This window comes from Hydra vulgaris, chromosome 15 (genome assembly GCF_038396675.1).
Source record: "Hydra vulgaris chromosome 15, alternate assembly HydraT2T_AEP".
In the NCBI taxonomy this organism is placed as follows: domain Eukaryota; kingdom Metazoa; phylum Cnidaria; class Hydrozoa; order Anthoathecata; family Hydridae; genus Hydra; species Hydra vulgaris.
In genome coordinates this window covers 38,995,614-39,120,000 of record NC_088934.1, presented here as the reverse complement: position 1 = coordinate 39,120,000, position 124,387 = coordinate 38,995,614, and the positions used below count along the sequence as shown (strand labels likewise).

Sequence of the window (124,387 nt, the reverse complement as noted above, 5' to 3'; positions counted from 1 at the left end):
ACATGCATTTCGAGATCAAGAATTGAACTACTCTGAAATAGCTCAAAGATTGGGTTGTTCTCGTAAAAAGTTATCAATGCAATTATTTATTTTTTATATCAATTTATTTAACAATACTTGTTTATTTAGCAACAAATAACGCAAGTTTCACGAATGAAAGACAATCTCCATAGAAGACGCTGCCATTTTCCGTTTCGCTAGGCTAAATCCTTTTGCTGGTGCCCAAAAAATTAAGGATCAAATCGCTCAAAATTTACAAGTCTATCTGTCAGTCAGCACTGTCAAATGTTGATTACGTGAAAATAAGCTATTTGGAAAGAGTTGCCCCAAAAAAACTTGTCAGTTGTTTGAAGTTCGCAAAACAGTTCGTACACAAGGAGTTACGTTTTTGGAAAAATGTGCTATGGACTGACAAGTCTAAGTTTAATTACTTTGGATACGACTGAAAGCAATATGTTCGTCGTCCCTAAAATCAAGAACTTAGCCTTCGGTATACTCTAAAGACTGTAAAGCATAGTGGTGGCAAGGTAGTTGTTTGGTTTGGCGTGGACACGTTACATAGAATTCATAGAAAAGGACAAACACATGGATCAACACATGTACAAAGAAATACTTGAAAACGTCATGTTGCCTTATGCCGAGAAAAATCTTAATTTTTTATTATATATACATATAATAAAAAATTAAGATTTTTCATATATATATATATATATATATATATATATGAAAAATCTTAATTTTTTATTGTATATATATATATATATATATATATATATATATATATATATATATATATATATATATATATATATATATATATATATATATATATATATATATATATACATATATATATATATATATATATATATATATATATATATATATATATATATATATATATATATATGAACAAGTGTTCTACAGTATTCCGGTGTTATTTCAGTCGTCCACACACGCTTCAAAACCTCTTTCAGGTCTTTTTCTGATGTAGGACGATGTGCAACAACTTTCCTTTTCATAATTTGCTTGCCTGAAAACCACTTTTGGACAATCTTTGCGGTGTGACAAGCGGCTGAGTCTTGTTGCATAATTGTTGCTCCTGAGATGTTCATGTGGATTTGAAGCTTACTTTCAAGAACCTCCAAGTACTTTTTGGCATTGACCTTTTCCCTTTATCGAAGATGTGCAGTCCACACCGACCACTTGCTGTGATGCCACCCCAGATCATGACGCTTGGTGGATGTTTGACAGTTTTAAGGGTGTATTTGGGATTGAATCGCTGAGAGGACGTCTGACATAATTGTAACCAGGGCCTCGTAGCTGCTGAAAGGTACTTTCATCTGTGAACATGACTCTCTCCCACCACTCCCTTGACTTGTCTTTCATCGTACGGCAAAACTTCAATTGCTGGAGGAGTTGTTGTTTCGTGATTAGAGGTTTCTTTGCTGGTCTGCGAGCTACAAGACCAAAGTCATTTGACAGACGTCTCCTAACAGTCCTAGCACTCACTTGAATACCCCTGTCACTAGCTAGGCTTGCAACGCGTGCAGAAGAAGTATGCGGACTAGACACAACAATGCTCTTCAAATAACGATCATCACGATGATTTGTTTTTCGTACTCCCTTGCAGTTGGAACGTCGTGAAACACCTCCAGATCTTAAAACATTCTCAACGGCACCTCTAGAAATCTTCAGTTTCTTTGCAATATCACGCTGAGAATAACGCTCAGCATTCAATGTTACAATTTGCCCCTTGACAAAATCATTAATATCTGGCTTTTTCCCCATTATCACACTAAAATAAGCAATAACAACATTATAGTTTTTCAGCAAGAAATCATGAAATTTAATGAAATACTAAACCAAACACGTGTATAATATGCATAACATAAATAATGATGACGTCATATATAAACAAACCGAACGGCATGACGTTGTTCTTTCTTTTTTATACATATTTCATTTTACAGCAAAATCATCAAGTGGCTTTAATTCAATGACCAATAGTGTACATATATATATATATATATATATATATATATATATATATATATATATATATATATATATATATATATATATATATATATATATATATATTATATATATATATATATATAACGAAAAGATAAATTATTTTTAGTTTTTCTAATTTTTTCTGAGTACAATATGAATTTTTGAAAAGATTATAAATTGCACAAGATATTTTTGCTTATTCCCACTTTTGGGAACTTTTTTATACATATTTCATTTTACAGCAAAATCATCAAGTGGCTTTAATTCAATGGCCAATAGTGTATATATATATACATATATATATATATATATATATATATATATATATATATATATATATATATATATATATATATATATATATATATATATATATATATGTATATATATATTTATATATATATATTTATATATATATATATATATATATATATATATATATATATATATATATATATATATATAGATATATATATATATATATATATATATAACGAAAAGATAAATTATTTTTAGTTTTTCTAATTTTTTCTGAGTACAATATGAATTTTTGAAAAGATTATAAATTGCACAAGATATTTTTGCTTATTCCCACTTTTGGGAATATACAAATTCATTGCTGTTTGTAATTCACTAATGTGCAAACTACAACTCACCATATTAACTATACCACAATAATCTTATTTCTGTCTGTGTTTAAATAACATTTTCAGAACCTCCAATTAACATTAGGACCATCCATTGATACTTAAATTAGTTTTCCATGATCAAAAAACTTCTATTGCTTTATTAAGTTTTTCAAATAAAATCTGTGAATTAGGGCGTCTGAGGAATTTTGAGTCAATATATCTAGCTTTTACAACACCAGGATATAAGTCCCAGTATCTAACTCCGAAATCCTTTGTTTATTTTTGAAGATAACATTCATACTCATCATATGACAAAACAAAGATTGGTGATGCTCTGACATTAGAGAAAAGCTGGTCTCGATAGCATGGTGCTAATCCAAAATTAATATAGTAACCACATTTTGTTTTACCTTATGCAAACTTTGATGGTGCTGTACTATCAGAGAATATGAATTTGAATATTTGAAGGAAAAATGCAACATTCGAGGTCCATATTATTTCTGCCTTGGTAACCAGTGCTGGAGATCCTCTATAGTAGGCTGTCCTGATTTATAGTTTATTATTCTATTTGAATTAGGAGAATGAATTTTCTACAGTAAATTGATTGATGATTTTTCAGATTATCGTGATTAATAAATTCATTAGAAATCTACGCCATGTTATTTACGCAATAATATTTCTGTAAAAGATAAAAACATGATAACAAAATATTTCAGCAATACTATATTTCAGAAACATTTAAATACTACTTATATTTCAGCAAAAATTTTTATTGCTAAAAAGGTTGTTTTTTTAGGACTTTTGCCGGACCTATTAAATTCCAGGTTTTTAAGAACAACTGGCCACCCTGTATTATAGCTTCATGATCGATAGTTTTGCGATAACTCAGGCTTTCAAAAAATTCGCCATCTTGCCCCGTGTTCTCGTATTTGTTTTTATATTATAATTTAAAAAAATTGGTGCGCCATCTATGATTATATTTTTGTTAAATTGACTTGACATTTTAAATTACTATTCATTAAACGAATATTACTTCTCTTTTAGCGAACTAACTATTTGAATAACGAATTTGTTTAATGAAAATATTAGGCACTAGTAGTAGTTCGTTAAACTTTGGTACCGAATTACAAAATTACTATTCGTTAAACAAACAGTATTATTCGTTAAACGAATAGTACTAATAATCATTTAACGACTAGTAGTACTCGTTATTTTAATACTCGTTTAATGAATACTAATACTATTTAACAAATAGCAATATTTGTTACACTTTGGTACTGAAATTTAACAAACTACTCTTCACTTAATCAGAACACTGTTCGCTTGTTTGTCACATTATTGCTTAGTTGAAAGACACATGAAAACAAAACTAAAATAGATACAGAAATATTTTAAAAATTTCTAATAATTGATACATATACACGTAATAGATAAATGTCATAGTTGCATTGATACATTGAAGAAGGCAAATGAAATGGCATATATGTTGATAAATGAAACAGCAAAAATTTTGCTTATATTCTTTTAATTTTAAAGAAAAAAATTAAAATAATATAAATTTAATGGCAAATAATTTCTATACAGATTGAAATCAAAAATATATAAGTGATCAAATTCGCTGCCAGATTTTCCTTCTAAAATTTCTTCGAAAAAACAAACAAAATAAAACAGCAAAGAAAAAACAAAAGATAAAAAAGGATCAAAGGAATGTGTATAAAAGCGCGTAATGACGTAAAAAAAGAAAAATCTAATTATGAAAGATTAAAATATTGCACAACATATATTTATTTAGTCTGTAGAAGAAAATATAGCATAATTTTCTTTATTCAGGCAGCGAATTACATAAGCGTACAAACCAAAAATTGAGTATTCGTTCAAAATGCATTTTGAAAAAAAACATGTGACGTTAAAAAAAAATACAATTTGCCAAATCAAAATATAAAAAGTGTTCTACAAAAACGAAGACAAGAAAATTCTAAAATTAAAAGATTGTTCTTGCATCAAAACTAATATTTTATAACTTTTTTGATATAAAAAACAAAAAAACATTCAGTCATACATACATGAAAATCAATGTTTAACGCACATTGCGCTTTTTTATTTCGCGCAATATTAAATAATTCTATTCTCGATTTAAATGCACTTTTATTTTAAAAATGCAAGATGAATTTAAAAAACTAAATTGTATTACTTAAAAAATTATCAATTTCTTCAAATATTTTAAATTGGAAAAAGTAAGAATTAATATTTATTAAAATATTAAAACTTTTCTAGCATTATTTATTACCTAAAAAAATATTCTAAAATAATGTTTGTATAAACAAACTCCAGACACAAGCACTTAGGCAATAAATAATGTCTTAGCAATGCATTTTAAAAGCTTTGTACAATTTATTTTGGCGCCAATATATATTATAAATATTCACAAATTTTTCAAGCCAAAGTAATTGGCTTATAAATTTTTTATAAAAATTTATTCTTATTCCATTCGTTATGTTTGCTCAGTTTAGTTGACCTTGCTTGCGTAGAAATCTACCAAAAGTAGTTTAATTCCAGGTTTCTAAGATCGATTTGCTAACCTGTGATTTTACTTTGTTCCTGTCGTAGCTCTTGGGCTCGCTTAGCTAAACCATTATTAAGTCGTTTACCAGGTATACTTTCATCTTCGTCAAGCGCAACCTTTCGCCTAGTTCCACCCTTGATCATCGCGTTTATTTCATCTAGTTTCTGTTGATAAAATATGATTCACGAATATATTAATTTTACGTAAATATCTCATGTTTGATAGTTAAGAACAATTTAGCCAAATACTTACTTGAGGAGAATCCGAATCAAAGCAGTATAAAATTTTACTTGGAGTCATTTGAGGTGCTAAAAATTAAGTTAACCTATAGTAAACGCAAACTCTTCCATAAAATTTTTAAGTAAATTGTTTAAAGATTTATTCGCATCATATATTTAGAGAAAAACTAACTTGGTTTCCTTGGTGATATGTAAACCTCGTGTTGTTTAGAAACTTTACGAGGAGAATATACTTGCCTACGACTTATAGGCAATGGCGACAAAGATGGCGACTCAAGCTAAAAATGAGTATAACTTTTAAAAATAATTTTCATCAAAAATTAGTCATAAAAATTTTAAATTAAAAAAGACTTACTAAAGACTTATTTGTAGCGAATTTTAACGCAAAGTCTTTAATCTTCTTTATGTATATCTGAATATATGTAAATTATAAATTAATCATTTTTACGTAAAACTGTTATATAAAAAAACTATTCAATATATGCTAAAAAACATACAATATATAACTTGCTATGAAATACAAAATGCGAAACAAAATTTATTTATTTATTTATTTGAAACATCACTTAAGCTAATTGCGGTTTTAACATCAAAGCATAACTACCTTTTTGCTTTTAAGCTGGCCAATTTTCACTTTAATTTGGCAAGAATTTGTTTTATGAGGCGTAAGTTTTGCATGCCATATTAAAATAAAAATTGTCAAATTAAAATGAAAAAATGCTTATAATAACGTTCAAAAATTTAGTACCTGACATATCTATATATTGAATTAGGTTCCTAAATGCTGAGATTAAAAATAAAAATTTTAATCAAATTAAAAACATTACTAGATGTACCATATTGAGAAGAGAACTTATATAGAAGGCCACATGCCTGCTTGACTATATCAAAAGCCATAAATATGCCAAGAACAATATCATATATATATATATATATATATATATATATATATACATAAAATTTTAATTTTCTGTCAATTTAAATTTAATTTAAATAAATGTGAAACTGCTAAATATCTTTTAGCCATATTAGAACAAATAAATAAAACTTATAAACTTTTACAGCTACAACTATAGTTTTCTTAAATCCAATGTTGGAATCTAATTCTTCAGAGAAAAAATATTGAGCAGCAATACAATGATTAATTAACTAAATATTTTAGCGGTGAGAGTTTTTTTAAAAAAAAAAACAAACAAAAAAAACACACAAGTAACAACAACAAAAGAACAAAACAAGTAAAACAGCTATCGTTTTAGCAGGATAATTTTAAAATTGAAAAGTTTTTTTGTCATAATTGATGGTGTCACTGATTTGAGTCAAAGAATAAAAACCTATTCGGTTAATCAATTAGTGATGTTTGTTTTTATATTGTGATATTACCAGCTATGTCATATAGCTATATTAACAGTCAATAAAATCATTTGTTTAATTTCATTAATATGAATGGTGAACAAATGGATGGATACAATTGCGTTCTTTTTTAAAACAACTTCCATCGATAAAAACAGATAGAGCAGTTTACTCTGCAAAAGATGCTAAACAAAATGTATCGTTATAATTAGCAAGATGGTTTGATTGACAGATCGGAAAATCTAACTGTTTTGAACATTGAGTCAAAAATCTGAGTGGGCTAAATAACTTATCAAGAAAATAACAAAAAACAAATTTAAACTATATATTTATCAGTTGTATTTTATTTTTTATAGAATGTATTTTGGTGTGTTTTTTAAAATAATTTAGTTATTATTATTTTTAGTTTATTCACCTGACTGTACCAAGCCTACAAAAAGTTAATTTCGCACTGTTTTTGCTAATGCCAAAATTCTGAAAAATGTATTAAAATAACACAAAAATTATGCGAATTAATGCCAACATAAAAAAAAAACAAAAAAACCCATTGCTAGGCAGTTAATTTGAATAAAATCAGCAATTGCATCAGAATCTAGCACAAAATGGATATAAAACTTTTTGCTATTGTACTTGTTTATTTAAAATTAAGAAATGAGATTTTAAATGCAATTCAATCAATTACTCTTATCAGGTAATTCCTGGTACTGTTGATGACTGATAAGTTCCAAATTTGTAATAAAATACTCTTCAAGTAAAATTGTTAAAAGAAATTAAAATTGTACTAGTATAAATTACTTACTGCTAGTACTCATATTTCTTAATGTAATATGGAAGTTAGAAGAACAATATTAACACTTACAATGTTATAAAACTGTATTAGATCATCATAAACGTCAATTTCTTCTGTATTTTCTTCATGTTTTAAAGAAATTTCTTCATGTTTGGTTTGAACTGGTTCATCTGATGATATCTTGCTAATTGTCTCGCTTTTTTCCTTACTGCTTTTTATTAAAACTCTTCTATATACCTTGAAAAATTAAATATTTTGAACAACATATACAACTAACAATTGTTTAACACTATAATAATTGGTTGAAATACTAACTTTAACAAATTAAAAAATTGTTTTTTTTTTTAATTTTTGCAAACAAAATAAAACAATGAACAAAGACATCAAAATAATAATGCTAAATATGTGATTTATACATGTACAGTGTCTAATAAAATTATCCGACCAAACAATTTTTTTCAAAAAATGTTAACCCTCTAAATTATACTAAAAACAATGAACAATGGTAACTATTTTGTCAATCATTTTAATTCTATTATTCTGGGAATAGTATGTTATTTAGTGTGCATATTTTTTGATTCATGCTTCACTTAGTTTAACATTTGTCCAAAAAAAAACTTATTATTGATTAGGCTTGTACCAAGTCTATTCAATAATCAGTTTTATTATTCTATTCAATCTGACCAAGGGATATTTAGAAAAGTTTAATTAATTTTATGTGAAATTTATTGAAATTTTTAAGCAAATCTTTATAAAATTAATGAAATTGCATAACAAAAAACTTTAACGTTTTTATTTAGTAAAATGGCTAGAGGTAAACATCACTGGACTGTTGCTCAGAGCTTGTTGAGCTAGTCAATCAGGGTAAAACCTATCATAAGGTGCAACAAGTGAATGGAATTCCTCATAATACAGTATCCAACATAATGAAGAAGTATCATTTGATTGGAACAACAGCCACAATAGACAAGCAGGGTCGCAAAAGAAAGACTTCTTCAAGGGTTTTGATAGAAACTTAATTATACAAGTCATGAAAAATTGGTTGATTTCTGCTCAAAAACTTGCTGAGCAAGCTGAATAGAATTATAGAATCAAATTATCCAATCAGAAACTGTATCCGCAAACAGGGATTTCAAGGAAGAATTGTGCATAATAAACCATATTTGCGAAAGAAACACATGAGATTGAAGTTTGCTAAGAAGTTCAAAAACCATGCTGTTAATTTTCTGGAAAAAAATACTGTGAAGACAAAATGAAATTCAACTTAAAACCATCTGCTAGAGCTCAAGAAGTTTGAAGAAAAGCCGGAGAAGCCTACAAATTAAGCTGCATCAGTGGAACTGCCAAGCATAGTGGATGTAACATGATAGTATGGGGTTCAACAGCTTGGAAGGGTGTCAGAAAACTCTTATGTATTGATACTGTAATGGATCAGGTGCAATGTACATATTTAAGAAAAATTTGAAGTCATCTGCACTAAAACATCGACTAGGATCTGGTTTTACATTTCAGCAAGATAATGATCCCAAGCATACTGCCACTAAAACTAAGGAATGATTTGCTGAAAAAAATGTTGAGGCCTTGGAATGTCCTGTGCAATCACAAGACCTGAATCCCATCAAACATTTGTGGAAAATTTTGAACCGAAAACTTGGAGATGAGTCATTTTCCAAAAAAGAGAGCCTCAAAGTGGCAACAGGAAATAACAAAATCTTTAGTCAAATCAATGCTTTGAGGTCTAGAAGCTGTAATCCAAGCAAAAAGAGGGCCTACAAAGTATTTAAATAATTGTTTTGTTATTTAATAGTTTATTATGAAACAAAAAATGTGTTTGATTGAATATTTTTTTGACAATAAAACAACAACTTAAGTTCCATTATTTTAAGACTAAAAACGTGATATTTTACACCAAAATAAATAAAATCTAGATAAATTTAAAAACATGTTTTTTTATTGTTTATCTTGAGTTTACCAAAAAAGTCTTAAGTTACAAAAATATAGCACTTTTTTTAAAGAAAAATATTGAAAAAATTGTTTGGTCTGATAATTTTTTGAGACACTGTATAAATGACATATATAACAATTATGGTGTCAACCTTTCATTTATATATGTATAGCATATATAAAATAAACATGTTTAATCTTTTCATTTTCATGTGTAAGAAGTTAGGTAACTTTATAAAATAAAAAGACAGGATCCTTCTGCTACTGTAACATATAATGCAATTAAATCAAAAAAATCTTTTTTTCGTTAGTAGTAAGAAGTTAAGAAAAAAGAGTTGTAGAAGTCAAATATAAAAGTCAGAGACAAGATACAAATCAAGGAGTGAGGCTTATTGATTAAGGTTGTCTGAATAACAAGTCACAAAATTAATTACCTGAATATAATATTTAAAAAGACTTAAATTATAAACTTTAGTGCCAACAGGGTCAGTATAACAAGAGCCTAGCCATTCAGTATACTATTTAGCAAGCTTATGTTCGAGTCAACATTTAAGCTGAGCACTATTTATTTTTAATTCAAGTTTTAAACTGAGTACTAATTAAGTTTGAGTCAACTATAGTATAAAATATAAATACATTTATTATAGACCACCATTAAATTGTTTCATTCAATCTTTTACAAAAAGTCATTTTTTGTAAGAATCTGGCAGTCAGTGAAAGTAATTTCCTCCAAATTGCTTAAATTTTTTATATATTGATCAGAATTTAGACAAAACCTGTTGGGGAAAAAAAAAGCTTTCAAAAATGTTCACTTTGAATCCGGGTTTAAAATTTTTAAAATTTTTTAAAAAACTTTTAGTAAGCCACTAAAATGATTTAAAGGTGGCTAAAATTAAAATTTTTAGTTTTTCTATTTTCCAAAATTAGCATTTTGCATTGCAGAAAACATTGGACGTAATGTTAGGAAAAATTTAACGTTTCTGACTATGATATTGAAATAAATAATAATAAAATATAATACACAATCTGAAGTTAATTATTTAAATTTACGTCATAAGCAAATAACTTGTGGTGATTGAACAGAACAAAGAATCTCCGATATCACGATTGTGGAAAAACTAGTTAATGGGCCATTGTCATAAAACAATTTTTTTTACCATCAAAATGTCCTAACTTTATTTTAACAGTCTTTAAAATTTGCATAAATAGAGTAGATATTTTATCATTGTTATTAAGAAATAGGGGCTGCATAAATAGAACTTGTTTTTAATTGAGTATGGAAAAAAACAAAAATTTTTATGAAAACTGTTGTTGCTTTTAAAAAGGAAATTGTGGATCATTCAAAAAACATAAAATTATAAATCAGATTATAAACAATGCTCTAAATGACACACCTAATAATTGTTTAAAAAATTGTTTTTAGGTCATGCGATCTAACAATAATGTTTGGGAAAAGAATGGACTAATTGCAAATAGGCTTAAAAGAAGTCTTGAAAAGGATGAACAAATATGTGCTTTTCACTGGTATATCTTTAGTGTTATATGGAGTCCTCCATCCTCACCATTTAAATATAAAAGGGAAAAAATATCATGCTTTAAGGGCGTCACCAATACATGTCGTTTTATCAATGTTAAAGCGATACAATGAAGTATTTTCAGTTGGTGCAATCCTGTATTTTACTCATTTAAAACAAGAAACATAGATTAAAAAGGAAGTTCGAATATCTGGAAGATACTACTAAAGATAAGTTAAAACGCAAGTATGTAAGAAAACTCATTAAAGAAAAAGTTTGTGGAAGCTGTAGCTCCTGGACAAGAGGAAGTACTTATAGACTTTCTTAACAGTAAATGTTGATGAAATAAATAGCCCTCTCCCAGATGAAATTATTCGCGCTCAGAAAGTATATAAACCAAGTGATTCCATAGGAAAGTTAGTTATCTTCTCATTATTAGACCATACTAAGTATACCAAAAAGTTTATAATGAATACATTTGGGTGTACCAAACATTGTATAGAAATAGCAAGAAAATGGCATGCATCTCATGAAGGATTGGCATTTCCAAAAAAGAAAGTGTTCGTCTGATCTAGAAAAATTTCAAGCTGACATTTGCTTAAAATTTTTGAAAACGGACGCATAACTTCAACAATTTTTTTTCCAAATAACTTATGTCATTGATTGTTTTTTATTTATTATAAAAAAAAACATATTTATTATAAAAAAAACAAAAAGTTACTGAAATTTAAAACACATTTTCAACGACTTTAAAAGAAACCACACTAATACTTCCTTCAATAGTGTTACTTTTAAGTTTAATTATTAAGTACGCAACTGAAGAAAGTTATTAGTTTTAGCATATGTTTAAATATGTTTTAGCATGGTTTTTACATGCGTTTACAAAAGCATGGGAAATTTTAGTTAAAATGAATGCATTTGCAATTACTTTAAAAAAAGCCATGCTAAAACATTGCTTTCTTCAAAAGTGTGGTTTTTTTTAGTACTTTTATTATCATTAAATTAAAGTAATGTTTGCTTGCCCTTTTAAAAGTTTTGGAAATTTTTTTTAAGATTTGCAGAAAAATATTATTTAATAGAATATATTGAATTATTGTTTATTATAGTTTTCATTTTTTACTGTGCGCTTAACAAAAATATGATTTTATAATTAAATACTTAATATTATAAATATAATAATATCATATTAAGTATTTAATAATAACTTAATATAATAACTTATTAAATACTTAATATTATATTATCATTTTTAAATATTTTAAAAATGAAATGTCAACTTTTATTTAATTTTTATTTCCCTTTTATTTAGAATTTTTCAAGTTTATACATTTTTTTGTAAGTTAATAAATTTAACATACTAAATTGAGAAAAATTTACTATTTTGTATTAATAGAAAACAGTTAACAGTCATAAGGTTATTGCATATTAGATATCATTAATTTGCAATTTGACATTTCCCTTTAATTTGACATTCATCATTAAATAAAGAAACGAACATCAACAATTATTAAAAAAAAACGATTTGTTGCGCCCCTGTACCTTACCATTTGAAAGCGATGTTGAGTTAGAAGAACACATGCTGTGATATTGGATATACTGTGAAGGTTATTCAAAGCATATATTAATTTTCAAGTTTTTGTTTTGTTTTACAAAACAGTGCTCCAAATTAAAAGCAATATAAATAAAATGTAAAAATAATTTCAAAAAGACATTATATTAGACTTCATAAATTCTATGTTATAGTTTTTTAAATTTTCTTTGATCTTTTGATTTTTATTTTAAAATTCTCTGATCCCAGTTATAGATACTTTTAGGTATCTATAACTGGGATCAGATTTAATTGTATGAATAACAGGCAAGAGAAGAATACTTTTCGCTGGCCAATTACTCCCGAGGAGATAAACTACCAAGCTGAAAAAATTATCTGTTTAGTAGATGCTCCTTTTCTAATCAATGGTTGTAGCAGTTATTTATTATCCGAAGAAGACTATAATACAGTCATATCACTATTCTTAGAGAAACTTACTGCACAGAGTAAAATATATGTGTGATGTGGTGGATAATTTGTTTCATGTGTGTAAATAACTTTATTTCTGAATGAACAACTAATTTTTAAATGGATATACATTTAAATGTTTTGATTTATATTTCATTTATTTAGCAATATAGTTTTCTTGTTGTTTGATTTTTGTTTAGTTTTTAATTCATGTTATATCATGTGTGACAAAATCAAATGAGTATTTTTATTATTATGTTAGGACCATGTTGTATTGACATTTGGATATGTTTAGATTTTTAAAAACTTAGCACCTCTGCCGTAATGGGTCCTTTTGTAAGTATACTATAACATTTTTTTTCAATTTCATGCCTTAATATATGAATAGGCCTTAGATATCACATAACTTTCTTCGCATTTTTAGACTCAATACCTATGACACTTATAAATCCTGCAAGAAAAATAGTGCGCAACATTTTGCCGTTAGAAATAACTCCCATTAAAAATTGACAAAACTTTATGTTTTTGTACTTTTAAACTATGATAATTAGCCAACTGCACAGTGTCACAAAACTTTTTTATATTTTATGGAGAGAGTTTTTGGGTTACGACTGATAAACTACAAAAATAATATGCAACTTTTTACCTTGCCAAAAAAAAGGATTCAAAGGTAGCTAAAACTAAATTTCAAAAAAATTTTCAAAGAATTTCAAAATTTTAAAGCCGGATTCAGAGTGGACATTTTTGAAAACAATTTTTTTCCCCAAACAGGTTTTGTCTAAGTTCTGATCAATAAATTAAAAATTTAAGCAATTTGGAGGAGGTCACTTCCACAGTTCAGGAATTTGCCTGATTCTTACAAAAAACAGCTCATAACTCCTAAAAACTATAAACTAATTGCTAGTATGCATTGCCATTATTTACATTGTTTCTATTTTGTTAAAAATATATTTGTATTTAAATAGCTTCTTTTTTTAAATTTAAATTAATTTTTTGGCCTATTAATAATTTGTAACACTAAAAGATCCACAATTCAATTAAATACAAAATTGGTTAAAAAGCATTAGGAACTCCCGACTATGTCAGCAGTACCTAACATTTTTTCCTAACTGACTGTTAATCACTATGTCTTTAGTTATAGGTTAAAGACTGTGTCTTTAACCTATAACCTATATATGTCTTTAACAGCCAGTTTTCAAGATAGTAGTAAACTATTATTACATAAATATAATTATACATTAGTACTATTATATAAATCCTTAATATTATTAAATATTATTAACAATAATTGGATCGTTACTAATTAGATAGATCATTAATATTATTAAATAAATCATTATTGTTATTATATAGATTATTAATACTATTAAGCCTTTTTGTTTAACGATAAAAAAAACTTCTTACATCACTAGATGCTTGAGGTTGAGTACGATACCATTTCATAATTTCTCGAAAAGATTTATCTTCATTTGTAACTTTAGACATTATATAAATAGCACACATGAGCAACTGATCAACATGACGGTCGCGAAGCATGTTAATATTTGAAACTAAACTATGTTCAAAGCATGTCCAGATTCTAAAATACAGATGATTTTTAAGTAATTTAGTGGAGTAAAATTATATTTATAAAAATAAATTTCGCATTGCAAAATTATATTATTATAAGATTCATTTTTTTCTTTTTTTAGAAAAGTTTTATATCTATTTTATGAAAAGTTCCTTTTCATGTCATTTAAATAAGAAATTTTATTAAGGACCTTTGGTTTATTGTTAATTTGCTCTATTATTAATTTAACTGTTAAAACATGGTTAACATGTTTTAACAGTCAAACGATTAACAATAGAATAAATTATTTCAAATGATATTTTATATAAATTATTTTGCAGGCAATTTCTGTCCATTCTTGCAAAAGTATGTGTGTGTATATAAATATATAAACACTAATGTATGTAATGGAGGTGTACCAGATGTGTAACAGAGGTTTAATGAAGCCAGAGGTTTTACTAAGACTAAGACTTTTGATTCATAGTTTATAAGCAAATTTTTATAAATGTTTTAATTTAACTTTTTAATATCAAACTTAAGTTGCCTTAAAACGCAATTTTTAAGTTTGATAGAATCAGTTGCGTTTTCACATTTGATCTTCACCATAACTTCCAATTTTAGTTATCAAATGTAATAAGATTTATCTACAGACAAAATTGACATTAATCTTTCTATAGCAAAGTGTAAAAGTATTTGGCAAAAATAAAGTTTATATGTACTACAGAATTTATTAGTAATTTTGGCACAACTAAAATGATTTTAAAATAAATCCACACAAAATATGGGTGTGACAAAATTAATATATATTTTTGGATGTACCAATGCTTATACAGCCCCGGCTATCTTATATCAAAATGTTGAACTTAAACTTAATATTTAAATTAAACATTTCAGAAAGAGAAAAAAACAAAACAAAACAATATTAGTAAAATAAAAACTGCCCTTCTCCATCAGTCAAGTAACTGAAGTCACCACAAATGGTTATTCTGTATGACATAATCAATCACATTTTATGCACATATAAATCACATTTATTTATTTGTATATTTATAAGGGCTCGAATTAAGCGTATTGCGATTACTTTTTAAAGCCTTTGCGATTAGTTTTTTTTATTTATTTTTCTTTTCTAATTTAGCATTATTTTTGGCCATTCTTAAAAGTAATGTTTTTGTCTAAGTTTTTTATTAGAGGTCATCTTTTGAATAGAAGTATGATCTTTTGAATAGAAGTATGATCTTTTGAATAGAAGTATGATCATTTGCTCTCTTGCACATTTCTATTAATATTTTTTGATTTACTGAATAAATAAAATACATCACAGTAAATTTACCTCGAAACTAAATCAAAACAATCAGTTAAGTTACTAAAGTAACTTACAGTTACCTAACTATTAAATTTACTTAATATACTCAAAGAACCACAAAAGTTAGCCATACAAATGTTTCTTTTTATATCTTATATGTTGTTTACACATAAATTATTATAACAAGAAATCTCGAATAGAATACGAAAAACACAATACCATTTTTTTATATTTTCATTTTATTTAAAACGATACCAAGAATAAACATTTCATAAATACTCATATCGTTTTTAGGAAATTGTTTTTAAAAAGAAATGTATTCAAGCAAAACATTTTAGTCTTCTAAAATTCTGTTATTCAAATAATTTTGCAATCGAAATTTGAAATAAAAAGTTGGAAAAATTCAAAAGAATTCTAATGCTCAATAATTCAATTGTAGTGACTTTCGTAATACACAGGATCATTTCTGAAAATTAAATGTATATCTAGCTAAAGTAACAATATCAGATTAAGAACAGTGTGAGGGAGAAAAAAAGTTTTATTTAAATCGCAAATATTTTGAATAGTTAATTATTTTTTGTTTCTAGAAAATAATTTTGTAGAAACATATTGCAAACTAGTGATTATTGCAAACTCTAAACCAAAAATGAAATTATAAAAAACTCAAATTAAAAAAAAAAAAAAATTTACTTTTGTTTAAGGAAATTTTTTTATAAAACATAATTTAGGCATATATTTAAACTTTAAGGAAATATAATTTGATTTATTAGACCAAGTTTTTTTCTTTCACTTTTATTGCATAACAATTTGAATGAAAACATCTACTTAAAAACCATTTCAATTAAAAAATTATTATACTTAAACTTTTAATAGTACGCTAGATCAAGAAACAAAAACGTGTTATCTAATATTTTTTTGATTGGTTCTTACTCGTTTTAAACATGTGAAACATGTCCATGAAAAAATGACGATAATCTTTTAAATTATTAATAAGATCAATTCCATTTATTTATTATTTTTAATTTTAAACGTGTTTTATGTTATTAATGTTATAAAACTGTATAAAACAGTGTCATAAAGGTGTTCAACATAAACACAAGCTCTTTATATTGTCAAAACAACTTTGCAGTTTTTTTTATTGTTGCTTTATAGTTTTTTGCAATAACAATTCAATACTCTTTAAAAATAACACGTGTCTTATCGCCAGCATGAATGTATTAAATAGTTTTCTATAAAAAAGTAAAGTGGTTTAAATATTGTAATACTTGCGATTTTACTTTTTAAAGTAACATGTTAAGTAAAAACAATTACTAAAAGTAATATCGTTATAGTAGTAGTAGCAGTAGTAGTAGTAGTAGTAGTAATATCGTTATAGTATTGCATACGTTACTTGCTCATTCAATTAATTCTTACTCATTATTACATATTTATCATTATATCATATCATTACACTTTAACTGCAACTTAAACTTTAAATTATAACTTAAGTTGTAAATTATAAGAGTAATTCCGCTAAACAAGAAATTATAAGAAAATATTTAAATATGAGAGAACTTATGTTAAAGAAATAACAATTACGAACTAATGTAGAAAAGACACAACTTAACACTAAAGGTGGGGAAGGAAGGAAGGAGGAGGGGGCAAAGTGGGGTAAAAAAAATTTTTCTTTTTGCGATTAGATTTTTTTTGTGTTAATTTGAGCCCTGTATAAATATATATATAACTTTAAACTTTAGCTACTAACTTTTTCTGCAGTTCAAGCCCTATATCCAACTTCTCGCATAAATCCTTCATTCGCATACTAAGCATATGATACAGTTTTCGAAAAAATATACCCAATGATCCATACTTCTTTGTGTTGGGCTTCATTACACTAGATTGAGCATCAACATTGCGTGAAGTAACAGCAATCAACCTTAAAGGACTTGATCCAGGTGAAGGCAACATTATTGGAAACCTCACTGTTGAAAGTGGACCTGCTATAAAGAATAATATTCTTATAATATAAAAAAGTAATACAAGAGAAGAATTTAATAATTTATCAATCTTTTAAAATTTATTTTAAATTAATAAACTTTATTAACTAAACCTGCAACTTTTGGCGAAGGTGGAACAGTAGCACTTGCACTAAAATGCTGAGAACTTAACGAAACAACTGATTGGGTTTCATTTTGAAGAGATGAACCAAATAAATTACGTTTTGCTGGACTTGCTGAAACTGGTAAAGAAAATCGGTCTCGAATTGAAATAATGGGTGACTGTTCCACACCTATACAACAAAAAATTATATAAAAAAATAATGAAAATATATATAACATGGAAAATGAAATTTGCAAATAAAGTTAATATAAATTAAAACAAAACAAATAACTTTTTTCCATGCTTTATATAAGGTTACTTTCTATATATATATATATGTTTGTGTGCCACAAAATTTAAAATCAATTTTTGAAAGCTTTTTTCTCAACCAATTTTGCTCAAATTTTGCACACTTAATCATTTTTGATGACAATACAAGGAAATGGAAAAATTTAACCAAAAAAAGTTAATTAAGTTAACAAAAATTTAATTTGTATTTCCCCATAAGAACACTGAATTAATAAAAAAAAAAATTTAAAAATGTAACAGTAATTTTTCCTTCTACAAAAGATAACAAAAAAAGAATTTCTAGGCCCAATAGAATTCTGCTTGCATAAAGCATGGATTTGAAAAAAGAATTTTTTTTTGATTTACTAGTTAAACTACAAACCATCTTTATTCAGTCTTAAACTTGTTGGAGATATAAAAAACATAGGCGCACTGACGCAATGATCAGGAGCAACCTCCTGACAGATAGGCACACCATGAGATTCTATGGCAGTAAAAACAGGTGATCCAGATTTCCAACTTAAAGTTTCAAGGATTTGTTCTTCAATCTAAAGTACAATAAATATAGTTAACAACTTGAAGTTTTTAATCAAGTTAAACTAACTGAGTCATATTATAAAGACCTAGTTAAATTAAAAATAAAAATGATTAATGATTTAGTACCAAAATTGTTTAGTTTAAAGACATCTAAAAATAAAAGCTTCAATTTCAGTGACATAAGGTGTTAATAACACTGTTAAAATTAAGTTAAGTTATTCAGCATAAATCTCGAATGTTCTAATCAACAATGAGTAAAATTTTAATAAATATTTTTAATGAACTTTTTTAATTATGAAATTGAAATTGGTAATTAAAGAAAAAGTTAATAGCCCAAATACTTAAAATTTAAATACACTATGCATGATAGAGTTGCTAAAAAAATCTTTGTACTGCAAGTTATTGCAAGTCCATACTTTTAAATATGTTAAAAACGCAAAAAAAAAGAAAAAAAAGAAAGTAATAATAAAATAATTAAAAACTTGTCAGAAACATTACAAATTTCATGGAAAAAAGCATCAAACAAGTTTCTTTATTCTGTGCACAAGCAAATGTTAAAAATTTAATTAGATATTATCAGGAAAAAATTGATTTTTCTAAAATATTTTTTCTTTTTATATATTAATAATGTATTGAAATTATTATTTGATTCTAAATAAAAATCGGAAAGTACTTTTACTTAATAGTTTTTCTATTTTCACTTTATTTTGTTGTTGAAGTTTTTCTAATATATATATATATTTTTCCAAGTAAAAAAAAAAACAGTAACCTAAATTCAGCCTTTAAAATAAATATTCAAAGCTGCCCAAAATTTTTAAAGTAGACAATATTTTTCAATATTTAATTTATAATTATTTCAGCAAACAGAATGGCTAGAATCAATTTTGGGAGATTAAAATATAATATATATTTTTAAATGTTTGAAGGTGATTTACTACAATCGATTGTGGATTTTAGGCATGTAGTATCTAGATATGAATCTTTATTATAGCAAAAAAATTCATTTTTATTATTATTCTATTCTTTTTTTCTTAAAAAAACTGGATTTAAATCGGCATTACAAAACCTAAAGTGTGAAAATTATATTAAGACTGTTTCGAACTAAATTTGCACAAGTGTTTATATTAATGGTTCACACACATAAATACTATATAAATTACTAAACTCACTATTTATATGCTTTTCTTTTTTGACAAAACAGTTTAATGTTATATGTTATATTTGATACTATCTTGGTGCGGGTTATTTTTATTTTAACAAATTTTTAATAAAATCAATCAACTTCTTACTTTACTCAGGTGTTTTATAACATCTCTTGAAAGATCTTGACCACGAATGACCAATTCAATAATCTAACAATTGAATAGAGATAAAATAAAATACATTATGGCTGCCAGTTATGTTTTTAAATCATCATATAAAAGTGTATATTTGATGATTATTTTAAGATTCATTCGTTTGCATCCTTTTACTACATGATTAAGCTGCAAATATATATCAAGCGCATCACTTTAATTAACTATGAAAAAAAAACAAAAAAACTCTACCTTGAAAAAATGGAAAGGATACAAATCAAATGTCTTTAGAATCCATGGAAATACCCTTGAAGAAAAATAAAAAATATAGAATATAATAGATAATGATTTAATTTCTGAATTATAGAGTAAAAAAATACTTCAAGTGTTTATTATAAAAAAGGTAAACCTAGAACTATTGTAGGAAAAAATCACAATTTCAAGACTGCATGTAAAGAGACATTTCATAAATACTTCTTGGTCCAATAAAACCTAATTAAAACAAAAATACAGTTAAATAAACTTTACAAACTCTTAATTAAAGTCCTTAATAAAAAAATTTAGAAATTACAGACTATTTAAAGAACTTTATGTTATTACATGATGAAGTTTTATGAATGTTAAATTTTTAGTAAATATTATTGACTAATTGTATAAATTCAGTGGCCATCTCTTATAAATAGTAGTGTCCTTTGAGTGTAACTATATATGAGGGAGTTTTAAGCATGTCTTAAACCAAAAGTTTACATTTGTTCTAGTTGTTATTTTGGAACTTTTTTCATACCTTTAGTCTAACCTATCAATAGTTTTGCATTTGGATCAGTCTCTTAAAGGATCAGTGTAAATAATTTTCAACTGATATAGTCATACCTCAGAGAATCCATGATGGATTAGTCATCTGGGCATAGAAAATTATCTAAAAAGGCAAACTGTTTTAATTCATTTTACATTTTAAAACATTTTTCTCAAAGTTTATGAAACTTTTTCGAAAAATTCTGATATTTCAATGCTAATATTTTCAGTTTTAACATGCATTTACTTTTTGAAACCGTTAAATTGCATTATGCTTAGTGCTTGAAAATCACACAAGTCTAATAAAACAATTTTGTACAAATAAGTATAATTCCCTACATTTAAAGCAACAGATAAATGGCAAAACACGTACACTTGGTTGGCCAGATATACTAATAATAAAAGTGGAGTAAAAGTTATTTTAAAACTAAAAAAAAACAAATAAAATTTAAAATGTTGAAATTTTCCCCTTATTGTGTCACTCTCTACTAAATATTGTGCTTACTGGTACTATCTACTAAATATTCTGCTAACTGTCATTATCTATCAAGTATTTTGCTTACTGTCACTATCTACTTAATATTGTTAACATTATAATAAATAATAAACTAAAAAAACTTCCTACTTATTTTAGTTTTCTAATACAACATTTTTATGTTTTATATTTTGTTTTATATCTGAAAAGACTAAATAAAATGCTCAGATTTTGATTAAAAATTTAAAAATTTACCAGTTGGTAAATTTTCAAAATTTTCAGGAAAAATACTTAAAAACTTTGGCATATATATTCACTGAATGGTCAAACACACGCAGTGAACGCCTTGAGGAAAAATAAAGTACATTAGAATAGAGGATAATCATTTTTTGAACAAAGCTTATTTCGACAGTTGTCAAGACAAAAATAAAGATTAATAGAAGAATATTTAAAAATGTACTCATATGATGACAAAAATAAAACAGGCAATACACCTAAACAATACTTACAAAAATAAAAAATGAATACTTTTTATAAAACTTTAGATGAACAAAGATATACAATAAACTATCACCAAACAACAACATACAAACAACATATTGACTACAACAAAAAAAGTATGCATAAAACAATGTGAGGCCTAAGAATGAAAAAAAAACAAAACATTAATGCTAAGGTGTAAACAATTTGTGTAGGGATTAAGTAATAGCCATCACCTCAGAGTCGCATCTATTATTACTGGCGTTTCGATGGGGATCAGTTAGTAAATAGCTAGTTTATCCTGTCAGACAAACATCATCGCCACTTATGACTTTATATTATTTTCATGCTAGATTTATTGCTATCATTTTTTAATTTTTATTAAAATTTAGTTCAAGTCAAGTTAATAATTTAACAAAAAAATTTTTATAGTAGATAAATATTTTAATAATGCAATTATTGTAAATCCCCACAATTACACTTTCCACTAATGTGGCATTCTACCTTATTTATATATTATTATATTTGAAAAAAGTATTTTTTTGTAATAATTTTTGATAATTTTTCAAAATTTTTAGTACAGTTTTAGCTTAATTTCTCAGTGTTAAGATTGAGGATTTTGTATAGTTATTTTGGGGAAGTTTTTACCAAGAAATTTTAAATGCTTCAGCGACTTTTGTTAAAACATTTTTTTTAAATGAGGGATTTTTGTGGTGGAGAATTTTTTAATGTTGTTTAAAAACACTACAAACCCATACTTATTACATGGGAGGGGATGTATATTAATTTTGGGAAAATTTTCCTTCCCACCTCAAGCTTGTTAAACTCTTGTTTATTATTTTTTACTTGTTATCAACAAGAAAATATTATATCCCAAAACTAAAAAAAAATAATCAGTGTGGAGTTCTTAAAACTTACTGTTAAAAACTTACTGATAGATCAGCGGCTGATTTTTTCTTTTCTTCTACAAAGAAATCTTCTAAAATCTATGGATATATAAAAAACAAAAATCATGTTTCTTAAAATATAAATTAATTGTGTATAAATTAACTATCTTTATAATTAATTTAAACAAAAAAATTTGTATAGCTTAGAGGAATAAATTTTTATATCCTATTTATATTACACTTTTCTATTTTATTTTCTTTCTTTTTTTTAATATTCTATTAACTTTCAATGGCACAACTGTAGTAATTTTAATTTTAACTTTTTTATCAAATGTTCTGGATGGAAGAGTGGGCTAAATTGAAAGCTCTCTATGGCCACTTTTGGCCTAGGTTTATACATCCCCCTTCACTACTTTTAAGGAACTACTTTTATATTCAATTTATAACTTTCTATAGCACAACTAAAAAATACCTTATAAAACAGAACAATAGCCAAATGCAATCTTGTTTTTGCAAAATCTTTGTTAACATTCTCATCTAAAATTTCTGACAATGCAGAATCTGCAACAGCAGATGCTTCCACAGGCTAAACAAAATTGACAATAAAAAGTCATTAGGAAAAATATATTCATAAAAAAATACTAAGCTTTTAACCCTATACTATATATACTTAAAACTGTTATGTTTCAGTTTATAAATGATAAACACATGCATAGTAGAATTCAGTTTACTTTTAAATTTCTGCGGAATAAGAATTTTATAAGAATTGTAATATTTTTATGAAACATTAGGAAAATAAAATGAAACACAGCAAAAGGTTATATTAAGCAAATGCACAACTACTAATAAATAATTATGCGTTTAAATAATTTTTCTATTTTAGGAAGCTCTTATTTTTATATAACAAACCAGTTTTTTATTTAATAAACCAAATCTTTCTCTTTTTTGGTATTTTTTGCCATATAAATAAAACAAAACCATAGCCATACAAATAAAACCGCCATATAAATAAAACAAAATAAAACTATATAAATAAAACAAAATAAAACATATAAATAAATAATATAAATAAAAATAATAAATAAAACATATAATAATATAAATATAAATATAATTACAAATAAAACAATATAAATAAATATAAATATAACAAAATAAAACAATATAAATAAATATAAATAAAACAAAATAAAACAATGTAAATAAAAATAAATAAAACCGCCATATAAATAAAACAAAGCCATATAAATAAAACAAAACAAGATTGCCTACTGGTTACAAATGTGATTTAACACTATTACATTTATTACTTAATTTCAATATATTATTTTCTTTTATAAATGACAGTAAATCGTGTAATTGAATAAGACAAACTATAGAATTTACAGGTAGCAAACTTTGTTCCGATGGAAAAAGATAATCAGTGGATCCTTTAAAGTTGCTTTAAATATCATGGGTTCAAAATCCATAAATGTAAAAAGCTAGTGTCCGCTCATAAAAAAGCTTAATTATAGGGGTAAACACTAATAAATAAAACTTAAACTGGATAAAAGTCTTATGGATAAATAAGCAATTTCATCTTGTCTATAGCTATGTGCTCAAAAAATTATTATTTATTATATAATAAGTTAAAAATTTCCATTAGAAAATAAACATATTATTTTGACACTGCCGGTAACTTACCTTACCATACAATTATTAACAAAGATTTATACCAAAATCATCTCATATCTCTGCAAAGATAAATATTGGTGAGCTGATTATTTTCAAAAAATCAGTTTGTTGCTTGTGGGAGATAAAAGTAAATATAAACTATAAAGTAAAAATAAAAGTAACCAAAACTATATTTGGTTATAAGTAAGTTCAGAAAAACTATGTGTGGCTATCACATTATATATCGGCTAAAAGGGTAGGAAGTTGTTCACTTGTTTTCATATTTAATGCCATATAATATTTTATCTATGCCATATATAACAGGTTTTGTCTAACGCCAAAGCCCGCTATTTTCAGGTCATGAAATCTCGTATCTCATCTCAAAAATTAGGCTCTCGTGACTTCTGGAGAATCTTTAATAGTATCCATAATAAGGGCAAATTTTTAATTCCACCTCTCTTGTGGGTTCAGACTTTGTCACCTCAACTAAAGACAAAGCTGAATTGTTTGCTAAAAACTTTTCATCAATATTATCTCTTGATTCTACTAGTTGCGTTCTACCTGATATTGCCAACAAACAGGTTGATCCATTGTTTGACATTCATATCACTCCAGCTTCTGTATCTAAAGTGATTTCCTGCCTAGACTCTTCCACAGCTTGTGGTCCGGACAACATACTTGTTATTGTCTAGCAGAAGTGTTCTCCGGAGCTGTCGTCTATACTCTCAAAACTATTCAACAAGTGCTTATCAGAGTCTTGATTTCCAGCCTGCTGGAAAGCGGCATTCGTTATCCCTATCTTCAAAAATTCTGGAGAGCGATCTGATTCGTCTACTACCATCCCATTAGTCTTCTTCCTATCATAAGCAAGGTTTTTGAATCTTTAATTAACAAACACTTAATTTCTCATCTTGAATCTAATAACTTACTTTCTGACCATCAAAATGGATTTTGATCTTCTCGTTCTACAGCTGATTTGCTAACAGAAATAACTGACAGGTTTTATAGTGCTTCAGATAGAGGTGGAGAGTTTAAGGCCATCGCTCTTGACATTTCAAAAGCTTTTGATTAAGTTTGGCATGCTGGTCTTCTCCATAAGCTTTCTTCTTATGGTGTATCTGGCAACATCTTTAAGATTATTGAATCCTTCCTTTCCAATCGTAGCATAAAAGTTGTCCTCGATGGACAGCACTCTTATTCTTATTCTGAAACTTCAGGGGTTCCTCAAGATTCTATTCTTGGCCCTATATATTTTTAATTTACATCAACTATCTTCCAGATATTCTCACATCTAAGGTGGCATTGTTTGCTGATGATACTACCGTTTATTTTTGTCGTGATTAGAAACCAACACTTTCTGATTGCTTGGAGACTGCATTTGAGCTTGAAAAGGATCTCACTTCTGCTACAACATTGGGGGAGGGGGGGTTCGCAGTGGCTGGTGAACTTCAATACAGATAAAACTCAATTTTTTTCAGCTAATCGTTATCGCAATAATTTAGATCTTCCTATATTTATGAATGGTGATGTACTCGATGAGTCATCTACTCTTCATCTTCTAGGATTAACTCTTACTTCCCATCTTTCTTGGAAACCATATATCAAATCAGTTGCAAAATTAGCATCTGCTAAGGTTGCATCTCTTTATTGAGCTCGTCACTTTCTTACTTTGGATTCTATTCTCTACCTCTATAAATCTCAAATCTGACCTTGTATGGAATACTGTTGCCATATCTAGGGCAGATCTTCTAACGATGCCCTTTCTCTTTTAGACAAGGTGCAAAAACGCATTGTAAACATAGTTGGACCTGCTCTTGCAGCCAAACTCCAACCATTATCACATCGTCGTAATGTTGCTTCTCTTTCTCTTTTCTACAAATACTATAATATGCACTGCTCTAAAGAGCTAGCATCTCTTGTGTCATCTACTAAAATTCATTCTCGTGTTACTCGTCATTCAATAAAGTCTCATCCTTTTTCTTTTACTGTTTTTAAGTGCTCCAAAAATGCTTATTCGTCTAGTTTTTTTTCCTCGAACATCAGCTCTTTGGAATTCACTTCCTTCATCTTGTTTTCCTGATTCATATAATTTGCAATGTTCTAAATTGTTGTCCGTCAATCATTATCTTGCTCTACAATCTTTATCTTTTCTCTTTCAGTAACTTCTAACTTTAATTAGCGGCTGCTTGCAGCCTTGTTGGAAGCGAAAATGTTGAAAAAAAAATATATATTTTCCTTTTCAAATTTTAGTTTTTTGAGCTTAGATTGTTTTCTTTTTTTTAAAGATTTTCTTTTTTTAAAATGTCTTTTAAATTTAAATTATCTTTTAAATTTTCTATTTCTTTTCAGCGCATTTTTAAAACACCTTAAGTTGTCAAAGCAAACTGCCAGGGTCAAGTTAAAAAAATAAAATATTTTAAGTGTGGACAAGAATGGCATTTGATTGCATTTCTTTAGGTTTTATTGGACATGTCTGCCAAACTTGAGTGTTTATCAGATGAATTGTCAGGATTGTCAATTGCTGTTATTTCGAGCCATGATATGTGTGTGTGCGTGTGTGTATATATATATTTATATATATATAAATATATATATACATACATATATGTATGTATGTACGTATATATATATATAAATATATATATATATATATATATATATATATATATATATATATATATATAAATATAAACATATATACATACATATGGCTTGCTCTAGAGCGGAAAATGTTAATTTATTCAATTTGTAATCTTTTTTTTGTCAATTTTTAATAGATAAGTATCAAAGTAGGCACAAAAATTTATTAAATATATTCTTAATGATAAAGTTGATTTATGTTGTTTTAATAGTTCCAAAAGTAAACATACTTTCTTATGTCATATAAAAACGCATTATTGTAAAATTAGTTTTACTGTAATAGAATTGCATAACCTGACTTATTTTCATGTAATATAGGTTAAAAAATACACAATAAAGTCTTTTTCCAAAAATTTTGTCAAAATACTGAAATTCTTTATTAATATGTGTGTTGATATTAAATCTTATGCTTTTGCATAAGATTTGATATTAATACGCATATTAACATTTTTTTTTTAAATGTTGAATAAAGATGCTTAGTTATAGCACATTTTAATTTTGAATTTGTGTAACATGAGTTAAAACTTTGTGAATTAACTTGAAAGTTTATGCAGTTTTTTGAAAACGTTGATGTTATTTACAGGATTTTTTAAATTTGCTCTTACTCTCCGAGAAAAAACTTTTTCCGATTCCATAATTTTAAAAAATATTTAATGAAAAATATTAAAGTAAGAGAGCAACCAGTAATTCATATAAACTTTGAATGAATGGAAATTCAATTGCAATTCTTTGGTTTCATAACTAAAAAAAAAATGATACTCCATCACTACTATTGACGCTTTTAAACAATTTCTAATGATTGGTTATATAGAAATTAAAATAAATGACGCTATTGAAACTATTGGCTGTTTAAATAATAATAATGGTATTTTAAACAAGGTTTTTTAAAAAGAAAAAACATTTAAAATACCATAAAATACAATTTTTTATGGGCTCCTAGAGTTGCATATTCAAATATGGCAAATTGCTTTTAATTATTTTAATTAAAAGGCCTTGAAAATCTACAAATTTTACCTAATATGGCATAGATAAAATATTATATGGCATTAAATATGAAAACAAGTGAACAACTTCCTACCCTTTTAGCCAATATATTATGTGATAGCCACACATAGTTTTCCTGAACTTACTTATAACCAAATATAGTTTTGGTTACTTTTATTTTTACTTTATAGTTTATATTTACTTTTATCTCCCACAAGCAACAAACTGATTTTTTGAAAATAATCAGCTCACCAATATTTATCTTTGCAGAGATATAAGATGATTTTGGTATAAATCTTTTTTAATAATTGCATGGTAAGGTAAGTTACCGGCAGTGTCAAAATAATATGTTTATTTTCTAATGGAAATTTTTAACTTCTTATATAATAAATAATAATTTTTTGAGCACGTAGCAGAATTAAATTTACTTTTTTCCATATGTATTATTTTTTCCCCTAGTAAAGCTTTAACAAAAAATTTTCTTCTATTTATCAATTAAACATAACCAGATAAAAAAATTTGCTTAGGCACATTCATTTCTTTAATTAGATACATTAAGCCGTATTTTAAGTTAAAAAAAAAAAAAGCTGCTCATAAGTTTACCATGTTAGCTCTCCTGAATGCTTTTAAAGAGCGCTTTTATAAACTTATTGCGGTAAAAGCTACTAATATAGTAAACTAAACTCTCCGTTTCAACGAAGTATTGCAAAAATATAGTAAACCAAACTCTCCGTTTCAACGAAGTATTGCAAAAATATAGTAAACCAAACTCTCCGTTTCAACGAAGTATTGCAAAAATATAGTAAACTAAACTCTCCGTTTCAACGAAGTATTGCAAAAATATAGTAAACCAAACTCTCCGTTTCAACGAAGTATTGCAAAAATATAGTAAACCAAACTCTCCGTTTCAACGAAGTATTGCAAAAATATAGTAAACCAAACTCTCCGTTTCAACGAAGTATTGCAAAAATATAGTAAACCAAACTCTCCGTTTCAACGAAGTATTGCAAAAATATAGTAAACCAAACTCTCCGTTTCAACGAAGTATTGCAAAAATATAGTAAACCAAACTCTCCGTTTCAACGAAGTATTGCAAAAATATAGTAAACCAAACTCTCCGTTTCAACGAAGTATTGCAAAAATATAGTAAACCAAACTCTCCGTTTCAACGAAGTATTGCAAAAATATAGTAAACTAAACTCTCCGTTTCAACGAAGCAAAAATATAGCTAAAGCAATATGCAGTATTTTAAAAGTTTGTTTTATATTAGTTTATTTTTTTTTGCTTAATTCTAGATTATAATAATAATAGGAGTCTGAAAATTTCCAATGGGAAGAAAAACAATAAGTCCAGAAATCAAACAGTATATTATTGGCCTTAATATGGGAGGTCACTCTAACATTGAAATATCTTGAATTTTAAAGTGTGTTTCACCATCATGTGTAAGTAGAACTATTGCTAAGTTCAATGAAACTTAGTACTGCTGACAAAAAGCGTTGTGGGCGTCCAAGAAAGACAAATATCACTGATGATAAGTCTATTTAAAGAATCGCCAGAAAAAATTCTAAATACTCAATAAAACAGATTGCACAAGAAATAAACCTGGCATATAAAAATCAAATATCAATACAAATCTTCTATATATATACCATAACTGTGGTGCTATGAATTGTTATGTTGCTGCCAGAAAACCATTATTAAAACCAGACCATTTAAAACAAATTAAATTTTGCAAAGCGATTTTAAAAATGAGTAATTATGAAGAAAAATAGTTTTTAGTGATGAATTTAACTACACCACCCTAAATTGTAAAATACAAAGTAATTATTCGTAGGCACCACAATGAAAAGTATAACAGTTGGTGTGTTGTATCTATGCTACAAGGTGGAGGAGGTGCAGTTGGTATTTGGGGCTGCTCACATTATGGCCCAGGTCTACACATATAACACAATGGTTGAATGGACCAACATTGATACATTGACGCCCTTGATAACTATTTAATGACTACCAAAGATATTTTTTTTGGTAACAAGCCAGAGTGGATGTTTCAACAAGACAACGCTCCATGCCATAAAGCAAAATTTGTAACAGAACGGTCTGAGCAAAAAAATATCAAGGTATTTCAGTGACCAGCTAGATCATCTGATTTAAATCTAATTGAAAATGTTTGGACAGTGTTGGACTGAGAACTTACCAAAGAATTAGTAACTTCAGTTGAAAATCTAAGAGAAAATTTAAAATAATAGATCAACGGTTTGACAGTTGAATATTGTTGCAAACTTTTTGATTCTAAAGGAAGATTTTCATTATGCATAAAAAATAGGTGGTCACATTCCTTATTAAGGTTCAGCCTTGAAAAAAATATTCGTGCAAAAGTTTAGAAAAAAAAACTATTCAAAAACTAACTTAAATAAGGTAAAATTTTTGTCAAATGTGCTTCATATTATTTCAATTTAAAATACAAAACAAAAAATTTGTAAAAATAAACAGTTAACTAAAATTTATTTGTTAATTTGAAAGGCTTCCATGCAAAACTTTAGAGACTGAATTTTGATTAATATTAATCAACTTTTAGTCAAACTTAAAAAAAAGCTACGATTTTTCAATAAGATAGTTTCAATAAGACAGTATTTAATGGCATGTCTGTTACAATTTGCCTTTAAAACAGCACCACAGTGATGGGGCATAAAATCAACTAAATAATGAGATCATTCAGAGGTACGTTGTACCAACATTTTTTAATCAAAAGGAATAAATGATTTTTGTTAGTTGGTTTTCTATTAATTGCTTAACAGATCTTGCACAATGCTTTGGATCATTATCTTGTTTGATCTTTGTCAGTTAACATTTTAAAAATGAAAGTGCACAAAATATACAGTCTTTCTCTAAGAGTCTCTAATAGTTTGTTAACAGCGTTTTTACAGCTTATAGTCTTAATAACTTTTTTTATCAAAATATGAAAAATTACATCATATTATTTTCTAATATCTACTTTTACTTTTTGAGACCTAATGGCTGAATAATATTTTACATAATTGTTATAAGTATATAAAATATTTACATTTTATGAACATTTATTATGATGTTCTGCATATTATAACAGATTTTTTTTTGCCATTAACAAATCTTCACAATTTTCATATTTATAACATGCATAAATGGCCAAGGCAAGAAGAAGATGTCTGTCTTATTAGACCCACTTTGCAAATAATATATATTAAAAGACATAAATAAAGAAGTAAAGATGAAAAAAGCAAAACTAAATTTAGTTTAAAAACAACCAAAACATCTTAATAATAAAAATCATAACCACCTTTATATACGCATTTAAAAAGATTGTAGAATATTCTGCAATAATTGACTTTAATTTTTCTTCTGCTTTTACCCTGAATTTTAGTTGCAACAAAACACAATATTACAATAAAATAAAATCAAACACAAATACTTAAACTCATGAGAATAACTCAATTAAGTTAAACAAAATATCTTTAAAAAAAAAGAAACTTAGAAAATATTAAATAAAGAAAACAGCAAGATATATTATAAAATTATATTTTAAGACCAATACTTACTGATCATCAAAAAGAGATTTTAAATTATTGGAAGGTGATGCCTTTAAACCATTTAAAAGTTCTTGTAACTTGCTTACTGAAGTAGTAATAGTTGGTTCACAAGGACTAAAGAAAAATATGTATTGATAAAAAAGGTCATAAAATAAACATACAATAGAGAATTGAATAAATAAAATGCAAATAAGAATGAAATAATAAATAACCAAGTATAAAATGTTAACAAAAAAAATAATACATTTAATGTAAATATTTTTATACAGAACTAATTATAAAATATCAGTTATTAATTGAAATACTTTCTAACTTCCTCACAACTAAAGCACTATCTAAAAACCTACCTATCTATATTTGTAGATAGCCATTGTCTTCCAGTTAAAGGTGTTTCTGGAGGAAAACCTTTTGCCTAAATTAGAGCCATTAAAATTTAAACTAAATTCTACTCTAGACAGTGCATTCTCTGACTTTTTTTTTTAAAAAGAAAAAAAAAACAGACTTCTTTATGTGTATATATATCATTACACACATGCTAGCTTCATGCAAGAAATGAATTTCTTAAAAATTAAATAACACTACAAGGAACCGCTTTTATAAAAAACTAGTAGACTAAATAAAACTGAAAGACTTTCTCTCTTTTGTTTAATTCTTTTAAACTATTTTGCAAGTGTTGTTACACTATTTATGCATTTGGTCAAGAACTTTGATTCTTTGAAACAAATATTGATAAAAGTAATAATTGCAGTACTAAAACCAACACTTTTTTTTAAGAAAGCTCATTAAAAATGATCCTAAATTTGTATCCATCAGGATTGTTATGTAAAATTATTTTATCACTAGTCTAAATTCTTTGAATGAGAAAATTTGCTTCTAAACAGCATATAGTTGTTTTATAGATACCTGTAGATAAATTACAAGTACAAAAGTTTATCTTAGAAAAGTTGGTTTAAAATTAATGTTATATTATTTTAATGAAATTTAAGCAAATTTATAAGATGAATTGTTAAATAGTCTTTGGAACTACTGATTTTTATTTTATTAACATTTAATTAAAAAAAAAGGTTTACTTCATTTATTTTTTAAACTATGTGGTCAGTTTAAAAAGTTCATTATATTTATAGTAGTTTAATAAATTTATTAATTATTAAAATATATTTATAGTGGTTTTGTTCCTATAGATCCACCTAGCATTTACAATAATTTAATCAATGCTATAATTTTAACTAAAAAGTTCATTGTTTTATTTTGAATACTCAAGAGAAAAACTTCAGAATAAAAGATTAAAAAAAAAGTGTCTACAATAGCTAATACAATAGACAACTTCAGTCAGCATAATACTCAGAGAATAACTTTTATTTTTTTTTCGTCTGACATATTTAATTACAATATATCAGATAAAAAAAAAAAAAAAAAGTAAAGGTAAATGAGTAAGACAGTAAAGTTTTGTGTATATGATGCGGGGAGAGAGGAACTCATACTACTTTTTATTCTGCTACAATGTGCAAGGGTTTTGTAAAACACTTCTATTTTGCACAGTGATTTTTAGCCTAAAGCACAGTTTTAATTTATAGTTTAATTGACAAATTTGCAAGAAAAATCTTATGATCTTCATTGTTTTGTTTATTAATTATCAACATAAAAAAAAAAAAATGTAGACAATAGGTTTAGACATTAAAATATATAAAAAAAATACTTATTTTTTCAACTTTTGATTCACTATGTTACAGGTTGCAAATGATTGTTTGGAATGTCTTGTTATCCTAGAGTTTCCTGTTATAGGAAAGTAATTTAATTTTGACAAAACTACAATGTCTGTTAAAATAAGCTCAACTTATGTATCAAGAATAAAGAAAAAGTTTCTTACAGAAATGTTCATAGAAAATGGTTATAATAAACAACTACTTCAAAATATTGTCAAAAAAAATTAAAAGCAATAAGCAAAATAACCAACAAAATAACAACAATAACATCAAAAAACTACTTAATTATATTTCTCTTCCATGGGTACTAAAATTCATAAAAAAACCTTCAAAAATGAATAACTCAAAAAAAAGAAGCCATAACTTCCTAACAACTCTTATCCTGGAGTCTACAAACTGGATTGTGGAAAATTCTATGTAGGTGAAATAAAACACAAGGCTTCAACACGCATTTGCCAACATCAAAAACATGCTTTTGAGGGAAAATGGAAAAATTGGCTGTGGCAGAGTATTCCAGAAATTGCCATGGTGCCTTTGGCTGGAATAAAAACAACACGGTTAAAGTAGAGACAGACTATTTTAAGAGAAAAGTGAGAGTCTTTGGAAATACAGTATCACCAGTGTTCTCCAAATAAAGGTGATTTCAATGAAGAGGATGGTGACTACATCACTTAGGCATTTTGGAAACCTTATCTTTCTTATTTAAGACACAAGAACAAATTACATTGAAGTTTTATTATTTGTTTGTTTTTTTAACAGTTACTTTATATTACTTGAATAACGAGAGTATATAAAACCCTAAGAAACATAGTAATTTAATATAAAGAATTTTATAAGGATAAGTTTACGCACTATAACAGATGTTTTAACTTAATTTAATTATATAAAAACTTATCTAAAATGTTAAATTTTAATTATTTGTATCAAGAATACTCATTGAAAAAAATGCCATAATAGAAAAGTTTCTTTGTTTAACAATAGAAAATGAAGTTAAAAACTATATAATGTATATAAAATATATTATGAATATAAAATATTTTATATACATTATATAAAAACATATATTATGTATATAAAAAGAAAACTAAAATTTCATTTTATATAAATAATTTTAAGAAAGAACATTAATCAACAATTTAATAGAGAATTTTATATAATTTTAATATCTCACTAAATTTTTGACTTAACATTAACTGAGAGGAGGATTTGAGTATGGAAGAAAAAACTCTTTGCTATCTTTATTTTCTTTTTAACTTATACAACCTGAAATTGAGTTACCCAAAAATGGGTAAGAAATACTTACCTTAATTAGTATCTATGTTTGTATGCGTGTGTGCATGAAATACTAAATAATAATAATAATAATAATAATAATAATAACAAACACTAGCAACAACAATAATAATAATATTATTAAAAATAGTGATTAAAATAATAGCAATAATAATAATAAACATCATTATTGCATAAATGATATAAATAATAAATATAAATAGTAATTGTTAACTAATATAAATGTTATAGAGACCAGAAACATTTGAAAGTGAAGTTTAACTGTAACCAGTAAAATGAAGTGAAGTGTAACTGTAACCATGTGTTTGTATTTATAAAAAAAAAAAAAAAATTAGTTTGCTATTTTTTAAAGACAAGTTTTTATTTGCATTTCTAATAGATTCTTAATTATTAGGATTATTATTATTGTGTTTACTACTATTATTAATATTTAAATATAAAGAACACAAATACTTAAATAAAGTACACAAATACTTACAATAAATACTAAAAATTATTCTCAATTTATTCTATTTGTTTAAAGAAGAAATGTAACAAATCATTTTGTTGCATTTAGGTTTTGCTCAAAATCATTTTGACAAAGTTTTGGAAACTTCCAACATTTGTTGATTGGATGTTCCAAATTGCAACATCCAATCAACAAATTAAACAACTTTTATAGTTTAAGACAATTTTTAACTTTTTAAAAAAATAAAATTATTAGTAAAAGTTTTTTTCACACCTAAATAAACACGATATAATATATATAATATAGTGTATATAACGATATAATAAGTGTAAACTAATTATAGTTTTAAGGCAAAATTAAATGATTATCTATGTGCTATACTATATAATACCGTTGATTCATTATTTGTTGACTTGATTAGTTGGACATATATACTAAAGCAAAAATATAACAAATAAGATTTAACTCAACATACTAAATAATGTTTGATAAATTTTACACTTGATTAAAGTGTATTACACTCAAGATTAAGGAGTATATTTTTACTGATAGGGTTGAGTGCCTGTAAAGGTAGACATTTCTACTTTAATTCTAGGATAGATTTTAAACCTTAGGTGGATTGTTGTACCCTTGTTATAAGTATATTTTAACATTCAATAAGTTAGTGAATTTATAATATCCATCAGTTGGATATTTGAAATACCTAAATTTCTAAATACATAAATTTCAATGTTTAAGTCAGTTTCTGACTAAATCAATAATTATTTAAACCAATTTGCAACTGCACCCTATTTAGAGAATACATATTGCAAAAGTAAATTACTTTCAAACAAAAATAAGTACAAAAAAGCTGTAGCTTTGAGTCAAATTTATTTTTCAATTTTTACAATGCTATTGGTGTTGATGTCATTTACGTGCTATTTTTAAATATTGTTTGTAATAAAGCTAAAAAGTTATGAATATCAACACATGTTAGTGATAATGATATAACTATCTAAAAAGATGTTTAAAATGATTTGATTTGGAAATGACTATAGTGTAAAGAAACTAATTACCTTGTTAAAGTAATCTTGTAAATTCTTTTTCACTTGAGATCTACAGATTTCAAATAAAATTAGCTTTTTGCTCTTGCTAGATACACTGCTTAACTATATAAATCATAATCAAACTAGTAATATAGATATACGCATGATACACTAACCTACAAAAGACTTTTGCTAACAATATATATTTGTTAAATTACTCAAAACCACTAATGAAAACTATAAAATATATAGCAAACTTTAATTAGAACTTTGCTTCAGTTGCTAATAGCAATAGAAACAATAAATAAAATGAAACCAATAAGAAAACAAAACAATAACATGCAACACACTGACAAAAACATAACCAATGATTCAAATTTAAAAAATTACAACTCAAAATGGTAAGTGCAGCTGTACCTTGCTTTTTGATCAGTATTTGTAAACACAGTTATTCGTTTTGTTGGAGTACCAATGCACAAAGTAGAATCATCCTTTATAAAAATCCTTTCATCTATCTCACCAGATTTGATGATACGCTTTTGGTACATTGTGTTTAATTGTTTGCTAAAAAGTTCATTAGATTTTATATATCTTTATACAACACAACAAGTTAAAAATATATATATATATAAAGAGACAAACTTACAGATTTATATCAAAATTTTTTGAACTTAACAACTGTGTTTTTTGTTCGAAATTGCCTTGTAAAACCTGAATCAAACACAAATAGAATTTTGACTAAAATATGTTTAATATAATGTGAAATATTGTAAAGACAAAAAAGTCTTAAGAAAATCAATCCAGATATTTTTATCACATAAATAAAATCATTTAAAAAGTTTAAAAGGCTCTCAAAAGAATTATTTTGTACTATGAATGATTTATTTTGTAAAGAATGTACAACCCAAACCCATACTTTGTCAAACTCTTAGAAGTAAAAACCATGCACAATCATTAATTAATTAATTGATATATAAACATAGTGAATATAATATTAAATTCATAGAAGTATAACCCAAGCATGATAACTTTTAAATTTATAGAAGTATACATAAGATATTTAATGTTTTTAATAGCATACATAACAATCTACACTTGAGTTAAAAACTTTTTCTAAACTGCTTTCAATTTGATTATAATCTTGATAAAAATATTTCAATGGTTAAAATTTTGGTAATTAAACATTCCTTATTAACTTTTACATTATATAGCAAAGTTATAAATTTTTATTTTATGTTGATTTTGTAAAGAGAAGTTATAAATTTCTAATTTATATTGATTTTATAAAGCAAACAGAGCTCTAATTAGGTGCAACACATCCACAAATTGCTATTTCTTTTTGCACCTTCCTGAGTAGTTTTTTCACATAAAAAAATATTTATGTGTTTTTTTCCTCTTTTTTTTTCCCTTCAAATGTAGCATATTTTTTTCAGCCATTCTAAAAAATAAAGAATGTTTTATTCTAAGGTTTTTATTAGGGGTCATTCATAAAGTAGGTTATGCTAAATTTAACTTTTAAATAGAAGCATGATCATTTGCTCTGTTTGGATAATATTTTCATTCAACATAAAGCGCTTTTGAACATTAATTACTTTAAATCTTCGTGAGAAACCAATAATATCCTAATTCTATCTATCTAAACTAAATCAAAACAACCAGTTAAGTTTCTCCGGTTAAGTTACTCAACTATTAAATATACTTAGTAAGTCATTTGGTTGCAAAAGATAGCCATTGAAATGTTTTTAACTAAAAAAATAAATTATATGGAATTATTTACATTTATTATGACCTAATCTAAATATTACAATTACGTTTACTGCCATTTCTAAATACTACAATTACATTTACCATCATTTCACTTTTATTCTTAAAGTAGTTTTAATTATTTACTAAGCTTTTCTGAACTTGAAAGAGCACATTCTCAAAATGCATACCGTCATTCCAAAAATATCTACTAGGTGAGTAAAAAGTTTTTACTTTTTGTAATTTAATTATTATTTACTAATTTAGAAAAACTAGATAATTTATAATAGAAATATTAGGATCATATTATAATAGAAGTATAGAAAATAGTTTAGCAATTTATATATTATATTTTTATTAGATAAAAAGTAGAAAAGATCACCCCTTTTAATTTTTTAAATTGTTTACATTTTGTTTGTTTTAGCTTTTTATTTAGCTTTGTTTATGGTTTTTTAGCAGTTTTGTTTTTATTGAGCATATATTTTATTTTTTTAGCAGGAAAATATGAATGTATGAATGAGGCCTAACTATGAATGAGGCCTAACTATTTTATATGCACTTTTTGCACTAAAAGATTTATACTAATACTTTAATCATAAAATTGTTTATTACTACTTTTAAATTTATTTATTATTTAAAAAAAAAGTTTTTAGAAGTTCTAAATTAATATAACTCAATATACATTGAATGCTATTATTTAATACCTTTTATTATTTTTTATTGAGATTTTTAATTTTATTATTATTTGATTGACAAATATGTTAATAAATTGTAATATTCTATTTTTTTGATAAACATGTGTATGTGGTAATATGTGTTATACAACTGTTTTATAAGTGTGCTTTTACAATAGTGTAAAATGTATTTTATCTAATGTGTATATAATTGTTATATAAGATGTTTATAAATGTTATATAAGGTTAAACAAATATATTGTGCTTATAGTTGGCATATATGTTTATATTAAGTTGTTTCCATGTTTTCAAAGTGGTGTGATTTGGCAAACATGTAGAGCAAGATTTCTCAACCTTGCCACCCAAGCAACTAATAGCAGAGGTGTGACCTGGCACCGTTTAGTGTCAAATGGTGTTACTGCATAAGTCTAGATGCTTTCAGGCATTTATTATTAATTATTCTGTTAAATAGTTTGTGTTATGCTACTTAAGTTCTGCTATGTATGAATGTTGTATTACTTAAGTTATGTTATATACATGTTATATTATCTTATGGTATGTGCTATTGTAACACCATAATTGATAATGACCATGTATAAGAAATATTTTATGAGTTACTTGTTTTTTCATGATATAATTATTAAAATTGTTTACCTATAATTGTCTCTCTCTTTTGTTTAAATATTGTAATAAATAAAATCACTTTAGTTTAAGTATTTTAGTTGATAAAATATTTTATTAAGTTGTGGTGTTATTTTGCAGTGTCAAGCAGTGTTACTAGGTTGTGTTGTCTAGTCTTTTTTAATTATTCTGGAGACACATAGTAATGTTTGTAATTTGTGCTTACAAATATATTATACTATGTGCTATTGTTACTGTGATTTGCATTGAGTTGGGCTGTTAGAGCTATTTTTTAATTCTTTATATTTTCTATTATATTATTATCATTCTAGTTCTATTAACAACAAAATGCAAATAATATTTTGTAATTGAATATTGTAACTTTTTTCTTAATTTTTTTTTATAGGTATTGGCAGGCTTTACTTGGCATTCCTCCTCTGGTACCTGCTGTAGTGACAGATTTTAAAAAGAACTTAATTGATGTTACTTTAATCTTTTTATGTTGTTAACTATAAGCAACATAACTGAACATTAACATAACATGAGTCGAACTAAAATATTATTTATAGACAAATATGTATTTAAATAACTTGATATATTAGATAATATATCAAGTGATATGGTTATTAATGATTTAATTACTATTAACTCATATTGTGAGTTGCTTACTGCTAGTTTATATTTATTAGTAAAAAAAAAAAGTGCACATTTAATAAATTTCTTTATTGTTTTACATAATTTATACTATTTATACAAAGAGATTAAATGTATGTAGTGCTCAAGTTTTGTTTTATTTTTGACTTTATACTTATGAACTTTAACTGAATTGGATTAAAACTTAAAAAATCAATGTTTTTTGTATTTACATTTGTTGTTTAGTTTTTGATTAGTTTTATATCCTAGTTTTTGATATCATCATTAATTTGATTTAAAATTTGTATTCAATTATTTACTTTAAAGTTTCTTTGTTTGACATACTCCTTTAAAAACATGTTTTTATTGTCAATCAATATAAATATTTTAAAAATTAATTCTTGCAACCAGAAAAATAACTGTTTTCAAAACTGTTATTAGTAAATAAAAAACCCAAAACAAAGTAAATAAAAATAAATTTATATATATTATATAATATGTATAAATATGTGTGTGTGTGTGTGTGTGTGTGTGTGTGTGTGTGTGTGTGTGTGTGTGTGTGTGTGTGTGTGTGTGTGTGTGTGTATATATATATAGTCATCTTCAGTTGAAGTTTAATTTTTAAATTTGTTTAAATACCTATATAGGTGATTTTTTAATAACAAAATCTAAAAGTTTAGAATCTAAAACGGAAAAACACTTTTCATTTAATTGCATAAAACAATTTTCATTACCATGGAGATGTTTATAGATATGTGATTTTTTGTCTCTCTTATAATGTTTAGTTATCCGTGTCTTGAGATGGCGAGTTGTTTCGCTTATATAACAGGAGTTACATCCTGCACATATGAATTTGTAGACCACGAACGATTTGAACTCTAGCGGAATAGGATCTTTAGAGGAGAAAAATTTTGAATCTTTTAGTGAGACAAAAACTAGTTTAAAATTTACAGAACAGCAATATCTTTTAACAATTGAATTCAATCTTTTTTTAGTTAAATCAGATATTTTTCCTAAAAACGGTAGTTTAAAATAAGACAAAGGTTCTTTGATTTTTGGTTGTGATGGATTGTTTGTGTTAATTTTGTTTAAATAAGATTTATATATTTTCAATATTAGCCAAGATAGATACATGTTTCTTTGAAATACTTTGAAAAGGTTGTTTATGTCGTTTTAGATTCAGCATCTAATAAGTTCGAATTAAAACTTAAAGAAAGCATGTTTATAGAATGGTTAAAACTTGGTATGAACAAACAGGTCAACCATGTCCAATTGACACTTTCTGTTTAGTTATTACTTTCTATGTATTTTTTTTATTATACTATTCTTTCGTCACTTCCTATTTGTTTTTTAGTATGACTTGTTATTCTTATAATAGTTTTTGTTGTATTTTTGTAATTAAATTAATAGTTTGTACACAGATAATTACATTTTGTATTGTTATTAAATAATCACCTATATAGGTATTTAAACAAATTTAAAAATTAAACTTAAACTGAAGATGACTATTGATAGTCGAAACATGTATTGTTTAGAATCAAAAATAAAATGGTTTTATTAACTAAAAAGTTTGTCTTGTTTATTAAAATACTTACATTATTTGTGCTAAAAAGAAATTTTATATATATATATATATATATATATATATATATATATATATATATATATATATATATATATATATATATATATATATATATAAATAAAAAAGATAAATGTATAAATATATGTTTATATATAGTTTATGATTGCCATGCACATTTTTTTAACTCTAATAAAGAAGAATTGTTCTCAATACACATGGAAACCATTTTTTGTAACATTTTGAGTTTGAAAATGGCTCGAACTATATGAGACGAAATATCACATTTAAAATTTAAAAAAATTTCAAGTTAAATAAATAGTATATCACCATAAATGATGTATTTTCAATTTTATATATAAATTTAGTCATACTATTAAGATGTCATTAAAGTATTTTATATATATATATATATATATATATATATATATATATATATATATATATATACATATATATATATATACATTTATATATATATATATATATATATATATATATATATATATATATATATATATATATATATATATATATATATATACATACATATATATATACATATATATATATATACATTTATATATATATATATATATATATATATATATATATATATATATATATATATATATATATATATATATATATGCATTTATAATTTATTATAATAATAATAAATATTATTATTAAGTCTATAATTTTAAACTTAAATATATTTAAAAACATGCAACATGTTTATAAAATATGTAATATTTTGATTAAAAATTTATTATATAAATGTTACATACTCAAATACTGTTTCAAAAAATAAAAATATAGCACAATCAAACTTAAAGTTATTTACTGACTATTTTTAATTTACCAGAAAACTTTAAAAAAAATATTTGTATTAGTATACAACAAGCGTTTAAGTGTTCAACAACAACAACTAATTCTTTGAAGATATAATTTCCTAGATATTCCAATTAAGTATATTTTCACCAAAAAAATGCCTTAAGAACTATTTTCGACCAAAAAAGTAAAATCTACATTGCTTTCTTGATAATATATGTAATTAGTTTACAGAAAACTCAAAAATTTTTTTAAATAAAACAAACAAATTTAGCCAATAATAAACCTACATTGTCTTTTAAAAGGTCTTCCAAAAATTTACCAAGGTACTGTCGTTTGATGACTTTAGTTTCTATAGCTAAACCTAAATGAAAAAACTAGATAGTTAGATCTACAATAAAATAAATGGATTGATCTATGAAAACTAATTATGTAACTAAACTACAGAAATAAAATCTAGATGATCAACAAAAAATTAAATTTATACTCAATTATAGTATTTCTTAAGTGATCAAGTTAATTTAAAAAGTCGAAAAATTAAATGTAAATATCAGGTACAGAAAAATGGCACAGTAACCTTCATGAGTATTACACAAATTATCAAGTATTGATGGAATTTCACAAGCAGAATAATCTCTGTCCAAAAAGCCTTCTGGCAAACCTGAAAAAAATTTTATATCCAATTATTCAATAGAATATTTAAAAACTTAAAAAAAAAAATTAAATAAAGATGGTAAAAATAACATACCATTATAAGCTTTATTAATAGATGATTTTAATTTCTTTGAACTTAAAGTGTTTGCAAATACTAAATCAATGCAGCACAGAAGCAAATGATATGAATTAACAAGATCATCACTGATATCAGGATATTGTGCTATAAAGCATTTTTAAACTTAATGTTAATATTCATCAGATCGGATGTAGAATTAATGCAAATGAGTTTAGCTAACGTTTCTTAAAAATTTATTTGAACAAATAAGAGAAATAAACAAATAAATATATATGTGTGTGTATTTTGGTTTGCATATATCTTCAGGAGAGTGCTCGATGAATTAAATTAAAATAAATTAAGTTAAAACAGAGCTGTATTTATATATTTTTTATGAATAAAACTACATATTTTTTACAACTATTAGTTTCATACTAAATGCAATCATCAGGTAAAATATCTGATTTTATATCATGGAAAAATAATTCTGTGCAAGAAAAAATGTGTTAGAAAAATCAAATCTTGTGGTTTTGTGGTTGTCCAGCAAAAATTTATTCTCATGGCGACACTTGGACATTATTTCGCTTTTTTTGTTTAATAATTCTTTGGGATTTTTGAAATTATTAGCTTTTTGTATATGTTATGTTGTTGTAGGTGGGGCGCTTTTTATGATAAACCATTTTAAATTAGGTGTTGTTTTCAACTTATCCTTTGTTTCCCTTAGGTATTTTGAAAGTGTGGTCGAATATTTAAGTTTTTTGTTTTTGAATGATTGCTTGTTGTTCGCCCATTTAATTTATCAAAAGCCCTCTATTGAACCCATATATTTTGTTGGGTGTGTTTGAGAATGATGCAACGCACTTATAAATTACATTTGTTTTTATGCAATCTCCATTCATAGGGCAGGTTTTGTATAGCTTAAAACATATATAAGCTCCACAGAGGGCGTGTGGTAAATTAATTGCATTTAGCATGAAACTAATAGTTGTAAAAAATATTTAGTTTTATTTATAACATATATATATATATATATATATATATATATATATATATATATATATATATATATATATATATATATATATATATATATATATATATATATATATATATATATATTAGGGGTGCACCAATGCCTACTTATGGCCAATGCGGATTGGTACTAGCTGATACCAATGAATCAACCCAAAATTCGAATTTGTGAACTTTTCTTTTTTACTAATAGGTAAATTTGGATTTTTTTAAAATACAATGTAAATGTTTATTTGTTAAAGTTTGCTGAATTTTAATGCTCGCTTATTTGCTTATTGATTAGTTGCTTTACTCATTGTTGATTTATTTTTATTTCTAAGTTTAACTGTAACAATATATTTAGAAATTTATATATATATATAATATATAAATATATATATATATATATATATATATATATATATATATATATATATATATATATATTTAAATAATTTTTAATATATATTGCAAAATATTAATGTTCTTAAATGAACAGAGCAATAACAAAATTATTAATTTCTGATGGGTGTTAATTAATATATATATATATATATATATATATATATATATATATATATATATATATATATATATATATATATATATATATATATATATATAAATAAATAAATATATATATATATATATATATATATATAAAATTAACAATGAGCAAATCAACTAAAAGTCTAAATAAACTATTTTGATATAGATGAAAATGAAATAAAACTTTCAAAGTTTTTGTAAATTTTTCAAAATAAAAATACCAAGTTGAGGTACATCAGGCAGAAATTTTTTTTTTATATGTTACATTACATTTCTTGATTTTAAATTATCTATAATATAATATCTACAGAAAACGTTTAATGTCGTTTCATTAGTTACTAGGCTTTGAAAGATGGCGTTCTCAAAATGCATGCGATCATTGGAGAAAGATCTCTTAAGCGAGTCGAAACTTTTTACCTTTTGGAATTTAATTATTATTTATTAGTGTAGAAATATCCCATGAAGAATCAAATTAAAATAAATAATTATTGTTAAGATCATAGTAAGTATAGAAAATAGTTAAGCAATTTATGTATAACATTTTTATTAGATATAAAGTAGAAAGGATCACTCCTTTTAATTTTTTAAATCGTTTACATTTTGTTTGTTTTAGTTTTTCTTTTAGCATTAATTTTTTTATCAATTTTGTTTTTATTGAGTTTATATTTTATTTTTTAGAAGGAAAATAGGAGTAAATATGAGGCCTAATTATTTTTTATGCAACAAAAAAGTTATACTAATGCTATTTCCATAAAATTGGTTATTACTACTTTGAAATTTCTGTGATATTAACTATTTTTGTTCATTTTTAGAAAATTTAGAAAAATAAATTAAAATTATGTGTTAACACTGTCATGACATGTCACATGTTATTGTTTGTAAAGGTTAAATTTTGTTATGAGGATTACAGTTCTTATGAAAAAACAAACAAAACAAAGGTAAAGAGTATTGTTTGTATATATACTTTTTGTTTACTTTAAATCTTTTTAAATTTTCTTGCGTCATTTTTAAAATTTTAGATTGCACATGTTTATTGTTTGCATATGAGTGATTCTCCAGAAAGGTAATAATATACTGTCACTACTAATTTTTTCTTTCAAGTTAATACTATTTTTATTTTTAACGGGTACAAATAATAAATTTATACAATGTTAAACTAATCTAACCCAATCCAAAATAGTATTTTCAGTGAATAAATTATGTTCCACAGACTGACAAATCACGTCCATGGAATGTCACCACCCAGACCTTTGGCTAATCCCAAGTAGTTTAATCCTTGATAGAAGTACTTTACTTTTTTTTAATGCATAATAAATAATTAAAAATACATTAAAATTAGAGTTGACATATTAGTTTCAATATGTGATTGAAGCTCGTGTCACCAGCTCAAGTGTCACGTCTGTAGATAGAGTTGTTAACATCAAAAAAAAAGCTGTAGGATGAAGCAGTAGTGCTCTCTGTTGTTGTCCTAGCTGAAATATCAGACATTTTTATTAATGAGTAAGATTGAAGGAAGGTTTGGTGGAGTTGTTTTGTGTTAATAAGCGTTGAAGCTTTAAAAGTTGAATTTGTTAGCGTGAGTGTGTCACATCTGTGGTAAACATTTATAAAGTATATATATTTATTTTTTTATAGGCAATAATTTTAATTACTAGCTATTACCTGGACATGTTTACTCTAAGGGGAACAGAGTCCTAGCCTATTAGGCTTTTTCCTTTAATCTGTCACGTCTGTGGATGTCACATCTGTGGAATACAGGAAGCAACAGACATGACACCAGTGGAATGGAGGTAACAACAAATAACAACTTTACTTGTATATGGATTTTTTAATGTCTATTTATTCTATTTTTAATATTTTAAAACTTTGCTCATTTAGCCAATTAATTATTAGAGAAAACATAAATGTTTCTAGCCTGATAGATTACAAAGATGGGAAAGATAGAAAAAACTAGAGAATTGAAAAAACTAAGTATGAGAAAGGCGAGGGAGAAGATGAAAGTTGAAAACCCAGAAAAGTATGAAGAACAAAAACAAAAATACAGAGAAAGAAAAAAAGCAATCTCGGAAGAAAAGAGATGGGTTAAAGAAAAAAATCCAAATATTAGAATAAAAAACAAATTGTTAAAGCAAAGAGGTGATAAATACAAACAAAAATTCTACAGACTGCAGTCTGCAACAGATAATACTCTGAGAAAGGTGGTTAAAAAAATGACTAGTGGTACAAAATGCTCAAAGGAAGTAAAGAAAAGCTTGCTTTTTAGCGAAGTGTTAAAGACACAAATACAATCAAATTTTTCTACTGAGAGATGTATTAACAAAAAAAAGGTTTTTGCCAGGGTATTAAGTGGAAAGATAATAAAGAAGTACAGACTTCAAAGAAGCCTTAACAATCTTACTTCTAGATATATCTTACCACGCAATCCATACCATACACATCAACTCTCAAATATACTGAAACAACGAAAACTTAAGATGGAAGTACAAAACTTTTTAGAAAAAGATAATTCTAGTAGGCTTACTGCTGGGAAAAAAGAAACAATAACAAGAAACAAACTGAAAAAACAGAAAAGACTATTGAATGATACAATGTTAAATTTGTATAATGACTTTAAACAAACAAACGTGTCCAATTCAACATCTTATAGCACATTTTGTAAATTGAGACCCTTTTGGGTAGTTCAACCAGACTTCCGTAAACAAGATACTTGTCTTTGTATTGACCATGAGAATTTTGCTTTGGTTCTTGAAAAGTTGTATACTTTAAAGATGTTGGCATATAAATATCCCACTGACTTGCTAAAAAGTATAACATGTGATGGCGAGCTGAGAGAATTGTGCCTAGAATTAACAATGAATGAACAAGCAACTTTTCCCCAAAAAAAAGAGTTGAAGTTTTGGTAAAAGGTAAAATGAAGACATGTTTCAAAACTGTAAAAGAAGAGTTAACATTAACTAAAAAACAGCTATTTTTACATTTTATTAATAACATGTTGGAAAAGTTTATGAGGCATGTATGCAATATAAAACACCAGTACAAAGCTACATCTGAAATAAAAAATAACTTGGGGCCTTTTTTTGGGAGTATTTGCAATTGTAATTTTCAGAAAATTACAATTGCAAATACTCAAAAGAAATTCAATCGCTCCATTTTGGTGGATCAAGAAACCAAGTGTCAATCCATACAGTTGTGGCGTACTATTACAGAATTTCTGAAAACAAAATAAAGGCCAAATCTTACTGTACATTTTCAGATAACAGGCAACACGACTTTGTTGGGATCTGTGCGCATTTAAAGCCTTTTATTAATGACTTGAAAGAAAAGCTGCTTATCATTGAAACAGTTCATTTTCTTAGCGATAGTACTTCTCAACAGTACCAAAACAAATCAATGTTCTATTTGCTAGGTACTTTTTTTCAAAAAGAGTTTGGAGCTAAAACAATGAGATGGCATTTCACAGAAAAAGGGCACGGAAAAGGTGCCCCTGATGGAATAGGGGGATGTATCAAAAGAACGGCAGACAGAATAATAGGACAAGGGAAAGATATTCCTGATATTATTTGTTTGGTTGAAGAAATAAAAGAAAAGTGTCCAAGTATAACCATCTATACTATTAAAAAAACAGATTTCAATTTCTATGAGAAATATGTACCCAAAAACCTAACAACTTTCAAGGGGACTTTACAAGTTCATAAGGTGTTTGGGAGTTCCTCTAAAAAAGAAACGTTGTATATGAGAAGGCTGACATGCACTGAATGTGACAGTGGTACAAAATGCAATCACTATAGTATTGGAGAAATACTAATCCCTAGTGAATCTTTGACAGATCTTCATCCTCGTATCCTTTTTATGTATAAATTTAAATTGGCTCATATTGAATATTGCAAACTTTTGCATTGCTTAAATGTTCTAGGTACTTAGCCATCAAGAATGTTTGAACATTAATATTTAGTTTTTCAGTGAGCCTTGTATTTTCATAAAATGTTGAAATAAGTTGTGCTTCAAAAATCTTATTTAACTGTTATTTAATTTTGTAATTTTTTTTTTATAAATAATTTTATTTGCTTCTGTTTTAAGAAATTCCTTAACATACTTTACCAGGTCAACAATCCTTGAAAAGGAAGAAAGCACTTGCTGAAGGAACAATATCCAAAGGTTTGGCACAAGAAAACCAAGGCCCAAGTAAATGTAAAAAGAAAAAGACAAGACTAAGTTATCACAGTGTTTACAGCGATAGTGAAAAGGACAGCTTGTCTATTAAAATGAATGATTTGTGATTGTGAAGTTTCAAACTTCCAAAAAAATTGTCAAATACTATGTTGGGTTAATTCAAGCCTTAGTTGCAGATGGAAATGAGTTTTTCATAAATTTTTTGAGAGGATAAAATTACTTGAACAACACTTATAGCTGTTACAGCATAAGTGATATTACTCTTAATGTCACATCTGTGGATTACGCTATAAGTTTTTATTTTTTTTTAGCCAACTGACATTTAACGAGTTGTGTGGATACTTTCAAATGATTAAATATACTCAAAGCTATAACCACAAAAAACTTGGTTTAAAAAATTTAATATTTAATTTTTATAAAATTAACTATTGAAATTGTTACTTTGCAGAAGAATGACCCATATATGCTTTTTTGATAAGTATGTGTGTGTGGTAATATGTGCTTTATAGTTGTTAATTTTTAAATTAATATGATTTTAAATTTTTTTATAAATTCAAACATAATTATGTTCTTTTTTTTAGTTGCCTTTGTCATCACTTGATTAGTTTGCTTACTGTTAAAACATAGTTTTAATTTTGTAAATTTAATGATATGAAATTTACTCTATTAATCATTAGTCAACAGTTAGATAGACGCTTTTTAGTTCAAGTATTTTAGTTGACAAAATATCTTATTAATTTGTGGTGTTATTTGGCCATGTTTTTACATTAAGTTGTCTAGTCTTTTTATAATCTTTTTTTTTTTTATTATTTTGGAGAGACATAATAATGTTTGTAATGTGTGCTTACAAATAACTTATGCTATGCGCTATTGTTTCTGTATTTTGTGTTAATAGAGCTGGGCTGTTATAGCTATTTTTTAATTCTTTATATTTTCTGTTATATTATTATCCTAATTCTATTAACAATAAAATGCAAATGATACTTTTGTAATTAAAAATTGTAATTATTTTTCATTTCTTTTTTTTAGGTGTTGCCAGGCTTAAGTTTACTTTCTTTTTATGGTACCTGCTATGTGTAACAGAACTTAACTGATTGTTAATGTAGTCTTTTTTTGTCATTAACTATAAGCAATTATTTAATTACTAATAACCCGTATTAGGGGTTGCTTACTGCTAGTTTAAAGGATTTGTGGTAAAAGTAATTTGTGTTTTTACATCAAAATAAGTAAAAGAGCCATCCCTAGTGGGTAAACCTATGGATATATATACATTTACATATATACATATATACATACTCCTACATGGTAGTCAAAAAGTTTTTTCGTAAGCTGTCGTTTTAAATTGAACGCTAATAAACTAGAACAGTTTAAAAATTTGAATAAAATTTATTTTTTAAATGACGGAGCGCTTGCACAAACTAAACCCTCAGTCAATTGTAGCAGCAGGCTATAAAATAGTTGATGTAGCAACACTACCTTCTAGCAGCAAGCTATAAAATAGTCAATGTAGCAACACTTCCTTTGCGGTTTTTTTAAAAACAATAAAACTTAATGTACGTCCGCATAAATATAACTGTTTCAATTCTTAAACAACATTAAATGTCAAAAGATTTTTTTTACCATTTAAGTGTCTTTTAACTACTATACAAAGATATATATATATATGTATATATATATATATATATTAAAAAAATTAAAAAATATATATATATATATATCATTAAAAAAATACCATAATAATTTTTCTGGTTCCTTTTGATATGTGTATTAAAAAAATGTAATTTTTTTTTTTTATGGGTACCCTTATGGTTGGTGCCAGCAGTCCGAAAATTAGTAAATTTATAATTTTTGTAAAAAATAAGGGGGGCAGGGTTACTTACAAATATTTTAAAGATATCTTAAGGGTTATTTTGTAGCCTGATATATCTATTTTTAGATTATGTTTTATCTTATTGCAAAAGATGATGGAAATGGTCAGCCCTACCCATTTAAACACATGATGTTTATATTTGAGAGGTAGGGGGGGGGAGAAGGGTTAAGTTAAAAAAATTGGTAATTTTTAAAATTTTTATTTTAAAGTAAATAAAAATAATGTCAACAGGCAATAGTTTTGGGAAAATATCTTATCGTGAAGTTTTTCTTGTTGGAAAAAGAATTGGAACAATACCTTATACACAATTGCCAACTAAAAAAACTGTATGGCAATATTACCATTACAGAGATCTTATGCTAAGAGCTAATTTTCCAAACATTTCCTCAATTAGTATAGCTTCATGTCCTCTTAGTGATTTCTTTACTGCACAATGTGCTGAAATAGGCGGTTGTCTCCAAAAATGTTTACCATGCGTTGTTTATGAGGTGAAGAAAATATGGCAAAAAGCAGGAATTCCTTTTATTAATACTGACAAGCATATCAGGTTTTTATAAAATTAAAATAATTTTAATTTTTAGTTTAATCCAATTTCAAATTTATGTTATATAAGTAGCAATTATAAAGTCATACAATTTTATATATTTATAATAAATTACATTAATTTTAATGCTTTCTTTTACATTTGTTTTAGAGACAAGATTGTTGACGTAGAAAAGTAGAGAAAAGATTTAAACAAACACAGGAACCTTATAAGTACAAATTTAGTTTTAAAAAGAGAACAGTTTTCAAGAATGCAAGAGGAGGTATTTGATGTAAGTCAAAAGAATTGTGAAGGTATTATGAAAGATAAAACTAAAGATATAAAAACTAGAAGAGAAGATGCAGATTTTCTTAACGACCAGAAAGAAGCGCGTGTTCAGAAAATGTTGGGTAAAGATAAAATTTCACTAAAATTTGTAAAAAATAAAACAAAAAGAGAAATGAAAATAAAAAAATCAAAGAACAAAAGAGTCTGTAAGAAAACAGAAAGAGTTGGTTACTGAGAAATATGAAGACACAACAAAAATTTTAAATACTTTAGATGATAAGATGAAGAGTATCTACAGCCTTCTAGAAAAATTAGAAAATCTAATGTTGTTCCTCTTACTGTTCCAAAAAATATAGGAAAAGATTTAGCTCCAACACAGCATCCCGATATGGAATAAGTTTGACTGCATTGAGTGCAACTCTTGCTTCTCTTATAAATAATAGTTCTGGAACGACAGATGATTTTTCTATTTCTAAACGAAGTATTTTGAGGCAGAAAAAATTAAGTATAAGAAAAACTGCCTGTAATATTAAAGACAACTTTATTAAATTGGCTAAGGGTAAAAGTCTTACTGTGAATTTTGACTCAAAAATTATGTCGGAAATGAAAGAACTCGGTAAAGAAAAAGTTGAAAGAGTAGCTGTACTAATCACTTCACCAGATCTCTCAGAATCCCATCTTTTGGGTATTTTCATTGTGAAAGATGGCACTGCTGAGTCTCTTGGGAAAGCAATCAAAAAAAAACTTTACAAGACTGGGAGCTATTTGACTATGTTGATTGCCTGTCCTTTGACACCACAGTTACAAATACTGGTTGGCTTAAAGGAGTCTGTACTATAATTGAGCAGTGGAGAGGAAAAGCTTTAATTTGGATGATTGTTGTCATCACGTTTATGAATTACATATAAAGGTAAATATTGAAAAAATCATATAATATTTTTATATTTATTTATATATTTAATTATTAATATTTCTTGATGAATTAAATGCTTTATTAATAAAATTTATTTAAATGATTTGAAATAAATATATTTTAGCACTTTTCAAATGTTCTTACTGGTGGTAAAACAAGTAGACCAAAGACTGAGTTATTTGATAGGCTAAAGGGTAATTGGGAATCGATTCTTTAAAAGATAAATGAATAAATGATAACCTAAAGAGATTTGACTCAGAAAAAGGAATTGTATCTTTTTTTGAAAGGCAGGTTGGTTTAATTGTCCTATTTAGATTAATGTGTTTAATTATAAGTTTTAATAATAAAGTTTTTTTAAATTTAGGCTTCTGAATCATTAACATTCCTTCAAAATTGCCTAGATAATGATATATTTCCAAGAAATGACTATCAGTATTTTATACAATTAGCAGTTCTTTGGTTATTTGGCAAAATGCGGTAGTGGTGTAGTGGTAAGAGCGCTCGCTTCATAAGCAAGAGGTTCGGAGTTCGACTCCCACCACGTCCCTGGAAGTACCGCGCTCAACTTAGTTTCTCTGCGCAGCGGCCTTGCTCGGAAAGGTTCGTGTTTCGGAGTTAAAGAGTTGAGTGAGGGTTGTACCACGAATAACAACTAAAAAAAAAAAAAAAATTAAAATAAAAACACACAAAAAAAAAAAAAAAAAAAAAAAAAAAAAATTTTTAGCCTCCTCGACTGTAGTGGCCTCGGGCCTTGGGAAGGTGAAAAATCTAAAAAAAAAAAAAAAAAAGTAACAAAATTTCAATTTAGATTTCCAATGGCTTTGCATCCTGCCAGGTTTATGGCACAGGGAGTTTATTATTTAACATATGATCTTCTTCAGCCACAATTCAGTAACTTATGTCCTAACATAATATCATTGCAAGAGGGAAACCTGATTTGTGAAATTGCTTCATCTACAGCACTATTTTATGTTCCATGGTTTATTAAAGCTCCTATCCCTGCCATAGCACCTTCTTTAGATCTAAAAGCTATTAATGAAATGATACAACATTCTGAATTCAGTTTTAAACCAGTAGAAGTCGTACTGAAATCACTTAAAAAGCACAATTGGTATTTAAATGAAAGATTTGTGGTCTTGAAAGATGTGTCTTGCTGATAAATGTTTACCTGTAGATCAGCTACAAAAATTAGCTCTTAAATTAACTCAATCAGCGAAGCCCACCAGTTATAAGAAGGGGAAACTTAATACCGAAATTTTTACTGACAATGAAAAAAAAATAACTAAAAATATTAAAAATTTTATTGATCCTGAAAGCTGGTTTTTATTTGATTTATTAAAAATGACATTACATGAGACAGAATGGCTTAAAACCAGTTCATTAAACTGGGAAAAATTTTCGGGTTATGTTAGATTTCAAAATTATGTCACTGGTCTTCTTGTTGTAAATGATAGTGCAGAACGTGCAGAAGTATTAAACTTGGTCAAGACTTCATTGAAACTTTCAGAAACGAAGAAGATAGCCAAGCTAATTTATTAGTTGTTGCAGATCATCGGCTAAAATTTCAGACAACAGAAAAAAAATCTTGGTTGAAAACTTTAAAATAATCTTCCTTTAAAAAATAAATGCAAATGTAAAAATATTTTCAACTTAAAATACGTAGGAAAAAATATATATGCCCCCCCAACCTCTCAAATATAAGCATCATGTATTTAAATGGGTAGGGCTGACCATTTCCATCATCTTTTGCAATAAAACAAAACATAATCTAAACATAGATATATCAGGCTACAAAAATAACCCTTAAGATATCTTTAAAATATTTGTAAGTGACCCTGCCGCCCCCTTATTATTTACAAAAATTATAAATTTTCGGACTGCTGGGACCGACCATAGGGGTACCCAAAAAAAAATTACATTATTTTAATACACATATCAAAAGGAACCAGAAAAATTATTATGGTATTTTTTTTTAATGACTTTGGTGTTTTATGCCCCACCCTAATATATATATATATATATATATATATATATATATATATATATATATATATATACATATATATTTATATATATATATACATATATATATATACATATATATATATACATATATATATATACATATATATATATATACATATATATATATATACATATATATATATATACATATATATATATATACATATATATATATATACATATATATATATATATATATATATATATATATATATATATATATATATATATATATATATATATATATAAAGTTGTAGAAAATCACTTTACAAAATTTTTTTCATTTTTTCATTCAAGTTTTATTGTTTTGTTAAGTGATTTTTTAATACTTAATAATTGCTCTGTTCTTTTAAGAACATTGACCACTCTATTTTGTAGAATACATTTTAAAACTGTTTATATATATATATATATATATATATATATATATATATATATATATATATATATATATATATATATATATATATATATATATATATATATATATATATATATATATATATATATATATATATTAGGGTGGAGCGATTTTCATAGCAAAAAAAAAAGAGTTTAAAAACCAATATTACTGAGACACGAATCAATGTCTATTAATTATAAGATAAAAGTAAAAAAATATTTTTTGATTTTGATGAGATCTTAAGGGTCCTCTTTGGAATTTAAATTCTTGACAGGTCCTAATATTTTGGAATTTTTTTTCTTTCTAAACCATATCAACCTTGGACTTAAAAAAAGCAGAAAAAAATGCTTGTTTCATAAATAATAATTTTATTAAAAAAATTTTATAGTGAAAAAAATACTTGCAAAAATATACCTTAAAATCCCCGTTTTGTTGAGGACAGGGGTTTTTAATGAAAAAAACAACTCTACTTTTTTAATTTTAATTTTTTAATAAAAACAAATATTATTTTCAAAATCAGCATATTATTTTGCTTCTTTTAAGTATCAAGTTGACATAGTTTAGAAAAAAAAATTTAAACAATATTAGGACCCATCAAAAATTTAGAATCTAAAGAGGAACCTCAAGAACTCATCTAAACTAAAAAAAAAAGAGAGTAAGGTTCTTTTTTCACCAAAAGATATTGATTTGCTGCTCAGGCAAATCAAATTTCAAAAATTTTCAAAATCGCTCCACCCTAATATATATATATATATATATATATATATATATATATATATATATATATATATATATATATATATATATATATATATATATATGATATATATATATATATATATATATATATATATATATATATATATATATATATATATATATATATATATATATATATATATATATATATATATATTAGGGCTGTTCATGTGAACACAGGAAAAAAATTTTTTCTCGGATTTGAATGCATAGTTGTTTATTTTGTGCCATTTGACATAGTAATTGACTGTGCAAAAAATCTTTCCAATCAGATAATGTTTAGGGGGTGCTCAATGACCATAAAGTTTTACGAAAAACGTCAAAAACGTGTAAAAAGTTCCAAAGTTCCAAAAATTTCTAACCTGGTTAGTTAGTTTTTTTCCACTGAAATATTGTCTGATTGCGTGCTATATAGATTAATTAAAGTGCAGCAGATTAACTGTCATCAGGGCACCAGACTAAAAAATGTCTGCTAGTGTTTAAAACAACTGTGTTTATATCATTTTGTTAAAATTTGTATTCATAATTTTAATACTATTATTTAACTCAATTTAGAATTTGTTCAAACAGAATAAAAAGGTTTACAAGTATAAATATTATTTTTATTTGGAATTTCAGTTTGACAACAAATGTATTAATATTTGGATAGTACCTAACCTTAGTAACCTATTACAGAAAACTGGCATGGTAGTCTGGTAGTGTATTGTTTGTTATTAAGTGCAGATAATAATAATTTCTAATTTGAAAATATTTATTTAATTTCTTTAGTAATAATTATTATAATATATTGCTGCAGCTGCATAAACCAACAACTGAATGATAAGTTTGTATAATATGGTATTGAGTTTTGATTTTCTCATAATATTTCAGTTATCATTGAAATGGCAGCATCATCTCGTGTTGCTATCTCTACACAACTTCAAACCAAAATCTTTTTAATTGGACAACCAGAGCCAAATCTTCCAGATAAAGTTCTTCCCTTAACATCTGATGTTTTAAAAACATTTTTTTATCATCTTAATTCAACCAAAAAGTCAGTGCCTGATAGTCTTAAAACAACTGTTGATGAACTGATTATTATTTGGAATAAAGCCCGTATTCCGACAGCATTTCATCCGAATGTAGTCTTAAAGTTGAAAACTTTAGTCCAGGAATTTAAATTAATAAAAAAAAAATAAATCCAGATTTTCAGATTCTCAGAAATCGAGAGAGAAATCATTTACAGACACCATTGGCATACTTTTTGACATTGCCCACAAGGATGCTGAAACCATGATCAGAATTGAAGAAGATAAAGAATTTTTATTGGATCAGAGATGTCAGAGAAAAATGGTGATGTTTGGAGAGGACAAAGAACTTTCAAAATTAGAAGAAAGAAATGAAGCAAGGAAACAAGCAGAGAGAGAACGAAAGCTAAAAGAAGAGCAAAGACAATCTGGTGCGAGTGCAATAGTTCCTGTTATTGAACCTTTACATGACGAAAGTTATAGTGATGACAACAATAACGATGCTGTTGATAATGACAAAATGGTTGATAGAGATTTTGAGATAGAAATCCCTGTTTATTATAGACAACAAGTCAGTAAAGCAAGTTCTTCAGGGTCAGCTGAATCAAGTTTAGCAAGTACTCCAAAACGACAATGTATCTTAGATACAATTCTTGACTCGCCTGATGTTTCATCAACATTAGACAGAATTAATCTATCTGACACAAAATTTACTATACTAGCAGCAGCAATTGCAAGGGCTGGCGGACAGAACCTCGATGACGGATCATTGTCACGTTCTACAGTCCGTAGAAAACGAACCTATCATTGATCAAATATTGAAGCCACTGTTCGAACTGAATTCTGCGATTTGGACAAACCACCATTAATCGTCCACTGGGATGGCAAACTGATGATAGATCGTACAAATTCTGCAGCCCCTAAAGCAAATGTTGACCGGCTATCTGTAGGTGTGACAGGTCACAATGTTGACAAAATACTTGGAATAGCAAAACTATCAGCTGAAACTGGAGAAGCCCAAGCAAAAGCAGTTATTCATCTGCCTAATTTCTGGGACATAATTGGTGATGTTATTGGAATGAGTTTTGATACTACAGCCTCTAACACTGGCTCCAAAAATGGTGCATGTGTAGTTCTAGAGAAACATATAGGTAGAAATTTGTTATATTTCGCTTGCAGACACCATGTTCATGAGATCATAGTAGCAGGAGTGTTTGGATCACTATTTGGACCATCATCTGGTCCCAACATACCTCTTTTCCAGAGATTTCAGCAATATTGGCCCAAAGTTAATCAAGGAAATTTTAAACCTCTGGATGACATTCGAATGAAAATACCCCTGGTGCAAGAACTACAAAATGAAGTGATTGCATTCCTCAAAGAAAACCTGCATGTTAAAATGCCAAGGGATGACTACAAAGAAATCATGGATCTCTGTCTGTTAATACTTGGAAAACTGCCTGATCAAGAAGAGAAAAATTATCATTTCAAGATCCCTGGTGCTTATCACATGGCTCGCTGGATGGCCAAGGTTATTTATTGTTTTAAGATTTATTTATTTCGTGAAGAGTTCAAGTTGACCACAAAAGAGGAAAAAAATCTCTGTGAATTTTGCTTATTTGCTAGTCTGGTTTATGTAAAATCTTGGATATCATGCACAAATGCCAGCGATGCTCCAGTTAATGACTTGTTTCTGTTTCAGCAACTTAAGCAGTTTGCAGTTGTGAATAAAACGATTTCCGAAGCAGCAGTCAAGAACTTTCAAAACCATTTGTGGTACCTTTCACCAGAATTGGCCCCACTAGCTTTGTTTTCAAACAAACTTCAAACGGAAGAGAAGGGAAAAATGATTTCCAACATGAAATTTCACGGTGAGAACTGGTCTGAAAGGTTGATCAAATTAAAGAACATTGAAAGTCTAGAGAAGAAATCTCTGGACATGCTGGTGACATCAGTTTCAGCAAGTGCGTTGCGGTCAATGAAGGTTGATATTGATTTTCTGTTCAACAACGATCCAGCTACCTGGAATGATTCCCCAGAATACCAAGAAGGAAAAAATTTAGTATATTCATTATTTTAATTCGTATTTTAATCAATGACAAAGAGTCAAAAATCCTAGTGTTTTATTTTGGAAAAATTCTGATATAACAAAAACCGCAGAACTTTAGTCGTATTGCAGCATTTTATTTCATTAATTTCTCTGCTAATAAACCAGTCTAGAGTGGATGTGGATTGTAATTTGTATTTAGAATTTAATATTTAGAGATAATTAAAACTGATCAAATCTGAAAAATCTAATTAACCGGGTTTTAGAAATTTGTGGAACTTTGTTACTTTTTCCATGTTTTTCACATTTTTCGTAAAACTTTATGGTCATTGAGCACCCCCTAAACATTATCTGATTGGAAAGATTTTTTGCACAGTTAATTACTATGTCAAATGGCACAAAATAAACAACTATGCAATCAAATCTGAAAAAAAAATTTTTTTTGGACAGCCCTAATATATATATATATATATATATATATATATATATATATATATATATATATATATATATATATATATATATACATATATATATATATATTTAAGAAATAGAACATTAATACTTTAATATATAAATATTCTTTGTTACTTAGAATGTTGAAAAACTTTGCTTTTTTAACTTTGCCTATTAAAAAACTTACTACTTTCTCATTGTATTAGTACAGTGTAATAGATAAACATAAACCAATACCTTTGACTTGTATATAGAGACACCAACAGAAGTCACGTATATCTTTTGTAGTTAATGGTTCTCCTCTACATAAAAAATAAGATAAAAGCCTTATATATATACATATAAAAACAAAACAAAAAAATCGAATTGCAAAAGAATAAATTTTTAATACCCCCCCCCCTACCGTGCTGCTTTGCAGTAAAGAGAGGCTGCGTTAGTACAAAATTGTATCTTTTGTACATTAATTTATAAATGCTATTTTTTAACATAATATCTTTCTTACTTAAATAATATCTTATAATATTCCTGTTTGGCGGTGTTTAAATAGCCTAAGTTACTGTTATAATTTAGAGTTAAAGTTATCATTTATAGCTTAAGTTTTTATTTGTAGATTTATAAGTTATAATGTAATGTGCAAGTAACGTGCTTAATATTATTACAATATTACTTTCAGTAATTGCTCTTCCCTAACATGATACTTCAAGTAAAAATAAAAACACAAATAATGCAATGTTTATACCATTTTGAACAGTTACAATAAAGTAATACCCTATTTATGCAGATGATAAAACATATTTTATTTTTAAGGCATATTAATTTGTTTTTGTAAACAGCTGTATGAAACAACAAAACAGTTGTTATTGGAGACTTTAATGCTCAACTCACTGAATGACTAAACTCAAAATGGATTAAAGCCCACAACTTCTGCATTTCTCTTACTCTCTTACTAAAATAGTCAACTTTGTGACTCGTTTTCCAGACAACCCTGATTACTTACCTTCACTCATTGATTTTTGTCTTGTCTCTAAGTATTGGTAAGTTAGCATCTGCTAAGGTTAGTTATCTTTATCGTGTTGCCATTTTCTTACTCCTGATTTCTCTAAAAATCTCTTATTCTCCTCTGTATGAAATACGGTTGTCATATTTTGGCTGATTCTTATAATGTTTTGTCTTCTTTAAACAAATGTGAAAAGGATTGTAAAGGTAGTTGGACCTGCTTTATCTACCAAGCTTGATCTTTTTACTAATCTTCATTAAGTTGCACTTCTTTCTCTATACTACGAATACTATCATGGTCACTGCTCAAAGAAGCTATTATCTCTAGTTCCATCAACTAAAACTCTTTTTTGATTTACTCGTCATTCAGAAAAGTCTAAATCTTTTACTGTTTCTGTCCCTACATGCTTAAAATACTTTAATTTTTTTTAGCTCTTTTCTCTACACTTCAACCCTTTAGAGCTCGCTCACATATTCATGTTTTCCTGACTTATACAACCAACAACTTTTCATGTTTGTCTACCGTTTTCAAGTCTGCCAACCATTTCCTTGCTTTTTATATATGTATATATGTAATTATATATATATATATATACATATATATATATATATATATATATATATATATATATATATATATATATATATATATATATATATATATATATATATATATATATATATATATATATACATACATACAACTTTTGGAATTAGGAAAAAAGAGAGCGGCAATAATTTACTGACCTTAATCTTTTAGTGGTCTGCATCAGGTTAACAAATAAAATTTGATACAAAGGTTGTACCATAAAACATAGAAACAAGGTTGGCAATTTTTTGCAGACCTCAAGCACTATTAGGTCAGCATTGCCGAATGCCAACCCTAATTCTGAGGGCTGTTAGTATGTATGTATGTATATATATACACACACACATACATACATACATATATATATATATATATATATATATATATATATATATATATATATATATATATATATATATATATATATATATATATATATATATATATATATATATATATATATATATATATATATATATGTATGTATATATATATATATGAGGGGCTCAGAGGAAAAAGCATACAAGTGACATTTTTTCCCAAAACGATCTAAGTGCATCATTGGATAGCTAAAGCACGGTTCTGTTTAGAGGAAAAATAATACAAGTGATTTTTCGAACAACCAGCGCATTCTGTGTGCGGCCAATAATACTTCTTCACCAATGTGGTGTTTTGGTTAGGGGAAAAACATTACATGTGACAGTCCAAACATTCTGTTTACATAGAAATGGCGTCTAAATGACTTGATTTGAGGTCTTTAGAAGATCTAATGAATGGTAAATATACATTTTTACATTGTTCTATGCAACACAAACAAATACTTAAAGTTTATAATGTAAATATTTGAATAAATCTGGTCTAGGCTGCATTAGACATAACCTAACCTAACTTTTGAAGTTGTATCACTTCACTTAACATCTGCCCATATTATATATTATATAGTATTATATAGCCATATTATATATTATATAGTATTATGAATGACTCCTCAGAGTAAGAGTATTAAGTTTAACTCTGAGCCATTTTAAACCGAAAAGTAATCAAGGGCAGATGTTAAGTGAAGTGATACAACTTCAAAAGTTAGGTTACATAGTACATATTATATATTAGTACATAATATTACATACATAATAATATTAGTACATAATATTATTATGTACTAATTTTGTATTTGTGTGTAGAATCTGAGTCCGATGTGGACAATCCTGAGAGCGACGAGTATCGTCCAACGTCAAACTCTTCTTCGGATGCTGTTCAGGAATCCAGTGGAGACGATACTGAAGAAGAAGCACATGTTGAACCTGAGCCTACCCTACCTCCTCCAGCTCCTCAACAGAGAAAAGGTCGTAAGCGACAACGGAACGAAAGTAAGAAGGAAGTTGCTAAGAGGAAGCGTAACTCTGAAGTCGCATATACCGGCCACAGAGGCATTCCTAAAGCAAGCAGATCTGTGAAACTTTACATGCACAGGTGCTGTTACAAATGCTGCTTAAATATAACTGAAGACCAGCGACAAACTGTCTTCAATGATTTCTGGAAGCTTGGTTCATTTGACCTTCAAACGGCATATCTGAATGGGTGTGTGAAGGTCGGTGAGCCGAAAAGGGTGAATGCAAATGCTACTGCAAATAAGACCATCTCAAAAACTATATCCTTAATGGGCCATCGAGTGTGTAAAGACTATTTTTTAAAGACACTAGACATATCAAACTTTTGTTTTTGTCATGTTACGAAAAATAGGTCCAAAATCGGGATATCTCCCCAAGACGGTCAAGGAAAGTGGCCAGACAAGCATAAGATCTCGGATTGTGATCTAGACTTCATACAGTTGCACATCAACTTGTTCCCAAAATATAAGAGTCACTACAGTAGGCATGATAACCCCAACAAGACTTATCTTCCATCTCACCTCACATTACAGTGCATGTACAACATGTACGTAGAAAAGTGTGTAGAAGTCAACCGGAAGCCCGTTCTGCTGTGGTGCTACAGGAACATATTCAACAAGGACTTCAACATCAGTTTTCATCCACCTCACACGGATACTTGTCATAAATGTGATCGGTTTGAAAACCTATTGAAGACCTGCGTTGACGGTAAGGCAAACAGTATAAAAACGGAACGGGATCTTCATCACCAGAAGGCTGAGAAAGCGGTCGAATCTAAAAGGTCAGCCAAACAACAGGGAAAAAGTGGTGATACCGTTGTGGTCATCACATTTAATCTGCAACAAACTCTACCGACCCCAGTTCTTACAACAAATAAAGTTTTTTATATGCGTGTCCTGTGGACATATAATTTTGCCATTCACAACCTTGCAACAGGCAAGGCGGACATGTTTATGTGGGACGAGTCCAACGCATCTCGTGGCTCTCAAGAAGTAGCCTCCTGCTTGAAAAAGTTTGTCGATGGTTTGCCTGACAATGTTAAACACATTGTAGCCTTCAGCGATAGTTGCGGAGGGCAAAACAAGAGTAAAAATATCCTAAAATTCTGGATGTATGTGGTGAAAGAAACGGTTAAGAGATGGTGGAGCACAAATTTTTGGAACCTGGCCACACCTACATGGAATGTGACGAAGACTTTGGAATCATTGAAAAGGCCAAGAAGAAAACCCCATATGTATTTGTACCTGACGATTGGATTAATACTGTTCAACTGTCCAGTAAGAACTTTCGCGTCACGAAAATGTTGACTGAAGACTTTATATCCGTCGCAAACATGAATGTAATCACAAAAAACACAAAGAAGGACTCTGAGAAAAATCCAATCCGCTGTCGAGAAATCCGTTGGTTACGGGTACAGAAAGACAGACCAACTGAAATGCAGTTTAAAGAGAGTCTTACTGAAGACTTAATTCCATTTAAGACGGCAGACTGGTCGAGCAGTTTTGTAGGTAGACCTCCTACGATTCGACTAGATCTGTTGTACAACCAGCTATTAGAAATAAAGGCTGCCAAGTGGGAAAATCTTCAAGAATTGCTGGAGTTGATTCACCCAGTACATCATCAATTTTTATCAAAACATGTGGCACACCCCTATTCTAGTACGCGGCCGGGGCCGCGGAAGGGGTGCTGTGATTACACGAGGAGGACCTGGAGGATGTGGAAGAACTACAGCAACAAAAACTGCAACTCAGGTTACCATATCTTCTGACGAAGAAGACGATGTCGATGAAGATGAACTTGATCGCATGATGGAAGAAAGCGATTAGTTTGGTTAATATACCCTAATTAAAATATATTCTAATATTACCTCTTCTTTTAAATCTATATCATATTTTTAAGTACATGTTAGTTATCATGTTATAACTTTTCTAATGCAGACATATTGTTGTAGTGTTTAAAACAATAAAATGTAAATCACTTGTACTGTTTTTCCAAAGTGACTCTTACCTTAGTTTGACCTGTCAATATACATTTAATTTGTGAAATTTTACAAATAATGCCTAAAAGAACATATTTTCCAATTATTCAATCACTTTTTGTTTTTAAAATGCACCATAAGAATTTACAATAAACAACTTTGCAAAATAGTGTTTTTCTCCCTTGTTAAGAAATATCACTTGTATGTCTTTTCCTCTGAGCCCCTCATATATATATATATGTATATATATATATATATATATATATATATATATATATATATATATATATATATATATATATATATATATATATATATAAACGCCTTGTTTTAAATGAAAAACAGTTTAGCACATTAGCTCTTCCTGATTTTGACGCCATAAAATTATTTATTGTTATTTAGTCATAACTTTATTGTTTTTTATTTTAGAACAGTGACTTTTCTAAACTGCCTAATAAAATAAGTTACCGCAAAACAAGTTTTATTTTACTAATTATAAAAAAAAAAACTAGAAATGTTATTTTGTAAATGTACACATTGTGGAATGCCTATTTTGTCTCAATTTTAAATAACTAAATTTAATATTACACTTTATATTATCATTTCATAATTTTTTATTTTTAAAAAGTTAACAAGCAAAAAATAGTACTTGTTGCAAAGAAAAAATTCAAGTTAATTACTTTACCAGTGAAGTATACTAGTACCATTTATTAAAAAATATATACTAGTGTTCACTTGCCTTATCTTAAGGCAAGTAAAAGTGCAACTTTTTTGTTTTAAGGTTGAAGACAAAAAACTTAAACATACGCTTTATGAATAATTTGGATGCAGTGTTATAAGTTGAAAAGTAGAGGGGAAAAAAGGACAGAGATTTTATTAGTTCAGAGATATTTGATTTTTAAGTTTCAAAACCGTTTTCTAATAACTATTTGATTACAAAGTAACTTTTTTTAAATCAAATTCACAATAATATCTGTTTTATGAAGGTATTTTGAACAAATATCAATTGTTTGAAAAATACAAGTTTTATCAGTCAATATTCGAGGTAGGGTCAAAATAGACTTTGCTTTTTTTTCTATTGCAAAACGCTCTGCTATTGAAAATACATTGCAAAATCTTTATTTTTCATTTACATTTAAAGACAATATCATAATAAAAACGATTTTTTTTTAATGCTAAGCGCATGTTTTAAGTTTACAATAGATAATGTAGAAGCTGACAAGTCATGCAGACTTTTTGAAAAATTATACATTAGCCACCTGTAAATTGGGTCAATATCGACTCAAAATCTGCAATTTCTAAGTTTAGTATAAACTCATTGCAGGTAAACTAAGTTCAACAATGTTTGAATCCTCGATTAATAAATTTAGAATTTCAGTTATTCCTAGGATTCCTTTTTTTTTTTTAAACATCTTCGCTTCCAACAAGACTGCAAGCAACCACTATAAGAGTTGGAAGTTACTGGAAGAGAAAAGATGAAAATTGTAGAGCAAGATAACGATTGACAGATGACTTAAAAGATTGCAAATTAAATGAATCAGGAAAGCTAGATGAAGGAAGTGAATTACAAAGAACTGTTGTTTGAGGAAAAAAACTAGACAAATAAGAGCTTTTGGAGCATTTAGGAACATTCACAGAAAAAGGATGAGACCTAACTGAATGACAAGTAATACAAGAATGAATTTTAGTAGATGGCACAAGAGACGCTAGCTCTTTAGAGCAGTGCCCATTATAGTATTAGTAGAAAAGAGAATGAGATGCAACATTACGACAATGTGATAATGGTTGGAGGTTAGCTGCAAGAGCTGGTCCAACTATGTTTACAATGCCTTTTTGTACCTTATTTAAAAGAGAAAGGGCATCATTAGAAGATTTGCCCCAGACATGGCAACAGTATTCTTTACAACGGCGGAACTGAAATTTGTAGAGATAGAGAATAGAATCCAGAGTAAGAAAGTGTCGAGCTCAATAACGAGATGCAACCTTAGCAGATGCTAATTTTGCAACAGATTTGATATATAATTTATCATAATAAAAGATATACATAATAAAATCCCAAATCGTTTTTTTTTAATTTAAAATTTTTAAAAGTATTACATACCCTAATGACCATGATAAAAAAGCCTTTATCAAGGTATTAACCAATATTAATGATTTTATTTGTCATACTTTTTTTATGGCTAAACATACTGGTGCTGTACCACAGTTTAATTTGGCTTACCCAAATGGCAAGGTTACACTTGAGAAAAGTGTAACCTTGCTGGCGGAAAAAAAGTTAAGCTGGAAGTCCTTACCAAATTAAAAGAATTTATTTCTGAAGAATTTAATGAGTTTTATAACAAGCTATACTTCTGGCCAACTATTAAATGTAAAGATCTCTCAGATATTGACTCGAAATAAAAGGCTTGGACTTAATGCTTACTGATAACAATTTTAGTCATTACCTTTATGTAGTGTACCTTTATGTATTATATTGATTTCTTACATGTTAAAATATTGTTTTAAAGTTGTGAATTTATTAGGGTTTTAATTTATTTTTCTTTCGAAAAATTTCAATTTTTTTAAAAAGGCAAATTTTTTGAAATTTCAAACATTATTTAACTAACATTATCAAAGTCCACTAAGATGTTAATCTTGCATGCATATTTTAAAACCTAAAAATAAAATTCTAAATTATCTAAAAGTAAGTTATAGTAATTGAAAATCCAACACACTGTGTTACCACATGCCTAATACCACAGGTACCACATGCAGAAATTTGTCTTTTTGTTTACCATGTAACATTTACAAAAAACCTTCCCATTTAGCACTTGAAAACCCTTTTCCTAAAAGCAAAAAGACATTTTAGGGGCAGATGAGACACACGAGGGCAGCAGTAAATTTAACTGGAGAATTTAAATATCTAGTAATTTTTATATAAGTTAAACTTTTGGATTTGTAAAAAAAAAATGAAAAAAAATATATAAAAATTTATGTAAACATAATTATCCTCTTTTTTATTTTATTTAAATATAACATAAATGATACGTTTCATTTTTGATTTTTTTTGTTGATGTTATTGTTGGTGTACTTTTACCAGCAAATTTAGCTCACCAAAAGTATTGTTAATTCCCTACATAAAAAAATTGTTAATAACTTATTTTAAAGTATATTATTTATTAATACACAAAGATTTTTTTAATTTTTCTTGCTTGAGATAAAAACTAAAAATGCAAATAGTTTTTAAACAATGAGAATAAATAAAAAATATATTAAACATTAAAAAATCTCAACTAGAGAATAACTGATGGTAATTAAATAATAAAGTTTTTTTTTAACTTTTGAATGATCTTGCTTGTTAATGACAACACTTTTTTTTCACTTATACAAAAACCCATTGTTCTTAATCAACTTAATTCATTTTTTCATTGTGCTTACTAATTATGTTTTCTTTGTGTCTAGTGTAACACCTTAAAACTGAGCCTGATATATATATATATATATATATATATATATATATATATATATATATATATATATATATATATATATATATATATATATATATATATATATACATATATATATATAATTATTATTATTATTATGATCTTCTGAACCTTTGATTTGATCTGGACTGGTTAATTTTGCATTTTGGGCATGCTTTTGAAAAAATTCATATTTATTTATATAATAGTGTTCATTATTTTTTCATCATCAATTTTATTTTTAATAGATTTTTATGACTGTTTAAAGTGGTTTTAAAATTTTAAATGCTTTTTAAGTATCACCAGATACTAAAAGTACTGTTGTAATTGTCATAAATACATTTTTATTATATATCACATACATTATTGCAGAAACTGAAGCTGTAAATTATAACTTGAGCAGTAAATTATAACTCAAGCTATTTTAAACACACCAAAGAAGAATATGTTTTAAGATATGTATTAAGTTGATAAAACAACTTAAAGTTATAACTTGAGCAGGTACCATGTTATAAAGCTCCTTTATGGAAAAATAAATTAAACATAAAGCAAAAAAGAACAAAAATGATCTTTTTTTGCTCAATGAAAAGACTGATAAAGTAATCCAATCATTAAAAAAAAAAAAACTTAATAACCAAACTTGGAGCTATAAACAAAAATGTTAGTTTAAAACACTGTAAAACCATAGATAATCAAAAATAAAAAACAAGTACTTTTGGTGGATTTTAGGAGACTTTACCCAATCTTCATTATAAATGCTTTTAAATATTGTTAAATATTTCTCAAACACTATAGATGATACTGAAAAGTTACGTTCCACTTGATCAATTTTTTGATTGATATCAATTCCATATTTCACCATTTCCAAAAAACTACGCACTTTTTGCAAGAACTGCAACAAGCTAGGAAAAAAAAAAAAAAAGAATATTTTAATTATATTCATAAATGGAATTAAATTAGCAACACCTTTTGACATTATATTGAAGTATTGAACATGTAAGCATCTGATTTGCCAAAGTAATAAGTTAATATTTCATGTTACAAAGCATACTTTCTATAAATTTTATTACTTAGTAAACTTTTTTAAATAGAAAGTAAATACTTTTATAGACAAAAATGACATAAATTATTCAAAAATTGATTTTTCAATTATGGAGGTCCTTAATAGAAAAAAAAATAATTATAATTTATTGTCAAATATTTTTTAAACTGCAGTCTGTAACATTTGACAATAAAATACTTTAAAGCTTTCACATTAACGTTGAAACAAAAAAACTTTGCTTGAATTTTTATTTAAAAGATTTTCACTGAAAACTCAACTTGAGGTTTACAAAAGTGAAAACAAGTAATCAAGCATCTCAGTCAATAAAGCTGCACTCCAATAAACATTTTTCCTAAATTAGTCAATGTAGTAGCATTCTCTAATATGAATTTTTTTTAAAAGTTATTTAATTCTAAATAACTTTTTTTTTAAAAAAAAAAAAGTTATTTTGAATTATTTAAAAAAATCTTTATTTAAAAAAAAAAAATCTTAAATCTACAACTTAATTACTACACAGCTTAATTAATCGTCTTGTTTAATCATACTTGTTTTAACTTATTATTAAGATTTATATAGATCTTTTATAGAAGTTGTATTTAAATTTAATTGAACTTCTGATTTTAAAATTACTGTTACAAACCTCTCTGCTTGTAGAAATATGTTTAATGTTTACTATTCTTATTACTGATCAATATTCAATATATTTTTTTAAACTTAGGCTACAAATGCTTGTATACTACTACGTCAGCTAATTAAAATTTTCATGGTGTTTTACATGAGTATGATGATGTCACCTTATTACAAATTCCTCATCATTTTTTTTTATTTAAACAATGCAAAGATTGCTTTAGTTTTGACTGATTTATTATTCATTCATTTAACTCAATCACCAGATTTAATCCAATCGAATCTATTTGGGATTTATTTTCTTTATTTGATTAATAATATCAAGAGTAATGAATATATAATACTAAGAAATAATAATATTAAGAAATGTAAACTACTAAACTTTATTTTATTTTTTCTCCTTCTTGACTTTACAGTGCATAACTTTTGTAAACACTGATTTAGCTATACATTAAACATCACTTATTATGTTTACTGCAACTTAGACAGAAATCTGTGGGGGATTCAGTACATACATCATCAGAGGGTTTAGGTATTATTTATTAGACAATCTTGGAATTGTTAATACTTTTTTTTAAATAATTATACAAATTGTTGTATTATTAGTTATCTTACTAACATATTCAATGGCAATCAATAAAAATTCAAAGTCTAATGTTTCATAGAACTTGTGCATGTTTTTCTCATGGTCATAAGTTTTTTGGACATTCTGGAATATAAATTTGTGAAAATTTGTCTATACTTCTCACATGTCTCTTGAGAAAAACTAAAAAACAAAAGAAGTAAAAAAAACTTTTAATTTAATTTTAGTAATTTATTTTTAAAGTCAAAAAAAATTTAAAATTTTTCTTTTCTAAAAAGTGTTTTTTTAGTTACCTGATGATGACATAAAAGTATTTGTGTAACATACATTTTGCACAAAATGTATGTTAAATTTTTATTTTATAAGGCATGTGAAAGCACAACTACATACATTTTTTAATAAATATGTCATCTGCAAAGATTATTGTAGTTAAGTGGTCCAAGTGTGAACCAACTAAACAAGTGTGAACCAACTAAACAAGTAACTTTTTGCATGATTTGATACTAAGTTATATGAAAGAAAAGCAATCGACTGGTAAAAATTTTGCAATTATTTATTAGGTCAAACTAAAAAAAAAAATTATACTTGGTTCAAAAAGTCAAAAATATTACCTCATAAACTGCATTTTTGTGAATGTTTCAGAAAAATTAAGCAACTTTTTATTTTTAGACAGGAAATTCGAGCGTAGGTGTTAAAGGGATTTGCCACATACATACACACATATATACTATATATACATACACATGTATATACACGTTAGGCTTTTAACAACGTTATTTTCTACAAAAATTAACTAATATTTATTATAATGCTTACACATATTACATATATGTGTAAGATATGTGTTTATATATATATATATATATATATATATATATATATATATATATATATATATATATATATATATATATATATATATATATATATATATATATATATATGTAATAATATGTGTAATTTGCAAATGCAAACCAAAAGATTTGTTTAACTAAAAAAGTTAAAATCGATTTCAACTGTACAGGTGTTTTAGTGAAATCACTTTAAGAAAAAACTTGAAGACCTTGTTTATGTAAGAAATATAATTTCTTACATAAACAAGGTCTTCAAGTTTAAAAGAATCGACTTGTATTACTAAAAATAACTGGAAGCTGTTTTTTGTTGATTTTGGTGATGGCCTCGGGAAGTAGCATCGACAATGGATTTCTTAATCTTCTACCTAATAAAAGTTCAGCCGGAGAAACTCAAGTTGTAGAATGTGGTGTTAAGCGATATTTAAAAAGGAAGCGACACAATTGTATATCAACATCAATCCCTGGAAAAGTTTTTAAAGAGTTCTTGAACGCTTGAATTATTTGTTCTGCTTGACCATGTGAGACTGGATGATACGGTGCTGCATAGATTGGCTGATATTATTTGAAGACAAAAACTGTTTGTATTCTTCACTTGAAAACCCAGATCCATTATCACTAACAATAACTCTAGGTATACCATGGGTTGAAAACAATCTCCTGAGTACCCTAATTGTTGTTTTGGATTCAGTGCTTTTCACAACTTCCATTTCAATCTATTTTGAGAAACTGTCAAATACTGGGTCAAGTCATTATATTTCAACCAATGGCCTGTGGGTCACCATCTCTGATTTTCCTGATTTTTACATATTGTTATGTGCATTATGTAGATAGGTTAAATTTGAAATTTCAGACTTCCCAGTACAACGGTTCAGAAATTATAGCCTTACAAACATGATACAGAGGCTACCTTGATTTACAAATGGTCTACTAACCAGTTGTATAACTTTTTACTCACTTTCAACAAGTGTCTCATTTTTTCTAGAACTATCTTCTGGATAGTTCTCTCTTTAAAAAAGTGATTTTTATTAACTAGTGTTAAATTAAAAAAAAATTATGACCTCCTAATCTTTGGAAAAAATCCTCAAATATGCCAAAATGAAACTAAGTGTTGCATTATTCTATTCATCCACAAGTCTTTACAGATAAGTTTTCTGATTAGCTACTAATGTCTGCAATAAATGGGCAAAATATAGGCACCTTGTTGCAGTTAAGAACTCAAATATATCTAAAAGCAAAATGCCCACTCGCTTAAAAAGTCTAATTTTCAGCCATTTTGAGATGCTTGTAAATTTTTCTAACACTTTGTTTTGATCTAAGATTAACAGCATATAAAACCATTAGACCAAACTATCTGAAAATGCAAACATTATAAACTTGTCAAATCCACACCAAAAATGCCAGCATATTTAAATAACCCTATTTTTAATTATCAACAGTTGAATGTGTTAAAACTATACACATCTAGAAAACCTAGATGTGTATGGTTTCAGCTCCATTTTTCTATCTTCCATCATCAATCCCCCATCTAAAACTTTATTTAGAACCACTCCTAATATGTAATCATTGTATGTTGCTATCCTCAACTATGACTTTTCCCTTGATGCATCTTAGGTAAACAGATGTTTATGATCAGTGTACAAATTAAACTTGTACCCATGTAAAAACTGATGAAATTTTTTTACTGCAAAAACTAATGCTAATCCTTCCTTTTCAATTTGGGCATAATTTTCTTCAGCCATACTTAACGTTCTTGAAGCAAAACAAACAGGTTTTTCACTACCATTATCCTGCTCTTGGCTCAGAACAGCCTACACCATGTGGACTGGCATGACAGTGAACTATGATTTTTTTTTGATGGATCAAAGTGGGTTAACAATGGTGCAATGCATAACAAAGTTTTAACTTTTTGAAAGCTTCCTTGCTATTTTTACTCCATTTTCAAAATACATTCTTCCTCAACAAATGGAGCGGTTCTGTAATAAAAGCCATCCTAGGTAAGTAAGCATTGTAATAGTTTGCCATGCCTAAAAATGCTCTTAACTCTTTGACATTAGTGGGTTGAGGAACATCCTTGACTGCATCTACATTTTGTGCCATTGGTCTGCAACATTCTTGGCTAATTATAAAACCACAGAATACCACTTCAGGTAGCATGAAAGAGCACTTGGATAAGTGTTAATCCTGATTCCTTTAATATTTTTAAAATGTATTATTATAACTTTAAAATCCCAACATATACCCAAAGGATATTTTGAATTCTTTAGAACAGGCACTATAGGTGCTGCCCATTTTGAATACTGGACTCTTCTTAAAACCCCTTGGTCTTCCAAGCAATCAAGCTCTTGTTCAATCCTAGTTCTCAAAGCATATGGTACAGGTCTTGGTTTAAAAAACTTGCATCCTCATATATGCGTGTGTGACATTTAAAATCTTTAAGGCATCTTAAATTATCACTAAACACCTCTGTACATTTCGCCACTAATGCTTCTACCCTCGAATTAAACCCATTGCAAACATTAACATTTCTCATTCCTTTACACAATTCCACTCATTCTAGGCTCAGTATCTGAATCTAATCTCTTCCCATTAATGTGGGCACATTTCCCTTAACTACAGTATTAGGTAAACCGCAAGATTGTCCTTTATAATTTACTTCAATAAGCCCTATTACTTCTGGTCTAACAAGTTATTTTGTATAAGTCTTTAACACCACTTCAGACCTTCTTAGCCTTTCATTATTTCCTTTTATTATTCTACAAGCGGAAACACCCATTACGGAAACTGCAGCCCCCACTCCAACCTCTTTACTATTGATTTTTACATTAATCATAACTGGTCCATTCACCCTTTTATATTCATCACCTACTGAATACAAGGCTAAAAAACCACTTTTATTTTCATCTGCATCAGCAGTGCTTCATTTAATTGCTGTAGTGGTAGAGCGCTCGCTTCGTAAGCAAGAGGTTCCGAGTTCGATTCCCAACATGTCCCTGGTAGTACAGCACTCAACTTGTTTCTCCGTGCAGCAGCCTTGTTCGCAAAGGTTCGTGTTTCAGAGTTATAGAGTTGGGAGAGGGTTATAACCACAAGTAGCCTCCTCATCCGTAGTGGCTTTCTTGGCCTTGGGGAGGTGAATTATAAAAAAAAAAAAAAATTGATCCTCCACAAATTTCAATTTGTTTCACTTCTAATTTCTTCTCCTTCCTACCACCAAATTCTTTTTTATCTGATCGACATCTTTTAATATGTCTAAGTCTGCCACGTGTGGCACTTTGAGTTACGAAAATGGCAATTGTTTGGCAGGTGACCTGTGTAGCCACATCGAAAACATTCTCTATTTTCATCAAATTTATTCAAAGTATCCATCTTGTGTACTCCATCTTGTTCTATAGGGCCTTCTCTAGTACCATGAATAGCCTTAGCATCTCTATATGCTGCTTCATATGCTCTTGCTATGTCTAGTGCTGTCTCCTATGTTAAAGTTTTGATGGTTAATAACTTTTGCTGAACATTTTCATTGTTTAATCCACATACAAACCTACCTCTTAAGTAATCATTTAATTTCTTACTAAATTCACAATACTCTGATAGTCTGCGTAACTCCATGATATATTCATTTATTGATTATGCCTCTTTCCTGTCTCTTTTATAAAATTGAAATCATTGTACAATGAAGTTTGGGGTAGGTTATAAGTGATTTCTCATTAGCATTATTATCTGAGCAAAATTTTTATTTTTTGTATCATTTTCGCACAAAGTATAAATAAGTTTTTATGCAGGTCTTCCGACAGTTGAAAACACTGCTTTTTGTAGTTCTGCATCTTTAATGTCATTAGCCAGTAAATAATTTTCACACCATACTCGATAAAATCATACTTTTTTAAATCAAAACTAGATATATTAGCCAAATGCATCATTTTTACTTTGTCACCAATTGTTATAAATACATTAAAAAGAATACTACTGCTTTAGGAAGAAATTCAATTAAATTAACCACAAATACAAGAGCTATAATCAGTTGTAACAACCATAAAATATATGTCCATCAAAATAACAATAAGTACATGTTTCTTCGATTGTCACTCTATCTGACTGTACCAGAATAATCGAAGACACGTTGCACATCTATATTTTGCTGGGACCCAGATTATACAGTTACATCAGTACTTAAGTAACAACAACATACAAGAACTTATAGAAAAGTTTTTCCTCTAGGATTGTAAAAAAAAATCTTAGATAATAGCAGTAAAAATTTACTTTAAACCAACAAAGACCATTTTCCAATAACTTGCTGTAGCAACGCTATCTGAGAGTCAAAATAGGATTTTAATAATTAAAAAAAACATATTTTTTAATCCTATTTACTTTTTTAAATAAGATTGAAAAAAAAATTTGTTATGACTTTTTTAAAACCATTTTATGCTTTGTTCAAACATATTTATTCATAGAAAAACATAATAATAGAAAAAAATCTTTAAAATGCTCTCTAAAGTCAATAAATTAAAAAAAAATATTCTTAAAATTTTTTTGCAGTAATGGTAAACAAAAGAAAAAAAAACGAAATCATTTCCTTTTCAATAAAGGGTAAAAATATATGAAATCATCCAGACCATGACACCCTTGCGTCTCAGAATTTGTTTATTTTTACACCACTTGCAGTCCATATCAAAAAAATAATAACTGCAAAAATTTTAGTTAAAAATACCAATGGGTTCCAGAGATATCGTCACTTGAAATAATGCTGTCTCAGCATTTTAGTGATTTTCTGAAGTGACTACAAAGCAACTTTGACATACAGTATCTTCATAATGGCTCGGGGAAATTTCCTAAAATTTGGTACTCTAATAGATTTTAACTTGAGAAATCCAAAAATAGCACTCTTAAGACTTGATTATCTCAAGAAATGCCTCATTTATCCAAATTTGTTTAAAATTATTGACTTGTAAATTAGTGATTTTTGGAGGTAAAATGAAGACTGAGGCCCAAAATCCCGAGTAAAAAGTTTAATTGTATATCATTATTTCATCTTAGGTCTACTGAAAAAAATTAGATTCATCAATTGTCTCTCTAATACGTAATCAAAATTTGCATTTAAAAATGGTGTCATTTTAGAAAAATTTAAATATTTTTTAAAACATTTTTTTGAATAAAACATCAAATAGTGTTATTTATTGACTAGTTTAGGATATTTATAGTCATGGGCCAAGGAAGACGCCCTCCCCTCCCACGGGAGGCCCCCACGCCGCCCCTCATCTCCCTAGATTTTTTTTTATTTTTTTTTTGCATAAAATGAATAAATAATGCAAAAACATACAATTTAATTTTAATTTTGAAAAAAAATTTTTTTTCATTATTTCAAATTGGTGACTAAAAACCTCCTTTTATATAAAAAAACAAACATAAGTTTTGTTTTGTTCTTTTTAAAGGTATTTACTTGTTTGTATTTTCTTAAAGAATTACTTTTAATTTTATAGTTTTTATATTATTTTGTTAGGTAATAAATAATAAAAATAATTAATATGGAGAAATGTGACATTGGAAAAAGTCTTAACATTCATTGTCACAAAACTGGATTTTCAAGAAAACGAGGTTTTGTTCAATTTAAAGATCTTCCTTGTGAAAAACAAGATGAAATAATATGGCGAGCAAATTAAAAGGAAAAATATAGTTCAATAAGAATTATATGTTGTTATCATGAGCAATTCTATGGAAAATATTTTGAGAGAAAAATTACAAAGTGTTGCAATCCTTTTGGAACACACAAGGAAAGTAAAAAAATTGCTATAAAAGGTAATCTTACCTTATTTGCAACAGAATTGATATGGAAAACCTTTCAGAAGATGTTGATCATGACACAGGATTTATTTACAAGACTCAGGAAGATATAACTAGATATATCAAAGAAAATCTACCTGATGTATCAAGTGTGAAATACTTTTCAGATGGTTGTGCAGCACAATTTAAAAATTTTAAAAATTTTATCAATCTTTGTCATCACAGTAAAGACTTTGATTTAAATGCTAAATGGGTATTTTTTGCTACCAGTCATGGTAAATCCCCCTGTGATGGTATTGGTGGGACTGTTAAAAGAGTAGTATGTCAAAAAAGTCTAAAACAAATAACTACTGGGCAGATTTTAGATGTTAATTTAATGTACTCCTTTTGTAAAGCCAAGATAAATGGAATTTATTTTAAGTTATTTTCAAAAGAAGAAATTGATCAAACACGAGCACAATTAGAAAAAAGATATTTAGGTGGAAGAACAGTTCCTGGCACAAGGATGTATCATCATTTTATTCCAATTGCTCCAAACACTATAAGTTATAAAAAAATAAGTACTGATGCATGCACTGAAATATTTAATATCATTCCAAAAAGCAAACATTATGTAGATATTTCATTAAATATTAAAAGAATGGATTATATTGCATGTTTTTATGATAGATTTTGGTGGGTAGGGATTGCTGAAGATGTAAGTGAGCTTGATATAAAAGTCATATTTATGCATCCACATGGACCAGGTAAAAACTTCTTTTGGCCAATGAGAACTGATGAGTGTTGGGTGCTCGATTCTGAAGTTATATGCCTAATTTCTACACCGCGAACAATATCAGGTCGTACATACAACATATCTGATTTAGATTTGAAGAATATAAACTGTTGGTTACAAAAAAAAAATTAATTATGTTAAAAATAATTTTGTTTTTATTTTATTTACCTATTTTGCATTTAAAATGTCTTTTATTTTTTTCAAATTCTTGAATTGTAGGCTGAGAAGGAGGGGTGGGGGTTTAAATAAATCACAAATCACTCCCATCTTATTATGTCAATGACTATATTAGTCTAAAACTACATAAAGATATTGATTGTCAAAATGTTTTAAAAACGTTTTAATATCTTTGGTTTTAAAATTTATGACTTAAAATCGTAAAAAGATCTTTGAAATAAGAGGTAAGTATTTATCGATTTGTAAGTAACGCAAATAAATTGTTTCTCAAACTTAAACTGAAAAAATATGTTTTTAAAATGTATTTTAACAATCAACTATTATTTATTCATTTTATGTAAAAAAAAAAAAAAAAAAAATCTAGGGAGATGGGGGGCAGCGTGGGGGCCTCCGGAGGGAGGGGAGGGCGTCTTCCTTGGCCCATGACTATAAATATCACAAACTAGTCAATAAATAACACTATTTGATGTTTTATTCAAAAAAATGTTTTAAAAAATATTTTAATTGCTTTTGTTAAAAAATTTAAATTTTTCTAAAAAGACACCATTTTTAAATGCAAATTTTGATCATGTATTAGAGAGACAATTGATGAATCTAATTTTTTTAAGTAGACCTAAGATGAAATAATGATATACAATTAAACTTTTTACTCGGGATTTTGGGCCAAAGTCTTTATTTTACCTCAAAAAATCACTAATTTACAAGTCAATAATTTTGAACAAAATTGGACAAATGAGGCATTCGTTGAGATAATAAGAGTGCTATTTTTGGATTCCTCAAGTTAAAATCTATTAGAGTACCAAATTTTAGGAAACTTCCCCAAGCCATTATGAAGATAGTGTTTGTCAAAGTTGCTTTGTAGTCGCTTCAGAAAATCACTAAAATGCTGAGTCAGCATTATTTCAAGTGACGATATCTCTGGAACCCATTGGTATTTTTAACTAAAATTTTTGCAGTTATTATTTTTTGATATGGACTGCAAGTGGTGTAAAAATAAACAAATTCTGAGACGTAAGGGTGTCGAAAATTATTTTTTTTGGATGATTTCATATATTTTTACCCTAAAGATTAAATTAGTCATTTCTATTTTCAGAAATGTGTTGCCTTTGTAAAGATAGTGATAATTCAGAGAAAGCTAGATCTGGATCTTTTGGTTTATTATACTATTAAAAGATATATTTATCATAAAAAATGCATACTTATAAAATTTATAGATAAAAAATTTTAAAAAAATAGCCTGTTTCTGGAATCATTTATGTTTAGAGGATGGGGTTTGACTCATTAAGTCTATTTTTAAAAATTTATTCTCATTTTTTTATATGGTTATCTTAGTTTTTACTTGTTATCAGAAGTAAATAAATAAATGATAAGAGTAGATGTATAAACAATGAAGAGAAATGGTTCAAAATAACTTAACTAAAATAATAACAATTTTACCTTAGTTTCACTTTTCCCAGAAGATTTGATAAATGTAAACTAGGACGATCAGCTTTTACTTGCCCAGGTAACAATGTTGATTTTATATAAGTTATATAGTAAGCACATGTTAACCAATGCAAACAGTCTCCCTGAAAATATGAATAAAAAATGCTAGTAAAGTCTATGATTTTGTCCTGCTCTAAAAGTATTACGATAATTAACTTTTATTTTATTATCATTCAATGAAGTCTTTTTTTTTAAGAGTATTTATTTTGACAGCAGTTAATATTTTTTTATTTAGATATGATAAAAACTTTTAAAACTCACAAAATCCAATTGAAATGCTTTTATATGTTTTGTACATTTATATCTTTTATATACTTATACCAAGCCATATAAAATTAACAAAGCCATTAATAAAAAAGGGAAAGGCTAAGGTTACTAACAAATTAAAAGGCATTTTAATTAAAAATCAGTACAAGACCTATAACAAAGAAATGGATGAGTAAAAAAATTATTTAAAAGATTTAAACTCAATGAATCAGTGCTAACCTCCAAAGTAATATTTTGTATTAATTTTTCATAGACACTCCAAGCTTCTTCAATAAAAACACTGTCAGCATCTATGGAATGGCATATTTCTTCAAAATTCTGCTTCGATTTAGCAACATCTATTATACATACAAGGTGGGTAGGTTCTTCCTCATTTACCATTCTAATATTAAATTCAAAATAAAATAAATTCAGTTAAATAAAAAGCTGATTTTTAATTTAGAGAAAAAAAAGAGAAAAACTTAAATTATTTGAGCTAATTGTAGATTTTAATTAATTAAAACTCGTAAACAAAAGTCTATTTTTTCTATAAAGTGTCTATGTTTATAAAGCAGCTAGTATTAGCTGGTATTCAGCCGCTAAATTTTCTTCTTGAAAAAATTAAGAGCAATCTCATAAAGAGTACAATAAAAAAAATTGTACAGCAAGAATTTCTTTTTTGGTTTAGCTAGAATGCGAACTTGATCCCGCAAACTAAGATTGTTTTTATTTAAGTATTACGTCGTTTTGGCGGGAAGACGTGAAGCAATCTGGGAAAAATACTTAAATTTGTTTTACCGATGTCTGACTTTAATTAACCGGTATTTAACTTTAATAACGGTTGATTTTAACAATACCGGTATCTGACTTTATTTTTTCATTTTATTTTTTTATTTTTTTGTTGCACCAAGAAGTCCTTACGGTCTTATCACAGATATCCTTACGGTCTTATCATGTCTTCCTAACCAATGTTTCAAAACTTGCCCAGAGGTGGTGTTTGAACCACGGATTTTTTTGTTTCTAAGGCAAGTGCGCTACCACTGCGCCATGTGGTGCATAAATTGGTAAAACTTTAATATTATTAAAACAAAATTCATTATTTTTTTAATTAATAATTTTTATTGCTCTAAAGAAATTTTTATGAAAACGCCTTTTAGCCTCATGAGGCTCCATGAGGCTAAAAGACGTTTTACGTCGACGTAGACGAGCACGGTAGTTTGGATATTAGTTAAAAGCGTTGTTTAGGCACGCATGCGTAAGGAAATACGAACTTTTAAAGAAGCTTGGGTAATTTCTGCAGAGAATATTTAAGGAGCCCATCTGCTAAACACGCTAAGTCACAAAAATAAAAATTTTGAATCAATTCTATTTCCACGTTTTATATACTTAAATCTATTATCTATTTAAATATTAGACCAATTAAACAATTTTTATTCCTAGAAATGGACAAAGAAAATATCAATTTCTGTTGATGCACAACTAAATGTAGTTTGGTTTTTTGTTGTTTTCTCAAAATCAGTTTACTCGGACATGGCGCGTTTTGCAAACGGGCTCCGCATTTTATATGGCAACAGTTTGTTGATTAATTTTTGAAAAGTCAATGATGTAGCCTTATTTTCAACGTAAATTATTATACTAATACATAATTTTATTAAAAATATAAACAAAAAGAGGTAACAAAAATCTTAGCGAGCTTAAACTTTATTTTTCTTTAATTCTTTTTTAGTGTAAATCAAAGATTTGTTTATATATTTGAAATCAATTTTCTAAAAATCTGACAGTAGGATTTCAATAATTTTTATTTCAACTTTAATTAAATATGTTGTATATTTATGATATTTTTCTGATCATTGCTTCAATTTTTTTTCGATACAAAAATTTGTTTTTACTGTTATGATTATTTTCTAATATATCAAAGTGCAATTGCATATATATATATATATATATATATATATATATATATATATATATATATATATATATATATATATATATATATATATATATATATATATATATATATATATATATATATATATATCAGGATGTTAGCTAGCCCAATGGTGCCGCGTATAACGCAGAATTGGGCTTAAAATTCCCAAAAGTCAATGACCTTTTTTTTTTTTTAAAAAGTGTTTTTTTGAGTTTTGTAGGACCTTTTCTAGAAAATTCCCAACATTTTCTAGAATAACAACAATAAAAATTCCCAATATGGCAAAAACGCGGTATAAAATTTATTTTTAACTAACACCCTGTATATATATATATATATATATATATATATATATATATATATATATATATATATATATATATATATATATATATATATATATATATATATATATATATATATATATATATATATATATATATATATATATATATATATATATATTTGTTGATAATATTAAGAACTCATTATTTGTTTAAGGGTCTTGAGGGACTCCAAAAAATAGTTTTTTGGAACCCTAAAAATATGTATAAATATATTTTTTATTCAAAAAATTCTTAAAACAAGTGTTTTTTTTATCATATAAAACTCATTAGGAAGTGGCAGCATATGTTTTTAAAAATTTATTTTTGGGACAACCTTATAAGTTCATACTTATAAGGTTATAAGTAGCAGTTTAAGGTTATAACCTGCAGTACCAGAAAATTTTGTCTGTAATATCACAACTATCATGCAAGTAGCAAAAAAAAATAATTAATTTTTAGTACCTAAAGTTTTGTACTATTTGCCTGATAATTCTGACCTAAATTAAAACTCTGAGAACTAATATTATATTATAAATATTAGTAATTTAGCTAATTCCTGATACTGGATGCAGGGGCGGATGCAGGATTTTTTGTGGGTGTTGCCTGTTTTTTTTCGAGTTGCCAAAATATAGTCGGCGATATTTTTTTGTAAACCCCACCCCCGGGCGAGCAAAGGAGGGGGGGGTGCAAAAAAATATCGCCGACTATATTTTGGTAATCCGTCATCAAAGCGGCATCAGTACTTTATTATTACTTACTTGGCATTGTTCTCAATTACCCATATAAAACAAAATTATAAAAATATTGCCTTGGCTATTCTGTTCATAAATTAGACATTTTTTACTTGTCTAACCTATTTAACGAAGTGCACCAACGAGAAGGTAAGCCATAGGACTTTTCACTCCATCTGTAAACTGTCATGTGGCCTAAAGTTAGCCCTCCATGTCTGGATTCTTTCCTTTTCTTGATAGGCAGTTAGGCCAAATTTTTTTTAATAGGTTTTTTTTTTTAATTTTTTATGTTGGTTTTTCTAATTTTCAATAAGTATAAGATAAACTTAAATATAAAATAAAATACACGAATATAGTTAATAAACAAAAAAGAAATTAATAAACTAATATTAGGTAAAAACCAATTCTAAGTGTCGTTCCCCTAAAACAGAAAAAATATTTAAAACTCTTTCCACATCAGGAATTATTTCTTCATGAATAGACATCAGAGCTAAAGAATTAAATCTTGACTCTGTCATGCGGTTTCGCATATAAGTTTTAAGTCTGCGTATAACTGAAATGCTCCTCTCGCATTCACATGTAGTAATTGGAATTGTTCCCATTGATAAAAAACGTTCACTAATGTTTGGGAAACCCCTCATATTAATAGACTTTAAAGTCTCTGTAATAGTGGATGGGATCACAGATTGATTGTTCCAAAATGTTTCCCACAAATCTAATTCAGCATGAATTGATGTAGGATGAGGCATATCCGATATATAAAAATGCAAAAATTCCATAAAATCTGACTTCCAAAAACATTTTTTTTATTTTTTTTTTACAACAGTTGCAGGAATACCAAATAAACCTTTGTAAACAATCATCTCACCTTCATCAAATCTATCTTCTAATTCATTAATTAAATGATCTAGAAGAGAAGATGTGATGGAATATTTGAAATAATCTGAAACTGTGTCAGAGGGATAATTATCTCTATAAACTTGTCTGCCACAGAGCCTTGGTTTAACTTTCGAAACATCAAGAGTCTTAGCTAGGTCAAGAGCAATTAAGTACCATTCGTTATGATAGACATCAATATTTTTTTTTAAATCTAAAATTTGAGTTTTCAAACAATTTATTTCATTACACTGTTGTGATATATCAAATGCTTTAGTTTGGAGAACAACAGTTATGGCGTAGAAATAGTCCATTACTTGTTTTGTTAAAACTAAGCTCACAATAAAAGAAAAATTTGTCATAAGATTTAAAAAACATGAAGCTTTTGAAGAAGTATTAATATTATAACTCTTACTTTTATTGTAAGCCATTTCTTCCATTGAAAGAAAAACGGATATGTAGTTATCAAAAAAAATATCCAGACCCTTAAGTTTCTGAACCCATCTAGTTCGACATGTACCAATTAATTTTGCTTGACCAGGAAAAATGAATTTATTGAGACAGCTAGCACATTTAGGTGATAAGTTAAAAAAATATGATATATCTTTGATTTGATCAAGAGCATTTCTAACAATCTGAACATTGCATGATTTACTAATAACAAAATTAAGTTTATGGCAAACCCAGTGAACAAGAATAGCCTTTGAATTGATAAGTTTAATTCTAGATGAAATACCTTTTAATTTACCAGACATTGCCCCAGCACCATTATCCCTTGACCTCTACATTTTTGGATATCAAGACCAAGATCATCAATTGCAGAATTATGTTTTGCGCAAGACTAAGACCATTTGTACCAGATTTACATTCAATAAACCGTAGAAAGTCTTCACAAATAACATTATCACAGTCAATGTATCTTATAACTAGAGATAGCTGTTCATCATTAGAACAATCAGAGGCTCCATCACACAAAATAGAAAAATAACTTGACTTTTTAATTTTATTAATTAGAACTTCTTCGATTGTTTTTCCACAGCATTCAATAAGTTCGTTTTGTGCGGTTTTAGATATATAAGTTGCATTTTTAAGAGCAGAACGAAAATGGTGCTCAAGAACTTTATCACCTGCTTCAATACAAAAATTTAAAAAATCTACAAAGTTACCTATACCAATGTTGTCTTTACATGTTTCTCCAATCTGTGGATGATACTTACTGTCATCACGATGACCTCGAAAAGCAATATCGTTGCGGCCAAGAAAAATAATTGTCTTATAATTGGAATTAATTTATTTCGATTACTTATAATAAGTTTTTTTCTTAGATTATCTATGTCAACTTTAATCAGATTTTTTTTTGAATTAGATCTAGATTGCAGCATGTTCAGACAATGCATTGACATTTGATGAAGTCGACAATTATTATTGTGATCCATATAAGCACGAGTTGCATTACCCCATATTTTAAAAGGTTTTTGAATAAAGTTGATTATTGTGGTACTGTTTGGAATTCTACTACCCAACAGTGTACATGGAAGGCAGTATGCTCCATCTTCAATCTTCAATCAATTTTTCACCAGAAACAGGAAAAACAAAAGACAAGTTAGGAATAAATATTTTAATAACTAGATCTAATAACATTGGATCATCTTTGCCAGCAGATAAATGTCTACCGCGCTCATAGTAAGTAGAAACATCATAAAAAGGAAGACTTGAAGACTGATCTGATACACAAGGATTACAATTAAGTAAGATTGGATTAGGAGTAATATCAATACTTACATCTACAATTTTAGTTTCATTATCTATGCAAAACTTTATGTGAGATTGAACTAATGATTTTTTATTTGAAAATAGATTTTTAGGAGGTTGACAAGATAAATTAAGAACCTTAGTGGTAACCGAAGAATGCAATAGAACACTTGGCAAAACTGAACACGATCCTCTTTTTAAATCACTTTTGACAAATTTCTTTAAGCATAAAACTTCTCTTTTCACAATAGGGACAAAATGATTTGGTGACCACATATCTCTATCCTTGGAAATAGAGCGACAATCAGTGTTACACCATAAAATACTCAGAATTTCTTTATTTTTTTTATGATCACCACGTGGGTATATACTCACATTAAATAACTTTTTATATTTTTCAAGTCCAAATTCAGGATAAACAGAACGAATTTGCTTATTTAACACTGTAGATAATGCAATTAAACAAAGAAAAGAAGCAAATCTATTGTTTCTGCAATTGTTATAGGCTTCTCTTTTTATAAGTTCAGAAATATTTATATCATTTAATTCTGTAAAAGAATCAGAAGACTCAAATGAAACACATGCCATGAAAACACTAGAGAGTGAAGAAAAACTTTTAGATTCCACTTGGATTAAGATTATTGGGTATCTTGAATAAAAGGTTGCTTTCTCAAACAACTCAACAGAAGTTAATAGTCGAAGAATTTCATGTGTTTTATCTGATGAATTTGTTAATAAAGCAGCAGAGTTTTAAAGACAGTTACCACTTTCCATCGACCTGTAAAGTCATATCATATATAAACTAAATATAACTAAAAAAAAACATATTTAACTAAAGGTTATTTGTTAAGAATTATTGTATTATAAACAAAATAAAACATAAAAAAACGATTTTAAACTCATACTTTAAAACAATATAGTCTTCATTTTTTTTTAGCATGGGAATAAAAGCTTCCATTTCAGAATTTCTTAAAGAATAGGGTTACCATATGGTAATCATCGAAAAAGAGGAGCTTTTACTAAGCATGTTAAATGAATGGGGAGTCCCCATTAATTAGCAGGGTTGTACCAGAGAGGACTCTTTTTAAGAAAATTAAATAAATAAAAACCCTTTTTTTTAAAAAAAGCATGTAAAAAAATAAAAAATGTCATTCGTTTTTTTAGTGCAAACTGGTGAATTTGTGATTTAAATTAATCTAAATAATCACAAAACGTTTACATTCAATTTTATTGCTATTTAACAATTATTGAGTCTTGATTAAATAAATCTTTTAAAACGGTATAACTTAATATAGAATAATTTATTATATATTAAAATTTTTTAAATAATATACCAAAGATAAACACTATAAAAATGCAAGCCATGAATTAAATCTTTATTGTATAACTTGTTTCTATTGTCATCTTGTAACCATTATTTACTTGTATCCAACTAATCACTTGCATCAGTTATCAATTTAACTGTCATCGACCAATCATTTGTCTGAACAGAGCAAGAATTATAAACAGGGGAAGATGTATCATACCAAATATACATTTTTGTTGAAACCACCTTTTTCAATAAGTCTTTGTTTGATAACAAATACTTATTGAACTCATAAGTTAGAAAATTGGTCACGCACAATGATTTATTAACATAAAGAAAGGGCTTCCAAATAGCGATACTGCCAAGTTTCATCCAAATGAAAGCTTTTAACTCTTAGTATTAGGACTTTTAACAGGTCAAAGGTTATGCAAATTGCGTAATCTTGACTAATTTATTACTGTAAGATGCATTAGATAAATAAGATTAACATAAGGAAATTTGTCTATCTTTGTGAGAAACAAAAATATATGATCCAGCTGGCCAAATTTTGAATTTGGCTTCACAATCATTTCTCCCTTTTTTAAACTAATAAAACATTTTTTTGGACGACATTATTGATAGTGTCGCAATTTTTTTACTTTCTAAACGTCAAATTTAAATTCAAGGAATAATTTTTTGTGCAGTGACAACCAAAATACTTTGTAACCTTAATGTAATTAAACGGTCGAAACTTTCGTTTTCGCAAGTTTGAATGCGCTCGCATTTTTTAATATTGTGTAATGAAGAGAAGAGAACACGTGTTGTTTGAGCATTTTCAATTAATTGGTAGAATGACAAAAAAAATATGGAATTTTTATAAAAATTAAATAAAAACCTCCAAAAAGAGGAGATTTCATGTTTTTTTGGAGACTTATTTTTTGCCTTAAAATCCGGAGATCTCCGGGTAAATCCGGAGATATGGGAACCCTATTAAAGAAAGAAGATCTTTGTTTACAACAGGAAACTTTGAATTTAAATCTTTGAGATTATTACGAAGCTTTACTTTGTAAGTCTTAATATTAGACAAGTGCTTGGCTTTAATGGCATTGGATAGCAACAAATCCATAATTGCAAACAAAAATAAAATTTGTCTTAAAAATTACTTTAAACTAATTTTTGATAAAACTTCAATTAAATACTTATACCTTTATTTTAGAGCTTTATTTATTCGTATAAAGTTTTTACGAATAATTAATGCGTTATTGGAATAATTAAGGATTCATTTTTATATATAAACGGAACCGAGAGAACCCTTTTGATCAAACGTTCCTGCAATTTTTTTTTGTTGTCTACCGGAAATTCAGGTCAAATGAATCCTGAAACAATAGAGATTTTTTTGGCCTTAATTACGGCAACCAAAATAAATACATTTCAATAACGATTGATTAAAAGGGTTCTTTCGGTTCCGTTTACTTTAAAAAAAGAATCCTGATTAATAGCGGCGTTTTGAAACATCACGGAGGAGAGCGAAGTCTTTGAAACATTGTTAAAGCCGTGTATGTTTTTCTATAAAGGCAATATTTATTTTTTTAAAGAACTCATATATGCATATAAGTATACTATATATTTAAGTTTAGTATTTTTTATATTATGGAACGGAATTTTTTATAACTTTTTAGAATATTATGGGTGAATCCTGGGCAACACAGGATACCCCCTAGATCCGTCCCTGGGATGTAACAGTAAAGTATATAAACAATATAAATAATATAAATATATAAACAATATATATATATATATATATATATATATATATATATATATATATATATATATATATATATATATATATATACATATATTTCATTTTGAAATATTTTAGCGTTCAAAAATTATGACCATATAAAGTTTAAACCCCCCTCAATTTGAGGGGGTTGCAAATTTTATATGATAATAATTTTTAAACGCTAATAGATAATACTATGAAACTTAAAATTTATCGATGAATATAAGTCTAGTTAAGAATAGTACAAAAAATACTTCATCAACTTGTTGCTCTCACGTTTGGGGCAGGGGGGGCGAAAATTTTGGGGCGTTTTTGTTCCCAGCTTCCAATCATCGCAATTTTTTGCAAACCCTCATTATTTGACATAAGTATAAACATGTAAATGTTTGGAGTTTGCTCCATGTCTGGAAGTTACCTATCTTTAACACCAAAAAATTCTTTCTTGGCCTCTGTATATATATATATATATATATATATATATATATATATATATATATATATATATATATATATATATATATATATATATATATATATATATATATATATATATATCAGGCCTTGTTAAGAAGCGTTACGCAGCTCGCATTTTGCTTGCGAAAAGGCGATTTGCCTACGCGTTCAGCAGTTTAGCGCAACTTTTATTTTTTAGAATATTTAAATTATCTTTTGATTGTCGTTAACGTGACGTTAACGTAACGTAACGTTTATTCAGAAGAAATAAAGTCGTAAGTAAAAGCATTTAACCGCAATTGTAAACTAATAGATTTTTTGTTAAAGAAACAGTTTGTTTCATAATTTTTTGTTGTTGTTGTTAAAAAGTAGTTAAAAAAAAGAAAGTGTTTTAAGTTTTATCTTATGGAATTAAAATATAAATTCCTTTTGAATATAAAAATTATTTTTAGTCATAATAGTTAAGAAAATGCACGATTTATTTTGATGTAAATATTTTATTAATAAGATATTTTGTTTTTTTGTTAATTCAATAACGTAAAGTTTTAATGACGTTCGTTTAATTTATGAAAATAAATTATGATCGCGAATATGTTATCGGTAACTGATAAATAAGAAAAAAAACTCTTTATTGTTTAAAAACAAAATTAAAAAAAGTTCACAAATTAAATAAGAAAAAATTTATTAACAATTAATAAAATAACCAAAAGCCAACTGTAAAATCATAAGAAAATAAACAAACATTATTTTACGTTTCATGAAAAAAATATTTTTTTCAAAATAAAATTTAGTTCATATTTGAAAAAAATAATAAAAATGATTTTTTAAATAAGAACTGAGATTTTATTTGTATCTTTTGTTATAGTGAGAAAAAAACAAACTGTTTGTATGATTTTTAACTTTAATTACGATGCGGTACTTGAAAAGACCCTTGTAACGCAATATAACTACCAACGATGCAAAATATATTTGCTGAGTTGAGTTACTTAAAAATGCGTTTCGCGTTTTCGCTACGCAGCGAAATCTCGTAACAAGGCCTGATTAGTGAATCCATTTTTTTGTAAAAAACTGAATTCCGGATTTTCGGAATTACAGGAGATGAAATCCGGAATTCCGGTTTAATTCAGGCCGCCTGATATATATATATATATATATATATATATATATATATATATATATATATATATATATATATATATATATACATATATATATATATATATATATATATATATATATATATATATATATATATATATATATATATATATATATATATATATATATACGTTAAGGTAAAAAATGGTTCTTTTGCGAACATATATGTCACTTTTAATTACTTTTGACTTTAGTCCAACATTTCCATGTTGTCAGAAAGTTAAAACCATTCAATTACAAATTAATTGTTTTTTTAAAAAAAACGCAAATTTAATTGATCATAATGTCTTTAAAAATATTTTGAATGTTTTTAATAATATAAACAATGTTTTTATTTTTATTTTTTTTAATAAAATGTTTTTTTACTGTAAATCATCCACGGAGTGTTGCTACATCGACTATCTTATTGCCTGACTCGCAACAGAGTGGTGCTACTTCGACTGACAAATAGCCTGACTATCAATGGAGTGCTGTTACATTGACTGACAAATAGCCTGACTTGCAACGGAGTGCTGCTACGTTAACTATCTTATAACCGGACTCACATATTTTTATTATTATATTGTAATAATATATTGTATTACTATATACAAAGCAGTTTTATATTAACAAGTAAATAATTTAGTGTAACAAAATATACTTCTTTAATCATTTTTTAAAGCTTAAACAGCTTTGACCATATATGTTGTAGCAGAAATAAAAAGCGAAATGTCTTTGTCTTGCTTTTTTTTTTCTGCTGCAATATGTATGGTGCAGCAGAAATAAAGACCAAAATAATTTCCAAATTTTTTTTCATAAAATTTCACATGTTCATCTGCCTAAAATGTTTTGTTTGGCAATTTCTTGCTCTGGATGTTATACTCCAATTTAAGCATTAGTGAACTCCCTGAAGCAATATTTTCATTAATTACACAGGCCAACAAAAAATTTTTTTTTTCTGGTGCCGAGCAAACAATTTGTTTTTTGTATAGCATTTCTCATTTTGATTTCAAATATGCAACTCTTTTTTTACCATCACGTCAAGTTGTAAAGATATTTAGGTTCAAATCTTAAGTATTTAGGGTAAAGTCCCTAATACTGTCGAAAAAAAAGTTATTCAAAAGTATGTCAACCTGGGTCTCAAAAGAAGCGTATTTTCATAGAGATTTTAAAAATGTTATTCATTTGTAATAAAAATAAGTACTTTTTGTATTATTGCTGAATATCATTCTGTTGAACTTTTTTCAAGAGTCTTTATAATATTTTTACATATTTTTTTTGTCAATACATTTTAAGAAAAAATATTTATGTTTTCTATAATCTCTATGAAAATACGCTTATTTTGAGACCCAGGTTGACATACTTTTGAATAATTTTTTTTTCGACAATATTAGGGACTTTACCCTAAATACTTAAGATTTGAACCTAAATAACTTTACAACTTGACGTGATGGTAAAAAAAGAGTTGCATATAAATATAAATATATATATATATATATATATATATATATATATATATATATATATATATATATATATATATATATATATATATATAACATAAATATATACATATTTATATATATATATATATATATATATATATATATATATATATATATATATATATATATATATATATATATACACACACATATATATATATATATATATATATATATATATATATATATATATATATATATATATATATATATACACATATATACAGTACTGTGAATATGTTTAAGACCACTTGTATAATTATACGTATTTACAATTTTTTAGATAAATTAAATGTTTGTTTTTATTTTTAAATGTTTAGTTTGCATTTTTAGATTAATTAAATATGTAGAATATCTTTAATAGAGAGACAAAAAGTTATTGTGCTTCATGAAGAAGGTTATTCGCAGCGCCAAATTTCATCCAAAACAGGATATTTGAAGACTGCTGTTGCAGAAATCATTAAAAAATTTAGAGAAACTGGCTCCTTTAAAGATAGAAAGAAAAGTGGTAGACCTCCTTAGCTAACAAAAGATGAATATAAATATTTAAAAACCCTTTCTTTAAGAAAGAGGAAAAAATCATAAACCGAGTTGACAAAGGACATTAACACAGCAACTTGGGAAAATGTTAGCTTTAAACGTATTCGACGACACCTACTCAAATTGGGATTAAGAGGGTGTGTTGCAATTCAAAAACCATTATTATGGTGTGGCAATAAATAAAAACGACTTAAATATGCAAAACAATACAAAAATTGGGCCTAGGAAATGTTTAATCGGGTTCTGTACACAGTTGAGTCCAAATTCGAAATTTTTGGAACAAAAAAACGCCAATATGTTCAAAGAAGAGTTCAAGAAGCCTATCAGCCCTAGTGTTTAAACCCTACTATTAAACGTGGAGAAGGCTCTTTGCAGGTTTAGGGCTTTGATCAAAATAGAGGGTTGACTCACTGGGGAACGTTATGTGGATATCCTAAGGCACCATGCTGTGTCTTCCGGAATAAAACAAATAGGTCATTATTTTATTCTGCCGCAGGACAATGACCCAAAGCATTGTTCCTGAGTGGCAAAAAATTATTTAAATGAAATGGCAGAGAAAGGAGTATTGGAATTGATGACCTGGCCTCCCCATAGTCCAGATTTAAATATAATTGAGCATATTTGGGATTACCTGGACAGAAAGAAGGTCGAACATGCTCCCCGAAATGCTGAAGAATGTTTTGAAGTACTTCAAAGAGAATGGCACAACATACCCCAGGATTTTATAACTAAATTGTATGAATCTATTACCCGGCGAATATCAGCTGTGATTAAGGCAAAAAGAGGACATAGTAGATACTAGGAGTTTTAATGAAGCTTGACATTAAAAAGTTTTTAATTGTCCCATATTTTGTGTGAATAGCATGTGTTTTAATAAATTTATAATATAGAACTACTAACTTAAATATAAGAGAAGAATTTTCTAGGACTTTTTGAAAAAATGTAAGTCGTCTAAAACATATTCACAGTATTGTATATAATATATATATATATATATATATATATATATATATATATATATATATATATATATATATATATATATATATATATATATATATATATATATATATATATATATATTTAAATAAATTTAAAATGTATTCTACAAAATAGAATGCTCAATGTTCTTAAAAGAACAGAGCAATTATAAATTAAATGGAAAATCACTTAACAAAAATTTAACAAAATTACCTAAATACTTAACAAAATAACTTAAATACTTACAAATCTAAAAATGAAAAAAATTTTTGTTAAAATTTTTGTCAAATGATTTTCTACTAATATATATATATATATATATATATATATATATATATATATATATATATATATATATATATATATATATATATATATATATATATATATATATATATATATATATATATATATATATATTTCAGGCCTTGTGATGAAGCGGGAATGATCGCTCTGCGCACGTGAAATACGCCCGTAAATGGCCTTTCGGGCGCGAAAAATATCGCTCGCTAGTTTCGTGGCAAAATTTAAAAATCGCACTCGTCTGCAGAACTTGCGAGGGAGAAAATTATAAGTTGATTTTATAGAATATTTTTAGTAAAAAATTTTTTGCCGAAAAAAAAAAATGTTTTAACAGTAGAGTTAGCATTTATTAAATAAAGATATTCGTATAAAGTACGTCACGCATAATTTATGCAATAATTTACTAACTTCAATTTTAATTTATGCGGTATAAGTTCAAATTAAAAATGAATTATTTCTCTAAATTGAAAGTTAAATCCAGCATGTTTTTTTTTTTTTAATTCCAGTTGAACTTAGTCATATTATCCGCTAAATCGTTCCGTTCGCTAACTCGTATGTTTTTTAAGGGTGCATTTGTCAAAAAACTTCGCTAAACTTGAACTTAAACTTGAACTTATAATTGTATGAAAGTCCATGTAGTAAAATATCAAAACTTGCAACACTTCAATAAAAATTCCAAACTTAATTGTTAAAAAATTAAGTATCTAGTGTAATATTTATAAATATCATATAAATATCTAGCATAAAAAGTTTATCTAACTAAAACTTCGCTTAAAGCTTCGATTTCATACTGGTTTGATTACATTCTACAGCGAAGAAAATAGAATTAGTCTAACCTTTATTTTTTGTTCTAATTTAACACAAATGTCAGTGAAACAATTAAATCTACTTTATTTCTTATTATCTTCTACTACTATTAAAAAATTTATAAATTGGTATGCTTAATTAATTATAAATGGAAAAAAAAAATTAGAAACACTCAATTTGTGGAATTAGCCTCATAAATGCTATATACAAGAAAATACAGAAAATATTTTGTTTTTACTCTCATTTAATACTTAGTATTGCTTCCTATATTTTTAATAACTTCAAACATGCGACTTGACATATTAGTCTCAAGATTCTGGATCGATATTTCATTCCAAGCTTCTCTGATACGAGTTTTTAGCTCTAATGTAAATTCATATTCCTAACCATTTTCATAAACGTTTCTCGAAAGTATTCCCCATAGATTTTTAATTGGGTTTAGATCTGAACTGCATGCGGGCCATTCCATTACGTGAGTATTTTTTTCTCCAAAACAAGCTTTTGTAAGATTTAAATTATGGGTAGTAGCATTGTCTTGTTGAAAAGTGAAATTTTCACCCATCAATTCTTCACCATGTTCAAGCAAACTAATTTCTAATAAGTCAATGTAGTACTGTGAATTCATTTTTGTTGAAATCCATGCCAGAGGAAGTTTTCCAGCAAAAAAAAAAGCCCCCCAAATCATAACGGTTCTACCACCAAAGTTATGACTCATCCGATTTTTTCCTCTTTTTGAAGATCGTGCCAGTAATATTGATAGCCATCAGGACCATCCAGATTGAACTTTTTTTCATCACTAAAGAGAACTTGATGCCACTCTTCCTGCCAAGACTTATGTTCTTTTGCAAATTGCAATCTAGCTTCTTCATGACGAACTGTAAGTTTTGGTTTTAGTTAACGCATTGAACAGTTACATGTAATTGTAAATCAGCGCGAATTTGAGATGCAGTCATGTGCTAAGCAACAGCACGACGTACAATAACTCGTTTAGTACAATTATCAATATTAAGTTTGCCACCACTACCCTTATAAGCTCCATAATTAACGCCCATCTTAAAGTAATTATTAACTACTATTAAAGATCTTTTAATTTCTTTTCAATTTCCCGATTAGATAAGCCTGTATCTTTGTATGCTTTGGCTACAGCTATTTCTTCGCTAAACGCTTACCACCCTGCCAACATGGATATACGAGTACCGTATGGGGCCCATACGGGTCGTCAACTGGGTCCCGTATCTTATATTGCTGATTTGTGAGCAGTGTGACGACTAAATAGCCTGCTGCCGGGGGTTAATAATTTTTAAATGTAATCTTTAAAATAGAGCAAAACTTTTTTCATTTCACACTAAGGTTTCATCAATTAAGACTCATCAGAAACCTTATATAACAGTGCCGTGGCTTCTAGATCCAAGTAACCCCCTCCTTCAATAGGGCACCAAAATTCTTAAAAATTTTTCCGATAGATAATACTAAAGTAAAAAAAAACAACAACCTTACATTTGTAAAAGGGCCCCTAAATTTGCAAATGAGCCCCCTTGGCACAGCTCTGCTGTATATCAATATTTTGTAAGTATCTGTGTCAGATACTTACAAAATTTTGATTAATGCGAGTATTAAGGTAAGTCTTTCAGTTATTGTTTTTCTTTTTTTGTTTGGTAGTTTGTATCAACTGAATTAGGTGATCACATCAACTATTATCTTTTTTTACTTATCGGCATCGACCAAAATCTTATTTTACCTATCTACTATTTTTTCTCGACTTTTTTTAAAAAAACGCTGCTGAAATATAAGCTAAATACAAAATATGTTGTATGATTATAACAAACAGATACTAGAAATTTATTTAAGAAAGAAAATAAATTCTTTTACTATACTGCTTGCTTGTATTAAAAGAAATCCATGCACAGGAATACTCACCAGTGAAAAATATATATATATAATTAAAAGAATACTCTCAAAATGAAAACGGCAATGATGTATTAGGGTTAAGATCAAATCAAATATATAATTCTAAATATTAATTAATATATACTGATTAAAATAATATAAAAATATATAATTCTTAATAATCAAAGTTTAATTTGCAGTGTCATTGTAAAGCTAATTTAATTCTGTGTTGATTTCATATTCAACTTAGATAAATGTTACAGTATTTTTTATTCGGAGTATAAAAGGAAAGAAGAAAATAAAAATACCCCACAAACACATTTTAATCTCGGCAGGGTTGGGTGGGGATGGGGGAGGAGGGAGTGGTGAGGTTAGGAAATATTTTGACGAATTCCCAATTTCGTCAAAACAATGAATCAAATTTATTCCTAGTTTACACCCTGTATATATACATATATGTATATATATATATATATATATATATATATATATATATATATATATATATATATATATATATATATATATATATATATATATATATATATATATATATATATATATATATATATATATATATATATATATATATACATTTATCGGATTTATCTTTAGACACTGCCTTGGGCCCCTAGATTTGGAGGCCCCCATGCATCAGGAGATCCAATTCCAAAACAAATAAATATTTGAATTGAAATCTTTTAATAAAAAATCAACAATTGTATTGAAAAAAAATTGAACTTTATATATTGTGAGTTTGCACATAAACGTTCATAATTTCAAATTAATAATTTGAAAAAACATGTTTTTTCTTTGCGCGCCATCTCTTAAAAATTACTTTAGTAATTTTTTAGTGAAAACATATACCCCTTCCTTGTTTATTCATAATTTGTGAAATTATAATGCAGGGTATAATCAAATTTTCAAATAAAAATCAAATTTCAACTTAATAAGTTGAAACTTGAATTCAATTTTTACAGAATAAACTAGAAACTTAGATTAAAAATGATTTTTTAAGTATAGTACAATTAGTGAACGGAAACTTTCGGCTTCGGCCGAAACCGAAACCGAAATTTCTGCTTCAATAATTTTTTTACTTTTCCTGTTTCGGCCGAAATTTCGATTCAAACCGCAACCGAAATGAGCCGAAACTTTTATAAGATTTTTTTTTAAGTTTTTATTTAGAGTGGGATCATGACGGTTTCCTAATTGTAATCGTTTGCTAGTAAATCAATTTTTAATTATAACACTTGTAGAAATTTGAATTGAAATCACGTTACATAATAGTTTTAAATTACTATTCTCAAAATCATTCTTAAAATGAGTTAACATTTAAGTAAAGCAACCCAAACCAATAGTTTCATCAAAAGTTTCTCAGTACTAAATTTTACAATAGAAAATAATCGATAAAAAACTGGTTTATGGAATCATTTTACCGTGACAGGTAGTGATTTCAAACACGGAACTTGCAATATCTGCAATTTGAAAGTATCTCGTGGATCGCACAATCTAAAACTTCAATCACTTAGCGGACTTTCATCACATTTAAGAAGTCATTTACTCTAAAAAATCTCCTAACTGAAAAAGCAATACTCACAACTACCGGCAGTCCTGAAAATATACCAACTTTAGATCAAGTTGAGCCTATTACAATTAAAAAAAGAACAATACCCTTATTTGACACCAGAACAAAACAACAGAGAGCTGAAATGTTGCAATTTGCAATGCCTGGTTGGGTTGACAAAATCTCACAAATTGGTTCAAACTCCGAAGAAAGTCGGAAGTTTCATAGATTTATATTAGAAAACAACATTAAAAGCAAAGTTTAGTTTGGCAAAAGTAGCAAAGAGATTCCTACGACCTCGACCAACATCTACGGAAGTAAAAAGGTTGTTTTTAACTGCTGGAGACATTCTTTCAAATGAAAGAAACAGACTTTTGCCAGAAAACATGAAAAAAAAATGTATTCCGCAGAGAAAATACTTCAATTATTACCTTTAATTATTGAAATGTCTTGACATATTATAAATTTAAACTATGTTTCATGGTGATTGCTTAGATATATGTAAAATAGTTTTTTTTGCTTCAATTCGGTGATCATAAAAGGTTCAGGGATTTTAAACATTCTTTTTCAAATTTCGGCCGAAATTTCGGTTTCGGTTTCGGCTACGGCTTCACTGAACCGAAATTTCGGTACTTTCGGTTTCGGCTCAAATTTCGGTTTCGGCCGATCACTAAGTACAATTCAATAAATTAATGTAAGAATTTAATTAGTGCATTATTTCATTCATTTCAGCAAAGAAATATAAGAATATTTCACTTTTTCCTTTATTTTAGAAAAAACTAAAAAAGGAAGAAAACATATGAAAGCGGAGCTCAAAAACGTAAGAAAAAAGCTGAAAAAGACGAGGTCAAAAAATTACCAAAGCTTGATCGGTTTTTCATTAAAGTAAATGAAAATGCTACTGGATTGGAAACAAATAATTTGTCAGCAATCACTGAAACATCAACTCTAGCTTGTTGTGAATCATCTCCAATAAGTGCAATAACTTTAAATGATCTGAGTGCTCAAATTAATAGACAGAGTTATGCCGGACTATGGGCTGATTTGTCTCAGGAGGATGTTGAGTTATGGATTCAAAAGGGGCCTGAAGTCTGTCAGAATATAAATGATATATTTTTGGCTTCACAAATGTGGTATGCATAAAACGATCGCTATTGCTCAAAAAACCTTTTCACTAGCAAAAAAGCCAATGGTGAAGAATTTAAACGAGAATGGTTAATTTATTCACCATCGCTAGGTAGTGTGTTTTGCTTTGTGTGCAAGCTGTTTAGAGTTTCTCAGTTCGCCCTAGCAACGCATGGATTTAGAGACTGGAAGAATTCGTTTTCATCGTTAAAAAGTCATGAGAATTCACCCGAACATAGAGAAGCTCTGATGAAGTATTTAGAGCGTAAAAATAATTATAGTGCAAAAGTTCAGCTGGACTCTGAAATCAGAAAGGAACGAAATTACTGACGACAAGTTTTGAAACGAGTAATAGCAGTGATCTGTACTTTAATAGAAAAAACTTGGCTTTCAGAGGATCCAACGAAAGTTTTGGCAAAGAATCCAATTGCAATTTTATAGGATTACTGGAGCTTATTTCGAAGTTTGACCCTTTTCTATCTGAACATGTGGAAAATTATGGAAATGTTGGATCTGGAAAAACTAATTATTTGTCAAAGACTGTTTGTGACGAACTCGTTGCACTGATGGCCAAGAAAGTTTTACAGTCGATTAGTAACGAAGTAAAAAATTCAAAATATTTTGATTTATCCGTTGATTTTACACCAGACATCAGTCACAAAGATCAGCTTTGTATTATCTTGAGATATGTTGATGATACAACATTTGAACCAATTGAAAGATTTATCAATTTTGTGCAAGTTGATGATTACTCGGATGAGAAATTAGCTGAAGTAACCATCAATTTTTTGGATGCAACTCTCAGCTTGGACATACCCAACTGTAGATCACAATCATATGACAACACGCCAAACATGTCTGGAAAATATAAAGGCATAAAGACAAAAATTTTGAATATCAATAAGTTGACCACCTTTTTGCCGTGTGCTGGACATTCATTGAATTTAGTGGGTTCATCTGGTGTTGATTGTTGTATAGAGTCAATTAATGTTTTCGGAATAGTTCAACAAATATATAACTTTTTTTCGTCATCAAGCAAACGATGGGCTGTTTTAGAGAAATTTTCGGATAGGTTTGTTAAATCTTTGTCTAAAACCCGATGGAGTACTTGTGCAGACTCTGCGAATACAATATATCGATTTATCGAATCAATATATTGCATATCGAATATATCGATTATGATTTCCAGATGAATCTCAAACACCTCAAACCAAATTGACTCCTAAAGAAGCATTTCAAACAAATATATTTGAGAAAAGTTTGAAAATACTCAGTGTAAACTTAAAAGAACGGGCTAAAGCTTATCAGGATATTTTCGCACTATTTGGATTTTTGACAAATTTAAACATATCACATGAGGATTTAAAAACTAACGTCCAAAAAATTATGGAGAAAACAGTGAAGACATCGATGAAGCTTTGTATAATGAACTATTTCATTTACATAATTATATTAAGTTAACCTGCAAAAGTGAAGATTTACCTATAAGTCATTTATCATTATATAAAATTATTAAAGAAAAAAAAATGGAAATTGTGTTTCCAAATTCCGAAACAGTTTTGAGAATCTATTTATGTTTGATGCTCACTAACTGTTCTGGAGAACGAAGTTTTTTAAAGTTAAGACTTACGAAAAATTATTTAAGATCAACTATAATACAAAATACATTAAATAGTTTATTATTGCTATCAAGTAATGTAGATTTGATGAAAAAAATTGATTTCGACGAATTGATTGAAGAATTTGCTAAGGAAAAGTGTTGAAAAAAGTTTATGTAAAATTTGAAAACAAAACATATTTTCACATACCGAAAAAAGTCCTTTTTTTAAATTTGATTGAGTGTCAATATTTGAAGTTGCTTTTAAAAGTACATTCTTGATTCTTGAATAAAGGATTAATATATCATTCTAGGGCCCCAAAATTTGAATCTGACTAGGGCCCTAAATGGGGTAAATCCGGGCCTGTATATATATATATATATATATATATATATATATATATATATATATATATGTATATATATATATATATATATAGTAAGTTGCATAAATATAGAGTCAGTTTATTTTTAATATGATTTTTTTTATGTTTTTTGAAAATTTAAAGCAAACAAAAAAGTTAATAATTTAAATTGTTTTAAATTTTGCTAACAGTGGTTTTATAAACAGAATAAGAAAAAAGTATTTTCAAAAAAAAATGCATAAGTGAAAGTTTTTTTTTGAAAAAACTTTCACATATGCACGAACACATCTTGGCATAGATATAACTAGTCGGATGCATAATTCTCTTGGAAATTCTTTCAAAAGCTCTTCTAACGCCTGCTGCAATTGAGCAGCACTGGCTATGGTCTCTTTGACAAATCTCTCGTCTATCCAAGCCCAAATGTTCTCGATGAGATTGAGATCTGGAGAACAAGCTGGCCAAGGCATGACCATAATGTTTTTCCGATCAAGCCACTCAAACTAAGATTACAGTGTGAGTCATAGCGCCATCGTGCTGAAAAATCCATTGTTGTCGTCTTCCATAAAAAGCTCTGGATGTTGACAAAAGTTTACTTTCGAGGGTCTCTTTGTAGTTGTACTGGTTAATTCTGCCGTTATAAATGTTGTATGACCCTGTTCCTTTATGGGAGAAGCATCCCCATATTCCAACTGTCCTCCTCCGCCTTGTATCCTTAGTACACAAAAACACTCTTTGAACTTTTCACCAGCCAGCCTCTTGATGATTAATCTTGACTTGCAATTTATCACCTCAAAATTGGATTCGTCGCTGAAAATAACTTTGGCCCAGTCTTCTACAGACCAGTGAAGTCTTTCTTTACACCACTTTAGTCTTATTAGGCGCTCTGAGATACGCAAAAGTGGTTTTCAAGTAGTGACCTAGCAATCTAAGCCTTACTTATTTAGGCATCTTCGTACAGTCCATCTACTAACACTAACGTTACCAGGCGTATTTGTGAACCCTTCAGCAAGTTTGCAGTAAGAAATTTTAGGGTCTTGTCTAACCTTTCCATAGAGATAACTTTGGTCTTTTGAAGTTAGCTTTAAAGGCCTACCAAGCCTTGGTAACTCTTCGACATCACTAGGTAGCTTGTGGTTTTTCAATGTTGTTAGTACACATTTAAGCAAAACATAATTCTCTAAAACATAAGTCTCTCACTAATTCTAATAAATAAAAATTATTACCATTATTATAATAATTACAATTACTAACCTGTCATTACTAATATTTATCAAAAATACATTCTAGTTGTTGAAGTCACTTTTACTCCTATCAATATGCAGTTGTTAACAGTCAGAGTACACCAAGCAGAAATATTCTTAAACATGCTGCAAAATACAAGATATACATAAGATACATATCATATAAGACCTATGACCTGGAACTTAATACTTTTATCCAAACATTTTAAAATTAAGCTGTGGAAAACAAAAATAGTGTTCAACTTATTGTAACTCAGTAATAATAAATAAGCATATGGTCATGATCTACATAATAACTTTTTTTAGTTATCGTTATTTATGTTAAAGTTATCAAGTTAAATTAAAGTTTTATAATTAAAGTTTGAATGCAAAAGTTCATATTAATAAAAAATTTATCAGTATTGTAAACATAAGTTAAGTATTATAAGTATTTACAAGTATAAGTATTGTAAGTATAAGTTATTATTAATAATAATAACTTATATATAAATTAATATAAAATTGTATATATTATATATTATAGTTATATTATATATAATATACTACATACAATATATTAATTATATTATTTATTATAATATAATTAATATATTAATTATATTATAATAAATAATTAATTAAATTATATATAACTATTTATATATAATAATTATAATTATATATAAATATAATTATATATAACTATATTTATATATAATTATATATAAATAACTTATATATAAATAGTATATAACTTATACATAATAATATTATGTATATAATATACATAATATTATATATATAATATATGTATATGTATATTATATATATAATATATATATATGTATATAATATACATAATATTAACAATAGTATTATTATATACAGTATATTATAATACTATTGTTAATATTACGAGCGTGCAATTTTAAATCAAAGTCAAAAAATATCAATGATTAAAAAATGAGGTAGATGTATAACAATAAAGCCATTTTTTGCATTTATATATAAACACTTAATATTTATATCTCACGGTGGGTAAACTTCGTTAGCATCAGTCATTTTGCTTCCATAAAATATAGAAAAATCAATGGAAAAGAGTGGATCTGTTAAAATAATTTAAAAGTTTTAAAATCTCTATATATAACCTATCCATCACAACATTCGCCTGTTTGCTCTTTTTAAATGTTTCTGACTAAACCAAAGTTTTGATTAAACTCAAATCAGTTATTACCATCACTAGCAGAAACAAAACTTTATATTTTGATCATTTTAAAAATGCAAACAGTGCCTTAAAGGAATAGTTACTTCATGTTTAATAGTTACAGGAACATATGTTAAACATATATATTAAACTTTGTAAATTTATTTTTAAAAAATGAACAAAAATTCTTTTATAATGGTAATAAATGAAAATTTAAAACAACGTCTTTTTAATGGAGTTTCACAGTGAAAAAATACATCGAAAAAAATTTCATTTTTAATTACAATGTAAATATAATGTACACAAAAATATATTGCATAAAAGTTAAATCTTTAAATTTATTTCACGCACAATACAAATTATAAATGACTACCATCGAGTAAGTTTTGTTATGATTTTTTTAATTATTAGTTGAAACCTTTTGGGAACTTTATTGGAAACCCGTTAAATCCCCAGATCCTTCGACCCTGATAAAAACCAGATAAAACCCAATCAAGCAAATTTGCTTTATTTTTTTTACCATATGGGGCCCGTCCGGAAACCAAAACACTTACCTGTTAAAATCCCGTTCCTGTAAGCCCAGACAAAAATAATACGGTACCCGTCTGTCAATATTGGCTGGGCATGTTCCGTTTCAAATTCAGGTATCAAGAACAAAATGTTAAAAACTTTATGAGCACTGATTTCATAGTCTTTGTTTAGATTACAAATAATAATAAAACTCTAATTAGACTCTGTGTCTAAGAAGCGTGTGCATAGATAAATAAACTCCTTGTAATCATTACGTCTTAGTTTAAGCTCAGCTTGAGTAGCCCACGGGACTTCAGAGCTGCATGAGGAAAGAAAAGTTTTGGCTTCTTGATTGTAAGACTTTGTCGAGTCAAAGCGTGTTAGAGACAATTTCTTAAACGTTTTGTCTATAAGACTAAAGTTCTTTCGGAATTTTTAAAAAAGAACTACATCAGGTGATCTGGAATTCTCAACTTCAAGATCTTTAAATACATGTGAAAGCACAAATTCCCCATTATGATAGCGACAGCCATACCATAGCAAGGCGTTACCAAGACTTTCTTGGATTGTCACACATGCTGCAGAAACGTGACCTGTGTTTGAGGCGGTTGTGTTAAATGTCATGTTGACAATTAATTCTGTACAATGCCAGGAATTTAACAGATCAAGTGTTAGATTAGCTATTTTATTGCCTGAGATTTCTTCGACAGATGGTTGTATTAGAACGTCAAGTAGCTTCAAACTTTCTGCATTTCCAACCACTACACAAAGCCGTTCTTCAGACGCGTTCTTATCAGTTAAAGAAGTCATCAACTTTGAGTCCCAATGAAGAATTGCCAAGTCTGGTGCAACCCATTGTTCTATATAGTCTTATGCCAATTGCTGAACAACATTTCTTCGGGATCTGTCTGTAGTAGCATAAGAAGTAGACACATTAGAACTGTTGCCTTGTGACTCTTCAATCAAAGCTGATGTAAATATTGCTTGTTGAGCTGCAGACATATTCAAGTATTTATTCCTCATGATATATTGAATCCCAGACTTGTTGCTAAAGCAACAAGTCTAGGACGTTTCAATATATCATGAGGAAAAAATGCAGACGTCCCAGTATGCGAGGAACGGTGATGGCATTTTTTACTTGTCTTCGGAGTCTCAAAATTCATTTCAAACTTACCTTCATCGCTAATATCTGTATCTAATAAGCTTCGAGTTGCTGTTTCTTCTCCTTCTTCATCTGTTCTTTGCTTCTCTTTAACAGCTCTTCTCTGTGCCAATTGCTTTCGTACATAACTTCGTTGAATCTTTTTATCTAATATGCTATCTTTTGATCCAAAAGTTGCAGTTCTGTTAGTTTTCATGGAGTGGAGAAATGTCATATCTTCAGTATTCGCAATAAGCTTTTTTACATCAGCTGGTCAGAGTAGAAAAGTTTCACATAGTGAAATAACATTTATCCTACTTAAAACTGAAGCATTTGACCTGCATTCCTATGGTATCGCCCTGAGTTTAGCATTTTCCTTTAGCAGTTGTATGATGCGTTCACAAACTTTGAGTTCTGAAATCATTGGAATATTTGCTTTTCCATAAAATACCACTAGCTGGTTCAATACTAGTCTTACTGCTTCCCATTGAGAACAGTTTACATTAGAGAATTTATTTGGAACATTTGTGTGGTACATCATGCAACAGAGTACTTGACGCCTGGTTGGAAGGCGGGCACCAGTGATCACTGCATCTTCAGGTGAAATAGCTTCACCCAAACCAAATATTGCCATTAAAAGTAAGTTGGTAAATAATAATGAGAAGTTATTTAATGCTACTAAATTTCCCTATTATCACTTATGCTATGAAAAATAATAAAAATTAGTAAATATGTAAAATTTTTATTATACAATTAAAAAAGATAGTTGCTTACCAACTGATATATTTAAAATAACAGGAAAAAATTCCAGATTTTTCTCTCATAAGGAAGTCCAGAAATATTTAATTCAGTCAAATGCTGACAGCAAAGATATAATAATCAAAGATGTAGTATTATTAAACTAAATTAACATTATTTATTTCAAACTTAAACATGAAAATCCGTTGAAGAAATTAATAACAGTTTTTCAGTCTATGATAGGTAAATGTGAATTTTTCAAATGACTGGTGGACTCCCTAAATGTTAATATAAGTAAGAAATATTTTATATTATACTATTTTGGCCCAAAAGAAAACTTTTCAAAATGTGTACAAGGATATTTAAAAACCTTGGGGCGTTTGATGCACTCTAATATATATATATATATATATATATATATATATATATATATATATATATATATATATATATATATATATATATATATATATATATATATAAACACACACTTTAATATATTAGTAAATAGTCATAACAGTAAAAACAAATTTTTGTATTGAAAAATAGTTGGAGCAATGTCCAGAAAAATATCATAAATATAGAACATATTTATCCGAAGTTTAAGGAAAAATATATTGAAATCCTACAGTCAGATTTTTAGAAAATTGATTTCAAATAAATAAACAAATCTATATGTTACACTAAAAAATTAGTAACTGAAAGTAAAGTTTAAGTGCGCTTAGATATTTTTTACCCTTTTTTTATCTATATTTTTGTAATAATATACTGATCTACATTAAAAATAAGGCTACAACATTGAGTTTTTAGAAATGACATAACAAATGGACGATTGTCATCTCTGTAGTTAAGAACCGTAGCCATTTTAAAAGTTAAAAAGTTTTTCGTATTTTCTTACGTAACTTAACATAGCGCTTGTGAACGACCGTGAAGGCCGGTCGTTTACAAGCGCTATGTTTAGGTATGCACGGTACATGAGTCTGTAATCCTTTGAGTATTGAAGAGGAACAAGTTGTGCTTTCTTAAATTGCATTTTAAAGCACATTGAAATACGACTTAATGAAGCTTAATTAACATGTTAAATTAATATTTTTTTCTCTTATGCATGTAAAAATATAATGTAATCTACTTTCATTTAATAAATATATTTTTGGTTAAAGATGTATTGTTTTTATTCTATTTAATGCTATGTAGATGTTATATCTGTTTTTCGATCCTGGGATTCCGGAATTAGTGATTTTCAATCCCGGAATCCTTGGATTGAGAAAAACCTCCAGGATTACAATCCCTAAAGATTACGTAAGTTTTAGTGGCGCCGCCTTATTGAAATTTTTTTATATGTAAACAAGAAGCCGTATTTCCACCTTGAAACATCTGTGGATATTTCGTAATAATATCCCTAGAGACATAACTGCAATACTAAACCATTAACTACTTACAAGTTTGTCGTTGTTTTGTAGTTAGCTAAAATGCTACGATATGTAGCCAACGACATATCATAGTAATTTTGATAGCTACAAAGCTGCAATAACTAGATATCGATGTGTCGTAATCGAAATATTACAAGTTCAATTATTATCATAAATGCATTAGATCCAACAATAAAAATCGAACTTTTATACATAAAAGACAAGATGAAACAATAACGTGGGACGAAAAAAAAAATCGTTTTAAAAATTGATAAAAAGCTAGTCGAAAGCTCATTTCCCACCCGGCTTCTTGGTTTGTATAAAATGTCTATACTTATGGAGATTTTTCTGCAACTTAGCTATTTTGTTTTCCATGTGAGATTTTCTTAAAATAAACACCTAAAATTATGTCGCCAAAACTCATAGACATATTATCGATAAAAAGAAAAAGCATATTGTCGGGGATAGTGAAAATACGCAAATCTATTACAGGTTTTATTAATTATAGATTGTTTAATCTAAACTGTTTAAAAAATATATTTTTATATATACAATTATTTTATAAAAAAATTATTATTTAAGATTTTTTTGAAATTATAATTAAAAAAAATTAAATTTTTTCATTTATAGTTTAAAAGGTCATTTTTTCTGCAATAAACTATAAAATAACAATTTTTTTTTTAAAATAATTGTTATTTTTGAAATTTTCATAAAATTTTGCTTCTATTGAGACCCAACATGAAATACTTTTGAAAAACTTTTTTTTTACATAATATTAGGGACCCATTAAAATTTTAGAGGTCTTGAGGAATCTCAAGATAATTTCCTAGAGCATTAATATTTTTCCAGAGTATTTCTGGAATGAATAGACAACTTTTGCACACCCAGGCTAAACGAATTGTAAAAAAAACTAAAATTCACTCCACCCTAATGTGTATACTTTCGTCAAATAAATGCTTTGCAAAAAAATGCGATGATTGGAGGCTGGGAAAAAATATGACCATGTAAAAAGTTTATTATAAATAAATGAAGCACAAAATTTGTATTTGTTAATAAAATATTTTTATTTATTTATTTATATACAAATTTAAAATTTTAGAGTTTTAATAAATATCTAAGGCTAACCACACTCGATGCATTAAATTTTTGAAGAATGGTAAGTTAAATAAACAGATTAATAGTTATAAAAAATTGTGCATCAAAAATAAAGCCTTAATATTTCTAACCATAAAAAATACTTTAGAGGTTTAGTTTCTATAGAAACACTAACTATCAGTTATACTGTCAGCAGTAGAAAGAAAATTCTTAACATAATTTGTTCAATGCAAGTTTTTATATACTAAATGCGCAAAAGCTTTTCAATTAAACTGATAAATATTTCGATAAATTAATACAAAAACGTTTAAAGTATGAACAAAATTAAAACTTAATAATAAATCTCTATTGGAACATTATATAATGCTTTTGAAATTGGCTAATTTAAAACTCCTATACAAACTAGTTAATAATAAGCTTGGGGTTTATGTATCTGTCTAAAAATTATGTATATAGGTATAACAAAATTTGTAGATGTTTAGTTTTTTGTTTAAAATCAATAAAAGTTATTTTAAAAGCATGCTATACTCATGTGTGCGATACATTTTTTTATCTAATAGTATTTTTATTTATATTTTAGTTTAAAATGTATGTCTAAAGAACCCATATTTAATGTAAACGCAAAGGTATTGCAATATGGGGAATTCTTATACAAATTGTTTATCAAGCGTTGATCTGGTTCAGACTGCTCAAGCCGAATATGATTTTCTTCACCATGTTGACAAATACCCAGCTTTGTACTTTGAAAATGTTTTAAGAAATGCAGTTTACCGATATGAAAACTACTGGCTACCACTTGTTGCCAAGTATAATTTAGTTGTTGTTGGTCCATTAGATATTGAATGGGTTTGGCATGCACATGTATTGAATCCTGTTGCATACAGTCAAGATTGCAGAAAAATTGTTGGAAAAGTTATTGATCGTGTTCCAATGTTTCTTGCATTACATACACAAAATGTTTCTCAGAAATATTGGTGTAGTGTGTACCCAAATATACCATATGAAATTGATCTTTTTAACTCAAAACCAGTACTTTTGTCGACAGAACCTTTTAAATGTTCGTATAATATAATAGCAGCTGCTCAGCGTCAAAGAATCTTTAGCTATAATGTTTTACTTCCACACTTCAGAGATGCAAAATTTTTAAGCAAAGCAATAAAACGATATAAAATTATGCTTGTTATAAAAAAAGAAAACCCAGAAACATATTTAGTACCATGCTATGACTTTGCTTTAGTTTGGCATAGTCATCAACAGCACGTATTACTTTATCAATCTGAAATGAAGTTAATTTATGGAACTATTTCATTCCATGATGATTCAAGTTTAGATTTTCAATTATGCAAGTCTGAAAAAGAGAAAACAATTTACTTATGGAAAAAACAGTCACTTAAACAATACGAAGTTAATGGTGGAATGTTTCGTGGCGAACCATTATTACCAAATTTAGATTACGATAGTGACTTTTTTTCTCGTTCAACTACAAACGTAAGTAATTATTTTTCTAATTATGTCTCTTGTGGATAATCAGAAAACAATCCAATTGAAGAAATGAATATTTCTATAATATCTCTGCTATAAAAAAAAATGTATGAAGGCTAACAGGCATAAGTTAGCACTCAAATTTTTAATATGCAGGTCCAATGTTTCTTATGCGTAGATTCAGAGTTTCATTCTTAAAATATGTTTGTTGTTTGGGCACATAAATTCGGGCACAAAATTTTCCTGAACTTCTGATTATTTTTACATGCAAAGGAAGCTCAAAAATCCTAATTCAGGTATGAAGAGGTAGTTATTTAAATGAAGAAAATAAGTTTTTTCTTATTTTTTTAATAATATATTTATGTTTATTTCAGTAGGTTTAACCCCACGTAAGTCATCATTGTACAAATAAACATGATGAAACCACTTTGACAACTTTTCCGTCTTTCATAGTTAGTATTATCATTGTTTCATTTTCTCCAAGAGATACTTTGATTGGTGTAACCATTTCAACTTGTTGTTTTGTATGATTGACTCTTTAAGTTATTAAATCCGCAGATTTTTTTTCAAAAACAAGTTGCTAACTTATACTCTACAACTAATACTTTGGTGGGCACGCGATACCCAGTGGGCACGGTACGTTTTTTAAACGCTTTTTGGACGTTTTTATTAGATTTAAACCTAATTAAAACGACCAAAGAACGTTTTAAAAACGTACCATGCCCAGTGGGTAAGCCTTAAACATGTTGTCTTGTATGACTCCTTTAGTTATTAAATTTTCTTTTCCAAAATTGTACTAATTGATTTGCCAAAAATACTAAGCTGTTGATGTAACTTTTGCAAGTGCTCTTTATGTTCAAGTATTTTATTTAATTTTACAACTGTTTTCCCTCGACAATTAGCTTCTCATTTTATTTTTAAACACATTAAACTTCAGGCGACCCAAAGCCTTCTATTTTGCTAATAACCTAATTTATGACTGCATCAAATTTGAAATTTGTTGGGGTTTGTAACCATTTATAAAAAATAACCATAAAGGAAATCAAAGGAGCCATTTTGTAAAAGCAGAAAGTAAAAAATACAAATAGAGAGCGAAATTTTTTTTTAGTTTTATTTTACTTGTAGGTATATGATTTAATTTCCATATAATAAGGCCAAGATTTTTGGCAATATTAATTAAAATATAAAAGTTGCATAAAACTTAAAATAACTTTGTGATTCAATTAAAAATTATGAATCTTTTGATGGAGTCAGTAAAAATATCAATTAATAGCTGAAAACTTTTATGATAACCAGAAGAGAAATTTTGTGGGTCTAATGCGTCATGAGAGCAAAAAACGATAGCCACACTTGATTTATTTATCATTTAAGACTCATAAATATGGACCATGTGTGGCTATGGTATTTATATCACATAGATAGTAGCCATATGAATTCCTCATGGTTTTTCTTTTTTACACGTTAGAAAATTTTGAAGCAAAACAGTACGAATTTTCACATCATTAAAAAATTTAGTTAATAGGATGTCGTTTGGCAAGGCTATAAGACCAATCATTATTTATTTCAATGGACAGTAAAAGAGTGTAAAAGTTGTTCTTTTACATATGACTTAATTTAAGATAAGCTGTTTGCAGTAGTGTTAAATTATTTGAAAGTATCGTTGGGTGACCACTGTAATCTTTCAACCAATGATTAACAGCTTTGCCTAAAAAAGTGTAATGATTAACTTTACCTTAAAGTTTAGACTTCCTCAAGCTAATATTTTTGTTTTTTTTATCTGATATATAAATAGAGTTTCCACGGTTTTCAGTACCGGTATTGAAAATCTGTATTGAACAAAATTTTTCCAAAGCCGAAGCCGTTTCACTAATCGGTTTTTTACGGTTTTTGAAATTTTAATAATTCGAACTTAATAAAGATAACAGTTTGCATTATTCTACTTTCTCTTTTTGAAATTTGTAAGTGAAAAATGAAAAATAGAAATTATTTTTTTATGCTGTTTGCACCATAAATTTGTTAAATATTTTTATTAATTATTTACTTTATGGTATTGTTATTATTGGCAAACACCAATTTTCCTTTGAAAATTTGTAAAATTCTTTGTAAATGTAATAATACCCAGTGGGCACAGGACGTAAAAAAACCGTCTTTTAAACGTCTTTTGAACGTTTTGGACGTCTTTTGAACGTTCAAAAGACATCTTATTTAGGTCCTGTGCCCACTGGGTAGTATTAACGAATGCAACAATTCCCTTAAATACCATTTCCACAAAGAAGTTCTTGAAAGAATATGTTTATAACAGCGCTAAACTTAAGAATAGTTTATATATGACAAACAACAAATAGTTAAGCATTTTAGGGGTTATATGTTTAATTATAAACAACTTATATTAATAAATAATATACACATTAAAATATTATTTTCTTTCACATACCAACAACGAAAAACATTTCAGTTATTTGATAAGTACCACAGTAGTGTGCTTTTCTTCAAAATAAACACTTTTTAGTGCTTAATATTATCAAAACTTATACAATAAAAAAAATCATAATAAAAAAATTCAGATTTTCATTTAGGGAAGACCGGGGCTAGTTGCAACATAGGTAAGTTGCAACAATGCGGTTTAAAGAATGGCTTTTATATATTTTTCCTAAATTTTTATTAAATAATGTAACTATAACTTTAATATGTCAGCTGTAAAAAACTTACAGTAATTAAATGAAAATTTCAAAAGTTATTGATATATATACTTTTTTTCGATATAAAATTCTAATTTTCGTTTTTAAAGTTTTTTGGGTTTTACCGTAAACTTAGAGGTATATGACTATACTAAAGTAATGGTAAGTTAAACAAATCTGTTTCAAATACAAGCTAAAAAAAATTAGATTTATTTAATATAAATAACCATAATATTGATTAGAGTTATTATGATGCCTACGGGGTAAGTTGCATCAAGTTGCTTGGGTTTGGTTGAATTTACGCACTTATCAATTTTTTTCTTAAATAATGGACGCTTTTTTATATAACAATAAAAATAAAAATTTTATGATGAAGATAAGTTATATATAAGTTGTATATATGTATAATATATATATATATATATATATATATATATATATATATATATATATATATATATATATATATATAATATATATATATATATATATATGTATACATACATACATTAATAATATATATACAAATAAATGATGATGTAGATTATAGTATAAAAATTGACTTTAGTAATATTTTTTTGTTTTTCTGTTATTTCGTGCTTTAGTAAAAATTGTAAATGTGAACCTACAAGGTTCACATACTTTTCTCTAACAGCAATGCAATTTCTGTTGTAAATGTAATAATAACATGAAACAATAACATTGTTTGCTGTCTCTATTACCATTGCCATTGATAATAAAGATAGCAAACAATGTTATTGACGGAAAAGAATCATCAATTCGTGCATCAGCAAAAAAGTATGGAATCCACTACTTTTTCGTTACATAAATTAAGTAAAAAAGGTTGTTGATATGGGAATGTAACCACCTATTCCTGGTTTTAAAAATTCACGCCAAGTTTTCACTTTTGAACAAGAAAAAGCTGTTACTTCATAAATATCAATAGCTTCTGATATTTATTTTGGATTATCACCTTATGAAGCACGAAAACCTGCATTTAAATGTTCTAAAAAGTATAACATTAATTTTTCAAAATCGTGGTTAAAACTTTTTGGATGGCTGGTCCTAACTGGATAAGAGGGTTTTTAAATTGACATTTAGGATTGTCTATTAGAACTCCAGAAGCAACAAGTCTTACGAGAGCAACTAGTTTTAATTTTGCTAATGTAATTGTACTTTTTCAAAAATTATCAGATGTTTTAGATAGGCATCATCTTTCTGCATCTAATACTTACAATGTTGATGAGACTGGTATCACCACTTTATTTTTTGTGAAAAGACCAAACAAGGTAATTCTTTGTAAAAGTATTAAGCAAGTTGGAGAATTAACTTCTCAATTAAAAACATTGTGTAAAGATAATGGTATAATTTTGCTATCCTTCTTTCCTCATTGCTCACATAAGATGCAACCTCTAGATAGATCTGTATTTGGACCATTCAAAAACTATGTGGCTAATGCACAACTCATTGATGAAAATTTGTACACGAAAAACAATGAGTATATATGATTTGCCAGAAATTGCAAAAATCAACTTCAATCTCAGATGCAATTCAATCTCCGGTATTAGTAGAATTTTCCTCCAGGATTGTAAGATCTCAACCAAAAGCACAACCTAGGAAAGAAGTACTTACTAGATCAAACAGAAAGTATGCAGTAATTCTTACAGATACTCCAGTAAATGAGCGACTTATGGCTGAAAAAGAATTTAGTTCTAGAAAGAGAAAATCTAATACTTCTACATCAACAAAAATAACATTAAAGTTAAATTAAAATGTAATTAATGTAATTATTTTACATTATAAAAATTATTTTTTAAAGAAAATGGTATCGTATTTTTATATACTAAAAACAAAAAAAAAATAGAGCTTAAATATCCTAAAAACTTCTCTTGCCTTTTTCTAAACTTAATTGTTGTCTATTTGACTGAAAGCATTTTTTTTTCAAAAACAATTATTAGTTTACTAAACAAGTCAGGTGTATGTGAAGTCTCGCATAATAAAAGTATTGCAGCACAATGAAAATACTACTTTCTTTTATTTTAATTATAAGATTTTTGCTGCCAAATAGAAATTACAGATTAATTAGTAATATTTCTGTAAACTCTGTTAGGCTTGTACTTTTAAATTTATGTGTTGCAACTTACCCCGTTCGTTATAGTCTAAAATTATGCTAATACACTAACATAATTTATATATATATATATATATATATATATATATATATATATATATATAATATATATATATATATATATATATATATATATATATATATATATATATATATATATATATATATATATGTAAATGAATAAAAGACAAGTACAAAAAAACAACTAAAACATGCTAAAACAAAGCTCTTCTCTCTGGAAGTATTTCACAAAGTCATACGATTCAGCCAGTGCACAGTAGGCCAGAGTTTAGCAAAAAGGTCAAAACGAAAAGTCGTATATTCACTTTTTTAACCATTTGCAATTAACATGCATATATTAATGGCAATTAATGTTTATTTTATAATGCACTTGATCAATTTCGTAAACCTTTCAGGATGCTTGAAAGTCAAAAAGTTGTTAAAATGTGTGTAAAAAACGTGAAAAACATATATATATATACTGGGAATACATCTGTGACATTTAGAAACAATTTATCCTTATGGAATTTGAAAACATTTATACATATTTACCTATAATTTTACAATTTTAAAAAAAAACAGAGTTTTTTAATTTTTTAGCAGGTTTTTTTACATTATTAGGACATATTTTTTACGATATTTCATCTAAAAAAAACTTTGCAGTAATAGATTTACCACACGTTATAATACGTTAAGATGAAATTAATTTAAATGCATACTTTATTACTTTAACTAACACTTTATAAAAAGATTTTCTGCCCCACTTGAACCACTTCCTCCCTCCCCGGTTGCCGCATGTTATCAAAAGTTGACTTGACCAAATTTTGAAAATTTAACAAAAAAATTAGTTTACGAAAGTATATAAGTAATTTACTTAAAATTTTTTATTTAAATCATTGTTTTAGTAATTAAATAAATAATAAACACCCGCTACCAACGTGGGTGATCAATTAACTATAATTAACCATAAGTCGTTTAATTGGCCACAAATCGTTTAATTTACCACAAGTCGTTTAACGGTTTGTTGTCAAAATAAATAAACTATAAAATCCACTTTTAATAATTAAAATTGAAAAATTTAAATGACAAATTCAATATGATGAAACGGCGAGGTTTGTATTATATACTTTTAGAGATCAAGTGGAAAAGAAGATTAACAGTATAGTAGATATCGAGGCTGACATTATTTTGAAGGATTTGAATACATCGGATGAGATTAAAAGGGATTTTATGAACGATCTTAGAAGGAAATGGAGGTAGAAAAACAAAACTAGGACACGGTTTGAGGCTAAGTACCAGAACTGGTTAGATTGCGATGTCAATTCTGTAGAGAATATTCACCCTTCAGATCCACCAATTAATCCTGGTAATTAAATAATAAAATATGTATATAATAATCATTAAATGTTATATTATATATAAAATTTAAAACTTGGTAGTTTAGTTAAATTTAGCATGAAATTGTAACAAAATTTAAATCATTAACTGATTGCCCTCGCTTTTGGGGTATGGGGAATAACTTTTTGGGATATTTTTGTTCCCAAGCTCAGTTCAGAGTTGTCAAAACCTAATTTTGATGTCAGAAATGAATTCCCTGACCCCAAAAACATATGATTAGATGTATAATATGATTATATTTAGACGTTTTCTATTTTTGCTAATTTTTTTAATATTCTGGCCCACAGTGCAGTGAAGCAAAATATACTCTGTGGTTCGAGCACATCTGGTCTGATTACCCACATCAGAGCTATCCCTAGTCTGATACTAAAAAATTAGAAATTAGATAAAACATCTGTTACAAAAGTTCCAAAAACACAAATGAAAATAAACGGATTTTTTAAACACGAAACTTTGGTTGGTTTGTTTGCAAAATGTGCAGCAAAGGATGGTATGTCTTTAAGAACAATTACGAAATCCGACGCTATATGTGAGTTAATTCAAAAACGTAGTTTCCAAATGCCAAAAGTCAAACAACAGTTGCGAAACTAATTGTGTTATTTTAAGAGATATAAACATAAAAGCTGTGCAATCAAATTTTTAAACAGTAGTAAAATGGAACGACATCTCCATTAAAAGGTATATAAATGTAACTTTTTACGGTAAAGTTGGTTATAAATTGGGTCTTGTTATAATTGATGATTCTTGTAATTCTTTCACAACCAAAGATTTATTGAAACAAAAGTTGACAGACTTTGGGTTAGATTTTACGGACATAATTACTCTACTCTAAATTACGTCTACTAACGATGGTGCTGCACTAATGCAAAAGAATGGATGGATAATTCATGTAGAGAGTCATCTGTGTCACAACCACGGTATTCATCTGGGCGTAACCGATGTTTTCTGCAAAAAGTCACATACCTGCAACAGCCAAACATGTTCGAGTGACAGATCAAATGAAGAAGATACCGATGAAAGGAATAAAGCAAACAGTTCCGAAGAAGTTTTTTGAAATCTTTCTTAAAATAAGATAATTATTCCGATTTCGATTGTAATGGTAATGATTATGTTAAGAGATTTAACTGCAGCAACATTTTTAATGACATTATAGAAAAAACTGCTCATGAAAGCAGCAACAAAACATTTCGAGGTAATATCAATTCGGTATTGAATAATTCACGTAAACTTATTAAATTTTTTAAATTGTCAACCGTTCGAATCACTATATTTCAAAGCATGTTTTCGAACAAGAAAATAAATAATTTATGCTAAAACTTGACATAAATTGATAAAACGCGGTTGAACTCTTTGGCTCATATGCTTGAAAGGTTGGTAAAATTGAAACCTTCCATTCAAAAAGCAGTTTTGAACATTGGAGCAGATAGTTTTTATGAGGAAGTCAATTTTAAAGTTTTAGAAGATGTTTTAGAAGTGTTAAAACCTATTAAATCGGTTGTTAAGGATAATTTAAGTGTATAATGCAAGGTTCACTTATAAAGCGATACGATGAGCGACGCAATAAAGATTTTGTGTCACTATCAAGATATTTACAAAACCCCGTTCAAGTAGATCACAAAATATTAATGACTACAAGTATTAATCAAAGTCAGTAGTTATTTAATATGCAATAAATATAATCAAACAAAATTTTAAAAAGTATTTAATAATGAAGATCTCAAATCATCAGATGAAAAAGTTACTGAAGAAGCCAATAATAGCCTGAAGACACAGTTACAACAATCTCTAGGAAAGATGGTATCGTTCCAACCCAAAATTAGTAATACTGATCCATTTTCTGAGATACTAAAGGAGTTTAAGCAGTTTGAAGCAAGTGGCAAAACAAAACAAGATTCTAAAAGCAAATATAAATAAGATTGATGCTGCTCTTAAAATAATTCAGCCTACGTCAATATTTATCAAAAGTACGTTTTCTGTTGCTGGTTACTTTTTAAATAAGCTTCGAAGCCAAATGAATTTTGATATATTAAATGCACTATTATTTTTAAAATATTAGTTTTTGGAAAATTAAATTAAATTAGTTAATACTTATTGATTTATTACTGCTTAAGTATTTTAAATACTGAAAAGTAAAATAAATAGATAATGTAAAAAAAAATGTGTAAATTCTTTTAATAAAGTTTTCTAATGGATTGGTTAAATTTTTTAAACATTTTTATAATTACCGCGTAATACGAGTTTAAACCGGTATTGAACTATTTTGAATACTGAAAACTGGTATTATAATTTTCCGCTACTTTCTCTAAATATAACTATAAATTTTATTTATTTCAAAATCAATTGAAGAGCGTTTTTCTAAAAGGTGCCAAGCCACATTTTTATCACTTTAAGGAAAAAAAAACTATTTATTTAACACGAAATCTAGGTGAAGTATCAATAAAACTTTCACTAACATTAAGCGTGTGTAAAATTTACAAACTTTTTATTTCATACACTTTAATGACGTAAGTAAAAAAAGAGAAAAAATTAAATAGTAAGAAAGTAAACAATGTAATTATAATTTAACAATGTAATTATAATTTTATACAGCTATCTTTAACTTTATGCCCGATTTAAAAGTTACTAATTATAAATATATATATAAATAATGTAGCAGTTTATTATTTCTCATCAAAGTTGTTTCTTTGAGTTCGATAGTTCAGTTTTATTTATTTTTCTCAAAGGTGCTTAACTTACCTCTACCAAAAAAGGAGACGCATTATAAGTAATGCATTTTAAAAAGAACAGTAAGACTTAGGAAAAAATCGTTAATTTTGATCAAAAGTCCGATAAGTTGGTAAATTATCAACGCTTAAGTGATGGCAGATAAAAAAGTTTATAAGCATAAAAGAGAATAGCAAAATAATTTTTTTTTTACTTTTTTTATCCAAAATAGAAAAATTACACGCGTGTCTTACTCAATAGCTTTTCAGCAACCTTTTGTTGCGCATTGTGTTAACATTCTATTTTCCTAATTTTCATCTATTAAATGTTTTGTTATGTGATGCCTAGTTTTTGAGGTATTTAAATTGCGCAACTTTTCCCAATGCTCAACCAGTCCCGCTCTACCCTACTAATAATTTTGTGATTGTAAATAAAAATAATAAAATTTTTTTTTATTCTAACTTACACAGTAGGACTTGTACCTTTACAAAAAAAAAATCCGAATGTTAAAAAACTCAATTTTGGAAAAAATTACCTCTCTTTTAGAAAAAACACTCTTCAATTTGTTATTGATATTGCTTAATTATACATTTATCTTTAAATAGCATTGGGTCTCGTCATGTAACATTACGGCTTTACGTTTGACCAATATTCCAACTTACAGGGGTTGCATTGATGACGTAGTTAACCTCAGTGTCGTGGTGAAAAAAAATAGCTTCATAATATATGAATACAGTAGCTGTTATAAAACAATGGATGGAATAATTAACGTTGTATTTTACAGAGGTATGATATATATATATATATATATATATATATATATATATATATATATATATATATATATATATATATATATATATATATATATATATATGTATATACATATTTACATTTACATTTAATAGCTTTCAATTTACTGTAACAAATTTTTTATTTAACAAAAAAAAAAGTTGATACAAATATACCATTCTGAAAAACTTTCATTAAACAAATTAATATGTAGTAGATACTCAGTTAATTAAATTAAACGGAAAGGACGTCTCACGTAAGCCCATCGACTGTTAGCCGGGTTAGCTTGTGGATGATTGCACGGAAGATGATGCGCTGTAGTAAATATGGTGATAGCTGATCAAGATTTGCTTTAAATCAGTTGACACTAACAGCACTGACAACTTGGTTTAGTACTGCGTTCCATGGGTGAGTAACGTGGTTGTTAAAAAAGTTGAATCGAACAAGGCAACTGTTGTTCATTTCAAGATGAAAGCGCTTGCGATGACCGTAGCTTGGTGGAATGTTAAGTGGAAGGACATACAGCTAACTGAGTTTTACTGTTATTTTTGACTTTGTATTTTTGGATGAGGTCGCCGCGTAAACGTCTATCGAGTAGTGGGGTGAGAGCCAATTTTGATGCATATAATCTCGTAGTCGAATTACTTTATTTTGTGTGGTACTTTGGTAGCCCAATGCTGGATGTGTTCTATTAGATTAATCTAATTTTTGATTAATCTAATGCTTTATGTTATTGGTAATTTAGACGCCTACTTTTTTTTGGATGTTGTTGACTCGAGTTCTGTTCTGCTGACTTTTGTTAGCGTTGTACTCATTCATTTAGTAAACGTAAGGCAAAACGTTGTATTTGTTGATGTGCATAACCTTGCATTTATTGACGTTAAGCTCCATCAACCAGGTTCTAGTCCAGATTACAGATACTTTCACTATTAACGCGTTTGGGTAAATCGTTGATAAAAATTATGAAGAATGTAGGACCTAGCACTGAACCTTGCGGAATGCCACTGGTAAATTGTTCCCAGTTGGATGAGGTGTAACCTAGAAGAATCTATTTGAAAAAAAAGCTTTAAACCCGTCAAGGATTTTAATTTCAACAACAATTCAATAAGGATTCAAATTTTTGCTATAGTCTTCTGGAAAAGACTTTGTCAAAAGCTTTATTATTAATTTCGAGACAGAGCTGTTTCAAGATTTAACATTGAAAACCGTTGAGTAGTTAAGAATGGTCAGTTTTGCTTGCGTTAATAATGCTCTTTACATGAATGACTACGCCTCCTCTACGCCCAAAGAGATTTTTTTCTCTTGATGCTGAGGTTTGGAAGAGCAGGTGCTGAGGATTAATCAAACCAAAATTCATTGTAAAAATGATGTTGTGGTTGTAGTAGGGACATTGCCTAAGCAAGTTCGGTGATTTTATTAGGATGTTGAGATATGGCGTTAGTGTAAAAGCAGTTTAGTGACTGTTTGAAAAAACTGTTTGTGAAGTGGGTGAAGGCAAATTGTTGATTGTAGGAAAACAGTCATGTATTGAATGATAAACGGTGGAGCTGGTTGAGTGAGTGACGTGCAGTCACTCACTCAACGTGAGTGAGTGGCAGTGGAAGTTGTAGATGTGCTAGTGTTTGTCGGCAATATGTTGATTTTGTTAGAATTAGCGGCTGAAATGCGTCCTACAACGTTGAAAGAAGCTGAGTAGTGTACATAATGTAGAATATTATTTGTTGAAGCCTGGTGTTTGTTCTCACGGCGTTTATAACAGCATTGTTAGTGGCTGACACAAATTTGGCTAATTGTGAGGTAAATGACTTTAGAATTGGTTGAGACTGTGGAGTGAACGGATGATCTGTTAACGGTTGGCAATTAGCAAGTTGAACTTGCAAGTTGGTGTTGGTTTTTTCGAGAACTGCTACTTTTTCAAATAGCATTTTGACAGTTAAAGCATGAGAGAGGATCATAGTTTTTCGCATCTTTTGGGTAAATAAGTAGCCTTGCCTCTTCCAGGACTTTGCCAATTTTCAAGCAGGTCTATTGGGTTTATGGTAGATGAAATGGACAATGTTTCATACATTTCGTTGATAGGCATAATGAAATGTTGTGATTTTAATTCAATGTGTTTGCAAGACTCACAAATGTAAGGCTTGAGGTCTATGGTTTAAATAAATGTAGGTGTTGTTTATATAGTAATGTAATAAAAAAACTAATTTTTTTTTTGTAGTTTTTGATTTTTATTATAATTTTAATTTATATAGCAAGCAACCTTTTGATTTTCGTCAAAAGCAAAAATTAAAAAACTTAATCATTTAAAAAAGTTATCTGAAAGTAAACAAATAGATTAGTAGCAATAAAAAATCAATAAAGAAAAAAATCAAGAAACAGCTTTTTTTCTTTACTTTAAATTTTCAAAATTTTTTGTTATACAAAGTAAAAAAAATGTTTATACAATCAAAGTAAATTTTTATACAACCGAAATAAATTTTTATTCGCGCCGAGTAAATTTTTATACAATCCAAGTAAGTTTTTATTCACTCCGATTGAATTTTTAGCCTAACGTTTTTGATCTGACAAATGCGGTATTGGTGTAGTCGTTGAGCATTCGCCTCATAAGCGAGAAGTTCCGAGTTCCAATCTCCACCACCTGCCTGATAGTACCACTTTTGACTTCTCCACGCAGCAGCTTTGTTTGTCTAGGTTGGAGTTTCGGTTGTAACTGCGACTTAAGTAGACCGCATGACTGTTCGGCCTTGGGGAAGCGAGTTAAAATAAATATATTTTTTTGAAGGAAAAGAAATTTGATTGCTTAAATATCGTTTCTTTCTTAAAATCGCAAATTTCAATGTTGTTCTACATCTTGCGAAATCGATTGTCAAAACAATTAAAATCGAATAGACGTATTGAGTGTAATCGAGTAATATCTAAATAAATATTGTGGTGCAACTAAAGTCATAAAATTTTTGAAATCAAATAAAGTCAAATATTCAAACAAAGTTTTTAATAACGCTCAGATTGAAAAACACGCTGCAGTATAGGCTATAGAAAAACAGAATTCTATTTGGAACAGTTACCTGTTTATCAAAAATTTACCGGTCAATTCAAACTTTTGTTATTTCAAACTGCTTTCTTTGAACATGTGAAATCTAACTAATTACTAATAAAATTCTCCGGTAAAATCAAACCTCGTAAAATTCGAACTTAATTTAGTCAACCCATTTTTTTTCTTTTTTAGCAATGTTCTTCTAACATCATAAATTTTTCGTAGGTTTTATAATGAAATCAAAATAGTTTGATTAAGTTAAATTTTTAAAAACTCATATTATAGTAAAAAGTCGAATTTGTATTTTTTGTAAAAAAAATAAAAATTTGACTTTTACATCTTATACATCTAATACTTCTCTGGCGAAAGTAATAAATGTAAAAGATGGCGGAAGTTTTATTAAAATAAAGTGTAATATCTCAAAAAATACGTTATCCACTTGGATACGAATAAAAGTTTTTGATTATGTGGATTAATTCAGATGTTCAGATATTTGGTTAGCCCGTTCGAAGAAACGATATAACAAACCACTTAAAACAGTTTCTGGTGGAGCTTTTACAAGTAACCATTTAATCAAAAAATAAGTTGAACTAGATTTGTAATGGTAAAAAAGTTTTACTTGTTTAAAAATAGAATTGGCGAGAAAAGCAGCGTGAATCTTTTTAGCTACACGGTAATATGCAATAAAAATTTGAGCTTAAGTTATTTTGGTTTCTAAAAAATTACCCCAGCAAAATAAAAAAATTGAGGGAAAAAGTGATTACTAATACATAATAGTCTTTTTTTTTTCAGGTCAAAAAACTTTTCAGCTAGATTCTAACTTCAATTATGAAGTTTATATATATTGCACTTGTTCTTTGATAAATAAAGTATTCTTTGGAAAGATAATACTTTTTAAAGTTTCGACTACCGTTACTCATTATGAAATATCCTTAAAATGTCAATCAAACGAATCAATAACTTGCATTTTATCAACAAGTACGGACAATTATTTACTGAAATCAAACGCTTTGTTTAAAACCGATGGCAGTTATAAAACTATTAGGTCCAAATTAGAAGATGCAGTTAAATCTTTAAAAACGTGTTTTCCAACGCCTGATTTTTATTCTGGAATTTTTTGTGAATATTGTGAAAACGAACTAAACCCAATTGGTGAAAATTTATTAAAATTAAAATGGAAAGTTGTGCATTCAAAAGACCCCCCACTAGCTGTTATAGAGCTGTATGATTATTCCGGAACAATCATTGCAACTTCGCATACAGTTAATTGGTTTTTTTTTCCATCGAGTATGCAAATATCTGATTCAAAAACGTGTTTTACTTACAACCCAGCTGTCGAGAGAGCAATGTTAATAAGAGGAATAAAAGGAGACTGGGCCTTAATAAAGTCCAGTATTTGCTATGAGGGTACATCTAAAAGCAAAAAGTTAAATATTCAGCTATTTATTTTAAATGGACGAGAATCAAGATTTATAGATGTAGAGAGTTATACTTTGATATTTGAATGTCGAGTAGCAAACGGTACAGTCCTAGTAAACTTATCTTCAGGAAACATTACGTTGTCTGAAGGTTTAACTGATGTTCCAGAGTGTCTTTGTATTGGTTTATCAATTGCAGTTTTATACGTTCTTAACCAGTTTGAAAAACTAAAAATTGAAATGACGCCCTCTAGTAATCTGCTACGTGGTGCAGGTTTAAATTTTAAGTTATTTTCCAAGAAATAACTGATATAGAAGACTGGTGAGTTGATTAAAAAAAATTGTATATCGCTACAGTTATTTGTTAACCAATGAGAATGAATTCAAATGTCGCCTCATCCAACATTTGATAATAAACGTTTACTTCAACAATAAAGAACAACAAGCACACACATATACACATATATATTTAGTATCTGGCTAAATGTCAGACATTTTTAATACTTTTTTATATACACGGAGTACATATACCAAAGTCTGCAGAAAGCAGGTTCAGCTTTTTACAGAGCGTCATTATCCACCTCCACTGATTTAGAGTAAGTGAATTTTGTTAAGAGCAGTTGTAAAATATGTAAAAAGCAAGAAGAAGTCGTGTTAGAATGATAGCATAGAAAAAAATTGATGTTATATTAAGCAACTTATTAATATTAAAACATATATTACATATTTATATATTAAATACATCCATACATGCATAAATATACATATATGTATATATATATATATATATATATATATATACAGCATAGCGGACAGATATGCTATATCTGTCCGCTATGCTTATGCTTGCTTTTTAACCAGAATTGTTCTTGGTTTTTATTTATATCACTACAGTTCTTTATAAAAATCACTTTTTTTTAGTTCGTGGAGGTGGATAACGACGCTCTAGAAAGTGCTAAATCTACTTACTGCGGACTTAGTTAAATGCCTAATTAGAAATTTAGTTTATTGACGTGTCGTAAAAGATTTTTGCTTAAGTCTTATTTTAAAATTGATTAAATAAAAAAAATTGTTTTAAAATTATTATTTAAAAGTATATTCCATAAATTAGCGCTTCGGTTTAGGATTGATTATTTAGTGATTATTTAGAAAATAATAGATTTTTGATTGACTATAGATATTTTAAAAAAATCCTATACTATATAAATAATTTTTTAAACAACGAGTTAAACAATAATGGTGTCATTTTTTTATCAAGTATAAACATAAATATAAAAATACGATAAAGATGTAATTTGAAAATATCTAATATATTAAGCTTACTCAAAAGTATTTTGTAAGAAAGAAATTTGCAATAATCCTGGTAGCAAGTGACAGGACTATGAAATTAATGCACAGAAAAGTAAATGTAAAAGCGGCCTACTATTGGAATAATGAGATATTGATATGAGTGGAGAAAGTATAACTATTAAAACTTCGATAGTTATGTTTACGTAGTACGTACCAGTCCTTGCTGTGCTTTGTTTAGTTTTGATGAGTCAAAAAACTACATAAAAGCTTCAAAATGTTATATGACTGTTAGTCGTAGTCAAACTGTAAACGGATTATCAAACAGAGTCCAGAGGAGTCAACAAAAACATGAAG

The 124,387-nt window shown here is 27.4% G+C and overlaps 3 protein-coding genes across 6 annotated transcripts; 1 reads left to right on the top strand and 2 right to left on the bottom strand.

The window, feature by feature from the left end:
* Nucleotides 1-4,023: 4,023 nt before the first annotated feature.
* Nucleotides 4,024-79,267, bottom strand: LOC101240404 (retinoblastoma-like protein 2). 4 transcript variants are annotated; one of them, XM_065820241.1, is made up of 27 exons: nt 79,081-79,267; nt 78,547-78,677; nt 67,990-68,178; nt 59,096-59,160; nt 42,874-43,002; nt 42,703-42,786; nt 42,416-42,489; nt 36,685-36,749; nt 36,456-36,602; nt 36,069-36,108; nt 31,917-31,981; nt 31,579-31,683; nt 31,320-31,392; nt 23,202-23,315; nt 22,775-22,828; nt 20,505-20,587; nt 20,348-20,402; nt 20,090-20,152; nt 18,646-18,811; nt 17,986-18,165; nt 17,641-17,875; nt 14,449-14,623; nt 7,660-7,827; nt 5,806-5,862; nt 5,623-5,728; nt 5,464-5,519; nt 4,024-5,375 (listed from the first exon to the last, which is right to left on the bottom strand). In XM_065820241.1, exons 1-27 carry the CDS (start codon nt 79,240-79,242, stop codon nt 5,223-5,225), a joined length of 2,994 nt encoding a protein of 997 aa, XP_065676313.1. In that variant the 5' UTR covers nt 79,243-79,267; the 3' UTR covers nt 4,024-5,222. The 4 variants fall into 4 exon arrangements, with proteins under 4 accessions (XP_065676313.1, XP_065676314.1, XP_065676315.1 ...); XM_065820242.1 differs by having other exon boundaries at nt 17,641-17,872; XM_065820243.1 differs by lacking the exons at nt 31,917-31,981; nt 36,069-36,108.
* Nucleotides 79,268-82,219: 2,952 nt separating this feature from the next.
* LOC136091942 (52 kDa repressor of the inhibitor of the protein kinase-like) lies at nt 82,220-82,579 on the bottom strand. Its single transcript, XM_065819662.1, has one exon. It carries the CDS (start codon nt 82,577-82,579, stop codon nt 82,220-82,222), a length of 360 nt encoding a protein of 119 aa, XP_065675734.1.
* Nucleotides 82,580-107,387: 24,808 nt separating this feature from the next.
* Nucleotides 107,388-123,339, top strand: LOC136091338 (uncharacterized). Its single transcript, XM_065818772.1, has 4 exons — nt 107,388-107,566; nt 107,691-108,598; nt 118,108-118,288; nt 122,118-123,339. Exons 2-4 carry the CDS (start codon nt 107,747-107,749, stop codon nt 123,047-123,049), a joined length of 1,965 nt encoding a protein of 654 aa, XP_065674844.1. The 5' UTR covers nt 107,388-107,566; nt 107,691-107,746; the 3' UTR covers nt 123,050-123,339.
* The last annotated feature ends 1,048 nt before the right edge of the window (nt 123,340-124,387 follow it).

Coding starts and splice junctions, on each gene's coding strand:
- LOC136091942 (XM_065819662.1), bottom strand. CDS start 82,579: ATGCCTCATCCTACATCAATTCATGCTGAATTAGATTTGTGGGAAACA.
- LOC101240404 (XM_065820241.1), bottom strand. CDS start 79,242: ATGGTAAATGAGGAAGAACCTACCCACCTTGTATGTATAATAGATGTT. Junction 23,316..31,319: donor TTTTAAATGCGTATATAAAG/GTGGTTATGATT, acceptor AATTTTGTTTAG/CCTGTGGAAGCATCTGCTGT. Junction 20,588..22,774: donor AATCAGCCGCTGATCTATCA/GTAAGTTTTTAA, acceptor TGTTTTAATTAG/GTTTTATTGGACCAAGAAGT.
- LOC136091338 (XM_065818772.1), top strand. CDS start 107,747: ATGGGGAATTCTTATACAAATTGTTTATCAAGCGTTGATCTGGTTCAG. Junction 108,599..118,107: donor TTTCTCGTTCAACTACAAAC/GTAAGTAATTAT, acceptor ATCTTTAAATAG/CATTGGGTCTCGTCATGTAA. Junction 118,289..122,117: donor TAACGTTGTATTTTACAGAG/GTATGATATATA, acceptor TTTTTTTTTCAG/GTCAAAAAACTTTTCAGCTA.